At 43.5% G+C, this 144,179-nt stretch overlaps 2 protein-coding genes across 7 annotated transcripts in view; one reads left to right on the top strand and one right to left on the bottom strand.

Moving 5' to 3' along the window:
* Nucleotides 1–10,648: 10,648 nt before the first annotated feature.
* Nucleotides 10,649–116,213, bottom strand: MAG (myelin associated glycoprotein). 5 transcript variants are annotated; one of them, XM_089668868.1, is made up of 12 exons: nt 116,063–116,213; nt 72,707–72,759; nt 49,633–49,708; nt 47,420–47,788; nt 43,031–43,327; nt 40,287–40,544; nt 36,399–36,659; nt 34,243–34,530; nt 31,296–31,392; nt 25,480–25,582; nt 18,950–18,990; nt 13,765–13,958 (listed from the first exon to the last, which is right to left on the bottom strand). In XM_089668868.1, exons 3-11 carry the CDS (start codon nt 49,679–49,681, stop codon nt 18,958–18,960), a joined length of 1,755 nt encoding a protein of 584 aa, XP_089524994.1. In that variant the 5' UTR covers nt 49,682–49,708; nt 72,707–72,759; nt 116,063–116,213; the 3' UTR covers nt 13,765–13,958; nt 18,950–18,957. The 5 variants fall into 5 exon arrangements, with proteins under 5 accessions (XP_089524991.1, XP_089524992.1, XP_089524993.1 ...); XM_089668865.1 differs by lacking the exon at nt 18,950–18,990 and having other exon boundaries at nt 10,649–13,958; nt 116,063–116,212; XM_089668866.1 differs by lacking the exons at nt 18,950–18,990; nt 116,063–116,213 and adding an exon at nt 78,454–78,640 and having other exon boundaries at nt 10,649–13,958.
* A 7,598-nt stretch (nt 116,214–123,811) lies between these two features.
* LSR (lipolysis stimulated lipoprotein receptor) overlaps nt 123,812–144,179 on the top strand; it is a 30,921-nt gene continuing 10,553 nt past the window's right edge. The window contains exons 1-4 of one of the 2 annotated variants that reach the window (XM_089668871.1): nt 123,812–123,941; nt 131,618–131,959; nt 132,500–132,619; nt 136,970–137,026. In XM_089668871.1, coding sequence (XP_089524997.1) covers nt 123,890–123,941; nt 131,618–131,959; nt 132,500–132,619; nt 136,970–137,026 — 571 coding nt within the window. In that variant the 5' untranslated portion in view covers nt 123,812–123,889. The remainder of the gene's footprint in view (nt 123,942–131,617; nt 131,960–132,499; nt 132,620–136,969; nt 137,027–144,179) is intronic. The other variant, XM_089668872.1, reaches the window with a different exon arrangement.

A 144,179-nucleotide genomic window follows, 5' to 3' on the forward strand; every position in this document is an offset into this window, starting at 1 on the left:
GGTTCTGGCAAGCCGAACAGATGTGCGGGTGCCTGGACAGAGGCGCACGGCTGCACTCGCACCCACGCAATGCGCACTCACGCAAGCGGGTGCGCGCCTGGCACTTATGCTGGCGCCAAGTGGGCTATTTAAGCTGACTGCTGTGGATGTCTCATTGCCGTATGGTCTTTTCCCCTGCTTGTGTTCCTGACCTCTGTGATTGTTCCCTTTTGCCAAAACCAGCCTGTTCCTGACTTCCGATTGATCGTCTTCTGCCCTGACTTCTGGCCTGTCCTTGAATTACTCTTCTACCTGCTCCTGATTGATTGACCTCCTGTTGCTGAACCTGGCCCGTGATCTGACTATTCTCCTGCTTGCCGTCCATGCCTGATCTGTCTCGTCTATAACCCGGCCCATCTGACTGCTTCTCGCTACATGGTGCACCCACATCCATCCATCCTGCACGGATCCATCTGCACCCTGCTCTGGTCTGCTACTCATCAGTCCAACAGCTATCACTGGACAGATCCCCAGGTCCTCTTGCCCCACCAAGCTCCTGCGACCGCTGTTCCACTCCCAGCGGCCCCCAAGCCGGGGTTGTATGAGAGGTCTGCCTCTTCACGTCAGGCTCAGTACCCAGGTACGTGACAGATGGTGACAAGACTGGCCATCCCACTTTTCCCAGGCACTTTGGCTTTGGCATGCTTCAAAGAATGACATGTCCCATGATCCTTTGGGACTGTAGTTATAGAGCTGGGCAGCTGCCAATTAACTGCTAAAGTGTGCATGGGTGGGAAAAACCTGAGGAGATAGGAGAATCACCAGACCAGGTCCTCCCACTGATGTAAAGATGCCAACTCTGCCCTGTGGGAACTTCAGAGTGGTGGTGACAAGACTGCATGTCCCACTTATTTCAGGCACTTTGGCTTTGGCATGCTTCAAATAATGACATGTCCCATGATTCTTTGGCATTGCAGTCATAGAGGTGGGCAGCTGCCAATTAAGTATTAAGGTGTGCATGGGTTGAAAAAACCTGAGGGGAAGGGGAATCACCAGGCCAGGTCCCCCTACTGATGTAAGTATGCCAACTCTGCCCTGTGGGAACTTCAGAGTGGTGGAGACAAGACTGGACATCCCACTTATTTCAGGCACCTTGGCTTTGGCATGCTTCAAAGAATGACATGTCCCATGATCCTTTGGGACTGCAGTCATAGAGGTGGGCAGCTGCTAATTAAGTATTAAGGTGTGCATGGGTGGGAAAAATCTGAGGGGAAGAGGAATCACCAGACCAGGTCCTCCTCCTGATGTAAGGATGCCAACTCTGCCTTGTGGGAACTTCAGAGTGGTGGTGACAAGACTGGACATCCCACTTATTTCAGGTACTTTGGCTTTGGCATGCTTCAAAGAATGACATGTCCCATGATCCTTTGGGTCTACAGTTATAGAGGTGGACAGCTGCCAATTAACTTCTAAAGTGTGCATGGGTGGGAAAAACCTGAAGAGATAGGAGAATCACCAGACCAGGTCCTCCCACTGATGTAAGGACATCAACTCTGCCCTGTAGGAAATTCAGGGGGATGGTGACAAGACTGGCCATCCCACTTTTTCCAGGTACTTTGGCTTTGGTTGATGGTTGCTCCTTTAAAGTTTGAGTTGTCCCATTATAATCCTTTGCTTGTTCCCGTAGGAGATATGTGGAACCTAAAATTATCCATGCGCGGCTGCGCTACCAAAGAATTGTGCAAAATTTCCCACGTGGAGGAATATCACAACGCTATGACAATGACAACAGATATCAGCTGCACTGATGGATCTACCAGTCTTCAATAGAGTCTCTCTCTGCTCCTCCTTACCATAAGCCTCATTATGAAGGTTTTATATTAGGACAGACACCTCTAGGGGCGGACTGACCATTTGGAAACCCGGGCACTGCCCAAGGGCCTGAGGTCAGTAGGGGGCCCCATGAGATGCCCCTGGTACCTTTTTCATTGCCTTTTTTGAGTTTAGGCAAGGACACAGGGGCCCCATGATCCCCTATTGCCCGGGGGCCCCATGAGTTGTCAGTCTGCCCATGGACACCTCTATTCCATATCTGAAGCTGAATTATTTTATAATATAATAGCATTGAAAAAAAAAGACGATTAAAATGGGGACGTTAAAAACGTGTATACTTTTGCTAGTACAAGATGTAGTGCACTGTTTTGATTTTCACTTAAAGAAGGTGAAATACTTTCATTTAAAGTGATATTAAGCCCTCGTTTTTTTTAAGCACTTTCAGCAGCTGATTTAATTACTTAATGATTTATGTATAAAATGTTTTTGTGGTGCAGATGTGACAAGCATCCACACAATCAGGAGGAAAATCGCTGTGGCTCTTCTATTTTCTGTGGTTCCTTTATCATTTTTCTCCACCTAGTGGGCACAATACGTGTTTTTCCTCATTGCGGCAATTCCGGGAAAAATGTCCTATATGGCCACTATGGATCTCTCCCTTTAACCTCCCTAGCGGTCTGATTATGTCCATATTTCTGTGCTCAAAGCGGTATATTTTTTTGCATGGAAATATGTTGTTTTTTTTATTGTAGGCCTGTAATTCTTAGGAATAACTCACTGAAATCTGTCTGAACAAGAGTCTAGTAAACATCCCGGATATGATAAATCTTGAAACACGAAATCATAAATTATAATTTAATAAATAATCATAAAAAATAATAATATAATAATAATAAATTTAATTCAATAATATAATCAAACCAAAAACACTGAAATATGAAATATAGCGCCAAGTTCGCACATCGCTGAGCAAAGTCGCAGAATCGTTTTCAGTGCCTGATGAGGAATTTCCCCCATGAATCATTATCACTCAATTCTGCAAGTGGTTCTGATTTACTATCGCTGTTCTCTAGCCGGTCTAAAACCGCGTCTGACCTAAAGAGACGCTTTTTGGACGCTTCTCAGTTTCCAGGCAGAAAGAACAGTAAAAATGCAGGCAGGGCGCCGGACAAAGCACTCGGGACAAAATATATGTGATATGGTTTGATAGAGGAATGTTATACTATCAGATTTTAGTGTATTTAGTGAATGTCACTTTTACAATTTTCAAATTTCCCGCCACTTCTGTCCCCCGTACGTCCCGACGTTGCAGGGAACGGAACCCAGAAGACAGATGCCGGCATCAGCCGGAGGACATTACAGGGGACACTGCAGGGGGGACATCGCAGGAGCGGAGGACAAGGTAAGTGAAGAAGGGATCCCGGAGCAATACTGCAGTGTATTCCCGAGTGTAGCTCGGGGTTACCGCTTGTGGTGCTGAAACTTTACCCCGAGCTACACTCAGGAATACCTCCAGGGAGGTTAAGTGGACACAGGAACAGCTCCCACCGAAATCATATAAACGATCAAACACATCTTTAAGGGGTCTTCAAATGGCTCAAAAAGAAATCAAAAGATAGAACTTCCATAGTGTAGTAATTAGATGATTATTTAAAAAATTCAAAAACAGCCAAATGGCTACTCACATGAAAACAAGGGTCACAGACCCAGCAGGCATGTACTGTATAACCCACAGTACATGGAGTCCAAAGATGGTGATTACCATCCAAACGTAATGACTAGAGATGAGCGAATCGAACTTGGCGAAGTGGAATTCGTTTAGAATATTAGGAAAAATTCGATTCGCACCGAATCCGAATTTTAGCAAACTTCGGATGCACGAATCGAATTTTCCCCGATCAACCGGCAAAAAGTGTCACTGCAGAGAGCTCCGCTATTTCTGACAGTTCTCTGACAGTTCCTTCACATTTACAGCGGTTGAAACATTGTATCCATTTGTTTCCATTTAGGATACAGATGTTTTTATTCGGAAACAAATAGATACAATGTTTCAACCGCTGTAAATGTGAAGGAACTGTCAGAGAACTGTCAGAAATAGCGGAACTCTCTGCAGATACACTTTTTGCTGTACTGGAATTCTTCTTCTTTTCATTCTTCTTCTTCTTTTCATTCTTCTTCTTCTTTTCATTCCTCTTCTTTTCATTCTTCTTTTTTTCATTCTTCTTCTTCTTTTCATTCTTCTTCTTCTTTTCATTCTTCTTTTCATTCTTCTTCTTCTTCTTTTCATTCTTCTTCTTCTTCTTCTTTTCATTCTTCTTTTCATTCTTCTTCTTCTTCTTTTCATTCTTCTTCTTCTTCTTTTCATTCTTCTTTTCATTCTTCTTCTTCTTCTTTTCATTCTTCTTCTTCTTCTTTTCATTCTTCTTTTCATTCTTCTTCTTCTTCTTTTCATTCTTCTTCTTCTTCTTTTCATTCTTCTTCTTCTTCTTCTTCTTCTTCTTTTCATTCTTCTTCTTCTTCTTTTCATTCTTCTTTTCATTCTTCTTCTTCTTCTTTTCATTCTTCTTTTCATTCTTCTCATTCTTCTTTTCATTCTTCTTTTCATTCTTCTTCTCATTCTTCTTTTCATTCTTCTTCTTCTTCTTCTTTTCATTCTTCTTCTTCTTCTTTTCATTCTTCTTTTCATTCTTCTTCTTTTCATTCTTCTTCTTCTTCTTTTCATTCTTCTTCTTCTTCTTCTTTTCATTCTGCTTCTTCTTCTTTTCATTCTTTTTTTCATTCTTCTTCTTCTTCTTTTCATTCTTCTTCTTCTTCTTTTCATTCTTCTTTTCATTCTTCTTTTCATTCTTCTTCTTCTTCTTTTCATTCTTCTTCTTCTTTTCATTCTTCTTTTCATTCTTCTTCTTCTTCTTTTCATTCTTTTCATTCTTCTTTTCATTCTTCTTCTTTTCATTCTTCTTCTTCTTCTTTTCATTCTTCTTTTCATTCTTCTTCTTCTTTTCATTCTTCTTCTTCTTCTTTTCATTCTTCTTCTTCTTCTTTTCATTCTTCTTTTCATTCTTCTTCTTCTTCTTTTCATTCTTCTTCTTCTTCTTTTCATTCTTCTTTTCATTCTTCTTCTTCTTCTTTTCATTCTTCTTTTCATTCTTCTCATTCTTCTTTTCATTCTTCTTCTCATTCTTCTTTTCATTCTTCTTCTTCTTCTTTTCATTCTTCTTCTTCTTCTTTTCATTCTTCTTTTCATTCTTCTTCTTCTTCTTTTCCTTCTTCTTTTCATTCTGCTTCTTCTTCTTTTCATTCTTTTTTTCATTCTTCTTCTTCTTCTTTTCATTCTTCTTCTTCTTCTTTTCATTCTTCTTTTCATTCTTCTTCTTCTTCTTTTCATTCTTCTTCTTCTTTTCATTCTTCTTTTCATTCTTCTTCTTCTTCTTTTCATTCTTTTCATTCTTCTTTTCATTCTTCTTCTTCTTCTTCTTTTCATTCTTCTTCTTCTTCTTTTCATTCTTCTTTTCATTCTTCTTCTTCTTTTCATTCTTATTCTTCTTTTCATTCTTCTTTTCATTCTTCTCATTCTTCTTTTCATTCTTCTTCTCATTCTTCTTTTCATTCTTCTTTTCATTCTTCTTTTCATTCTTCTTCTCATTCTTCTTTTCATTCTTCTTCTTCTTCTTTTCATTCTTCTTTTCATTCTTCTTCTTCTTCTTTTCATTCTTCTTCTTCTTCTTTTCATTCTTCTTTTTATTCTTCTTCTTCTTCTTCTTCGTCGTGCCCCATGACTGCCCAAATGAGTGAAGTGTGCGGTGATTCTAAGATCAACGGCACTCATCTGCATGTCATACTGACTGACAGTATTATTTCTCTTCCCCAGCAGACTCCAAGGGCATTTAAATTAAAGGTACAGTGTTCTGCACTAATATAAAGGCTCTCTGAAGCCTAGAAACCCTTTTAATAAGTTAAATTCGCAGCGAATAAATTCGCATCGAATCGAATTTCTCCCGCAAATTCGGCGAATCAGCCGAATCGAATTTTTGAATAATTCGCTCATCTCTAGTAATGACATCACCACGCTCTATTCCTACTAGTTACGTCACGCTAACACATGACATCTTCAGGGCTATCACATTGGTGGTCTTTGACATGACACATGGCCATTTATGCTGCTGTAATGGCAGCCATCAGTTCCGTTGAGTTTTAAATTCCCAGGGAGGCAGTGATGGACCTCTGAAAACACCATATGAAGAGGGATCACACTTGTTATGGTGGTGGATTGATTTCTTCGAGGTGTTCTCGTGGACTTTACTTTATGTGGACTGGGCTATTTATCTATATTTTGTATTTTGGAGATTTTTATGGATCGCATTTCTGCTTATACACAATCAAGTGGTGCTGGACTTTTGGATTTCCTATTCTTTTGATCTCCTGCATCCTCTTTGCAGTCCCTCCAACGATGGCTCCAGGTCATTTCCCATGATGTGTTTCCCAATGGGGACAACGGTGCTGTATGTATTCAGGCTTGAATTCTTTATTCTCCTCAAAGCCTCATAATATCACAAATCTAAAATAATGCAGGTTGGTATTGCAGTGATTCATTTAACCCTGTCATGGTGCATGGTTGCCCAGACCAGATATAGCAGAGTCAGTTAACTTGACGATAACTCCATGACAATTTTTTATTTTTTTTAAGTCCACCAACCCAAGTTTACCAGTTCTAGTTTACCTATACAATATTATTCGGAATTTATTCCCAAACTCTCACATCTCCAACACTCGCTCTCAGTGTCGTTGCCCCCGAATTTCTGGCTGGCGAGCAAGCATAGTTGATGTCACAAGAAGGTCACATGGCCCGGGTCACATGGCAGGCACTTTGATGTGGTAGACCAGCCTTTCTCAACTCCGTTTTACCCCAGAGGAACCCTTCAAGTAATTTTTAGGTCTCAGGGAGCTCCTGACAGGGCCAGATGTAGGGGGTGATAGGGTGGACTGTGCCCCTCCCCAAATCCCCCCCTCAGGTCTCTGAGAGTGCATACACTGATCCATGAGCCAGTCTGATACAACCAGTTGATGTAAGGGGGCACTCTGATAGGGATAACTGTTCATATGTAAGTGGATGCTTCAGTGAGGACACCTGATGTAAGGGGGCACTCTGATGGGAACACTGATATAAGGGGGCACTCTGATGGAGACCCTGATGTAAGGGGGCACTCTGATGGTGACCATGATGTAAGGGGGCACTCTGATGGGGACACTGATGTAAGGGGGCCCTCTGACGGAGACCCTGATGTAAGGGGGCACTCTGATGGGAAACCTGATGTAAAGGGGCACTTTGATGGGGATCCTGATGTATGGGGGCACTCTGATGGTGACTCCTGATGTAAGGGGGCACTCTGATGATGACACCTGATGTAAGGGGGCACTCTGATGGGGATCCTGATGTTTGGGAGCACTCTGATGGGAATCCTGATGTAAGGGGGCTCTCTGATGGGGACACCTAATGTAAGGGGCACTCTGATGGTGACACCTGATGTAAAGGGCCACTCTGATGGTGACACCTGATGTAAGGGAGCACACTGATGGGGACACCTGATGTTAGGGGGCACTCTGATGGGGACACTTGATGTAAGGGTACAATCTGATGGGTTCCCTGATGTAAAAGAGCATTCTGATGGTGACAAATGATGTAAGGGGGCACTCTGATGACGGAAGCTTATGTAAGGGGAATCTCTGATGGGGACACCTGATGTAAGGGAGCACACTGATGGCGACACCTGATGTAAGGGGCACTCTGATGGGGACACTTGATGTAAGGGTACAATCTGATGGGTTCCCTGATGTAAAAGAGCATTCTGATGGTGACAAATGATGTAAGGGGGCACTCTGATGACGGAAGCTTATGTAAGGGGAATCTCTGATGGGGACACCTGATGTAAGGAGGCACTCTGATGGGAATCCTGATGTAAGGGGGCTCTCTGATGGGGACACCTAATGTAAGGGGCACTCTGATGGTGACACCTGATGTAAAGGGCCACTCTGATGGTGACACCTGATGTAAGGGAGCACACTGATGGGGACACCTGAGGTTAGGGGGCACTCTGATGGCGACACCTGATGTAAGGGGCACTCTGATGGGGACACTTGATGTAAGGGTACAATCTGATGGGTTCCCTGATGTAAAAGAGCACTCTGATGGCGACAAATGATGTAAGGGGGCACTCTGATGGGGACACCTGATGTAAAGGGGTGCTCTGATGAGGATTCCTGATGTAAAGGGGCACGGGTTCTGTTTATTCATCCCTATCTATTGAGAGCCTAATACATACTAGTGTTTCCCAGGTGGTGACACTGTGTGACAGACTGTCAGTGACCCACACACAGTGCTGACATTATGCCCCTGACTTTTTTTTGTACTGCACCCTCAAATTAGATCCGGCTCTGGCTTCTGATAAGAATAGTCCATTGGGGATCATTGGGAAAATGCCCGTTCATTTGGTGGTGGTGGTAGTGGGTGGGAAGAATGTCCCTCATAGAGGGGTGTCCAGAATGCCACCAATGTGGTCATGCTGCGGACTCTGCAAAGGGGTGGCCGACCTGGCTTTCTGCAGGCACCATGACATAGGATATCAGGTAGCCATAGCTCATGGAACCATGACTAAGAATGGCTGTTGTAGAGAGTGGTTCAGCCTTTCATGGCCCACTCACAGCCCATTGAGGAGGGACATGGGAGTGGCCTGAGATGCTAGATTTCGGGCTGCCAGTGTGTGTTTTCAGGTGTAGCCCCACCTGGAGGCAAGTACATAGAGGTGGAGATATGTATGAAAAATGTAGTGCATTGGGTCTACCAATGTGATTTCATATTTCAGTTTCCAGGAGAATAAAGGTTGAAATTGGATTTGTTCCTGTGGGCTAATGCTCCACTTTTATTTCTTCACTTTGCTCTATCTGTAAAGGTCCTCATATATCCAGGTCATGGTATAGCTAATAGCAGTCACATTGGACTTTGACTTGTTCTGTATTGCTGAAGACTTTTCTTGGCTTATCCAAGCCACTTTAGTCCTATAACTTGTCAGGAACATACACCCAGTTGTGTATTTAGGTTTCGTGCTGCTCTAGGCAATACAAAAATCAGCTCTATAACTTAGTTTCTTATTTGGAGAAAAACAGAGATGAACTCATTAGTGTGCCAATCACAGGCTTTTTTACTCAGGTAAATATTCAACATAGTATATTAAAGTGGAATGTAACCACTGTGAGGTTGTTGGGCTATGTATGTATTTCATCTGGGTAGATTGTTGTCATACATACTTACCTCCCAGAATGCCCTACTTCAGTGAGGCAAGATTCACATACCTCCAAATTTTTACAGAGCTCAATATCTGAAGCTGAAATGTACACACACAATTAAAGAGTCACACCAGTAGTTCCTCTCCCTTCCACAATTTGGATCCCTCTCTGGTCAACTGCATCAATTTGATCCTTCTCTGGTCAACTGTGTCAAAGTGATTCCTTTCTGGTCAATTGAGTCATAGTGAATCCACTTTGGCCAACTATTTCAAAGTGACTTCTCTCTGGTCAACCATGTCAAATCAATCCCTCTTTGTCCAACTGTGTCAAAGTGACCCCTCTCTGGCCAACTATGTCATAGTGATTCCTCTCCAGCAAAGTGATTCTTGTCTGGCCAACTGTGTTAAAGCAATCCCTCTATGGCCAACTGCATCAGTGATTCCTCTATGGCCAACTGTGTCAAAGTGATTCCTCTATGGCCAACTGTGTCAAAGTGATTCCTCTCTGGCAAACAGCATCAAATAAATCCCTCTCTGGCCAACTGTGTCAAAGTGATTTCTCTTTGGCTAACTGCATCAATGATTCTTCCCTGGCCAGCTGTGTCAAAGTGATTCCTCAATGTCCACCTGTGTCATAGGGATTCCCCTCTGGCAAATAGCATCAAAGCAATCCCTCTCTGGCCAACTGTGTCAAAGTGATTTCTCTTTAGCCAACTGCATCAGTGATTCTTCCCTGGCCAACTGTGACAAAGTGATTTCTCTTTAGCCAACTGCATCAGTGATTCTTCCCTGGCCAACTGTGTCACAGTATTCCTTTTTGGCCAACTGTGTCAAACTGATTCTTCTCTGGCCAACTGTGTCAAAGTGATTTCTCTCTGGCCAACTCTGTCAAAGTGATTCCTACCTGACCAACTGTGTCAAAGTGATTTTCCTCTGGCCTACTGTGTCAAAGTGATTCCTCTATGGCCAACTGTGCTAAAGTAATTCTTCTCTTGTCAACTGTGCCAAAGTGATTCCTCTTTGGTCAACCAAGTCGAAGTGATTTCTCTCTACTTAACTCTGCCAAAATAATCCTCCTCTAGCCAACTGTGTCAAAGTGATTCTTCTCCATCCGTTTCAATGCGATTCCTCTGTGACCAACTGTGCCAAAGTGAATCTTCTCGGGTCAACATTGCCAAAGTGATTCTTCTCTGGCCAGCTGTGGCAAAGTGATTCCTCTCTACTTAACTCTGCCAAAATAATCCTCCTCTGGCCAACTGTGTCAAAGTGATCTCTCTCTGGCCAGTCCCTACTCTACTGTGCAAAATGCCAAATACATACTTGCTTACAGCATATTTTAATGGACATATAGTGCCAATATACTGTAGGGAAAACAGACAAAATTAAAGGACAGTATTAAGTATGCTGTGAGCAAGTAAATATTTACTATTTTGCACACTAGAGTATGGGCTGGCCGTAGAGGAACAAAGCATAGAACATCCTCTAATAGCTAGCCATGTATGAGGCAGTGCATTCAGCATCCCAGGTATGCCACCAAATTAATAGATCACCACAACAGCCAAGTTTCCATAACTTTATTGTGTTGTGCACTGGGGTCACCAACAAGAACAGCCGCTTTCATAATATATACAGGTTTATTATGTGAACCTTTCAAATCTGTATAACAATAATAATGATGTTATCTTGTTTACAGGAATATACATCAAGCAAGAGGTTACAGAATTCAGGGGGAGTTCAAGAATAAATTGCAGACCTTAAAAAAATCAATTATCGATTACTCAGTAGGGGGAGGCACTGGCTAAGCTGTGCACATCCTAGGTTATGAAATTACTCTATTAGTCTTATTTAATGACAAAGTATAAACGATATAAATGAGCAATAATCCACGGCAAGTGATCAGCAATTGTCTTTTGTATTCTCACACTAAGCTGCCAATCATTGATTGCCTGCAGTGGATTACTGGCAAGCACTGCTCTTTGGACAAGTGAACAGTCATGGTTGGGTTTACCCAAGAATCTGAGAATTCATTCTTACTATAACTGGGCAAGTTTGCCTGAGAATGACTCCAGTGGTGGCCATAGATGGCTCAAATTGTGGCTGATTCCTACTGAATTGAGTAAAATTTGAACCGTGGGTGGACCTGCGAGCATCACCTAGCTGGACCCGGCATGAGTCGGGTGGAAATTATAAACCGAACAATGACTTCATCTCAACCAATGCAATCCCTGTTCAGATGGAAGAATCTAGCCATGTATGGTCGGCTTAAGAAGCCCCTCTGGGACTACCAAGTTCTGCCCTCTCAATTGCCTTACCTTACACACCAAAAAACGTTCTGACTTCCAGCGCACGAGTTTGCATAACAATATGAAATAGCAGAACTCTGTAACAACAAAGGTGCTGTGGTATTTACCAGACACAAATAAACCTGCACATTTTCAATCATTTACGAAGGAATAAACAGCACTCTTGCATAAGCCCCACTGTGACCACTTCTCTTTGAGCTCTTGGGGGGCTTTTCTAATGGCACAGTGCAAATCCATTAATAATCCGTTGTATCCCATAGAAACTGATCAGATTTTTAGTTTTCTTAGTGATGGGTGGAAAAGTGAGAAAGAATCTGGTTGATAGCTATGGGCAACTCGGTTCTTATTCCAGGCACTTCAATAAGCGAGGTTGATAGCTTTGTAAAAGCAAAGAAATGGCCCCCCATCTCTGATACGGTTACAACAATAAATATAATTAAATAAAATTAACTTATATATACATAAACTTAGATCATTTTTAGGGGGTCATTTCACCCAAATCTGATGTTTTAATGTGTGGAGATAAAACCACAGAATGTTTCTTATATCTTTTTGGAATTCCACTGGTGCTTGAGTTCTAAATGTAGAACGTCTTCCATGGCTCTTATGAAGACCTCCCATCCCCGAGTTGGATACCACCTTTACTTTGAGTGGTGGAGACACATGACGTGGTGAGAGGGAACCTCTAAAACCTCAAAGAAATACAACCAGGAACTACACTATAATACCAAGGGCAGGTGGACACCCCTCCAAATTATTGAGTTCAGGTGTTTTCAAGGATGAGTACTGGTCATAATAGTGCCTTCACAGACATTTTTAGCAATGGTGCTCTTCCGACCTTATGGAAGGAGTTTGGGAAAGCCCATTGTGTTTGAGCATGACTGTGCCACTGCGTACAAAGCCAGATCCATAAAGACATGGTTTGGTGTGGAGGAACATAAGTGTCCTACACAGAACCCTGACCTCAACCCTTTTGAACAGCTTTTGGATGAAGTGGAACACAAATTACAAGTTAAACATCAGTATCTGAGTCTACAAATGCTCTTTTGGCTGAATAGGCTTAGAGTCCCACAGACATGCCCCATAATCCTATGGAAACCCTTCACACGAAAGTGAAAGTCTTTACAGATGCCATTGTGGGAGGGCAACTTTGTATTAATACCCATAGTTTTGAAATAGGATACCCAACAGGCTCATGTAGGTGTGATGCTCAGGTGTCCACAAACCTTTAGCCATATAGCTTATGTCAAGCAGTACTCACCACTGGAGACTCCAAGGAGCCAACAGGTCCTGAATCGATTTATAACTAAAATACCATTTATGGATGATCTGACCCTTTAAAGCCCAACTGCAAACTAAAACATATCTGTTTGTTTAGAGTGCTGAAGGGTATAATCTTTGCCAAGTTCCAATTGCCCTCTGATTCCCTTTTTGGGGGATTTAATCTCACTTCCTGTCCAGGTAAACAAACAGGAACTGAGGAGAACTCCATAATGGGGTCATAGACAGCAATAGAAGACTGATGGAGATTCTCACCCTTTGTTACGTTAGTTAAAAGCTAACCTAATAACTAAAAAAAAACTAACTAAAGTTTACTTAAATTCTGTGATCACCCTTAGAGAGATTTTGCTTGCTTCCTGTCTCGGTGACCGCACAGGAAGTAAGGAAAAATCTACCAAATGACTACAGAAAGGGTTGGAGTTTTACTATTATTAACTTTGCTGATATCTCCTGCAATACATTGGATTGTAAGATGTAATTTCCCCTTTAGGGGAGTCAGTTGACTTATCTAAGGAATTCAGTTATTGGTAAAAAAAAAAAAAAAAAAGAATAGGTCATTTCTAGCTTCATTATCAGCCTATAAGTTATCTTATCCAGCAAGTCAGTGCAAGAGATGACACAGTTTGGCCACAGCAAGCTACTGTTCATTCTTATCTAACAGCACAAAGGATTGTGGGTAGTGGAGGGATATACACAGGGGATGTGGGCCCACATCCTCTAACACAGCCGGTCACTGGCAACCCTTGATGGAATCAAAGAGCCAATCCTGCCAAATATTAGAGACTGGTATGAAAAATAAATGCACTTGCGCATGCACTGGTGTTGACTATCTCAGTATCTACAGAACAGAAGTAGGTAGGAATGGCGTTTTCTAGTAATAATAGTTGCAGTTGACATGATGAGGAAATTTCACTTTTGGTTACAAAATTATGTTGTTAAGGTTGACCAGGGCTTTCAATCTTTTACCACATTATTAATTTTTAACAGATTCTTGTTCCATTATCCTTGGAAATGCACACAATGCATGCTTTGTAACGAATTAATCAATCCGGGCTCTTGAGGTTTCTCTGTGTTCGGTGGGAGAGTGGGAGTTGTATTTGTGCTGTTAGATAAGTGGCCGTCATTTCACCCGGATCTCGGCGTATTCCGTCAGCTCCTCAGGGGAGGTGTAATTGTCCTTAACATTCCTCTTTGAAAAGTCAATGTTTGCATACTCAGAGTCCATGGGTTTGGGTTGACGCCTCTTGCTCAGTAGGATCCTTTCTGAAATGCTGAGGAACTGATTCTGAGAGGGGAAAAAAAGAATCAGTATTAACTAAAGAAAACTTTTTTTGCTTTTTTTTTTTAAGAAAACAAAAGGTGCTGGATGGTGGAGCAGTAAGTCTGATTTTGTTTTCTGTGGGGGTATTTTCCAGTAGCTAAAAATAACATGTCAGATAAGTCCACAATGTTTACTACAGTTTGAATTAGTCTTATGGGTCATCAGAAGCCAAAAAAGTAGCTTCAAATCTAAGAGTATCTCCCTATTTCAGGTCTGGAGACTGGGTAGTAAGACGCATGGGAATGTCAAGCAGTCAAGTTCAACTGACCCCTAATCTAATGATGTGTTGCAGGGATTGAGGGACACCCTGGTCATCTTGGAGGTCACTGGTGACCAGCCAGACCTTTTGGGCCACCACAGCATCCTCCCCTAGACCGGAGATGGGAGAGGAAAAAACATACAAGCAAGGGATGGTTCTTGCAGCAAAGCTTTTCTACCAAGAGAACCTCTTCAAGTCCTACCAGCCTATACATAGACTGAGCAGATGATGTTTTCCCTACTATGGGGTTGCAGGCACAGTTTTTCTGAAGATAATTCATGTTTCTTCTTGTAAGGGAAATGATAAAGTCTTGCCATGGGAGTAAGATAACCCCAGACAATCACTGCAGATACATGCTCCATCAAAGATGGCATAGGTTTGGCTTTTTCATGCATTCATCCATATTGAGGGTCGTAATTTATAGAACCACCTCCCTAAAGCAAAAAAGAAAGATAGCATTGCTTGCTTTAACTTTCAAACAACCAAAGAGGAGCTATGGATGTATTATGGGCAACTGAGCATGGGGGTTGGAAAGTGGCCCGAGCTGAGAGCCCCAGTGCTACCACAAAAGCCATTGGACCCAGTGCGATCCTAATTTACTCAGCAGCAGAAAAAATTAATGCTGATTGGTTGATGACTGTACTTTGCACATTAGTCTTTCCTATATGCTTGAAACAGTAATATAAAGAGTATCAATTATACATGGAGAGACCCTTGAAATAACTTTCAGGTCTCAAGGAAACCCTACTTAGAATTATTATATCTGCAGTTCAATTCATATTAGTCTGGTGGTCAGTGGGAAGAATGCTTCTTACACTGGTAGTCAATGAGAAGAATGCCCCTTACATTGGTGGTCAATAAGAAGAATGCCCCTTACATTGGTGGGAAAAATGCCCCTTACATTGGGGGCCAGCAGGAATAATTTCTCCTACATTGGTGGTCTGTGGGAAGTATGTTCTTTACACTGGTGGTCAGTTGGAAGAATGCACTTTACAATTGTGGTCTGTGGGAAGAATGTTCCTTACATTGGGGGCAGTAGGAAGAATGTCTCCTACATCGGTGGTCAATGAGAAGAATGCCCCATACGTTTGTGGTCAGTGGGAAGAATTTTCCTTACACTGGTGGTCATTGGGAAGAATGCTCCTTACATTGGTGGTGGAGGAGAAGAATGTTCCTCACATTGGTTGTCAATGAGAAGAATGTTCCTTACACTGGTAGCCAATGAGAAGAATGCCCCTTACATTTGTGGTCAATGAGAATAATGCTCCTTACATTGGTGGTCAATGGGAAAAATGCCCCTTACATTGGGGGTCAGCAGGAAGAATTTCTCCTACATTGGTGGTCAGTGGGAAGTATGTTCCTTACACTCGTGGTCAGTAGGAAGAATGCACTTTACATTTGTGGTCTGTGGGAAGAATGTTCCATACATTGGGGGTCAGTAGGAAGAATGTCTCCTACATCGGTGGTCAATGAGAAGAATATCCCTTACATTTGTGGTTAGTGGGAAGAATGTTCCTTACACTGGTGGTCATTGGGAAGAATGCTCCTTACATTGGTGGTGGAGGAGAAGAAAGTCCCTTACATTGGTTGTCAATGAGAAGAATGTTCCTTACATTGGTGGTCAATGAGAAGAATGTTCCTTAAATTGGTGGTCAGTGGGAAGAATACTCCCCCTTATAAATAGCTAAAAATATAATTGGGGTTTAGTGGTTACATATCTCAAAAATTGGTTAAAATTGGCCAAGTACCCCCTTGCAACCACTGGAGGAACAATAAGGCTCTATAAAACCTTGGCTGAGAAGGTCTGCTTAGGGTGTGCTCATGTCAAAGGGTTCCTAGGGGTAACCAGGTAGAGTGATGGAGGCAGCATGGACAATTGCTGTGCTGTGTATCAAGAATGTTGCTGAATTATCCTTCAAGTTGTAAATGCTTACTGCTTGCAATTGTGAATTTTACCAGTGTGTACCCACCAAGGTTTTTTTTTTTGTACCTGAATTTTTTTCTCAACTACATGCTCAGTAAACATAATTGTGATGAATTTAGTGAGTGTTTCCTCTTCCTCATTCCACTTCTGAATACCTGTCCTCGTTTATTTATGTAAATGTTTGATATGTGGCTTGCGTCGTGTCTTTTACGCTGGGTCCTCAACAGTTATATAATACCAAAAACATACATTGAAGGTGACTACACCACGGAGAGAGACAACAATTTATTTATTCACAGTCTGAAAAGACCACAAAAAATTTAGATTTGTTTGGAACAGACTGAAAACTAACACACAGAGTCAGACTAAAGTGGGAACACTGCGGGCCGTTGGGTAAGTGTGCAGGTGAAACAGTAACATCTCCATTACAGAACTTGGAGGAACCAGAGAATCCTTTCTAAACTGCACTAGGAAGGTACAGGGGATGGGGGCTGTGGATGCATCAAGCTGTGCCATCAAATACCTCACCCTAAATGTGGTTTCCGATAATAACATTCAGTTCAGCAAGAAACTTTTCTAAGGCTTTGAATTTAAAGGGACTAGAATGGACCTGGCTCAGTTTTATGATATTTTTTTTATCATAGCATCTATAGACAATTTTTTTCCTAGTTTAGGTTAGAGTAAGGAAGGAATAAAGCCCTTTTCAGATCTTTATTGGTGTCACCGAGACATTTATGTCTTGGGTCCTTTGTTTTAGGGACAGAGAGAGATTAAACCGTTGTGGACAGGGCACTGGGCATGCTACACACTCCTGAAAAAATGCCCTTAAATTACACAGGTCATATGCAGTACACCCTGTCCTTCTGCCCCGCTGCCAATTGCCCCTCCCTCTTGCTGGCAATTCAAAACAAAAGCTGGAAGTTACTGTAACAGTGCAGTGCTTATAAATATTGTTCTGGCAGGAGATAGTGAGATACAAAATTATACTGTTTATAAACATTGCTCAGGTGGCAGATAGAAAGATACAAAGTAACTGATTGTAAACATCGGTCAGTCAGGAGAAAGAGAGATACAAAGTAATATTGTTTATAAACATTGCTCAGATGGGAGATAGAAAGATACAAAGTAACTGATTATAAACATCGTTCAGACAGGAGAAAGTGAGATACAAAGTAATATTGTTTATAAATAATTTTTAGATGGGAGATAGAAAGATACAAAGTAGCATTGTTTATAAACATTGCTTAGATACAATATAGACGAATACAAAGTAACATTGTTTATAAACACTGTTCAGACACAAAATAGAAGAATACAAAGTAACATTTTTTATAAACATTGTTCACGCTGGAGATAGAAAGTAACATTCTATATATACAGTATATATATATATATATATATATATACACATATAAATATAATATATAAATATTTTTTATGTTTTTGTTATTTTTTTAAAAACATTTTTTGCTGTTGAACCTCGTATTAACTCTTAGTTTAACCTAATCAGCCTTAATTAACTCCTTCCCCTTCTCCCCTTTTTTATGATTTTTTTTTCTTCATTTGTTTGTGTATTTCTAGTTATCTAACCCTTAATATTTAAAGACGAGTTCCGGGCAATATTGTTCATTTCCCATGCAGTGGAACTGTGCCAGCACTCCATGGGTTAAATGCTCGTTTTCATCTAGGCCAGGGGTAGGCAACCTGCAGCTCTCTAGCTGTTGTGGAACTACATTTCCCATGAGGCATTACAAAGATTACAAAACTGACAGTTACAGCTATGACTTGCAGAGGCATGATGGAACTTGTAGTCCTGCGGCTCTCAGGTTGCCTACTCCTTATTTATTTATTTCAGGTACTTATATAGCGCCATCAATTTACGCCGCGCTTTACATATATATTGTACATTCACATCAGTCCCTGATCATCAAGGGGCGTACAGACTAAGGTACTCCTTGACTAGGGGCTCAGAATGCAAAGGTATGTTTACCTAATCCGCCTATCCTCTGAGTGCAAGATCGGTCCCTTTCGCTCCTGCCGCCCCCCACGGAAGCTAGAGGTCTCGTGAATGGGCTGTTCCTGACGTCATCACGCCCACAGACGGTAAGAACAGTCCACCGCTGGAGCGCTGTTTTCCGAAGGATCGAAGGAGCGGTTAAGTACAGCTTTTCCCTAAACCCCTGGACGACACGAGCGCTTAATCCATGCAGTGCAGGCACATCCCCGCCACGTAGGAAAATAAAAGATTTGACCAGAGTTCCGCTTTAAGATTATTTTGTTTGCAATTTTTTTTCTTTTTTTCGTGTGGCATTTTTTAAAAATGCACAAAGTTGAAAAAAAGCCTTTTTTTAATTATTTGTAAATACCCTTGCAGTGCTTTGTGCCAGAATCATAATTTTATTGGTGTTTCAAAAGGGACAAATTATAGAATAAAATGTAAACTTTTTTTCTATAGTAAAAATATATATATATATTTTTTTTTATTTTTTTTTTTTATTATTATTTATTTTTTTTTTTGTGTAAAGTGATCGTTACAAACTTTAGAAAAAAATTAATTTGGCTATAAGTAGGCTTTTTGCAATAAAATGACTTATATATCCTAGGGGTTCTCTGCACATGCAGTCACAAACATCTTGAGCACATATAAGTAAACAGGACTGATAACAGAGACTTAAATCCATGCTGTCATTTGTGTTTTCCATTGCAGGTTAGGGTGTACATTTTGATTGGTGGTTATTATTATGACATCACACAGACATGTCGGCTACGTACCTGCTGTGTCATTTTACTTCCAGCGAGCTGATCTCCCCTGACTATTAAAGAGAAGGATTAGTAAATGGCAAGTGATGTCTGGAGACATGAGCAGATAACACACGATGACTCGGAATATTAATTCATGGCATGAAGACTAATAAATGACATGAGAGGTGATAAGAAAAGTAAAATGTTATATTGAAGTGATGAATCCAACCCATGAAAATAAAATATCCACTATATCGCCAAAAGTATTGGTCGGCCTGCCTTTCCACGCACATGAACTTTAATGGCCCCCCAGTCTTAGTCCGTAGGGTTCAATATTGAGTTGGCCCCGCCCTTTCCACACACATGACCTTTAATGGCCTCCCAGTCTTAGTCCGTAGGGTTTCATGATTGAGTTGGCCCCGCCCTTTGCAGCTATAACAGCTTCAACTCTTCTGGGAAGGCCGTCCACAAGGTTTAGGAGGGTGTCTATGGGAAGGTTGGACCATTCTTCCAGAAGCACATTTGTCAGGTCAGGCACTGATGTCGGGGGAGGAGGCCTGGCTCACAGTCTCTGCTCTAATTCATCCCAAAGGTGTTCTATGGGGTTGAGGTCAGGACTCTGTGCAGGCCAGTCAAGTTCCTCCACCCCAAACTGGCTCCTCCATGTCTTTATGGACCTTGCTTTGTGCACTGGTGTGCAGTCATGTTGGAACAGGAAGGGGCCATCCCCAAACTCTTCCCACAAAGTTGGGAGCATGAAATTGTCCAAAATGTCTTGGTATGCTGACGCCTTAAGAGTTCCCTTTACTGGAACTAGGGGGCCAAGTCCAACCCCTGAAAGACACCCCCACACCATAATCCCCCCTCCACCAAACTTTACACTTGGCACAATGCAGTCAGGCAAGTACAGTTTTCCTGGCAACCGCCAAATCCAGACACTTCCATGGGATTTCCAGACAGAGAAGCGTGATTGGTTACTCCAGAGAACACGTTTCCACTGCTCTAGAGTCCAGTGGCGGCGTGCTTTACACTGCAGCATCCGGCACTTTGCATTGCACTTGGTGATGGAAGGCTTGGATGCAGCTGCTCGGCCATGGAAACCCATTCCATGAAGCTCTCTACACACCGTTGTTGGGCTCATCTGAAGGCCACACCAAGTTTGGAGGTCTTTAGCTATTGATTCTGCAGACAGTTGGTGACTTCTGCGCACTGAGCGCTTCAGCATGCACTGACCCCGCCCTGTCATGTGAAGTGGCCTACCACTTGGTGGCTGAGTTGCTGTTGTTCCCAGTTGCTTCCACTTTATTATAATCCCACTAACAGTTGAGCGTGGAATATTTAGTAGCCGGGAAATGTCACGGATGGACTTATTGCACAGGTGACCACCTATCACGGGACCACGCTTGGAGTCACTGAGCTCCTGAGAGCGACCCATTCTTTCACCAATGTTTGTAGAAGCAGTCTGCATGCTTAGGGGATGGATTGTATACAACTGTGGTCATGGAGGGGATTGGAACACCTGAATCACATGATTTGGAGGGCGGGACCAATACTTTTGGCAATATAGTGTATATCCACCTGTCCTAAGGGGAGTGAATTTTAAATTCCTTCAGAGTGCGATACCAAATTACCAAGAAGTCTATATATAAATCACTCATTGTGCAGATCTGACAAACATCCCCACATTTGGAACGGAAACTACCGTATTTTCTCTAATATATGTAGTTCCTCTATCGTTAGCCCCACCCAGTGACCATTATGTGTTTGGGTTTTTTTTTATTCCATAAATACCTCCATCAGGAAAAAAATGCATTACGGCCACTAAGTGCTGCTAATGATATAGGAACTACATATATTAGAGACATTTTTATAATTGCAAAGTATACAGGGCGGAGCCTTGCGTGCTGACGTGTTTAACCCTTTACTAAGTTGATGTCAGGATGCCAAGACTAAAAAACAGCATCAGAAATGCATCAGAAAAGAACTGTAACCCTATGAGCAATTTGTCAGTTGGACGGCAGGGTCTGACCACTAGGAATGTGCACAGGGGCGCGCTGCTAGTGCCTTGCTGTTAACTGGCTTCTTAGGGTATGGTGCAGTATGCTGGCAAAGCATGATGGGACTTGCAATTTAATGGCAGCAGGTCCATAGACTTCTGTCTGGAGCAGGGGCAGACGGACCATTTGGAAACTTGGGTTAGTAGGGGGCCCCATGAGATGCCCCTGGTACCTTTTTCATAGGTTTTTTTGAGTTTGGGCCAGGACACAGGCCCCATGATCCCCTATTGCCCGGGGGCCCCATGAGTTGTCAGTCCGCCCCTGGTCTGGAGACTCCCCCTTTGCCCAGTGGTGTAGGACCCTGCGTACCGGAAGTGCCGTCAGGACAGGGGTGGGGATGTATCATTTGTATTATTCAGTCTGATATATACTAGTCCATCGATATTGTTGTAGATTAATAGATGACTTAAAGTGTTACTGAACCCCCAACAGTACAATCAGTCTGTAGATGCAGTAAAGCATGCTTGTTATACTCACTGTGGAACCTAAGGGGTTAATCCTCCGCATTGTGTAAAAAGGCTGTTTGATCCTGTCTTCTCTGATCCTCCCCTTCTTCCAGTGCCCCCCTCTTATCTCCTAATAAGACATATCGTCTGGAGTCACTCTGCACATGCTCAGTTAGGTGCGCATTGCTAGAGAGGTTTTGTTTTTCTTGAGAGAGTGCATGTGATCAGCACAGAGCCAATCAGCAATGTGCAGACAGAGGTCAGGGGTTCTGCAGACCCCTAGACCAAAATGAAAACTCTTCCTGCAAGCTGTAACCAGTGCTCTGCTGGACACTGATAGAAGTCACAAGACTGCTATAGACTGCTGATGAGAAAAGGGATTTAGCAGTGTATATTTACTAAAATAATTGCATTTCCATGTTGTGTGTACTGTGGGAGACCAGATATAGTGAATGCAGGGTCCGGGGAGAGCGGATATAGTGAATGCAGGGTCCGGGGAGAGCGGAAATAGTGAATGCAGGGTCCGAGGAGACCAGATATAGTGAATGCAGGGTCCAAGGAGACCAGATATAGTGAATGCAGGGTCCGGGGAGACCAGATATAGTGAATGCAGGGTCCGGGGAGAACAGATATAGTGAATGCAGGGTCCAAGGAGACCAGATATAGTGAATGCAGGGTCCGGGGAGACCAGATATAGTGAATGCAGGGTCCGGGGAGAGTGGATATAGTGAATGCAGGGTCCAGGGAGAGTGGATATGGTGAATGCAGGGTCCGGGGAGACCAGATATAGTGAATGCAGGGTCCGGGGAGACCGGATATAGTGAATGCAGGGTCCGGGGAGAGCGGATATAGTGAATGCAGGGTCCGGGGAGAGCGGATATAGTGAATGCGGGGTCCGGGGAGAGCGGATATAGTGAATGCAGGGTCCGGGGAGACCAGATATAGTGAATGCAGGGTCCGGGGAGAGCGGATATAGTGAATGCAGGGTACGGGGTGACCGGATATAGTGAATGCAGGGTCTGGGGAGAGCGGATATAGTGAATGCAGGGTCCGGGGAGAGCGGATATAGTGAATGCAGGGTCCAGGGAGACCACATATAGTGAATGCAGGGTCCGGGGAGAGCAGATATAGTGAATGCAGGGTCCGGGGAGAGCAGATATAGTGAATGCAGGGTCCGGGGAGACCGGATATAGTGAATGCAGGGTCCGGGGAGTCCGGATATAGTGAATGCAGGGTCCGGGGAGTCCGGATATAGTGAATGCAGGGTCCGGGGAGACTGAAAATAGTGAATGCAGGTTCCAGGGAGAGCGGATATAGTGAATGCAGGGTCCTGGGAGAGCGGATATAGTGAATGCGGGGTACAGGGAGACCGGATATAGTGAATGCGGGGTACAGGGAGACCGGATATAGTGAATGCAGGGTCCAGAGAGACCGGATATAGTGAATGCAGGGTCCGGGGAGAACAGATATAGGGAATGCAGGGTCCGGGGAGACCGGATATAGTGAATGCAGGGTCCGGGGAGAACAGATATAGGGAATGCAGGGTCCGGGGAGACCGGATATAGTGAATGCAGGGTCCGGGGAGACCGGATATAGTGAATGCAGGGTCTGGGGAGAGCGCTGTCCTATTATCTTATGTTTCCACCTTTCCCCTGCCTTTGCTCCGCCCCTTTACCCTGTTTAAGTTGGCTCAATGATCTTGGGTCTTGGTCTTGAAGAAGGAGCCGTTCGATCACGCTCCGAAACGTGTCGCTGCCCCTTTCCTGACGTCACTTCGTGTACATGCGTTCCATAGTGGTACTGGGAGAGCGGTGGCCATCTTGACCTACATGCCAACCTCAGCCTGTAGTTGCTGATCAGCAAGCGAGAGATGAGACAGTGACAGGTCCATAATGGGAAAGACTTAGATGAGCCTGTTATGCCGCACATTCAAGTAAGCGTTTTTAACCGTACATCCTAAAAATTGCTGGAATTGCTGCACTTAGAGGCGCCTTTTTGCCTTTCTCCTTTCCAAAGTGGAGGCTTGGGGTGTGGGAGCAGGCTAGTCAAAGTTTGCATTGGAGCCCCCTAGAATATAACTCCACTTCTCCGGCCCCTCCCTCCACAGATGAGTGATAGGCATTATGGCAGGCAGATGGGGGTCCAACTTCTGTTCTCCGGAGGACAATGTACATGTAGTACCTCGTCCCATCTTCCTAGGTGCTGTCTAATGCAGGCCATAGATGGGTCGAAAATCGGCCGATTTTTCGGCCGAAAATAAAATCGGCTGATTTTCGGATCGTTAGTGGGCTAATAGGTCGGCTGTTTTTCGGTATTTTGGCAGATCTTTTTAATCTCTAAAGTTGGAAAAAGATTTTCGCGGCAATGATGGGCAAATCTGCTGATCTTTTTACCGATAAAAAAATCTGCGCATGAGCAGTGACCTGCAAGAGGAAGACAAAAAGAAGAAGAAAAAGAAGAAGAGGATGAAGAAGAGGAAGAGGATGAAGAAGAGGATGAAGAAGAGGATGAAGAAGAGGATGAAGAAGAAGAGGATGAAGAAGAAGAAGAGGATGAAGAAGAAGAGGATGAAGAAGAGGAGGATGAAGAAGAGGATGAAGAAGAGGAAGAAGAGGATGAAGAAGATGAAGAAGAGGATGAAGAAGAAGAAGAGGATGAAGAAGAAGAAGAGGAAGAAGAAGAATTCCAGTCCGGCAAAAAGTGTCCGCTATTTCTTTGACAGTTCCTTGACATTTATAGCGGTTGCAACAATGTATCTATTTGTTTCCGAATAAAAACATCTGTATCCGAAATGGATACAAATAGATACAATGTTGCAACCGCTGTAAATGTCAAGGAACTGTCAAAGAAATAGCGGAGCTCTCTGCAGAGACACTTTTTGCCGGCTGTAGACGGGATGAAAATCGGCCGATTTGTTTTACTGTTCCTGGTAACGTCGGCCGCTCAAACTACCGATTTTTCATTTTTTTAAAGAAAAATCAGCCGGTTTTCTCCACATCTATGGCCCGCATAAGGCCCGCATAAGGCTTGCTGTGAGGTTGGACAGGACGCCCCTCCTCCCTCCATGGCCATCCAACAACGCAGCTGGTATGGAGATGGCTGCTTTGATAGATGGCACTTTTCTCCATCTCCAAGCACTTACCCGAGACAAGTGTGCCGCATGTCTGATTGGGGAGAGGAAGGTATCGGCTAAAATGTCCAGGCAAGCAGAAAAGTGCTTGTATAGTGTAAAAAACACTCCTTCTCACTCAGATATCTAAATCCCATTGACTCAGTATAACGCCTTCCACCCCAGAAACACAAGTACAAACAGTGATAATAATAATAAAAATAAAAAAAATACATAAAAATAAAAAAAACAAAAACAAAATTAAATTATATGTGCAAAAACACAAATTGTGATCTGAAAATGAATCTTGTAAATAAATCCACTGGATATTTTTTAGTGACTTTTTGGATTTATTTAGAAGATTCATTTTCAGATCACAATTTTGGGTTTTTGCACACATAATTTTATTTTATTTTTATTTTATTTTTATTTCTATGTGGCTTATTATCACTGTTTGGAAAAGTGCTTGTAGCCAGAAAAAATAAGTGCCATTTGTCAAAGAAGCCATCTCCTTGCTAGCCGCGTTGTCAGATGGCGGCGGAGGGAGGAGGGACGACCTCACAGCTAGACAGCACCTAGGAAGATGGGACGAAATCAGGGGCGGGCTGACAACTCATGGGGCCCCCGGGCAAAAGGGGATCATGGGGCCCCCGTGTCCTCGCCCACACCCAAAAATGCCTATGAAAAAACCAATGAAAAGGTACCAGGGGCATCTCATGGGGCCCCCTACTGACTGGCAGTGCCCGAGTGCTCTAATGGTCAGTCTGCCCCTGGACGAAATGTTGCATATACTTTGTCCCCCCCGGAGAACAGAACGCATTGATAAAAATCAAAGGTAGGCCTCTTGCTAAAAATGAAAACTTTATTAAAACAGTGAAACTAAAACTTCACATAGACTTCAAAACACCATAAAGCATTTATTAGACAAAAAAAAAAGAAGAATATTACCTCGATTTTTCCTAACGGCTTCTTCTTCTTCTTCGATGCGTCTCCGCTGTACGACGGGGAAGTCTCTGTCTGAATGAAACTAGAACTTTCTGTCATGGTCTTTCTGCACCAAAAAAATACAAAAAATCACCTATAAATGATGTTACGACATAACATACACATTTGTCAGCATGTGTACCGTGCAACTGGGCGGTTTGAGAATATTTGGGTAAAATGCTAAATCTCGGAGTGTATCAAATAGAAGCAAACACAAAAAAAAATATAGTTTTAGATGCAGCTAGACTAAGTACCTGGATTTGTCTTCATATTATCTTCCAGTAATGCCCTCAGCACTTAGGAAAAGGTTTTGAACCTCCATGAAGGTTTTTGGGTTTTTTTTTCAGATAAGATTTCCCCGTATATCCTGACCAAGTGAGAGCGTTGTCACACCGTGGCAGGAAGTGAAGGGAAGTCATCAATGGGCACACAAGTAACTTTCATCTGCTATCATAGAGAAAGTAACATTTTGGAAATCCCTGAGTAAGTTAGTTTGAATTTTAGCCGTTTTCTGCTGTTTTTGGGCAAGGTTCAAGGTCTGGGTGGCCCTGTCGGCACACCCTATCGGATGCAGCAACTGTTTGGGTGTTCAGGCAGCCCCGGGTGTCCTGGCTGTCTGAATACATTAGCCAACAAGAGAGATTCTTCTTTCCATGCTGTTTAGCATGCATGGAGGAATCTACTGATTTTCGAAAATCAATGAATCTAAACGTCAATGGCTAGCTTTACGATGGAACACTCAAAAACCCGTATTTGCCTTGTGAACAATAGCATGCGAAAGCAGAAAGAAATAGCTAACGAAAGGTCCTAGCTTCCTCCCACCCAGGGGCGGACCAGGGGCGGACTGACAACTCATGGGGCCCCCGGGCAATAGGGGATCATGGGGCCCCTGTGTCCTTGCCCAAACTCAAAAAAACCTATGAAAAATGTACCAGGGGCATCTCATGGGGCCCCCTACTGACTCTGGGCCCTCGGGCATTGCCCGAGTTTCCAAATGGTCAGTCCGCCCCTGAGGCGGACTGACCATTCGGGAACTCGGGCACTGCCCGAGGGCCCAGGGTCAGTAGGAGGCCCCATGAGATGCCCCTGGTACCTTTCATAGGCTTTTTTGGGTGTGGTTTAAGTGTGTGCAAGGACACAGGGGCCCCATGATCCCCTATTGCCCGGGGGCCCCATGAGTTGTTAGTCCGCCCCTGCTCCCACCCTACTAGGAAAATATTTTTAATAGCCACTGGCATTGATTTACAAAGGCAGATAGACTGAGCACTTTGCAGAGTGCAGATGCTCCAGAGCTTAGGAAATGAACAGAAGCTCTGCGGACTTCCATCGTCCAATCATGTGCAAGCAAAAATTCTGTTTTTTTTATTTTCCTTGCACCTGATTGGGTATTCTTGGCAAAGTGAAGCTTTACCTCATTTACTAAGCTCTGGAGCAACTGCGCTTTGCAAAGTGCACAGTCTGTTTGCCTTTAGTAAATCAACCCCACTGTGTCCTCCCACATGGAAGAAAAATGTATTTTAAATATATTCTTCCCAAACTGGATCATCTCGTGGCGAAAAAAGAACAATCACAAGGACAGGAAGGGAGACTGAATCTCTCTAAACAAGCCCACATGGAAGAAAAATATATGCAAAATATATTTTACAAATATTCTTCCCAAGTATATTGACATATATTTGAAATACTACAATTTTGGCCATATTCAATATTTATCAAAATATATTTCAATAAATATATATATATATATATATATATTGTATGTTGAAATGCGTTTTTATTACAAAATATATGAAAAATATTTTTAAAAATCCATTTATTCTACATTTTTGGAGTGCATTTACAAATATATGTACAAATATATGTTAAAGTGACTTTTATGTATGTTAAAAAAAATCTGAAGAATATATTTGAAAAATATATATTTTTAAAAATATTTTTCATATATTTTGTAATATATAAAAACACATTTCAACATAAAGTATATATATATATATATATATATATATATATATGTGTGTGTGTATTGAAATATATTTTGAAATATATTGAATACGGCCAAAATTGTAGTATTTTAAATATATGTCAATATTTTTGGGAAGAATATTTTAAAAATATATTTTGAATATGTGTTCCTCCAATTGGGCTTGTTTAGAGAGATTCAATCTCCCTTCCTGTCCTTGTGACAACACTGCTACTGTTCTTTTATTCGTCACGAGATGATCCAGTTTGAATGACACCGAGGGGTCAAATTATTTTTAAAAATTCATGTTACAAACATTCACACAGCTGCAGCAAAAAATATGCCGTATTTTTTCTAATAAGATTAATCACCATCGCCATCTATTGGCCATAATGCAGTATTTTTCCTGACTAAGGTATTTCAGGGAAAATACAGCATTATGGCCACTAGGTGGCGCTGCTAGTCATAGGAAATTTCCAAAATAAGCAAAACATGTTTTTTTTTGTTGTTGTTGCGAATGTTTGCCACATTTGTACTGTGATTTTTTTTTATTATTATTTAAACAGACCCTGTAGTCTCATGTAACCTGGAAGACTGAGAGAAAACTGAGTGCAGGGCATCATGGCCCTTCCTCTTGAGCGTGGTGGCTCCAAGGCGCCCTGCACCCCATATGTACTGGTGCAGGGTGATGTATCAATGTGACTGCCCTAAAGACTTTAGAAAAGGTAAGAAATCAAATAAAAAAATACTGCTGAGGGGACCTTTATGGGGAAGGGGGGTGCATTGGGGTCGGGAGAGGTGAGCCCCAACTTGGGCATTATTTGGTGTGTTTTATACATCTGCTTGGAGTTTAGTTTTGACTTTATTTTGTATAATAATTGTGACATACATTATTATCCACCCCATGAGAGATGGATTGAAGAAACTCTTTTTCAAATTTTTTTTTTACGTCTCTTTTTTTGTGTTTTACTTTTTATATTTTCTGCACCCCGATCTCAGTTTAGAAAGAGATAACTGTACAACTCCACATTGGGGTCTCTTTGATAGAAACTATTTCTATCTCTCCCAGATCCTTATCTAATCTTCCCATTCAGTGTCCATCTCTCATCTCTCCTCTTCCAATTTCCATTAGCGTCGCCCTCTAACTAAGCATTTTCATTGACTTTACATCCCAACGCATTTCGGCATACCGTCCCCTGCTTCCTCAGGGGTATTAAAAGTGTTTGTTTTATATTACGAAATGACAGCATTCCATGCTCCAAAACCAGCAAGTAGTAATGAAAATGGCCATTATCATTACTGTTTTGCCCCATGAAAAGCAAAGAAGCCCTGTAGCGGAGTGCCCGTTCGTGCCCAGATGTAGCGGCAGGTGCTTTTAAATCCTTTCCTACAGCGTTCCGGGTTCCTGGACGTGCCCCTATCCTCATCGGTTCCTCTACTTCCCTTCCTATGCATTTTAGAGAGGCCACATCTCACCAGGCAGAAGTAGCTGAGCAAGGAATCTGCAGCCAGTTGGGAGGCTCTCCATTGTCAGAACCGGCTTGCAAGCAGGAGCCTAATAACATGCAGCTTCTATGGATGACCCAGCTACTATTCCCTGATTGGTTCCAGTGGTTTGGCCCCCGGGCTCGGGGTCCCTCCAGCTGTTTGCCTGTGTTACCAGAACTACCCTACATTTTGTTTGTGTTCTGTTTTACTAGAATACTGATTCTCAGCAGGTCTCTATGTTGTTGTACAGACCCCTGGGGGTTTATTTACTAAAGCTGGAGAGTCCAAAATCAGACTCCCTTCTGCATAGAAACCAATCAGCTTCTAACCTCAGCTTGTTAAATGAAGCTTTGGCAATGGAACCTGGAAGCTGATTGGTTTCTATGCAGAAGGGAGTCTGATTTTGGACTCTCCAGCTTTAGTAAATAAACCCCATAGAGACTATGCTATGTCGCCTTGATCGAGTCGCAGAGACATTGCTGTGTAGAGTCCATGTTTGTGCAGCTTTCTTTCTCCTGCAGCGTAGGCACGCCCTTTGCCATTCTGTCCCTGTTTCGCATTACTGAATCTGTATAGTAAACTGCAAGTTACAGCTACTTCCCAATCTGATCATTCAGACAATTTACCATTTTAGTACATCCCCTATAATGGCTTGCAATGGTATATCTTTCTAAATCCTAAATTGGCAGTGTGTGGGATTAACAAAATAAAACCCGTCTTTATGGCATTTGTTCTGCCAAACCAGGCTAAGGGAAGAAAAAGGGGGGAGATAACTGACCAAAAAAAAAACTGTGATATCTGTCCACTTAAGATTGTCATCGTTGATGGTTTCTATTTACATGAAAAGGAAGACATTAAAGGGTGTATTTATAAATATAAAAAATGTAAAAATTAAAAAAAAGAAAAAAAAAAAACCTCTGCATTGTTCATGTGCATTTGTTCTGTGCAAAAGGAGCAAAAAAACTAACATTATTAGGCCGTTTCCTATTCTGGTTCAGTGTTCTACATTATTATTATTATTATTATTATTAATTACAGGTACTTTATATTCTTTTTTTTCTTTCTTTCAGGTACTTATATAGCGCCCTCAATTTTACGCAGCACTTTACATATATATTTGTACATTCACAGCAGTCCCTAACCCTTCAAGGGGCGTACAATCTAAAGTCCCTAACCCTCAATGGGTGTACAATCTAAGGTCCCTAACGCACAGTCATACATACACATACTAGGGACAATTTAGACAGGAGCCAATACACCTTGTCCTTGAATTAATTTAAAACTGATTTAAAACTGAAAATCCTGTGTTTGGTCACTTGATGAGACTATTTTTTGTGCTGGTGAAATGTTTTTCCGTGATATTTAATGGAAAATACAGCATTTGGTTAACTAGATGGTGCTAAGTAACAAAGGAACTCCCTGTACTGTTCAAATATTTTTTGTTGATTTACAAAAAAAAATAAAAATACTGTATTTGGCCACTAGACGGTGCTATTATAGGGTTTTCCTGTGCAGGTTAAACCATAATAAATGGAAAATACTGCAACTGACCACTAGATGGTGCCAAGTGTTAGGATTTCTTAATATACTTGGCGCCATCTAGCGGCCAAATGCTGAATTTTCCATTTTCAATAAACGAAAAACATTTGAGCAGCACGGTAAATAGCCTAATCGCATTCATTTTTTGCCCCATTTGTACAGAACAAACGCAAACGCACTTTCGCTGGGCGAATTGCTATGCGGCCTCCTAACTGACTCTTCAATAATGATATCCAACAATTCTGATTTAGTTAACTTGCCAAATAATGTAAACTCCCATAAGACAGAAGGAAGGCTAAGTCTCTTTCTAAACCGAGATAGGGGTGCAGAAAATATACGAATTAAAACACATAAATGAGACATAAAGAATGTAATAAAGATTTTATTAAAAGTTTAATAAAGGATGTGTTCCATGGGGGTGGGGACGGGGAGGGGGTGGGGGTGGACATGCAAAGTAATAATGTATGTCACATTCATTAGGCAAAAAAAATAATAATAATTGTAACCCTATATACAGAGTGAAGGATTTTGTTAAATTAAAATCTCCTGAGATACAAAGGGACAGCTTCAACTTTTCGATATATACATTGTCTGTAGGGGGCAGTCCAGAGTATCCCAAGTCTACCATGAACATGATGTGTTTAGAGTGGTGATAATACTCAGTTGTTCGTAGAATCAGATGACTTGGCCCCGATGTCTGGCACCGGTTAGGTCGGGGGGGAGGGTTTTTTTTTGGCTCCCGTTCATTTTAGATTTCATCATTCCATCCAAAAGCCCCGAAAACTTTCCTTACTTTTCTCTGGTCTTAATCATGTAGCCACCGACCGCCACAAGGATGACGAAAACCACCACGGCTCCCACGGGACCGATCTTCGCCCAGAGCAAGCTGTCTGCAAGAGGGGAGACAAGCCACAAAGCAGATGTATGAGAGGTCGGCGGGGTGTGGAGCTCAAAAAAGGTTGGCTGTGAAATGTGTGGTGGAGAAGCTCAGCCAATCAGATTTCAGCTTACAGATGCCAATTTGGGTACTTATATTGCGCCGTCAATTTACGCAGCGCTTTACATATATATTGTACATTCACATCAGTCCCTAACCCTCAAGGGGCGTACAATCTAAGGTCCCTAACTCACATTCATACAGACACATACTAGGGCCAATTAATAGGAAGTATGAATTATTATTGTTTGTTATGGGTTAGAGTATAGTCTCTATTTGGATCGACTTCATAAATGTATGTGTAGGGCCAGGGCTGCTGTTAGAAACCACGGGGTCCCATACAGCCAACCTGAGAGGGCCCCCCCACCAAAAAAAAAACAAGAGGGCTGTCTTGACTCTTGACTTACAAGACCAAAACCCCACCAACCATCAGCAGGGCTGCTGTTAGAAACCACGGGGCCCCCTACAGCCAACCTGAGAGGGCCCCCCCACCAAAAAAAAAAAACACAGTGTACTATGCTTCAGTTATGAACGAACTCAGTGATCAGTACTGATCACTCATTATGTTCACTCAGGAAAGGAGGGGCCTGGTAAATGTGGCATATATACAAGACCCTTCCTCCACTCATCCTGAAAGATCCTATAGAGTGCTTGTAGCTGCTGGTGGGTAAGCTGGCAGCACTGCAGGGGAGGGGGCTCACGGGGGGAGCCTGAGCAGCAGGGGGAAACATATGGTGCCCAGGGAGGGGGATCGGCATTGCGAGGGGGGGCAATTACTGGAACCAATCCCCTGTATGGCTCTCTGCAGCCAGCAGTAGGGAGAGACTAAGCCAGCTTTCAGCTGCTGCAGAGAAGGCAATACAGGGGATCGGTTCCAGTAATTTATTTATTTATTTCAGGTACTTATATAGCGCCATCAATTTATGCAGCACTTTACATATATATATTGTACATTCACATCAGTCCGTAACCCTCAAGGGGCGTACAATCTAAGGTCCCTAACTTACATTCATACATACACATACTAGGGACAATTTAGACAGGAGCTGATTAACCTACCAGTATGTCTTTGGAGTGTGGGAGGAAACGGGGTACCCGGAAGAAACCCATGCAGGCACAGGGAGAACATGCAAACTCCAGGCAGGTGGTGATGCTGTGGTTGGGATTTGAGCCGATGACCCTAGTAGTGCCAGGTGGAAGTGCTAACCATTTAGCCACTGTAATTGCGCCCCCTGTTGTGCTGAACTACCTCCCTGCCTACATCTGATTCACCCAGCTACCTGGATCCCCCCCTGCTGGCCTGGGCCCCATACAGGAGGACTGGTGGTACCCCCTTATCCACGGCCCTGTGTAGGGCAATCACCAGGCAGCAGTGGGAATTAAGCAATTATTCACATTTTTGCTTAATTTTGGATGGGTGGAAGCCTAAATCAATCTCTTTTGCTGCCTGGGCAGATTTCCCCTCACTGTGGGGCCTGCTGGCCGAATTGCAGAAGCATTTGTATAGCCTGGACGAAAGGTCCCCGTAATTTTTGTAATAATTTAATTCTGTATCCCCGTATCCATCTAGTGACCAAAATGAATTTTTTGTAATAGTTTAGAAAACCATACTGCATTTTGGCCATTAGATGGCGCTGATGATACCTTCATGTGTTGTTAGCACCATCTAGTGGACAAAATGCAGGATGGTTTTCTGAAATATTCCAATTAGAGAATTATTATTTATATTATTATTATTATTATTATTATTATTAATAATAATAATAATAATAAAACTAATAATGATAATATTATTATTACCATTATTATTATTATTATTATTATTATTATTATTAACAATAATAATAATATTATTATACAGGATTTATGTAGCGCCAGCAGTTTGCGCAGCGCTTTACAACATGAGGGCAGACAGTACAGTTACAATACAATTTCCTACAGCAGGAATCAGAGGGCTCTGCTCTTTAGAGCTTACAATCTAAAAGGGAGGGATATATTACAATAATAATGAAGACATTTCGTCCAGCATGAACAAAAGCCTCAGACATTTGTACAAGGAATGCTTTAGAAAAAGACCCCTTTGCGTGTCCTGGCTGAAATCTCTACAACACAGATACAAACCAATCAATAAGGAAGGATGCCGGCACCACCACGCCCCCCTGACACCTTTCACCCCGCCCACCAGGGCTTAATCAGACGACCCCATGACTAAGCCCCTGGTATATTGTTTTTGTGCCCTAAAATAAACTTTGATTCATTTTTTCACTGAAAATTTGCACTTGTTAAACCTTTGTGCAAATATTGTGTGAAATAAAAAAAAAATTGGTACTACCAGTATTTTATTCTCCAGAGTGTCTGCTTCCTGAAAAGGTTAGGTGGGGTTTTAGTCATCTTCAGACCTAAAATGATTTTTTTAATCATGTGTACAAATCAAAATGCAAAAAAAGGCTCCAGCAGCAAAAGGGTTAAATGTCACAGTACCCTGCCTTGGGCGTAATATTGAAGAAACACATTCCTGAGATCCCTTTAGACATGCATGCTTCTCCCGGCTAGCCGCTAGATGCTGCAGGCTGTAGCTGTGCAATATGCTGATCAGTTGCTGAAGCATGCACATCTAAAGGGATGTGTTCTTTCATGTAATGCCCAAGAATATAACGGATGATGGCAGGGCAAGTTAATAGCTATGAGAGGCGGGCAACAACAGTATGGTTTAATGGAGAGGGGATTGATGATGATCCCTCCTCTAGTCCGAGGAATGAAAAATCGGAGGCTGTCCTTATTGACCAGCAGTGTTGTCACTCACCAGAGTCCTGGAACCCGAGCTCGTGGATCTTCTTGCCGTACAGATTGCTTGCAGAACACAGGACGACTTTCGGAAGCTCCGTCTCCTTCTGCAGCGTCAGGATGCTGCTCACCATGTAGCCGTTCCTCTGGGAATGAACGAACTCCGCGTTCAGCTCGCTCACTGTAAAGTTCTTTTCAGGGATCTCGAACATGATGTACGGGTCGGGGTTGGACTTGACTGTGCACATGCACTGAACATTGTCCTTCGTCACCGTGCACTTCGATTCGGATAAAACAATCGGCGAAACTGCGAAAGCAAAAACAGTTCATTTCAACCAAAATGAAAACGAATCCTCTCCGGATCAGTTACATACATTGTAAACATTTGTTACCTGCTCTTGGTCTGTAGATAATGAGGAAAGGGATGCCGATGCTTCTGCTAAAAGTGAGCGCTAAGTGGGAGGGTCTGCTGCTATCGTCATGTGACCAGTCTCGGTGTTGTAATATGGAACACTCTCACCAGAATCTCCTTTTGACACCCAGCCCTCTTCTACAGCCTCATTAAAGATAGGACATTGCGGGAGATGCCTGTCATTTTACTGCAAGCTCTCTGCTAAGCAGTTCAATCCAGAGTACTGTTGCTGTGGTTGCAAAGAAGTGAAATTTGCATTTTTGGGGAATTTTGCTAATAGCAAGTGCTAAGTAGGAGGATCTGCTGCTATTGTCACATGATCAGTCCTGGTGTTGTAATATGGAGCATGGCCAGACTAGGGGGGGTGCTTGGGTGGTCTATGACCCGCCTGTCCTCTGACCTGCCAGTAGTGACCATGTCCTCTGCCCTGTCAGCAGTGACCCCTGTCCTCTGCCCTACCAGCAGTGACCCTGTCCTCTGCCCTGCCAGTAGTGACCCCTGTCCTCTGCCCTACCAGCAGTGACCCTGTCCTCTGCCCTGTCAGCAGTGACCCCTATCCTCTGCCCTACCAGCAGTGACCCTGTCCTCTGCCCTGCCAGTAGTGACCCCTGTCCTCTGCCCTGCCAGCAGTGACCCCCATCCTCTGCCCCATCAGCAGTGACCCCTGTCCTCTTCCCTGCCAGCAGTGACCCCCAGTCCTCTGCCCTGCCAGCAGTGACCCCCGTCCTCTGCCCCATCATCGGTGACCCCAGTCCTCTGCCCTGCCAACAATGACCCCCATCCTCTTCCCTGCTGACCTCCCATCTTCTGCCCCCCCCCCCTGACATTTTTTGCTGCACCCCCACATCAGACAGTCTAGATCCAGCCCTGAAATGCAACACTCTCAATGGCATCCCTTTTCATATAGGACCTTGCAGGAGATGCTTGTAATTCTACCACAAGCTCTGTGCAGGTTTTAGGGTAAAGCCATGAGCCAATTACAGGAGCAGGGGGATGAGCTCACTGAGCAGTTCTCCCTTTTTGTTTGGTCAGTTTGCTAGAAATGAGTGCTGGGTAGGTGGGTCTGCTGCTGCCATCACATGATCAGTCCCAGTGTTGTAATGGGGAACCTTCTCACCGGCCTCCCTTTTCGACCCTCAGCCCTTTTCCGCAGATAGGGGAGAGCGGAAGATGCCTGTAATTCTACCACAAGCTCTGTGCATTTTGGACAAAGCCATGAGCCAATTACAGGAGCAAGGGGATGAGCCAACTGAGTACTGTTGCTGTGGTTGCAAGGAGATCAAAATTTGCATTTTGGGGCAGTTTGCTAGCAAGTCCTAAGTGCAGATCCTGAGGTCTGTTGCATCACTTGATCAGTCCCAGTGTTGTACTATGGAACACTCCCACCGGCATCTCATGTAGACACTCACTAAAGCTAGGACACAGCAGGAGATACCTGTAATTCTACCACAAGCTCTGTGCCTGCTTTTGCCATCGGTCAATTACAAGAGCAGGGGGATGAGCATGCTGAGCAGTTCTATCCAAACAAACTCCACATAACAGAGAAGAAAGATCCCTGACCAAGTTTAGGAATGCAGACCCCCCCCCCCCCCCCCCACCAGCCACAATTTACTTCTGTGAAACAGCTCCACCACATGGTGCAAGCATGAACTGCACCCAATCACCTTTTTTCCCACTCATCTTCAGTGGTCAAAAATACGAAACTGTCTGAGCTGCTGAGTTGAGTGCAAAAATACCCATTCTTGTTCCCGGGAAACACTTACACACAACAGTGAGGTTGAAGGAGCTGTTGCTGTGTCCATACTGATTTTCGGCCAGACACCAATACTCCCCGTCATGCTCGTGGGTGACCGACGGGATCTCCAGGACCAGCTCGTTCTCAAAGATGGCAGAGTTGAGGATTTGCTTATCTTTGACAATGGAGAGGATGGGGTCGGGGTTCCCCTGGGTGTTGCAGAATATGGTGACCGTCTCGCCTTCAATTGCGACCAGCGAAGCGTTCACTGAAGGTTTCCATGGGGCATCTGGAAAAGAACATGTTTGGGTTATTCTGGTTATTGGGTGTCCATTGCAGACGATGAAGAGGCCTGAGCAAACCAAATTCAGATATTTCTGCTGTCCTGGTCACCATTAGATAGACACTGGAGGAATATATTACTATGAAGCCAAACATCTTCCCAACTGCTTGTCAGAAATCATGGTTACCTAGTGGATGAAATTTGTTATGCATCTCTGCAGGATGTTTATGCGGACATAATGCTGCAAATAAAGGTCATCCTAAAATTCCAACAAGGATGGTTGCCGGACAAATTTAATGAATCCAAAGCCAAACTGCAATTTTTTTTTGGTAAGTTGGACTTCCAAACCGCTCAGGTTGTTTCTGCCTTATAACTGCTATTGCCATGGCCTGAGCATCATTAGCTCGACTGCCATTGCCACCACATCCCACCCTTCTATCTTCATATCCCTGGTAGAATCTGGAGCTGCTGTTGGTTTTTCTGACTTCCTCAGAATGCATTCTAACTTTTCAATTTTTTTGGGCCCCATGATCCCATAAGGTATGGCCTGACAGGTGCTCCCCAAACCATTCTGCACAAGTTTGTATTATTTGCTGCTCTTCAATGCATACTTTATGGACCATTCAATGGGAGTTCAATGGGACTGTTGGATGAGATTCCAAATTATGGACGTTCCTGTTTTTAACCAATAACAACCAATGAAACTTGTGAGAAGGTGACTTGTCTCTGGTTGCCAACATGGAACACTTTTTAAAATGGTCCTTACTCATATTTGAACTGTTAAGAGTAAACATTCTGCCTAACAGCAGATACCACAACTACATAAGAGTAGATAACACAACTACCTAACAGCAGATACCACAACTACATAAGAGTAGATAACACAACTATCTAACAGTAGATATCACAACTACCTAAGAGTAGATATCACAACTATCTAAGAGCAGATATCACAACTACCTAAGAGTAGATATCACAACTACCTAAGAGTAGATATCACAACTATCTAAGAGCAGATATCACAACTACCTAAGAGTAGATATCACAACTATCTAAGAGCAGATACCACAACTATCTAAGAGTAGATACCACAACTATCTAAGAGTAGATATCACAACTATCTAAGAGCAGATATCACAACTACCTAAGAGTAGATATCACAACTACCTAAGAGCAGATACCACAACTATCTAAGAGCAGATACCACAACTATCTAAGAGCAGATACCACAACTATCTAAGAGCAGATATCACAACTATCTAAGAGCAGATATCACAACTACCTAAGAGTAGATATCACAACTACCTAAGAGCAGATACCACAACTATCTAAGAGCAGATACCACAACTATCTAAGAGCAGATACCACAACTATCTAAGAGTAGATATCACAACTACCTAAGAGTAGATATCACAACTATCTAAGAGCAGATATCACAACTACCTAAGAGTAGATATCACAACTATCTAAGAGCAGATATCACAACTACCTAAGAGTAGATATCACAACTACCTAAGAGCAGATATCACAACTACCTAAGAGTAGATATCACAACTACCTAAGAGCAGATATCACAACTACCTAAGAGTAGATATCACAACTATCTAAGAGTAGATATCACAGCTATCTAAGAGTAGATACCACAACTATCTAAGAGTAGATATCACAACTATCTAAGAGCAGATACCACAACTATCTAAGAGTAGATATCACAACTATCTAAGAGCAGATACCACAACTATCTAAGATCAGATATCACAACTACCTAAGAGTAGATACCACAACTATCTAAGAGTAGATACCACAACTATCTAAGAGCAGATATCACAACTATCTAAGAGTAGATACCACAACTATCTAAGAGTAGATACCACAACTATCTAAGAGTAGATATCACAACTACCTAAGAGTAGATACCACAACTACCTAAGAGTAGATATCACAACTACCTAAGAGCAGATACCACAACTATCTAAGAGTAGATACCACAACTATCTAAGAGTAGATACCACAACTATCTAAGAGCAGATACCACAACTATCTAAGAGTAGATACCACAACTATCTAAGAGCAGATACCACAACTATCTAAGAGCAGATATCACAACTACCTAAAAATAGATACCACAACTATCTAAGAGCAGATACCACAACTATCTAAGAGCAGATACCACAACTATCTAAGAGCAGATATCACAACTACCTAAAAATAGATACCACAACTATCTAAGAGCAGATACCACAACTATCTAAGAGCAGATACCACAACTATCTAAGAGCAGATATCACAACTATCTTAAGAGTAGATACCACAACTATCTAAGAGCAGATATCACAACTACCTAAGAGTAGATACCACAACTACCTAAGAGTAGATATCACAACTACCTAAGAGCAGATACCACAACTATCTAAGAGTAGATACCACAACTATCTAAGAGTAGATACCACAACTATCTAAGAGCAGATACCACAACTATCTAAGAGTAGATACCACAACTATCTAAGAGCAGATACCACAACTATCTAAGAGCAGATACCACAACTATCTAAGAGCAGATATCACAACTACCTAAAAATAGATACCACAACTATCTAAGAGCAGATACCACAACTATCTAAGAGCAGATACCACAACTATCTAAGAGCAGATACCACAACTATCTAAGAGCAGATATCACAACTACCTAAAAATAGATACCACAACTATCTAAGAGCAGATACCACAACTATCTAAGAGCAGATATCGCAACTATCTTAAGAGTAGATACCACAAATATCTTAAGAGTAGATACCACAACTATCTAAGAGCAGATATCACAACTATCTTAAGAGTAGATACCACAACTATCTTAAGAGTAGATACCACAAATATCTTAAGAGTAGATACCACAACTATCTAAGAGCAGATACCACAACTATCTTAAGAGTAGATACCACAAATATCTTAAGAGCAGATACCACAACTATCTAAGAGCAGATATCACAACTATCTAAGAGCAGATATCACAACTATCTAAGAGCAGATATCACAACTATCTTAAGAGTAGATACCACAACTACCTAAGTGTAGATACCACAGCTAACAAAGAACAGATGCCACAACTACCTAAGATCAGATATCACAACTTCCTAATAGTAGATATTACAACTACCTAAGAGTAGATATTACAACTACCTAAGAGTAGATATTACAACCGCCTAAGAGTGGACACCACAAGTACCTAAGTGTAGATACCATGACTATCTAAGACCAAATATCACAACATCTTAAGAGCAGATACCACAACTACCTAAGTGTAGATACCACAGCTAACAAAGAACAGATGCCACAACTACCTAAGATCAGATATCACAACTTCCTAATAGTAGATACCACAACTACCTAAGAACAGAGATTACAACCACTTAAGAGTGGATACCACAAGCACCTAGGAGTAGATACCACAACTGCCTAACAGAAGATACCACAACTACCTAAGATCAGATGCCATTGCTGCCTAAGTGCAGATACCAAAGTCTTAAGACCAGATCAACCCATTCCAGAAATCGAAATCCTTTTCTTTCTGCAATCCCCCTGCATAGCGTAGGAGTTATACAATTTCAGACACACAGATCTTCGTTGTATACTCACACATGACGGCCAGCCCCATGGACTTGTTGATCCTCCCATAGTCGTTCTCTGCAGTGCACAGGTACACGCCATCGTGGTTGTAGGTTACATACTCCAGCTCTAGGGTGAGATTTCCTGTGAAGTCTTCTTTTAAGATCACGTCGTCCTTCAGCCACATGACACGTGACATGGGGTTACTATCAACGATGCAGACAAACATCATTTGCGTGCCTTCTGTGGTTTCCGTGGAAGAGTTTATATCCACGATGCGCGGGGCGTCTGTAACAGATGGAAATGATCATATCTCATGTTATATTGAGGAAACCAGAAACATGCTGAAAGATCAGCTCTAAATAAATCTTGGATAGCGCGGGGATGGGTTACTATTTATTTTATGTTTTATTTGCCATCTGTGATCCCACTGTGGAGGTTTTTCCTCACTTCCTCTCTCAAAGACACTATGGGGGTCTGTTATTAAATATCTGTTGCACAAATGTCAGAAGTTGAACGAACAAACGTTTTCTGTATTCTTTCTGATCGATTCATTCCTGTATCGTCAGTGGCATCTAGTGGCCAAAATGCAGTATATTATCTCATTGAAGTATTTTTTTTAAAAAAAACTGTACCACATTTTGGCCACTAGATGGTGGTGTCAATAAAGGAATTAATCTATCAGAAAGAATATTGGGACATTTTGTTCAGCTTAGGAATATTACTGACTGTCACACAACAAATGTCTTGGGGGGGGTCACAACGATATGAAGATACAAACAGCTATAAAAACCTGACAGAGGTTCTAACCTTTCCTGACTAAAAGATATTTTTTTGTTGAAGCCTTTGCTTCCTGTCACGTTGACACCATAGAAAATAAAGGGAATGGGGGTCACTGGTACAGGAAGAAAAGCAGCAATAAAAATCTGGCACGAGTTCTAACTCTTTTCAACTGTATTCAAAAATATGGTTTTGTTGCAGTCTGTGATCATTGCTTCTTCTTCTTTAAGCAATCTTAAAGGACACCTAAAGTGCTGCTAAACCATTCACTATATCCGCTCTCCCTGGACCATGCATTCACTATATCTGGACTTCCCGGACCCTGCATTCACTATATCTGGTCTTCCCGGACCCTGCATTCACTATATCTGGTCTCCCCGGACCCCGCATTCACTATATCTGGTCTCCCCGGACCCTACATTCTCTATATCTGGTCTCCCCGGACCCTGCATTCACTATATCCGCTCTCCACGGACCCTGCATTCACTATATCTGCTCTCCCTGGACCTCGGGAAGAGATAAGACCTGTAATTGTTAGAACTCTTTTAGGCATGCAGACAGGGGCAGTAAAAGCAGGCGGATGAGTCACAGTTTTACCTCCAACTGACCACCCTCCTAAACAAAGACATGCAGCTGCTCAGGGCTGTACACATGCCAAGACAAAAATTCAACCCTCTGTCGCATTCAGTGGACCCTGCATTCACTATATCCGCTCTCCCCGGGCCCTGCATTCACTATATCTAGTCTCCCCGGACCCTGCATTGACTATATCCGCTCTCCCCGGACCCTGCATTCACTATATCCGCTCTCCCCAGACCCTGCATTCACTATATCCGGTCTCCCCGGACCCCGCATTCACTATATCCGCTCTCCCCGAACCCTGCATTCACTATATCCGCTCTCCCCGGACCCTGCATTCACTATATCCGCTCTCCCCGGACCCTGCATTCATTATATCTGCTCTCCCCGGACCCTGCATTCACTATATTCGCTCTCCCCGGGCCCTGCATTCACTATATCTAGTCTCCCCGGACCCTGCATTGACTATATCCGCTCTCCCCGGACCCTGCATTCACTATATCCGCTCTCCCCAGACCCTGCATTCACTATATCCGGTCTCCCCGGACCCCGCATTCACTATATCCGCTCTCCCCGAACCCTGCATTCACTATATCCGCTCTCCCCGGACCCTGCATTCACTATATCCGCTCTCCCCGGACCCTGCATTCACTATATCTGGTCTCCCCCCATAGTACATTGAAATGCAATTATTTTAGTACATATAAACTGCTAAATACCTTTTCTTATCAGCAGTATATAGCAGTCTTGTGACTTTTATCAAAGTCCAGACGAACACTGGGTAAAGCTTGCAGGTGGAGTTCTCATTTTTCTCTAGGAGGATGCAGAACCCCACTGTCTGGCCAATGCTGACTGACCCTGTGCTGTTCACATGCACTCTCCCAAGAGAAAAAAAACTGTCACTTGTAAGCAATTTTTTCCATGAATTCTCTTAGCAATTATTTTACAGGGTAGGTTTGCCAGGTCTTTCCCCAACCCCCACCATGCAAGAGATCCCACATGGCCAGGGATGAAACTAGGACAATTTAGACAGGAGCCAATTAACCTACCAGCATGTCTTTGGAGTGTGGAGGGAAACAGGAGTACCCGGAGGAAACCCACACAGGCACAGGGAGAACATGAAAACTCCATGCAGGAGGCACCATGGTAGGGAATCGAACCCATGACCCATTTACTGCAAGGCAGACGTGCTAACCACTAAGCCACTGTGCCACCCGTTAGACATATTACAGGGATCGTGGTGGCATTCACAAAGCATATGTTTTCATAAATAGACCCCTTAAAGCTCACTTAAGGCATGCTAACATAGCCTCCCAGTCAATGTCACGTTATTTATTAGCATGCCCAAAGTGCCTCTTTTCAGTTCTTTTTGCAGCATGACAAATCAAGGACCGCAGAAAACCTTTGTGACTCACATTTTACATCCATGGTCACGGTCCCCTTATACTCCAGTTCTGTGCCCGGATAGGTGACTCTACAGCTGAGCCGCTGCCCGTTGTTCTTGTGGGTGGGCAGGAATTTCAGGGTGGAAATCTGCTTCCAAGACAGATTGTTCTCCTCCAGGCGGGCGAACACCATGTGATGCTCCAGCCCCTCGATGTCCATCCAAGTCACCGTGGGCTTCATGTCGGGGCAGTTATCGTCCACCAAGCATGTGATCTCCGTCTCGGAGCCCGAGATGATATCCTGCGGCTGGACCACAAAGGGCTCGTCTGGAAGCAGAATGTACAGCAAGGTGTGAAAAGGATGAGGAACATCAATCATACATCGCTTGGGTGACCCATTGAGTTCATAACTACCATACAGGTGCTCTTTAACCAATAGACAACTGCAATCCATAGATCCTCCAGCAGAGAGAACATCACTTTATTCTGCAGTAGTGAACTAGAAGCGCACGCCTGTGCACACTCCCAGTTCTGAGACCTCCTTCCACTGACAGCAGCAGATCTCAGACTAACTGGGAACAGGGGCGGACTGACCATTTGGAAACTCGGGCACTGCCTGAGGGCCCGGGGTCAGTATGGGGCCCCATGAGATGCCCCTGGTATCTTTTTCATAGGCTTTTTTGAGTTTGGGTGAGGACACAGGGGCCACATGATCCCCTATTGCCCGGGGGCCCCATGAGTTGTCAGTCCGCCCCTGACTGGGAACCAATCAATGTGGTTCCTGGTTACCTACCGATAGCCAATCATGCCAAATGCAAGCTGAAGACATTCCTTTTACAAGCCAGCCTCTCAAGCCTGCAGATGGCATTGTGCCTACAGGCGTACCTCGGTTTACGAATTTAATTCGTTCTGCGGGACTGTTCGTATTGTGAAAAATTCGTAAACCGAAACGCGGTTACCGATAGGAATGCATTGAAAACCAATTAATCCATTATGGGGGTAAAAAAAAAATTTAAAAAAAAATATTTTATCTGTTCAAAACTCTTTATAAAGTGCACTTTAAAGGTATAAATACTGTACAGGGACATGATTAAAAATTAATTTGTAAATGCATTGAAAATCAATTAATCCAGAGGTCAGAAAATCCAAAAACAAGTCAAAAAAGGTCTTATCTGTTCAAAACTCTTAATAAAGTGCACTTTAAAGGCATAAATACTGCACAGGGACATGATTAAAAAAAATTTTTTAATGCATTGAAAACCAATTAAACCATTTCGGAGGTCAGAAAATCAGAAAAAAAGTCAAAAAACATCTTATCTGTTCAAAACTCTTTATAAAGTGCACTTTAAAGGCATAAATACTGTACAGGGACATGTTTAAAAATTAATTTGTAAATGCAATGAAAACCAATTAATCCATTCTGGAGGTCAGAAAAAAGTAAAAAAAAAAAAGTCTTATCTGTTCAAAATTATAAAGTTCACTTTAAAGGCATAAATACTGTACAGGGACATGATAAAAAAAATTGTAAATGCACTGAAAACCAATTAATCCGTTCCGGAGGTCAGAAAAAAGTAAAAAAAAAAATAAATAAATAAATATTTTATCTGTTCAAAACTCTGTATAAAGTGCACTTTAAAGGCATAAATACTGTACAGGGACATGATTAAAAATTAATTTGTAAATGCATTAAAAACCAATTAATCCGTTCTGGAGGTCAGAAAAAAGTAAAAAAAAAAGTCTTATCTGTTCAAAACTCTTTATAAAGTTCACTTTAAAGGCATAAATTCTGTACAGGGACATGATTAAAAAAAATTGTAAATGCATTGAAAACCAATTAAGCCAGAGGTCAGAAAATCAGAAAAAAGTAAAAAAAAAAGGTCTTATCTATTCAAAACTCTTAATAAAGTGCACTTTAAAAGCATACATTCTGTACAGGGACATGATTAAAAAAAATTTAATGCATTGAAAACCAATTAATCCATTTCAGAGGTCAGAAAATCAGAAAAAAAGTCAAAAAAGGTCTTATGTTTAAAACTCTTTATAAAGTGCACTTTAAAGGCATAAATACTGTACAGGGACATGATTAAAAATGAATTCATAAAGGCACTGAAAACGAATTAATCCGTTCCAGAGGTCAGAAAAAAGTAAAAAAAATCTTATCTGTTCAAAACTCTTTATAAAGTGCACTTTAAAGGCATAAATACTGTACAGGGACATGATTAAAAAACAATTCATAAACGCATTAAAAACAAATCAATAAGTTCGTATTGCAAAAAAAATTTGTAAACCAAGGCGTTATTTTCAATGGATTTTCATTCGTAAACTGAAAGTTACATTAACCGAGGCGTTCGTAAACTGAGGTAGGATTATAAAGCTGTACACAGGGGTACATGGTGAGGACTGTATCTTCAGCACCACCTAATGGCCAAAATGCAGTATAGCTTTCTGAAAAACCTAAATGAGAAAACTATTCTGTATTTTGGCCATGAGATGGCGCTGACGATCCCGGTATCGATCTCTTACAAGAATTACGGTGACATTTCGTTCAGCTTGCAAGAATGCGTCTGACATTTGTGCAACAAATATTTTGTTAATAGGCCCCGCAGTGTGAAAAAAAAAATAATAATAATGAAATAAAAAGGCAAGACATTTTATTAAAAAAAATATTATAATATAATATATTATGTGTATAATAACCAAAAATGCATATTTGCATATTTATCCATTTGTCAGCTCATAAAAAAATAAGGGGCAGCCTACTTAATAAAAACAATGTAACAAATAAACGTCTTACATAAAGCTGAGATATAGAAAGAATTACAGTAAAAGACACAAATTAATGTATTATGCGTTACTTTATCATTACATGTTTTTTTTTTTTGTTTGTTTGGTTTTTTTTTAAATGCTAGCATGTTAAGTACCTAGATTTGACTTCAGACTCTTACAGTCCCTGCACAGCAGAGCTCATACTGAAGAAGCAGCATCACAAAGAGCCAATAAGCTGTGCTGCAGTGCTCATAGGCTAACATGGGACATGCTGATAGGATGAGAGAACAGAGTGGCAGAGATTAGCTCATCAGCTTGCTGCTTTTCCTTTCACTGTCAAGTCACAGGCTGGGGAAGAGATAAGACCTGTAATTGTTAGGACTCTTTTAGGCATGCAGACAGGGGCAGTAAAAGCAGGCGGCTGAGTCACAGTTTTACCTCGAACTGACCACCCTCCTAAACAAAGACATGCAGCTGCCTAGGGCTGTACACATGCCAAGGCAAAAATTCAACCTTCTGTCGCATTCAGTGGACCCTGCATTCACTATATCCGCTATCCCCGGACCCTGCATTCACTATATCCGCTCTCCCCGGACCCTGCATTCACTATATCCGCTCTCCCCGGACCCTGCATTCACTATATCCGCTCTCCCCGGACCCTGCATTCACTATATCTGCTCTCCCCGGACTCTGTATTCACTATATCTGGTCTCTTTGGACCCTGCATTCACTATATCAGGTCTCCCTGGACCCTGCATTCACTATATCTGCTCTCCCCGGACCCCGCATTCACTATATCTGGTCTCCCCGGACCCTGCATTCACTATATCTGGTCTCCCTGGATCCTGCATTCACTATATCTGGTCTCCCTGGACCTTGCATTCACTATATACTCTCTCCCTGGACCCTGCATTCACTATATTTGGTCTCCCCGGACCCTGCATTCACTATATACTCTCTCCCTGGACCCTGCATTCACTATATACTCTCTCCCTGGACCCTGCATTCACTATATCTGCTCTCCCCGGACCCTGCATTCACTATATCTGCTCTCCCCGGACCCTGCATTCACTATATCTGCTCTCCCCGGACCCTGCATTCACTATATCTGGTCTCCCACAGTACACAGAACATGGAAAAGCAATTATTTTAGTAAATATAAACTGCTAAATACCTTTTCTCATCAGCAGTATATAGCAGTCTTGTGACTTCTATCAGTGTCCAGCAGAGCTCTGGTTAAAGCTTGTAGGAGGAGTTTTCATTCTCCCCTGATTGTCCTATGAGGCTGTATGACCCCTGACCCTCTGTCTGGACAGTGCTGATTGGCCCTGTGCTGATCACATGCACTCTCCCAAGTAAAAAAAACTCTCTAGCAATACAGACCAAACTGAGCATGTGCAGCGTGCCTCCAAGGCTCTGTTCTGTCAGCAGATGGATTAGGGACTGTGGAAGAAGGGAAGGATCAGAGAAGACAGGATCAAACAGCCTTTTTACACAATGCAGAGGATTAACCCCTTAGGTTCCACAGTGAGTATAACAAGCATGCTTTACTGCAACCAATGTATACTGATGATGCTAAATTTGGTTGTGACCTCCATGCTTCAACATCCTCTGGCAATGAAAGAGTAAACCACAGGAAGCAGAGCCACTTACCTAGGATGTAGAGGTTGGCATGCTCGGAGTAGGTGTACTGGTTATACCCCCCCAGGTCCGCTCGGAAGTAGTACTTTCCCTGCAGCTCACTGCTGACCCGGTCAATCTGTACGGAGCAGTTGGACTCCTGGAGATCCCCGATCATTTTGGTCCGTCCCATGTAGATCTCGTGTGCCGTGTTGGTCTTGGTTTTGAAGACCACGGGAGGGAAGTTTTTAGGGTACGGACTGTTGAAGTACCAGATACCGTGGATTATCGATGGTCGGATGTCTTCTGGATAGTTGAAGCTACATGGGATGGCTACGCAAGTGTCTTTAAAAGCAGAAATGGACGTTGGCATCCAAGCCGCCCAATGTCTACTCAACGCACCTAGAAGAGAGGTCACCGTACAGGTTAAAGAGTCGCATTTACAAGCGGTTTATATTTTGGTTCCCTGTTTCCTCTCTCACCCCTTCAGCAATGTTTTTAAATGAAACCTTTTTCATTTTCAGTACATTTTAGCCCGAGCGATGTATTCACTGGGTCTTTGTGCTTCTCTATGCAATGCAAACAGATCATGGCTGGTGGGAGGGGGAGGTGGGGTGCTGTATATACCTTCAGAAAACATCACAGTGCCCTGTCTCAGTACTCCTGTCCAGAACCCTCAGTCCTGACAAAGCCTGGCTCTTGAAAGGGGTTATGCAACTATCAAAATGCCTTGATTGGTAGATATCAGTCTGGAGGAGTGGGCATCCCTGCAAGCTGGATTTGCATGCATATCGCGCTAGGCTAGGGGTAGGCAACCTGAGAGCCGCAGGACTACAAGTTCCATCATGCCTCTGTAAGTCATAGCTGTAACTGTCAGTTCTAGGCAATGCTCACATGATGCTGAGCCTCCATGATTGAAAGAACTGAAATCCAATGAATGAAAGGGGCGGGCCAGGGACAGTCAGGCTGGAGAGGAAAGAGCTAGATTAGTGGTCTCCAAACTGTGGCCCTTTGCTTGCTTTTACCCAGCCCCTGGGGTGCTATTCCTCCCAATCATACAAGGCACTATTCTGCCAACTGACACCAATGATGGGGCACCATTCCTCCCACTGATACCAATGATGGGGCTCTATTCATTCCACTGATACCAATGATGGGACACTATTCCCCCCACTGACACCAATGATGGGGCACTATTCCTCCCACTGACACCAATGATGGGGCACTATTTCTCCCACTGACACCAATGATGGGGCACTATTCCTCCCACTGATACCAATGATGGGGCACTATTCCTCCCACTGACACCAATGATGGGGCTCTATTCCTCCCACTGACACCAATGATGGGGCACTATTCCTCCCACTGACACCAACGATGGGGCACTATTCCTACCAATGATACCAGCAATGAAACACCATTCCTCCCACTGACACCAATAACGGGGCACTATTACTGCCAATGATACCAACGATAGGGCACTATTCCTGCCAATGATACCAATGATGAGGCACTATTTCTGCCAACTGACACCAACAATGAGGCACCATTCCTCCCACTGGCACCAATAACGGGGCACTATTCCTGCCAATGATACCAACAATGAGGCACTATTCCTCCCACTGACACCAATAACAGGGCACTATTCCTGCTAATGATACCAATGATGGGGCACTATTCCTCCCACTAATACCAATAACGGGGCACCATTCCTGCCAACTGACACCAACAATGAGGCACCATTCCTCCCAGTGACACCAATACCGGGGCACTATTCCTGCCAATGATACCAATGATGGGGCACCATTCCTCCCCTAAAAATAAATTGTTAAGTTTACTCCTACTGATACCAGAAATAAATTCCACACCCGTTGGTCACAGTCTGACCCCTCTAAAGTCTCAAGGACAATAAACTGGCCGTTTGTTTCAAAGGTTTGGAGACCCCTGAGCTAGATGATGCTGGACATCCTCCATCCAGGAATTGAGGCGGAGCTCTATCTGATGCTGCAGTTTCTAATGCACATTGTGAGAAGCTCACAGTGTGCAGTGAAATCAGAGGAAGCCATTTCAGCCCAGGAGAGGAGTCGGTACAACTCTGCAAGACTGAAGGGGAGGAGCCGGTACAACTCTGCAAGACTGAAGGGGAAGGCTGGAGGTCAGATTTAAAAAAAAAAACAACACCAACAAGCATACAATCTCTTTCTGAATGGGATTTGTGTTGTGTTCAGTTGCAGAATGTTTTTTACCTTCTATTAGTATGAAGAGTAAAGGTAATGATTTCCACCACCATTCCATCTTCCCCTGGAAGTACAAATTTCTTCACTGGAATAAAACACATAAGAAAAAAATAAGAACACGGGACAAGGGAGAGACGCAGGCTCAGTTCACATAGCTTTAGACAAGAAGAATCTTTACTTTGACATGTGACTGTCATTTTCAAACCTCATTGGACTCAGATTAAAATAACTGTCACTTTTTTAAAATCCTGTCCTTGTCTGTTAGCTTTGTGATCTGAGTTTATAACCATGATAAAGGTCAGGGAAGGAAAGGAAAAGGAAAGGGAAAGGAAAAGGAAAAGAAAAGGAAAAGGAAAGGAAAAGGAAAGGAAAAGGAAAGGAAAAGGAAAAGGAAAGGAAAGGAAAGGAAAAGGAAAAGGAAAGGGAAAGGAAAAGGAAAAGGAAAAGGAAAGGAAAGGAAAAGGGAAAGGAAAGGAAAGAAAAGGAAAGGAATGGAAAGGAAACAAAAAGAAAAGGAAGGGAAGGAAAGGAAAGGAAAAGGAAGGGAAAGAAAGAAAAAGTAAAGGGAAATGTGAAGGAAAGGAAAAGAAAGGGAAGGGAAAAAAGGAAAGGAAAAGGAAGGAAAGGGTAAGGAGAAGAAAGCAAAGGAAAAGGAAATGGGAAAGAAAGGAGAAGGGAAAGAAAGGAAAGGAAAAAGAAATGGGAAGGAAAGGAGAAGGGAAAGAAAGAAAAGGAAAGGAAAGGAAAAGGAAAGGAAAGGGGAAAGGGAATGTTTCTCTCCTCTTGCTGCACGGTACATAATGTCATAATATGATATATTCAGCAGTAAGTTTTAACCTCCTGGGATACCCACATCACCTCTAGGAGGTTGCATTTCCGCACGGTATAGAAAAGGAAAGAAAAAAGGAAAGGGGAAAGGAGAGGAGATGAGAGGGGAAGAGAAAATAAGTGGACAGGAAAAAGGAAAGGAAAGAAGAAAGGAAAGAAGAAAGGAAAGGAAAGGAGAGGAAAGGAGAGGAGAAGAAAGGAGAGGATTTGAGATGAGAGGGGGAAAGAAAGAAAAGGAAAGTGAAAGTGAAAGGAAAAAGGAAAGAGGAGAGGAGAAAAGAAAGGGAAGGGAAGGGAAAGGAAAGGAAAGGAAAGGGGAAAAGAAAGGAAAGGAAGAAGTGAGATCTCCTGTACTAGCTGTGCAGTCATGTTTCTCTCCTCCTGCTGCACGGTACATAATGTCATAACATGATATATTCAACAGTAAGTTCCACCTCCTGGGATACCCACATCACCTCTATCAGGAGGCTACATTTCCGCTTAGAATGGAAATCTTGTTCCATGTAAAATGAATATTATGGCCCCCGATCTCCATCTGGCATATATAAGATCCGGAGCTGCATCCTTAGGGGGAGGCTGTAGGAACCGGGAAGAATTATCCAGCTACTGATGTAAAATGGAAAGGTGGCGGCACCGGACCGGGCGGAATATAAAATGGGCAACGCAAGATTCGCCGGGCTGGTAAGTATGTCTATTCAGTATTAAACAATAAAAACAGGTAAAGGGGAATTGAACAAGATTTTACATGGGGGTGCAAGGTTACCCCCCCCAAAAAAAAACCTCCCCACCCCCACCTGTGCGCACTCTCTTCGCAGCGATATTCCTCTGTAACAAAGCAAAAGAATGTTTGGTGTTTGCAGATTGCTCATGTGTGATCACAACACACTGACAGCTCTGTGATGTCTGTGGGAGGAAAGTAAAAATCTATTAAACATGAATTAATCGACTCAAACATCCTGAGCAGAAGACAGTTCCTGGAGTGGAAAGTCTAGATAGGAGTCATTCAGGCATATGTCTTGCCTCGGTGTGTGGGGGGGGGGAGGGGATACTTCAAACTTCCCGGTGATGTAGAAAACAGAAATCTGTTTTTAAGGTGGCCATATACTATACGATCTGATTGTACAATCTCCTTTAGATCCACCATCAAGTACTGTATGTACTGCAATGGCCTGCCTGATTGAATACAAGTCGAATGCATTGTTCAGGTGTGTCCTCCTTTTACACAGTTGGGGTAAATCTAATAGATTGTACAATCAGATGGTACAGTCAGTGTATGGACAGCCTTAGTAAGGTGTGGTTATATGTACAATACCAATTTACAACTCCATCTTTCAACACCAAAGCGCCAGCAATGGATATGACTGATACTTGGGGGACCTCGCCGCTTCCACCATTAATGCTCCTCAAACATTCATAGCCAGGACCAGGCCAAGGGATAGGCAGAAGAGGAAATTTGGTATTAGGATTGAAGCCAGATATATGTGGTAGCAAGGTGGTGGGATTTAGGCCACATATATGTGGCAGCACGGTGGTGAGATTTAGGCCACATATATGTGGCAGCACGGTGGTGAGATTTAAGACACATATATGTGGCAGCACGGTGGTGAGATTTAGGCCACATATATGTGGCAGCACGGTGGTGAGATTTAGGCCACATATATGTGGCAGCACGGTGGTGAGATTTAAGACACATATATGTGGCAGCACGGTGGTGAGATTTAGGCCACATATATGTGGCAGCACGGTGGTGGGATTTAGGCCACATATATGTGGCAGCACGGTGGTGAGATTTAAGACACATATATGTGGCAGCACGGTGGTGGGATTTAAGACACATATATGTGGCAGCACGGTGGTGGGATTTAAGACACATATATGTGGCAGCACGGTGGTGGGATTTAAGACACATATATGTGGCAGCACGGTGGTGGGATTTAAGACACATATATGTGGCAGCACGGTGGTGGGATTTAAGACACATATATGTGGCAGCACGGTGGTGGGATTTAAGACACATATATGTGGCAGCACGGTGGTGGGATTTAAGACACATATATGTGGCAGCACGGTGGTGGGATTTAAGACACATATATGTGGCAGCACGGTGGTGGGATTTAAGACACATATATCTAGCAGCACGGTGGTGAGATTTAAGACACATATATGTGGCAGCACGGTGGTGAGATTTAAGCAACATATATATGTAGTAGCATGACGGTGGGTGTATTTTATGCCACATATATACAGTAGCACTATGGTGGGATTTAGCTCATATATATGTGGCAGCACGGTGGTGGGATTGAGGTCACATATATGCGGCTGCACCTTGGTGAGATTGAGGTCACATATATGCGGTAGCATGTGGTGGGATTTAGGGCCACATATATGTGGTGATCAGGGGTGGACTGACCATTTGAGCACTCGGGCACTTCCCGAGGGCCCAGGGTCATTAGGGGGCCCCATTAAATTCCCCCAGTACCTTTTATAGTCTTTTTTTGGATGTGCTTTGAGTTCGGGCAAGGACACAGGGGCCCCATGATCCCCTATTGCCCGGGGGGCCCCATGAGTTGTCAGTCCGCCCCTGGTGGTGATATTGTGGTGGGATTTAGGGCCACATATATGCGGTAGTATGGTGGTGGGATTTAGGGCCACATATATGCGGCAGCACAGTGATGGGATTTAAACCACATATATGAGATAGCATGGTGGTGGGCTATAGGGCCACATATATGCTGCAGCAAGGTGGTGGAATTTAGGCCACATATACACGCGGTAGCATGACGGTGGGTGGGATTTAAGCCACTATACACAGTAGCACCATGGTGGAATTTAAGCGTCACGTATGTGACAGCATGGTGGTGGGATTGAGGCCACATATATGTGGCAACACGGTGGTGGGATTGAGGCCACATATATGTGGTTGCTCGATGGTGGGATTTAAGACACATACTGTATATTTGGCAGCACAGTGGTGGGAATTAGGTCACATACTGTATATTTGGCAGCACAGTGGTGGGAATTAGGTCACATTTATGCGGCAGCACGGTGGTGGGATTTAAGCCACATATATGTGGTTGCCCGATGGAGGGATTTAAGACACCAACTGTATATGTGGCAGCACAGCAGTGGGCCTTAAGCCACATCCATGCAGCAGTACGGTGGTGGGGATTTAAACCCACATGTATGTACGCCGGCATTGCTGATTTTCACCAACATACTTAACTGGTGTGCTTCCCTGTTAGCGACACTGTATGGAAATTAGCCACACATTTGCCAAATTCATGAGCACAGATTCCGTGGAATTATTTCCAAACGTTGGCGGCGTCTTAAAAGGTGTCACGCTATTTGAAGTCAGAATTGAAAAGGAGGGGGACAGTGAGAGCAGCTGTGCCATCCGGTGCTGGGAAACCGAAGGGACAGAGGAGGCCCGGCTATCTCTGCCGTCCATCTCCTGGAGTCCGGCCAATCGATAAAAGGCACAATGGCGACCGTTGTAATGTAACTTCACAGCAGCCATTGAGCCGAGAGTGACGGCGCACAAGACTTGTTTTGATGGCACTGTGCGGATCAGGCCAACACTTGAGTCACTTCCACTCGCAGGAGGAGCGGTGAGGAGGAGGAGGACCAGGCTGTCATCTGCTCAGCAGAGAAGGTCTCACACTTGTTTTCTTACAGTTTAACACCTTCCGCTCCACTTCGAGGAAATACAAGGTGGAAATTTCTAAAGGTTCTATATAGGAATCTATATAACAATATATAAACGCATCAAATATAGGAATGCATAAAAGAATAATGAAAACAAGAGCAGCCTTTCTCAGCTGAAGTTCCTTCTAAACTTGAGGTTTCCTTGAGCAGTGAGCAATGGTGGGTTGATCTCCCACCTACACCGACCACCAATGCAACGTGGCAATTTTCCATTAACTACCAAGGTTAGGCTACTTTCACATGGCTCTGTATGAAAAGTACATCAAAAATGCAAACGCATTGTTTGCCATGTTTTTCCCACGTTGCGTTAAGTTTAACGCAATGCATTATGTGTTTTCCTGCATTTTGCGTTGGGTTTCCTTCATATCACTTCCCACGATTCTAATGCGATTTTCATGCGATTTCCATTTTCATGCGGCTATTGATGTGAATTCAATGCAACTGTAGAAGTTGTCAAACCCAGGTTTACAGAATTGCATGACAAGGGAAATCAATTTATATTCCCATCTTGCTATGGGGGCACACACAGTAGAGCAAGAGCCAAAAGCACTGGCAGAAGAGGTTGGGAGGCGCTCTGTGCAATACCAAAGAGCAGGTAAGTATAACATATTTAATATTTAGTTATTTAGCCCCATAGACTTCTATGTTGTCGCATCAGCATAGATAAGAAGCATTCCTATTCGACTATGATGGATCCGTGTATTTCTTTAACCCTCACCTCTCCTCCCCGGTCATCCTTGCTGCCTAAAGGCTAGGTTCACACTGACGTTTATGCTTAGGGGTAAGCATGCAGATTAGTGTTTGATTTTTTATGGAGGGGGAGCAATTTTTGCTGACAGATAATGCTCATACATCTTTGGGGTGGGGTGCAGCTTGGCATGCTTGCCCTGGGTTCTAAAAGACCTGATCCTGGCACTGATTATCACACCTGCCCCATTAAAAGGAGAGGTTAGCATGGGAGAAAATTCATAAAAACATCAGGACTGGAATATGACCTAAACAGAGACAGAAGTATTAGATGCCACCATGGTTTTCAGAGACCCAACATCCCTGACTCATCATCTCATCAGGCAGACTTTTCAAAGACTGGCGCCATCCCACCTCCTACTAAGGTGTGAAGTGAGACAGAAAGGCTCCTCTATCTCATGGAGACAATGATCCCTATCTACATATGTATACTAAACTAATTACCACCCCTATGTGTCAGGTTGATCCCATCTGCATCTCTTTGTGGTTTCATGTATAAAAGTCATGTTTCTTACTGCCAGTTCCTAATTTCTTCAGGCAGAGAAAGAGGTCAACTGATTCGAAAAAAGTTCTACTTTGGTCAATGGCCGAGATGGTACAACACTCGACTCCTATTAAAAAGGATTTAAACAGAACTAACAGATCATGGAAGTCTGAAGCTGCCACAGTCCATGTACCATGGAATTGTGAAAGTTTCCCCTTGGATCAAGATGAGGTCAGGAGGTCTGTGTCAACTTTAGAGCCATTTTCATCAATCTCATTGTCTACCACACATGATGAAGAGCCTTCAGATGACATGGGAGATGCTCAGGTAAGCCAATCATTTTATTTTAGAAATCACAAATGGGAAGCTGTTATGTAAAGTAGAATTAAAAGCAAAATATTTTTTTTTTCAATTTGGATAGGGAGCATTATACCACATTTCGGTTTCTTTTTTTTTTTTCCAACTGCGTCCCATTGGGGAGATTTCCCTTCACTTCCTATCCCATAGCCACAAAAAGACATGAGAGAAAATCCCACCAAAGTGAAGGAATCCATGGCTGTCACCAAAACTAGTGTCCCCATTGATCTCGCCTCTATTCCTGTTCCAGTGACAACTCAAAATTTAGAATTTTCTTTCACTTTTAGTGATATTGGTCACCGGGAGAAATAAGGGGTGAATCTCTCTATTGGGGCCACAGACAGCAATAACAACCTGAGGGGTGTTCTAATCTCTCTCCACTTAATCCAAAACTAGATAAAATGTTTTGCATTCAGTTATACCAAGAGTTTTTTTTCTCAGAGAATAGGTGCAGGGACTCCCTCCCCCCACCAAGTCAACGTTTGTTTCCCCCTACCCACCTCCATGCTCTGTTCCTTGGTTCCATGCCCTACCCAACTCCCAGTATCGCCCCTTTTAGAGAATACAGAACCAAGTATCATTTCGTGGTGCCAAGTAATTTGTATAGTTTTTGTTAATGATAACAAGAAAAGCAGTAAAGTAGATCCCCTGTAGCTAGCAACCTTAGACCCCCCCAGCAACAATAGACCCCCACAGCAATAATAGACACCCCCCTAGCAACAATAGACCCCCAACATAATTTCCCTCCAGAAAAAACAGATCCCACAGCAGCCAGCAACAATAGACCTCCCCAGCAACAATAGACATCCTCAGCAACAATGGACTCCCCAATGACAATAGACCTCCCCAGTGACAATGGATCCACCCCAGCAGTAATAGACTCCCAACAGCCAGTATTAACAGACCATCCAGAAGTGAGCAAAAGTATATCCCTCTCAGCAATGATTGCCCCCTGGCAACATAAGACCAACCCCCAGCAACAGTAGATCCCCCACCAGCAACAATAGACCCCACAAAAATAAATTCTCTCTAGCAACCATAGATCTCTCAGCACCCCATGCCTTTACATACATTCAGTGCTGGAGGTGCCGAAACTGCGTCCCCCCATGTTCCTGCTAAAAAAAAAGCCCTGTTTTTACCTTTTCTGCTTGAGTACTAGCTTGTAATACCCCTTCATTACCAGGCTATTTTTCAGTTTTCAGTGCTGTGATAGTTTGACTGACAATTACTCCATTGTACAACACTGTACCTACATCAGTTCTTCTGCCCTCAATTCTACTGAGGTTGACGTACAAAAGTTCTAACATAAATGTTTGCACATGTAATGCCCTCCAGTGGCTTTTTGTATAGTTAGGCTTACTGAAAGCCTGGGTGTCAGAAAGGTTAGTTCAGGTTAATATTGAAGGGCTCTACAGGTCAGTTCTCTGATATGTCCCCCTGCTCTAGAGACTTGGAAAAGTTTCTAGAAGCCAGAAGCAGGAGATTGAGGAGGGGCTGATCTACATACTTAGGGGAGTATGACCAATCACCAGGCAGGAGGCCTGGCATGGTGGCTAGGTCAGCCCTTAAATATGACAGAGCCTGGTCAGCAGGGGAGTTGGGTGGAAGCTGGAGTGGAAAATGGAGAGGAAGTGCTGCTGGTGTGGAGCCTGGGAGCGGGCCCCAGAGGAGGGGGTCTACCTACAGGCTGGGAGCTGGAAAGAAGGACCTCCATTATTCTACAGTCCATAGGAAGGGACAGTCAACAGGGGAAGAAGCAAGCCCAGTGTAAGGCCTGAAAGCAGCTTCACCTTTACAGCTACAGGAACAGGACAGTGAGTACATCTACACCCCCTGGGCCTACAAGGGAGAGGGCGGTCAGGAGTAATACCCAACTAGATCTCCCTGGGACAGCATTCTTTGTGTCACTCAGAATCCCTTGCCTTGGGATATGACAGCTAGGCGGATTAGGAGATTTTCATCTGGGGTCTGAAGAGGTTCATTTAAGGGGGCCAAACGTTCCTAGTAAAGACTGTGTGTAGGTTCCTTCAAAAGACGAGAGTCGCTCCTGGAGGAGTAGAGACTCAAGGATCTATTTTTGTGCTTTTTGCTGAATTTTTGCACCTAAGAATTTGTCCTCCAAGTTGCTTCAGTTCCATTGGGCATCCCACATACCCTTACAACCCTAATAAAACAACAAAAAACAAGCTCTTGGACTGTTTACTGACTTTGGATGCAAGAGTGGAAAATGCGTGTTGCATGGCTGTGGAGGACCCAAAACTCAGCTTCTCCTGCTGGGGGTAGCATCACACACATTATTTTTTATACTTTTTGGTTACAGGAAGCGGACTACAATGATGTGCCCATTGCTAGAAGACCAACTCCATGCAGAGGCAGAAAAAGAAAATCCCAACTGGACCCCTTCACTGCCTTCCTAATTCAAGCTGGAGCAATCCTGCAAAAGAAGGAAGATGAATGTGACAGTTTTGGTTTACTTCTTGCACATAAACTAAGGAGAATGTCAGAGGACCAAAGGATGATCGTGGAACCATTAATCCTTCAACTACTTGAAATGGGGCTAAGGGGGGAATTGACAGAACTTACATACATAACTGACTAGAGTGCTACAGATGGACCATCGACACAACAACCCCACCACTGGCATACCCCTACCCACATGGGAGAAAATATATTATAAATATATTTTTAAAATATTTTTCCCAAATATATTGACATATATTTGAAATACTACAATTTTGGCAATATTCAATATATTTCAAAATTAATTTATATATATATATATATATATATATATATATATACACAGTATACATATATATATATATATATATATACACACACAGTATATATAAATATATACAGTATGTGTGTATGTATATATATATATATATATATACTGTAAGTTGAAATGCATTTTTATATATTACAAAATATATGAAAAATATTTTTCAAAATATATTTTTTAAAATATATTCTTCAGATTTTTCTTAACATATAAAAAAGTCATTTTAACATATATTTTTACATATATTTGTAGATGCATTCAAAAAATGTAGATTAAATGTATTTTTAAAGACATACAGTATATTTGAAAATGTATTTTTAAAAATATTTTTCATATATTTTGTAATATATACAAAAAGGAATTTCAACATACAGTGTGTGCGTGTATATATATATATATATATATATATATATATATTTTTTTTTTTTTTTTTTTTTTTTTTAAATATATTGAATATGGCCAAAATTGTAGTATTTCAAATATATGTCAATATATTTGGGAAGAATATTTTTAAAGTATATTTAAAATATATTTTTCTTCCATGTGGGTATGTCCACCCCGGACCACTCCAACTGCTCTTCCTCCACGGATTTTCAGAACACAGAACTATGAGGAACACAATTTTTAAATGGTTTTAGGTGTTTTTCTTTTACAACGGAGTTTATTGATAGATTTAAAACATATTATGAAACAATTTGTAAAGTGCCACTGAAGCTGTTAGGTGTTTTTATACTCTGTTGTTTAAACAAAATGTCTTTTTATATTTATGTTATAATAAAATGGTAATTTTTGCCAAAATCATTGCTTTCATCCTTAATATTTACAGCCAGTTTTGTATTTCTTTCTACAGTACAAAGAAACCTGTTACTTGCGGGAGGTAATCTAATAGCCCCCTGTCTTCTATCAGACCAGGGCCCTCCAAAGTATGGTCTGAAGGTGGGGGCCTTTGATTTAAAGGGGGCCTCTGATGTGATAGGGGGAATCTGATACAAAAAGGGAGACTCTTATATGATGGGGGGGGGGGGAACTTCTGATGTGAAAGGGGGATCTCTAATGTGAAAGAGGGGTCTCTTTTGTGATGGGCTGCTTCTGATTCGAAAGGGAGATCTGATGTAAAAGAAGGGCTCTGATGTGAAGGTGGGTGCTCTGATGTGAAGGTGGGGGCTCTGATGTTAAGGGGGGGCTTCTGATGTGAAAGGGAGACTCTTATGTGATGGGGGCTTCCGATTTGAAAGGAAGATTTGATGTGAAAGGGGGGACTCTGATGGAAGGGGTGGCTCTGATGTAATGGGGAGCTTCCGATGTGAAAGAGGGGACCATTTTGTGATTGAGGGCACTGATTTGAAAGGAAGATCTGATGTGAAAGGGGGGCCCTAATGTGAAGGTGGGGGCTTCTGATGTGAAAGGGAGGACTCTGATGTGAAAAGGAAACTCTTATGTGATGGGGGCCTTCTGATGTGAAAGGGAGATCTAATGTGAAGGGGACTCTGATGTGAAAGGGAGGGCTTTTGATGTGAAAGTGAGACTCTTATGTGAAGGAGGTTCCTGATTTGAAAGGGAGATCTGATGTGAAATTAGGACTCTGATGTAATGGGGAGCTTCTGATGTAAAAGGAGGGGACCTTTACGTGATTGGGGGCTCTAAGTTGAAAGGGATATCTGATGTAAAAGTGGGGCTCTGATGTGAAGATGGGGGCTCTGATGTTAATGGGGGGCTTCTAATGTGAAAGGGAGGACTTGTATGTGATGGGGGGGGGGGGCTTCAAGTGATGGGGAGCTTTTGATGTGACTGGGGTCTCTGATTTGAAAGGGAAATCTGAGGTTAAAGGGGGGCTTTGATGTGAAGGGGGGTTCTGATGTGAAGGTGGGGGCTCTAATATGAAAGGGGGCTTCTGATGTGAAAGGAAGGACTCTAATGTGAAAGAGAAACTCTTATGTGATGGGGGGGCTTCTGATTTGAAAGGGAGATCTAATGTGAAAGGGAGGCTCTGATGTGAGGGGGAGGCCTTCTGATGTGAAAGGGAGATCTGATGTGAAAGGGAGGCTCTGATGTGAGGGGGAGGCCTTCTGATGTGAAAGGGAGAGCTGATGTGAAACGAGGACTCTGATAGAAGGCGAGGCTTTAAAGTGATGGGGAGTTTCTGATGTGAAAAGGGGACTCTAAAGAGATGGGGGGGCTTTTGATTTGCAAAGAGGAACCTGATGTGAAGGTGGCCTCTGATGTAGGTGGAGGGCTTCTGATGTGATGGGGAGCTGCTGATGTAAAAGGGGGAACTCTGATATAAAAGGTGGGATGCGTATTGGGAGGGCTCCTGATTTTAAAGGGGGACTCTGATGGAAAGGGTGGCTCTGATGTGATGGGGACCTTCTTATATGAAAGGGGGACTATGAAGCGAAGGAGGGACTTCTGATGCATGAGGTGGAACTGATTTTATTCAATCCGTGGTTATTTGTTAATCGTCCGGTGAACTTGTCTATGAATCCAACATGTCACAGAACAAAATCCTCTTCCAAAATCCGACACCACCACCTCCTGTCCCCGCATTCTGGTCGAGGGATCATTAAAGTCGGGCGGCAGTATGGTGTTGTTATATTCCACTGTATTATGTAGATGAAGTCGACCGAAAGCAAAATAAACAGATTGGAAACATATGACGCCGAATATTAGAAGATGCAAACATAACTCACAAAATAATTCTCAGAACTTCCATTCTTCTACCGTGTTTCCCCGAAAATAAGACGCTGTCTTATATTTTTTTTTGGCTCAAAAAAACACACTAGTGCAGGCCATAGATGGGTCGAAAATCGATCGATTTTTCGGCTGAAAAAAAAAATCGTCCGATTTTCGCACAGTTAGTGGGTTAATTGGTCGGCCGTTTTTTGGGATTTTGGCACATTTTTTTTATCGTGAAGTTGGAAAAAAATCGGCCAATTTTCCCGGCAATGAAGGGCAAATCGGCCGATCTTTTTAGCATTAAAAAATCTGTGCATGAGCTGTGACCTGCAAGAAGAAGAAAAAGAAGAAGAAGATGAAAAGATGAAGAAGAAAAAGAAGGAGAAGATGAAAAAGAAAAAGAAGAAGATGAAAAAGAAGAAGATGAAAAAGAAGAAGATGAAAAAGAAGAAGAAGATGAAGAAGAAAAAGAAGAAAAAGAAGAAGAAAAAGAAGAAGATGAAGAAGAAGATGAAGAAGAAGAAAAAGAAGAAAAAGAAGAAGAAGATGTAAAAGATGAAGAAGAAGAAGAAGATGAAGAAAAAAAAGAAGAAGATGAAAAAGAAGAAAATGAAGAAGATGAAAAAGAAGAAGAAGATGAAAAAGAAGAAGAAGATGAAGAAGAAGAAGAAGATGAAAAAGATGAAGAAGTAGAATAAGAAAAAAAAGTAGAAAAAGAAGTAAAAGAAAAGAAGAAGATGAAAAAGAAGAAGATTAAAAAGATGAAGAAGAAAAAGATGAAGAAGAAGAAGAAGTAGAAAAAGAAGTAAAAGAAAAAGAATTCAAGTCCTCTATTATATTTGACATGAAAAAGTCTTGCGGTTGCAACAATATATCTATTTGTATCCAAATAAAACCATCTGTATCCAAAATGGATACAAATGGATATATTGTTGCAACCGCAATACTTTTTCATGTGAAATATAATAGCGGAGCTCTCTGCAAGAGACAGAAATAATTAAATGCTGGCTGTAGACGGGACGAAAATTGGCCGATTCTTTTTACCATTGGTAGTAACGTTGGCCTATTGATCGAGCGATTTTTCGTTTTTTTTTTTTTATTAAAACAGCCGATTTTCGACCCGATCTTGGCCTGCATAGGTCTTATTTTCGGGGTAGGTCTTATTTTTTAAAAGTCCAGGTGTGGACAGGGGTGCAGAGATGAGCTGCAGGTAGTTGTGGATGAGGGTTACTATGGAGAGGGCCGTCTGATGACAGTTGTGAGCTGCAGTCAGGTGTTGCAGGGGTGACTTGACAGGTGAGATTCAGACAGGGTGCCGAGATGAGCCACAGACAGGGTGCAGGGGTGAGTTGCAGACAGGGAGATGCAGAGTTGAGCTGTGACCAGGGGGTGCAGAGCTGAGCTGTGGCTGGGGGGCGCAGAGCTGAGCTGTGGCCGGGGGGCGCAGAGCTGAGCTGTGATCGGGGGCTGCAGAGCTGAGCTGTGATCGGGGGGTGCAGAGCTGAGCTGTGGCCGGGGGGTGCAGAGCTGAGCTGTGACTGGGGGGTGCAGAGCTGAGCTGTGGCCGGGGGGTGCACAGCTGAGCTGTGACTGGGCGGTGCAAAGGTGCGTCGCAACTCACTTCTGCACCCCCCCAGCCGCAGCTCACCAATGCACCCTGTCTGCAACTCACCTGACTCAATTCACCTCTGCAACACCTGACTGCAGCTCGCCTTTGCACATCCCCCCTCCTTAATTTAATTAACACCAAAGCAGCTGAAACTGATGAACAACCCCCTCTGCGACTTAGGCTGGCCATACACTATACAATTTTCTTTCAATTTTCTGTCCAATTTCCTTTAGATTTACCTTCAGCTATGTAGTACAAGGGCCCACCTAATTGGATACAACTGAAAGTGTTGTTTAGCTTTGACCTCCTATCAGGGGCAGACTGACAACTCATGGGGCCCCAGGGCAATAGGGGATCATGGGGCCCCTGTGTCCTTGCCCAAACTCAAAAAAGCCTATGAAAAAGTTACCAGGGGCATCTCATGGGGCCCCCTACTGACCCCGGGCCCTCGGGCAGTGCCCAAGTTTCCAAATGGTCAGTCTGCCCCTGCCTCCTATTATATGGTTTTTGGTAAATCTAAAGCAAAATTCTCAAGAAAATTGTATAATGTATGGCCAGCTTTACCTGACCAGATTAATATCCCAGTGTCATCGACTTGATCCTAGACTCTGATTAAAAAGTGTTCCTTTCATTTTTTTTGAGCAGTGTACATACGGGTGTAGATTTTTGGGTAAAAAGGAAAAATAACACAAAGAGTACAGAGGAAAGCACGGTTTGTGTCTCAAAGTTGTAATCTTTCATGCAACAAAGTTCCAAAAAATTTACTGTCAATTACAGTAAAAATGTGAAAAACTGATCACACTTTAAACAGACTGACAGAAGCAGAGGAAATAAAGACATTGGAGTAGACAGGAAAAGGGAGTCAATGAACTCAGATAGCAAACAACAGGTGGGCTTTCAGCTGTACCAAGTATGCAGTGGTCAGGAGTCGACTTGTACCTGTGTTAAGATGCAACAATGACAGGACACTGTGCAGAGCCATCAGTGAGAAGACTACTCCATTTCATCAGCACAACCCACAATGCTAACACAGTGACCACAAGCAGGCCCCGTTTTCATTGACGGAGAAACAATGTTCTTTATGTTGAAATAAAAAATATACTTGTCTTTCCGAGCTGCACAAGAAGACCAAACATGTCCCCAAACAATGGTGCTGTGTGTGCGCGACTACGCCCTGCACAGGCCTTCCATTGTGGAGTCGCATTCATCCTCACTCGCTGGATCTGCTCTGGGATTTATTTTACTTATGGGTTTTATAGATATTATGGAATGCCTTTGGGGCAGTTTACTGATATTTTCACAATTTCTACAATATTTTAACTCTGAAGGTAGATGTAAAAGACTGGCAGCACAGTGGCTAAATGGTTAGCACTTCCGCCTGGCGGTACTAGGTTTGTCAGTTCAAATCCCAACCACAGCACCACCTGCCTGGAGTTTGCATATTCTCCCTGTGCCTGTGTGGGTTTCCTCCCACACTCCAAAGACATGCTGGTAGGTTAATTGGGTCTTGTCTAAAATGTCCCTAGTATGTATGAATGTGCTTTAGGGACCTTAGATTGTACGCCCCTTGAGGGTTAGGGACTGATGTGAATGTACAATATATATGTAAAGAGCTGCGTAAATTGACAGCGCTACATAAGTACCTGAAATAAATAAGACACACATTAATAAAGCTTTGTAAACATTCATTCGTTTTTGGAATCCAAGCAGTCTAAGTTGACCTGGCTTCAGCCTCTTTCAGCCTCCATACAGCAGAGCTTGGACTAGGAGAGGAAGAAGCAGCACAAGAAGCACGCTGATAGGAGGAGAAAGCAGAGACACAGAGAAATGAGCTGATCGCTGGGCTTCTTCTCCTTTCACTATCCAATCCAGGCTGAGTTCATCAGGGCTGCTGTTAGAAACCATGGGGCCCCCTACAGCCAACCTGAGAGGGCCCCTCAAAAAAAAAAACACAGTTTATTATCCTTCAGTTATGAATGAACACAGTGATCAGTAACGATCACTCATTATGTTCATTCAGGAAAGGAGGGGTGTGGTAGATGTGACATATATACAAGACCCTTCCTCTACCCTCCATCCTGAAGGATCCTATGGAGTGTTTGCAGCTGCTGGTGGGTAAGCTGGCAGCACTGCAGGTAAGGGGGCACACAGGAGAGCGTGAGAAGCAGGGGGAAACATATGGTGCACAGAGAGGGGGATCAGCATGACAGGGGGGGGAGCAATTACTGGGACCTATCCCCTGTATGGCTCTCTCTGCAGCCATCAGGGCTGCTGTTAGAAACCATGGGGCCCCATACAACCAACCTGACAGGACCCCCCTCCCCTATAAAAAAAACCCCACAGTTTACTAGGCTTCAGCTATGAATGCACACAGTGAGTGATCGGTGCCGGTCACCCATTGTGTTCATTCAGGAAAGGAAGGGGATGGTAAATGTGAAATATTTACTGTACCCTTCCCCCAATCTCTATCTAGAAAGGATCCTATTGTGTGATTGCAGCTGCCGGTGGGAAGGGGGAAAGCTGGCAGCCCTCTGGGGGGTGGGGGCACACAGGGTGAAATGTATGGTGCACAGGGAGAGTGATGGGTGCTGGGGCGGGGACAATTACTGGAACTGATCCCCTGTATGGCTCTTTCTGCAGCAGCTGAGAGCCAGCAAGAGGGAAAGGAGAAGAAGCCGGCTTTCAGCTACTGCACACAGAGTCATAGAGGTGATCGATTCCAGCAATTGCCCCCCCCCCCTCCTCCACTGTGTCAATCACCTTTTATGCCCATATCTGATTGACCCAGCTGCCTGGGCCCCGTACAGGAGTACTGGTGGTACCCCCTTATCCACAGCCCTGGAGTCCATGACAGCTTGGGGCTCAGGGGAAGCAGATTGAATGATGCTAGCCATCAGATTGAGGACATCTAGTGGCAGAAAATAAGTACTTCAAGGAACGGCATGTTATAGCAAAGCTGAAAACAGTCAGGTTCCCTTCCCCTGAACTAGCATGCAGACTGAGAACAGGGCAATATATAGATATCATGTGGCCCTAGGCATGTCTGACTTGTGACGTCCTTGTGTAAAAACCTCACTTCTTGGCACGATTTGATTATTTTATTAAAGGTTATATCAAGAATTTGCTATTGGAAGCACCGTGGAGTGTTTCACATGAACAACTAATTTTCCGTTGTGCAAAAAACCAAATGAGGGAATAGAATCATGTTTTCTGAACTGTCAAGAGTCTTTAGACTCCTCTCAGCAGCCTACCCCCTACAGTTTTCTCATTGAACTGCCAACCTGCTGGATGCACCTTTGTTGGTGCATTAGGCACTGTATCAAACGAATGAGCTGTCTTAACCCAACGCGTTAACGTGTGGTATAGCACGCATGAATGAGTGCATGTTTATGCAATGCGGTCTATGGGCCCTTACAGTCCCTTACCATGTGCGCAGTCTCTTGCATCAGTCATATTAAAATAGAACCATCAAACCGAAACATCTGCACCAGAGGCGGACTGACCGTTTGGAAACTTGGGCACTGCCCAAGGGCCCGGGGTCAGTAGGGGGCCCCATGAGATGCCCCTGGTACCTTTTTCATAGGCTTTTTTGAGTTTGGGCAAGGACACAGGGGCCCCATGATCCACTATTGGCCGGGGGCCCCATGAGTTGTCAGTCCGCCCCTGATCTGCACATTTCTTTATACCTGTGCTAATAAAGCCATGCCTGTTAAACCACGCCCATTTAGCGAAATTATGGTAAGCCATGCCCACGTCCCTGCAGAACATGGAGCACAGCAGGTTAACGCCTCTAAAACAACAGTTAACAAATAAAAATGCCAACCCAACAAGTTTAGGTATCAGGCTCCGTTCACACCTCTGCGTTTTTTTAGTGCTTTTTGCAGAAACGCACTACAGTCCATTACCATGGTTTCCTATGGAACATGTTCACATCAATGCTTTTTCGAGCCAAAAGGGTTGGGGAATTTTTTAAAAGCAAAAAGCAGCGTTTTTGTTACAATAGATTTCACTGGAGAATCTGCTGAATTGTATGGTAGTGCGTTTTTGCCGCATTTTGCATTTTTATTCTGCCGGCATAAAAAAAAACTGCAAAACGTGGTTAGAAACGCGTCAAAAGTGCGTGAAGAAAAATGCAAAATGGACTGCGAAAAGCGCCTCAAAACAGACAAAAAGCAAACTGCATAGGTGTGAACGGAGCCTTACACTTTTCACACCTCCATCATGATTTTAGTTTACCACTTGAATACAGGTCCACTTTACCTACAATGGAGGTCAGGGACCTGGCAAGGATGTATGGATCACAAGACTAGCTGAGCAGAATTACAAATCCTTTGGCTGTTAATGCAGTTCACCTGCACATCCTTCTACATTGTGTTTAAATGTTTGGCCAGAGTTCCCCGTTTGGAAAGGGTCGGGGACTTTTAAAAAGCATAAAGCGGCATTTTTGCTACAATAGAGTTCAGTGGAGAACAGGGGCGGACTGACAACTCATGGGGCCCCCGGGCAATAGGGGATCATGGGGCCCCTGTGTCCTTGCCCAAACTCAAAAAAGCCTATGAAAGAGGTACCAGGGGCATCTCATGGGGCCCCCTACTGACCCCGGGCCCTCGGGCAGCGCCCGAGTTTCCAAATAGTAAGTCAGCCCCTGGTGGAGAATCTGCTGAATTGCGCGGTAGTGCGTTTTTGCCGTGTTTTTGCCGCCTTTTGCATTTGTATTCTGCCAGCAAAAAAAAATTACACTTAAAAAAAAAAAAAAAATTAGCTGAACAAACATGGTTAAAAACACATCAATAGTGCGTGAAGAAAAACGCAAAATGAATTGCAAAACGGATAAAAAGCAAACTGCATTGGTGTGAACGGAGCCTTCCACTTTTCACACCTCCATCATGATTTTAGTTTAACATTTGAATACCGGTCCACTTTACCTACAATGGAGGTCAGGGACATGGCTGGGCTGTCTGGCAAGGATGTATGGATCACAAGACTACATAGTTAGTCTGGCTGAAAAAAGACAAAAGTCCATTCAGTCCAACCATAAAAAAAAGTTATAATCCTACAACCACAGTTGATCCAGAGGAAGGCAAAAAAACCAGCAAAGCACGATCCAATTTGCTCCTGCAGGGAAAAAAAATGCCTTCCTGATCCCCCGAGAGGCAATCGGATATTTCCTGGATCAACTTCACCTATAAATGTTAGTATCCAGTCAGGGGAAGACTGACCATTGGGGAACTCGGGCACTGCCCGAGGGCCCGGGGTCAGTAGGGGGCCCCATGAGACGTCCCTGGTACTTTTCATAGACTTTTTTGGGTGTGATTTGAGTGTGGGCGAGGACACAGGGGCCCCATGATCCCCTATTGCCTGGGGGCCCCATGAGTTGTCAGTCTGCCCCTGTATCCAATTATATTCTGTGTATCCAAGAAAGAATCCAGGACTTTTTTAAAGTAATCCACTGAGCTGGCCAGAACCAACTCTTGAGGGAGTCTATTCCACATTTTCACAGCTCTTACTGTGAAGAAACCTTTCCATGTTTGTAGATTAAATCTCTTTTCCTCCAGACGTAAAGAGCGCCCCCTTGTCCTCTGCGATGACCTCAGGGTGAATAGCTCTACAGCAAGTTCACTGAGCAGAATTACAAATCCTTTGGCTGTTACCGCAGTTCACCTGGGCATCCTTCTACATTGTGTTCCCAGAGCTCCCCTTTAAACCTAACCAGCGGACAGACGGGGGTTCTGTGGCGCACATTCTTATCTCGAAACACTTCCGCTAACAAAAGCTCGGCAGGATCCCTCCAACTCATCTAACAATAGGCAATAATTATTAGAGTCAATTACCCCTACCATAGCATGAAGCTGTCTCATCCTCTGCTAATACTTTATTTCTGGAAGTAATAGCTACTGTGGAGATGGCAGCCCGGAGATAAACTGGTATATTTGGGACTGTGAACAGCGACACACTGTTTTCTAAGTCTCGCTCTCCTATGATTATGGGAAAGCAATTATAGTCAGCTAGAGCAGAAGAAAAGTTATAGTCCAGGGAAAGAAAATTAGACGTAACAAGTTTATTCAATATAACAAAAAAAAATAAAAAATAAAAAAGCCAGCAATAATACATAGAACCCAATCAAATTTCATCGTACACTGATGAGACTTGAATACACCGACCCCTGATTGGATGAAATGGTTTTTATGCACTTTGTATTGTTCTGCGCTGTGCTAGTGAATAAAGCGACTTTGATGCTTTTCCAAAAAATAACAAAGAACGGTTCTTGCAAAAACAAAAAAGACTTTGAAGACTCGCCTTTCCGGAAGCTGTAGAGTGTGAACTCTGTTGCAATCAAGTGATACAGCTTCTGGCGGTCTTGAATGAGTCTATAATTGAAGTGCTACACCGTAATAAATAGTTTACAAAAGCCAACATGTTTCGATGGCTAAGCTCCAACGCGTTTCGGATGCTAAGTTCCAATGCATTTCGGATGCTAAGCTCCAATGCATTTTGAACGCTAAGTTCCACCATGTTTCAGATGCTAAGCTCCAATGGGTTTTGAACACTAAGCTCCACCATGTTTCGGACGCTAAGCTCCAATGCATTTCAAACGCTAAGCTTCACCGTGTTTCGAACGCTAAGCTCCACCGCGTTTCGAAAGTAAAGCTCCACCGTGTTTCGGACGCTAAGCTCCAATGCATTTTGAACGCTAAGCTCCACCATGTTTCCGACGCTAAGCTCCAATGTGTTTCAAACTCTAAGCTCCAATAAGTTTCGGACGCTAAGCTCCACCGTGTTTCAGACGCTAAGCTCAAATGCGTTTTCAACGCTAAGCTCCACCGTGTTTCGGACTCTAAGCTCCACCGCGTTTCGAACGCTAAGCTCCACCGCGTTTCGAAAGTAAAACTCCAATGCATTTCGAACGCTAAGCTCCACCATGTTTCGGACGCTAAGCTCCAATGCGTTTCAAACTCTAAGCTCCAATAAGTTTCGGACGCTAAGCTCCATGGTGTTTCAGACGCTAAGCTCAAATGCGTTTTCAATGCTAAGCTCCACCGTGTTTTGGACTCTAAGCTCCAATACGTTTTGAACGCTAAGCTCCACCGTGTTTCGAACGCTAAGCTCTACCATGTTTTGGACGCTAAGCTCCACCGTGTTTTGAACGCTAAGCTCCACCGTGTTTCGGATGCTAAGCGCCAATGTGTTTCAGGGGCTAAGCTCCTACCCATCAAGGCTTGGGGGGAAAAAAGGAAATACTGCGGCTGATTTACTAAAAACTGGAGAGTGCAAAATCTGGTGCAGCTGTGCATGATGGCCAATCAGCTTCTAACCTCAGCACGTTCACATGGCTTTGACAAAAGAAAAAAACCTGGAAGCTGATTGGTTTTTATGCAGAGCTGCACCAGATTTCGCACTCACCATCTTTAGTAAATCAACCCCAATGTATTACAGGTGAAACCCTTGGTAGGTGACATGCCCCCCCTCCCCAAGGCAAAAAGTGTAAGTGACAGCTTGGTCTTTAGCAGGACACCATGAAAGGAGTGATGGGTTGGGGATCATAGTGGCCCCTGGCCTACTTTGTTGCTAGCTGTCTCCAGATTATGGTCATTGGGTTTGCCCCACCAAGAGGTCACAAGAGTTGTGTGGCTACATTGAGGAGACAGAATGGACTGAGAAAACAGGTGGGTATAGGTTGGGACAGGCATCAGAGGCCAGAGTGGTCAGGGTCCAAGCAGAGGTCGAGGTTATCCGTGAGTAAAGGAGTAGTCAGGTCCAGGCAAGGGTCTTGGCAGGTGGCATATGAATGTGAATACTACCCTTGGCAAGTCCGAACTCTGCTGTGTTCAGGCGACACAGCCTCTGGCAGTCTTGAATGAGTTTAAAATAATTGTTTGCAAATGCCAACACGTTTCAGGGGCTAAGCGCTGCCTCATCAGGGCTCGAGGAAACAAGGAAACAATGGGGGGGGATTTACTAAAACTGATGCACTCAGAATCTGGTGCAGTTGTGCATGGTAGTCAATCAGCTTTTAGCTTCACCTTGCTCAATTAAGCTTTGGAATCTGATTGGTTTCTTAGTAAATAATCCCCATTGTGTTATAGGTGAAACTGGAAGGTGACACAGGCTTTCCCAATCACAGAGTCTACGTGACAGCTTAGTCTTTATCAGACAACCCTGCAAGGACTGATTAACTAGGGTACCTAGTGGTCCCTGAGCTACTTTGCAGTTAGATGTCACTAGGTCATGGCCCTTGGGTTTGCTCCACCAAGGGGTCACAGGAACAGTGTGGCTACATTGAGGGGACTGGATGAAATGAGGCAGTAGATGGGTAAAGGTCAGGGCAGGCATCAGGCACAAGAGTAGCCAGGTTCCAAGCTGAGGTCATGGCAGGCAACAAGCAAACAAGTCAGGGCCTAAGCAAAGGTTGAGGCAAGCAGCGAATTAGAGAGTAGTCAGGTCCAGGTGAGGGTCTTGGCAGGTCGTGAATGAAAGAGTAGTCAGGTCAGTCCAGGTCAGCAACAAACAGCCAACTGGTAGGCAGGTATCATTACTGCAAGGGTAGCTTTTGGGTAGCTGGCAATAAGACACAGTACCAGCCACTTCAATGGATGAAGCTTTGGTCAGAGGACATTCCACTTGTTGGTTTGGGAGTCCTGGTAGGGATTCTGCAAGTACCATTGGATGACTTATGAACTATGAATCTAGATGTCCGTGAGCACCATTGGATGATCCATGACCACTGGAAGTCAGGGATTCTGGAAGTCCTGGCAGGGATTCTACAAGTACCATTGGATGACTTATGAACTATGACTCACGATGTCTGTGAGCACCATTGGATGATCCATGACCACTGGAAGTCAGGGATTCTGGAAGTCCTGGTAGGGATTCTGCAAGTACCATTGGATGACTTATAAACTATGACTCACGATGTCTGTGAGCACCATTGGATGATCCATGACCACTGGAAGTCAGGGATTCTGGAAGTCCTGGCAGGGATTCTATAATTACCATTGGATGACTTATGAACTATGACTCTAGATGTCTGTGAGCACCATTGGATGATCCATGACCACTGGAAGTCAGGGATTCTGGAAGTCCTGGCAGGGATTCTACAAGTACCATTGGATGATTTATAAACTATGTCCCTAGATGTCTGTGAGCACCATTGGATGATCCATTACCACTGGAAGTCAGGGATTCTGGAAGTCCTGGCAGGGATTCTATAATTACCATTGGATGACTTATTAACTATGACTCACGATGTCTGTGAGCACCATTGGATGATCCATGACCAGTGGAAGTCAGGGATTCTGGAAGTCCTGGCAGGGATTCTACAAGTACCATTGGATGACTTATGAACTATGACTCTAGATGTCTGTGAGCACCATTGGATGATCCATGACCACTGGAAGTCATGGATTCTGGAAGTCCTGGCAGGGATTCTATAATTACCATTGGATGACTTATGAACTATGACTCTAGATGTCTGTGAGCACCATTGGATGATCCATGACCACTGGAAGTCAGGGATTCTGGAAGTCCTGGCAGGGATTCTACAAGTACCATTGGATGATTTATAAACTATGTCCCTAGATGTCAGGTTGGCAAGGAATCTGGAAGTCCCAGTAGGGACTTTGTGAGCTCCACTGAAAAGCCTGCCAGGGGTTCTGTGAACACCATTGGATGATTCATGACCACTGGAGGTTAGGGGGTACCCAATAATGTTTTAAAAACCTTGTTCATGTGTATTGTTTGTAACAATAGAGGTATACAGGGAGCTGACAGCTTATCATATGAGCAGGATCCCCATTTGTAGATACAGTTTGTAAAAGGTTTTATTTTAAAATCAGCTCTGACATATTAGTAATTAAATATTGATTGAAAGGAAACTAGAGATGATCTGTAAACTTACCCAAACTCTGTGCAGCTTCAGGAAACTAATCATAAAATATTGATCGGGGCGATCTAGGATATAAAAATAAAAAAAATTATCAGATGAATCATTTTTGGATGTCCGGGGTCATTTTTACTTTTACCCAGGGGCGGACTGACTGTTTGGAGACTCGGGTACTGCCCGAGGGCCCGGGGTCAGTAGGGGGCCCCATGAGATGCCCCTGGTACCTTTTTCATAGGCTTTTTTGAGTTTGGGCAAGGACACAGGGGCCCCATGATCCCCTATTGCCCGGGGGCCCCATGAGTTGTCAGTCCGCCCTTGCTTTTACCCCATGTGAGTTCCATTGAAAGGATAAGGTCGCCTTTCGTAACATGTTACATTTTACACCCATATTCAGGTTATAACATGTAACATGTTACTGTAGCATTACTACTACTATTTTTTTTTTTATTAAATTACAAAATATTGTGCTTTTTTTTTCTTTTTAAAGGTGAACTTATCCTTTAAAGTGAATCAGTTCCAGGCCTAAAAATGGTAAAAAAAAAAGAGTCTCCAAACTTTTCAGGTACAAAGATCACATTGACTATTTACAAAGATTTGTTGGATGAAGAAAAAATACATTTTATAAATGAACAATTCAAATGTAGATTAATGAATACATATTACGTGGAGTTTGTTTGTTTTTTGTAATCGGCGTAATATGGCTTATAACTACAGAGAAAAAAAACTTTAGTAAAACAAAGCAAAGACATTCTAAACCTGAGTTCCCTTTTAAATTAGTCTCCATCAAAGCACCCTTACATTGGAGTCCCCTCTTACATCAAAGTCCCCCTTAGATTGGAGTCATATCAGAATCATCAGGGTTCCCATCAGAGTCCCCCTTACATCAGGGTCCCCATCAGAGTCCCCCTTACATCAGGGTCCCCATCAGAGTTCCCCTTACATCAGGGTCCCCATCAGAGTCCCCCTTACATCAGGGTCCCCATCAGAGTTCCCCTTACATCAGGGTCCCCATCAGAGTTCCCCTTACATCAGGGTCCCCATCAGAGTTCCCCTTACATCAGGGTCCCCATCAGAGTCCCCCTTACATCAGGGTTCCCATCAGAGTCCCTCTTACATAAGGGTCCCCATCAGAGTCCCCCATACATCAGAGCCCCCCTACATCAGAGTCCCCTCTTACATTGAAGTCTTCCTTCCATCAAAATCCCTCTTACATCATAGTCTGTATCTTAATCCCCCCCCCCTTACATCACTGTCCCCATAATGGTCCTACTTACATCAGGGTTCCCATCAGAGTCCCCCTTACATCAGAGTCCCCCTTACATCAGGGTTCCCATCAGAGTCCCTCTTACATAAGGGTCCCCATCAGAGTCCTCCGTACATCAGAGCCCCCCTACATCAGAGTCCCCTCTTACATTGAAGTCTACCTTCCATCAAAATCCCTCTTACACCATAGTCTGTATCTGAATTCCCCCCCCCCCTTTACATCACTGTCCCCATAAGAGTCCCACTTACATCAGGGTCCCCATCAGAGTCCCCCTTAAATCAGAGCCCCTCTACACAGAGGCGTCCCTAAGGTTGGTGTCACCCAGTGCGGTAACACTTGGTGACACCCCCTCCGACGATCCCCGCAGAATGGATCAGATCTTCGGATTGAGCATAATGGATCAGACTCCAATCCATTATGCTCAATCCGCAGATCCGATCCATCCTGTGGGGATCGTCTGCTTGCTTTACAACTTACCTTTTCGTGGACTGGGTCCGGTGTCACCCTGTGTGGTCGGTGTCACTCCCCACACCTGCCTCAGGATGCCACTGCCCCTACATCAGATTCCCCTCTTACATTGAAGTCTACCTTCCATCAAAATCACTCTTACATCATAGTCTGTATCTGAATTCCCCCGCCCCCCCCCCCCTTACATCACTGTCCCCATAAGAGTCCCACTTACATCAGGGTCCCCATCAGAGTCCCTCTTACATCAAAGTCCCCCCTTACATCAGGGTTCCCATCAGAGTCCCTCTTACATCAGGATCCCCAACAGAGTCCCCCTTACATCAGAGTCCCCCTACATCAGAGTCCCCTCTTACATTGAAGTCTACCTTCCATCAAAATCCCTTTACATCATAGCCTGTATCTGAATTCTCCCGCCCCCCTTACATCACTGTCCCCATAAGAGTCCCACTTACAGCAGAGTTTCTCTTTATATCAGGGTGCATATCAGAGTACCCCTTATATCAGAGTCTCCATTAGAGTCCCCCCAGAGGGCCAGATCAAATCTTGCAGCAGGCTTGATTTGGCCCATGGGCCGGCAGTTCGGAGACCCCTGCTCTAAAGCAACAACAGTCCTGCTAAAGTGTAGGCACTTTATGGACTCAACAAGTTCCTGTGGCCATGCAGTAGTAGAATTTTGTTCAAAATTTTTCTTTTTTTGGAACATTCGTTCAATTTTCTAAAGGTCAGAGATGTCAAAATGACAGTCAAATGCTCCAAACAAAATGATTTTCCTGAATTTCCCAAAAAATTCTACTGGTGTATGGCCAGCTTTGGTCTTCAAATCAGTTCTTATGCCCCTGAGCAGCCCATTGAACTCAAGGCCCAGGCAGTACACAGAGCACTGACTTCTCTCTAGGTCAAAAATAAGCCCCACCCTCTGTCAAGGCTCTGGTGTTTGACAGTGGGTGGAGCCTAATCAATACTGTGTTTCCAGGAAAGTGTTCTACTGATTTGATACAGTTGCATCTAAAGTACACTTGGACAAGATGGATATGTGCCATGACCAACATGTTTCGGGGGTTACAAGTTTCCCTTCTTTGGGACTACTAGTATACAAAACCATAGTTATAATCAACATGTTTTCATAAGTATAATCACCACTGTGAAAGACGTTGATTATAATAAATTTATAGCCTTGAAGACGGGGGAACTTTGCAACCACCAAAACATGTTGACTTTCCTTATTCTATATGTATGCCTTCCTAAGGACCATCTACAGAAGTTCTAGGACAAATATAGCTGCAAATCTGGTTTTATAGGTTCATAGCCTTGAAGAAGGGGGACCTTTGCAACCTCTGAAACATGTTGACTCTTCCTTGGCATTCTCAATTAAAACTATGATTCTGGACTTTTATATGTGGAATGGTGCTTCTATGCTTTATTCTATAGTTATGTCCTCCTAAGGACCATCTACAGAAGTACTAGGACAAATAGATCTGAAAATCTGGTTTTAAAGATTCATAGCCTTGAAGAAGGGGGACCTTTGCAACCCCTGAAACATGTTAGATTTTCCTTGGCGATTTTGGATAAAAATATAATTCTGGGCTTTTATATGTATAAGTATTCTTTATTCTATATTTTATAAGAAGCCAGTCCACTTAAACATGACATTTCAGTTGTGGGTGGCATCTAGTAGACTGAGTTAATCCCTGGCTTCTTATATCTGTTGAGGGTTCCAGCAGTGAGATATCTCTGCTGTGGTTGCTGCTCCTGTTCTTGCCCACTTTGACATTTCGGTTATTCTCATTGATTCTCTATGATTCTGAACCTTTATAGGTGGAATGGCGCTTCTATACTTTATTCTATAGTTATGTCCTCCTAAGGACCATCTACAGAAGTACTAATACAAATAGATCTGAAAATCTGGTTTTAAAGATTCATAGCCTTGAAGAAGGGGAACCTTTGCCACCACAAAATCGTGTTGGATTTTCCTTGGCGATTTTGGATAAAAATATAATTCTGGGCTTTTATATGTATAAGTATTCTTTATTCTATATTTTATAAGAAGCCAATCCACCTAAAGATGTCATTTCAGTTGTGGGTGGCATCTAGTAGACTGAGTCATTCCCTGTCTTTTTATATCTGTTGAGGGTTCCAGCAGTGAGATATCTCTGCTGTGGTTGCTGCTTCTGTTCTTGCCCACTTTGACATTTCGGTTGTTCTCATTGATTCTCTATGATTCTGAACTTTTATAGGTGGAATGGCACTTCTATACTTTATTCTATAGGACCATCTACAGAAGTACTAGGTTAAATAGATCTGAAAATCTGGTTTTAAAGATTCATAGCCTTGAAGAAGGGGAGCCTTTGCCACCACAAAATCGTGTTGGATTTTCGTTGGCGATTTTGGATAAAAATATAATTCTGGGCTTTTATATGTATAAGTATTCTTTATTCTATATTTTAGAAGAAGCCAGTCCACCTAAAGATGTCATTTCAGTTGTGGGTGGCATCTAGTAGACTGAGTCATTCGCTGTCTTTTTATATCTGTTGAGGGTTCCAGCAGTGGGATATCTCTGCTGTGGTTGCTGCTCCTGTTCTTGCCCACTTTGACATTTCGGTTGTTCTCATTGATTCTCTATGATTCTGAACTTTTATAGGTGGAATGGCACTTCTATACTTTATTCTATAGGACCATCTACAGAAGTACTAGTACAACTATAGCTGCAAATCTGGTTTTATAGGTTCATAGCCTTGAAGAAGGGAACCTTTGCAACTCCTGAAACATGTTGCCTCTTCCTTGGCATTCTCAATTAAAACTATGATTCTGGACTTTTATAGGTGGAATGGCGCTTCTATACTTTATTCTATAGTTATGTCCTCCTAAGGACCATCTACAGAAGTAATAGGACAAATAGATCTGAAAATCTGGTTTTAAAGATTCATAGCCTTGAAGAAGGGGGACCTTTGCAACCCCTGAAACGTGTTGGATTTTCCTAGGCGATTTTGGATAAAAATTTAATTCTGGGCTTTTATATGTATAAGTATTCTTTATTCTATATTTTATAAGACAGTCCACCTAAAGATGGCATTTCAGTTGTGGGTGGCATTTAGTAGACTGAGTCAATCCCTGGCTTTTTATATCTGTTGAGGGTTCCAGCAGTGAGATATCTCTGCTGTGGTTGCTGCTTCTGTTCTTGCCCACTCTGACATTTCGGTTGTTCTCACTCATGACTAGGTTTTCCTCCCAGGCAATGTTCATCATTGCATTATTATTACTCAGGATTTATATAGTGCCAACTGTTTGCACAACCCTAAGAAAAAAAATCTAACAGGGGGTAATAGAACCCCCTCCACATTGCATTGACTGGGACCAGCAGGTATGCTCCTCTAAAAGTCCAATTACATGCTAATCTTCTGTGTATTGTTCCAACTTTAGTTTATGTTCTGCTGGAGCAAGGACCAAAAGTCCAATTACAGAGAGAGGGGTCCATTTATAAAGCAGCCAATGGGACCTTTACCAAAAACTCTCTAAAGGAGAATCCTCCGTGTGTTTTAAATGACAGCTATCGATTCTCCATTGGAGAATGTTTATTGAAAGCCGCATTCACTGCTTTGTAAATAGACCCCATAGTGTTATTGGACTTCTAAGGGATACAAGAAACCATCAGATGATCTAAATCTTAAGCATCTACTGAAAAACTCCTAAACTGACCCTTTAAAAAGAAAATGCTCAATTGTATCAGTAAATTGCAGTCATTTTGTACATAAAAAAAGTACAAAAAATATCACCACATAGCCTATAGATATAACCTACAAAACAAAAGTATAAAATATATAGCAACTAAAGTTCTAGAATTATTATTTTATGTAACACAAACTTTACCTCTGCCACAACTGTAAAATAAATAATACAAATACATAAAAACATTTTCAAATACTAATTACGTTATAGTGCCTAAAAAGAGAAAAAAAAACATAAACACCAAAAACAAGATAAAAAATTCAAGCTCACAGTGAAGAAGAAGATTGCAGGAACTCAATACAATTACCTTGAATAATTTACTTTTTAAATCCCAAGGTCCATAACTTGGTGCCCTCCTCAAGAACGACTTGTACGCCAGTCTCCGGATGAACGGCAATACCCGGTTCGGTTTAGCAGTAGGAGTTTTTAAAATGCACTTTTTTCACATTTTCATGGAGAGTCGAACCCACACACAAATTCCTGAGTGAGTGCGCTGTGCTGAGCTCCCTGCCTCGAGCTGGTGAGGAACCAGCTGCATGAAGATGGCACATAGCATGTTACTCAGCGTACTGCCTCTCTGACTGCCTCTGTGTAGGTGTGGAGGTGGGTGTACAATCTGTGCCCATCCTGGCATCCAGCGACATCATCCTCTATAGGATGGAGAGGAGAGCTGGGACCACAGGCTGGCACTACTTACTGGATGGATGGATACACTGTGTTAAAACGTACTCTCGAGAAGAAAAAAAAAAAAACACGCAACATGTTATTGTGCCATAGTAAAAATGCTAAATCCGGACTTTGATTGTCATTCATTAACACAAATTGATATGACATGTCTTTCAAAACAACATTTGATTCTGTAAAAAAACCTTTCTGTTCCCAAAACACATGCCGCATTGAGAGGTTGGTGTGTGTACTTATTATTTTTCATAGTTATATGATGCTAACATGATATGCAGAGCACATAAAACCATTCACGTTCTCTTCCCCACCCTCTCCCAAAGAGCTTGCTGTCTAAAGCCCCCATGCATACTCAAGGGAAAAGGCAACACTGGAGGAGTGTCAGGAGCGTTGAGCTATCCTGATCCATCACAGCTGCTGATCTTATTCCAGTATCCTGGTTTTGTCTATGGTGCACTCTCCCTGTCTGTCTGTCCACCTGTAAGGTGGCCAGTCTCTGGTTGGAGACCAATCCTGATTTAAGCCAGCCAAACCTGCAGTCTCATACTTGTGATAGCATGTGTAATATATGTTCAAGCTCCCTGTCTGTCCTGCTCTGCTGTTTGCGACCTCGGATCGGATATCGACTATTCTCTGAACACTACCTGCCTTTTGACCTTGATTGTCATTGAACTACTCTGCCTGTCTGCCAACCAAAAGTACCTGTTTGCTGTGCTCAGTTCGGGCTCGCCCCAGCATGGTGGCCAGGCACTAGAGCATTGTGTATAAGTCCTGGGGGAAACAGAGTACCGGTAGGCCTGCTTGCCTTATGGGAAAGGGGGCTGCTATAGGTGAAGAACACAGAAGCTAGCTATAGTGCCTGACCACCTGCGTTAGGGGTAAGCAGGGGCGGACTGACAACTCATGGGGCCCCCGGGCAAAAGGGGATCATGGGGCCCCTGTGTCCTCACCCACAGCCAAAAAAGCCTATGAAAAAGCCAATGAAAGGTACAAGGGGCATCTCATGGGGCCCCCTACTGACCCCGGGCCCTCGGGCAGTGCCCGAGTGCTCCAATGGTCAGTCCGCCCCTGGGGGTAAGCATGACAGGGCAGCGGCTTTCTTGTCCTTGAGTTCCTGCAAGGATTGCCTTAGTGCTCTTGCAGCACCCCTAGATTCCATAGAAACCACCAGCCTTTTACAATACTTGAGGTAAGTAGGAATGAGCAAAACTGAGAGCTCTCATTTTTTTCTCATTTTGCCAGTCTGCATTGGAGTCATTGTTGGGGATGAAATACAGTGTTTTGTTGGTGGGTTTTAACAGTGCTTTAAAATGACACCTGAGTAGAGATGAGCTTGGGCATCTTCTGAACTCATCTTGAACCCAAACTCCAAGCTCTGGCTTTTTTGTACTCCAATGAACTGTGAGGCAGGTTGTTCCAAACCCATAACTCATGTGAGCAGGAGTTTGGAATTTGGGTTAGAGATGAGTCTGGAGTGAGCACAAAATGAATTAGACTAAACTAGCTTAAATACACCTAAATAAAACCCCAAACCAGCTAAATAAAAACAATTGACTATGCAGCTCAATTGAGAAATTTACTGTTTCTTCACAATTCTGCCAGTGGTCAAAATTTGTTTTGCCAAAATCACTCCATTCATCCCTAAAGATGAGAACAATCCATTCATGAATGCCAACACAAGCTCAACCCAAAAACCTAGGCTAACATGCAGAGCACATAAAACCATTCACGTTCTCTTCCCCCCTCTCCCAAAGAGCTTGCTGTCTAAAGCCCCCATGCATACTCAAGGGCAAAGGCAACACTGGAGGAGTGTAAGGAGCGTCGAACGATCCTGATCCATAACAGCTGCTGGTCTCATTCTAGTATCCTAGGCCACACTATCCTTTTAAGGTCAGTCTCTGGTCTGTACCATCCTACCTTTCTCTTGGACACTGTGTTACCCATTATACCTAGCATCAAAAAGCAAGATAAGGAAGGACAAAGCTCAATCTTACAAGAAATTGAGAAACTAAGGGTTGCCATTTCTGTTACCAGTGGCAAAATTCGTAAAAATCAATTTTGCCAAAATTACTCATGAATGTGAACCCAAACCCAACCCAAGACCTGGGGAACACTATCAAGCAAGTATCAATCAGATCTTACAAGGTCAATCTGTAGCCTGTCCCATCCCACCTTTCTGTTGGCCATTGACTTCTGTAGCCTGTCCCATCCCACCTTTCTTTTGGCCATTGACTGATTCTGTCCATTACACGTAGCATCCAAAAGTGGGATAAGTGAGGACAGAGCTCAGTCTCACAAGCAATTTTGAAACCAAGAGTCACCACTTATGCACTTATATAGCGCCGTCATTTTACGCAGTGCTTTATATAAATTGTAAATTTTACATCAGTCCCTAACCCTCAAGGGGCGTACAATCTAAGGTCCCTAATTCACATTCATATATACACATACTAGAGCCAATTTAGACAGGAGTTAGTTAACCTACCAGCACGTCTTTGGAGTGTGGGAGGAAAGTGGAGCACCAGGAGGAATCTCACATAGACACAGGGAGAACCTACAAACTCCAGGCAGGCTTTGCCATGGTTGGGATTTCACTTCAGCAAAATTTCACCAGCAGCAAAATAAATTTTGCCAAAATTACTCCATCCATCTCTAGAGATGTGTATAGTGTTACATCCATTCATCATGAATGTCAGTCCAAACCAAACCTAAAACCTGGAGCACACTATTAAGCAGGCATCAATTAGATCTTATAGGGTCAACCTGTAGCCGGTCCCATCCCACACTTTCATTGGCCAGTGACTGATTTTGCCCATTACACTTAGCACCCAAAGGTGAGATAAGGCGGGACAGATTTCAGTCCTACAAGCTTTGGTTGATATCTCCATAACTGAGATCTCAGCTATGGAAATATCTGGTTATTGACCTCAGGATAAGCACAGGAAATCTCAGACTTGCTGCACCATCCTTAGCGGATTGGGTTGCCAAACCAGCTTCCCTAGCTAAAGCCAAACTCAACTTTCAGTTTAAATCAGCCATAAATTTACCCATAGAAACAAACCAGAGCTCTAAGGAAACCCCATGCCAACACAAGAAGAATATTGGATTTCTAAGCACCGAGAAATTTCAGTAGGAATCAAGTTTGGGAGAGGATCCTCAGAAGTGTACTAACTACTCTACCAACCCATGGCCCCAATAATCAGGAACTGACACAAAACCAAGTTTGTCTGATTCCTGTAGGCTTGAATTACATGTCAGCACTGATCCATATGTAGCACACCCTTGGGTGATGCTTGGCTAGATATATAGGTTCAGCTCTCACCTGAATATGGTGACACCTTCGATTATACCCAGAACACTCCGACACTCTGAAAATATTTTATATGGGTTTTATTGAAGAAAACAAACCCTGAAAAAGAACTGGCTGATTTAACACAGGTAATGTACATAAAACACAGATACCACTTTGCATAACATAGTTAGTAAGAATTCACTGTTCATTCACCAAAGACTCCAAAAACTGACTAGTATCACACTGACTAGAGTGACATATGAGAGTGGCATTGACACATGAAACAATAACTGTTAATGAGGTTAAACAGCTTATTGACATTTGTTATAGCAGTACTATCTAGAGCAGAAATATCCTACCTAACCACTGGCCAGTGGGATGAAACTTAAAGTCTCTCAACCTTGGGGCCCTTTAATCAATGGAAGAGCGCTCACTCTCTTACATGAGAGAGTATTTGTATTCCAAGGATAGCACAGTCTCCTTTAAGCAGAATCTTCCAGTGAACATTGCAATAGGAAAAAAACGACACTTCAACAAATCTTTACCATACAGGTGAAATCCTGATATACTGACACTAGCTCTGTATATGCAAAGCAGCAAGCTTCTGTGGGGACTTGGAACTAAACACACTCTTCAGCCACAGCACAAATCTCAACTAGTAATATACAGAGACCGAGTTCTCTCATCAATCAGCAGCACGAATAGCTAATTCTGAGCAGCTTGTGCTTTCCAAGATCTGTGTCACTCTGAGAACTAGAGAGCAGGCTTTCTCATGACCATTCTCCAGAGATGAACAGCGAATGCAGCAATATCAAAATCCCCTTTCATCACAGAGTACTCACTGTTTCTGGATTGTCCTCTAGATAGCATTAGACAGCAGTAGAAATCCTCTCTCTTTCAGCAGCTCCAAACTTTGAGAAACACATGCACTTGAGTGGCTGTAATCCTGAGTGTCAGGCAGGACAATCTTTGATTTGCACACTGTCCTCCTGCAACAATTCCTCTGCTACTCACTCCCAGACCAGCCAATGGGCTCTAGCAGCACAGAGAGTGAGACTCTATGACTTTACACCAGGAGCCCTTGCTCCATGTGGTCCCCTGAAAATGTCTGCCTCTCCACATGTGCTTCTTCTTCCTTTTTCCTCTCTCCTTTTCCTCCACAGCGAATCATAAGTTCAGCTGCAACAGTGCTGCTATGGGTGGATCCTTCTCAGCTGTAGCAACCTCCAATCAGAGCACAGTCCTGCTTTTCCTGTCTGTCACTCACAACGAGGGAAAAGAAAAAAAATGCTTTGCAACTGCTGTTTAAGATTTAAAGCAACCAGCACCTCTCTACACATATAAATCTGTCCCTTTGTACTGGAAATTAATAACATGAAGAATAATCAAAGTTTTTGGTATTTATGACAGACCAGTGGATACCTTCTGGTTTAAGAAGACTCTGCTGTGCTTCATAGTGGTTACATGGTTATTTTTGACCCACCTCATCATAAGTTCATCATTAGCTGTCTAATTTACTTTATTATGAATTATAATAATAATAATTATAATAATAATAATAATTATTATTTTATTTTATGAGCAAACGTGTTCCCATTCCCAAGGTTTAATGTAAACCAACTTGTTTCACGTCTTTTAGTCTTGTTCCAAGATCTCCTCCTTATGGCACCAACGTCATGTCTACCTCATTGACAAACTGGGCTTCATGGTCCCCCTTACCCCTGCAGCTCTGTCCTCCTTGCTGCTGGGGACTTTATTCCATGATCACATTCCAACAGCAAGTTTCTACTTCTCTGTTTCTATGCAAGGAAAGAGAGCCTTTTTGAATGGAAAAATTCCCACTCACTTGTCTGCGATAAGGTCATCCAACTTGTCAGGGATCCCGGGTCCTCGGTGGTGCGCGCATGCGCAGACTGCCGATCCGTCCCAGCCGGCGAGCGCAGTAGCGATCGCGGCCGCACCAATGGGAGAACAGGGCGCTCTATTTAAAAGTGCCCTGTGCATCTCCAAGTTGCCGCAAGGTCTTGTTCCTGTTCCTGTAAGTACGCTTCCTTGTTGCCAAACTCTGCCTGTTCTGACTTATGCTGACCCTCTCCTGCTCTGACCCCGGCTCGTTCCTGACCATCCTTCTGCCTGACCCTTGGTACCGCGCTGCCCGCTACCTGCTGAACCTGGCTTGTGACCCCGACCATTCTCCGCTTACTCCCCCTGTACCACGCTGCCCGCACGATACCGACCCGGCTAGTCTGACCTCGCTCACTCCTAGCTGTCACCCATCCATCCTGCTCGGATCGGGATCTGTCATCCCATCCATCCGCTCGGATCGGACCTGTCATTCCCTTCACAGCAGGCTCATCCCGGGCACATACCCTCAGCGGGACCCCTCTGCCACCGCCGGGGGTGCCCAGGGGGGCGACCTGGTTCCAGTCTTGCACCAAGTCCATCCCCACCATCAGGGGCCCTGGTGAAAAGGCAGACTGGGACTTAGACTCCGCGTCCTGGGAAACCCCGTGCTGTGGACCACTAGAGATCCCGTTGGGCGGAGCCTAACACAACTAGTCAGTGTGGCCCTGCCTAAGTATAGACTGGTATATGATGGTCTTCAAAACTTTGACCAAATTTTGGGTCCATGGTTGCAGCAACCAGCTGCTACATCTGTAATCATTTTGACTGATGTTAGTGTCTCCATTTGTGCCGCCATATTGTTTCAGGCAAGTTTTGCTGTAGTGCCCTCCTCTAGTTAAGCTTCTAGGTTAAATTAGGGTTTTTGGTTGTACTGTAGTCACTGGAGGAGCAATTGATTGTTTTTGTCTGTTCAGGGTTTCCTGAGTTGGGTGTTTGATTTATTTCACCTGCATCTGGAAGAAGCTTCCAGAACAGGGGCAGACTGACAACTCATGGGGCCCCCGGGCAATAGGGGATCATGGGACCCATGTGTCCTCGCCCACACCCAAAAAAGACTCTCAAAAAGCCAATGAAAGTTACCGGGGCATCGCATGGGGCCCCCTACTGACCCCGGGCCTGAGTGCTCGAATTGTCAGTCCGACCCTATTCCAGAATATACGGCAAGGAGATTCATAGAGCCAGCATGAATATTTATCATTCTCCAGCCAATCCCTGGAAGGTGGTATCCAGAAGGTGGCTGGGGAGGTGATAAATGTTTGGGAGGCCTGAGCAAAGGGTTCCTTCCTCTCCAGTGAGGGTTCCAGTGTGCCTGGGGCTCTTGCCCCTAGACGAGATCTACTGAGACAAGGGATTGCAGTCTGGGACTCAGCGGGTGCAGAGCTGAGGGCCTGGAGGAGATTGCTAACTGACTTTTTGCTGTAGGGCCCTGTCCTGAAATCCTGGTTTGGAGAAGGATCTTTTATCTCCATTATTGAGTATCTGCCTGTGGATACTGGGTAGCAGACAACTCCTGGAACATGGTAAGACCTGACTTGGGACCAGGAGCGGACTGACAACTCATGGGGCCCCCGGGCACTAGGGGATCATGGGGCCCCTGTGTCCTTGCCCAAACTCAAAAAAGCCTATGAAAAAGGTACCAGGGGCGTATCATGGGGCCCTCTACTGACCCCGGACCCTCAGGCAGTGCCCGAGTTTCCAAATGATCAGTCCGCCCCTGCTTGGGACTGTAGTGTGTGCTGCTACTATGAGGATTTTCTACTGGGAAGTCTATCCTCCCATTGGTTACAATGAACGCTTTTTGAGTATCCCGTGACCCTGAACCCTTCTCCTTTTAAAGTCATTCAGCAATAAATACTAGAAAGACATAGACTGTGACTTTACTGTCGGTGTGACTGGAACTGTGTCTGTGACTGGCAGCCTCTGTATTGTTGTGGGAGATCTGGGTACTTTCTCAGCAACCCCTTTGCGGGTAAAAGCTGCATTGTACAATGTATACTTTTTTTAAAAATTACAATGAATAATAAATGCCTTTCAAGACAATGGGTTTATTTCAAGCTAATTTAGTTTGCCTCAACACAGGAAACAGTACTAAAATTTCCAGTGGTCTGTACACCTGCTGTGTCCATTATGAGGAGTTCCCACCATTCCTGTGCTGAGTTCTTGGGTCTGTACACCTGGTATGCCCATTATGTGGGGTTCCCATCATCCCTGTACTGAGTTCCCGGGTCTGTACACCTGCTGTGCCCATTATGAGGGGTTCCCACCATTCCTATGTTGAGTTCCTGGAAACACACATCTACTGTGTCCATTATGAGGAGTTCCCACCATTCCTGTGCTGAATTCCTGGAACCGCACACCTGCTGTGTCCATTATGAGGAGTTCCCACCATTCCTGTGTTGAGTTCTTGGGTCTGTACACCTGTTATGCCCATTATGTGGGGTTCCCATCATCCCTGTACTGAGTTCCAAGGTCTGTACACCTGCTGTGCCAATTATGAGGGGCTCCCACCATTCCTGTGTTGAGTTCTTGGGTCTGTACACTTGTTATGCCCATTATGTGGGGTTCCCATCATCCCTGTACTGAGTTCCAAGGTCTGTACACCTGCTGTGCCAATTATGAGGGGCTCCCACCATCCCTGTGCTGAGTTTCCAGGTCTGTACACCTGCTGTGCCAATTATGAGGTGTTCCCACCATCCCTGTACTGAGTTCCTGGGTCCGTACACCTGCTGTTCCCATTATGAGGGGTTCCCACCATTCCTGTGCTGAGATCCAGGGTCTGTACACCCTCTGTGCCCATTATGAGGAGTTCCTGCAATCCCTGTGCTGAGTTCCCAGGTCCGTATACCTGCTGTGTTCATTATGAGGGGCTCCCACCACCCCTCTTCTGATTTTCCAGGTCTGTACACCTGCTTTGCCCATTATGAGGGGTTCCCACCATTCCTGTGCTCAGTTCCCGGGTCTGTACACCCGTTGTGCCCATTATGAGGAGTTCCTGCAATCCCTGTGTTGAGTTCCCAGGTCTGCACACCTGCTGTGCCCATTATGAGGGGCTCCCACCATCCCTGTGCTGAGTTCTCAGGTCTGTACACCTGCTGTTGCAATTATGAGGGGCCCCCACCATCCCTGCACTATATATAAGTTGTATATACACACAATACTTCAATTAATGTTTTTTTATGTTATTATCTGTTTGGATTTTGAATAACATTTTTTTCTCCTTATAAAAAGCAAGAAAGCAGCGAAGAGCAGAAAATAAGCCCTGGGATCGCCGGACGGCGGCAGACCGCTCCATGCCACTTGTTTGCTTATCGTCTGCATGGATCCCATTCTATTTCCATCCATTGTTTTTATTTTTTTAAACTTATTGGTTCATTATTGTGTCCCGTTCTGTTTTCCAAGTCAGCCGTGTTGACATAATTCTCCAGATTTGGAAACAAGTGGGTTGGACAATATGTCGGCCTGTTTATCAAGGAAAAGATTCCGTAAACACAGTGAGCGGTCGCCATGGCGATGCGACCGCGGGGCGCTCGACGCCGCTCACCGAGCTGCTGACAGGCCAAAGTAAAGAAGGCTTCCCTAATTAACCGTTAATTAGCTGCGCTCCGCTCCAGAGGGCCTTGTGGTAATTTTCGACTAATTTTAACACGCTTGCCATTTGTTCCGAAAACGCTTTCAGTACTTCCTTTAATGGAATGGAAAAAGGGGGGGGGGGGAGGGGAGGGCGCCTTCACGGGTTTCAAAAAATCTAAAAGTTTCAATTCTAATTAAAAATTGTCTGGTGCTGAATCTGAAGTCTTTTCATGGCAGTTGTGCATTTCTTGTATACAGCTACCTGAATATGTCTTCATATTCGCCATTCGTACAGCGGAACTAAATCCATCAATGTAACGAGGAACTTCAGTTCCCATGAGTATTGCACCCGCCCCCCCCTCACTGGCTCACTGACCACCCTGCCATTACATACTGCTCACTGACTGCCATGCCATTACATACTGCTCACTGACCACCCTGCCATTACATACTGCTCACTGACTGCCCTGTCACTACATACTGCTCACTGACTGCCATGCCATTACATAATGCTCATTGATTTCCCTATCACTACATACTGCTCACTTACTGCTCACTGACCACTCTGCCATTAGATAGTGCTCACTGACTGCCCTATCACTACATACTGCTCACTGACTGCCCTATCCTACATACTGCTCACTGACCACCCTGCCATTACATACTGCTCACTGACCACCCTGCCATTACATACTGCTCACTGACCACCCTGCCATTACATACTGCTCACTGACTGCCCTGCCATTACATACTGCTCACTGACTGCCCTGTCACTACATACTGCTCACTGCCTGCCATGCCATTACATAATGCTCATTGATTTCCCTTTCACTACATACTGCTCACGGACTGCCCTATCAGTACATACTGCTCACTTACTGCTCACTGACCACTCTGCCATTAGATAGTGCTCACTGACTGCCCTATCCTCCATACTGCTCGCTGACCACTCTGCCATTACACACTGCTCACTTACTATCCTATAACTACATACTGCTCACTGACCACTCTGCTATTACATACTGCTCACTGACTGCCCTACCACTACATACTGCTCACTGCCTGCCCTGCCATTACATAGTGCTCACTGATTTCCATTTCACTACATACTGCTCACCGACCGCCCTGCCATTACATACTGCTCACTGACTGCCCTACCATTACATACTGCTCACTGACTGCCCTATCATTACATAGTGCTCATTGACTGCCCTTTCACTACATACTGCTCACTTACTACTCACTGACCACTCTGTCATTACATACTGCTCACTGACTGCCCTACCACTACATACTGCTCACTGACTCCCGTACAATTACATACTGCTCACTGACTGCCCTACAATTACATACTGCTCACTGACTGCCCTGCACTACATACTACTCACTGCCTGCCCTACCACTACATACTGCTCACTGCCTGCCCTACCATTACATACTGCTCACTGCCTGCCCTACCACTACATACTGCTCACTGACTTCCCTGCCAGTCCATACTGCTCACTGACTGCATACCACTACATACTGCTCACTGCCTGCCTGGCCACTACGTACTGCTCACTGACCGCCCTGCCACTGCATACTGCTCACTGACTGCCCTATCTATCACTACATACTGCTCACTGACTGCCCTTTCGCTACATACTGCTCACTGACTGCCTTCCACTACATACTGCTCTCTAACGCCCTATCTATCACTACATACTGCTCACTGACTGCCCTGCCACTGCATACTACTTACTAGCTCAATATCACATGTAGGCATTACCTAGGGTGGTCTGCGTTCAAGTACAGTCTTCCTAGGAATGCCCATTCCTCCAGACTAACATCCACCCATGAAGGCATTTTGATATTTGCATAACTCCTCCCACTGCTTACATCAGGGCTAAGGGCTCTTGAAGGCGAGGTTCACATCTGTGCGGGTGGTGCAGCTGCAGATCCACACAAAAATCCATGCAGCTGCACCACCCGCACAGAAGAATGCGGACCCGCGGGCAGGTGCCATTAATTCTAATGGCACGCTGCCCTGCACTGGAAGTCGCAACCACACTGGGAACCGAGGCTCCCATGCGGGCTGAGGTTTCCAAAAAAGTGCAGGGACTTCTTCTCTGTGTGTCCCAGGGCACGGGAGTCCGTTCAAATGAATGGGCTCTCGTGTCCGTGCAAAACGTGGCCCACACGGCCGCATATATGTGAACCGGGACGAAAGGAGTGCTGAAGCAGGGTGCTGTGATGTTTTCAGGAATCCACTGTGGGTTCCTTCCAAAAGCCATGTTCTGCCTGCATTTCATAGAGAAGCACAGAGACCCAGTGATGACATCTAAAATAAGATATGTAATGACAACAGAAAAGGGGGGGGTAGCAAAACATAAGCAGATAAAACATCAACTATATCCACAACAAAAGTCAAATTGTCTTTAGATATACTTTAATATTCAGCCTGGGGCTGAAATATGGCGGTTTTGGGTGGACTGACCTTTTGAAGCGTGTAATTTTCAACACCCAACACACATTCATGGCACTGCGTGTCACGCAGATTGGTGTCATTGACAAAATTCCTTCCTTCCTGGCTAACGCCATCCAGAATATCTCAGTTACGGCAGCACGCGGCGGTGCGCGCCGATCGAGCTGCGCATACGAAATGTAACGGTGTCAGACAGAATGGATCTTTACACTGGCCCAGATTCCTGGCATTCCACGCGAGCAACGCCGCCACATGTCACACCTACACTCGTGGAAAACGAATGCGACAAGGGCTGAGGGCACAAAAGATCAGTGTATTGTCCCCGGGTTAGTATTCTGCTTGGCCAGCACTGCCCCTAGGCTGGAGAAAAGCTTACAAGGACACAGTTGACACGGGGTGCAAAGATATGTCTCCAGTGAAAGCCGGGGGGCCACAGGGGGTCTAAGGCGTGGAGAGGACGCAGGACGCAATAGTTCATTAGAAATATTTAAAGCTGGACGCCAGCCTTCCCTTCAGGCTTGCACAGTTGTTCGGGCTCCTCTCCTGGACTGAAAATGCTTTCGCTGCACACTGTGACCTTCACACAGTGTGTATTAGAAACTGCAACAAGGCAGAGACCATCTCATTTTCTGGCTGGAGGACATCCAGCTTCATCTAACCCAGGGCGTTCATCTAAACTTTCTAAACAAAAGGCCAGTTTACTGTTCTTCAATGTTTGGGGGGACAGACTGTGGCCAGCGAGAGTAGACCTGGTGTCAGTGGCAGTAATAGTGCCCCATCATTGGCGTCAGTGGGAGAAATAGTGCCCCATCATTGGTGTCAGTGGGAGGAATAGTGCCCCATCATTGGTGTCAGTGGGGAGGAATAGTGCCCCATCATTGGTATCAGTGGGAGGAATAGTGCCCCATCATTGGTGTCAGTGGGAGCAATAGTGCCCCATCATTGGCGTCAGTGGGAGGAAAAGTGCCCCATCATTGGTGTCAGTGGGAGGAATAGTGCCCCATCATTGGCGTCAGTGGGAGGAATAGTGCCCCATCATTGGTGTCAGTGGGAGGAATAGTGCCCCATCATTGGTGTCAGTGGGAGGAATAGTGCCCCATCATTGGTGTCAGTGGGAGGAATAGTGCCCCATCATTGCGTCAGTGGGAGGAATAGTGCCCCATCATTGGTGTCAGTGGGAGCAATAGTGCCCCATCATTGGCGTCAGTGGGAGGAAAAGTGCCCCATCATTGGTGTCAGTGGGAGGAATAGTGCCCCATCATTGGCGTCAGTGGGAGGAATAGTGCCCCATCATTGGTGTCAGTGGGAGGAATAGTGCCCCATCATTGGTGTCAGTGGGAGGAATAGTGCCCCATCATTGGTGTCAGTGGGAGGAATAGTGTCCCATCCTTGGCGTCAGTGGGAGGAATAGTGCCCCATCATTGGTGTCAGTGGGAGGAATAGTGCCCCATCATTGGTGTCAGTGGGAGGAATAGTGCCCCATCATTGGTGTCAGTGGGAGGAATAGTGTCCCATCCTTGGCGTCAGTGGGAGGAATAGTGCCCCATCATTGGTGTCAGTGGGAGGAATAGTGTCCCATCCTTGGCGTCAGTGGGAGGAATAGTGCCCCATCATTGGTGTCAGTGGGAGGAATAGTGCCCCATCATTGGCGTCAGTGGGAGGAATAGTGCCCCATCATTGGCGTCAGTGGGAGGAATAGTGCCCCATCATTGGTGTCAGTGGGAGGAATAGTGCCCCATCATTGGTATCAGTGGGAGGAATAGTGCCCCATCATTGGTATCAGTGGGAGGAATAGTGCCTCATCATTGGTGTCAGTGGGAGGAATAGTGCCCCATCATTGGTGTCAGTGGATGGAATAGTGCCCCATCATTGGTGTCAGTGGATGGAATAGTGTCCCATCATTGGTGTCAGTGGATGGAATAGTGTCCCATTAATGTCTGTTTTTAAATTTGAAGTTCCAGAGGTTTATTTCTTATGCCAGCGGCTAGCCTTTTTCTTCTTATTGACATCTAGCGCTTGTTTTTATTGTTCTTTTTTTTCTTTTTTTTAATTGAAATATATTTTGAAATATATTGAATACAGCCAAGATTGTAGTATTTCAAATATATGTCAACATATTTGGGAAGAATATTTTTAAAATATATTTAAAATATATTTTTCTGCCATATACATTTCATTGAGTTCCATTGGCCGCCACACGTGCAAAGCGGTGGGTTATACAGCTAAATTTAAAAAAAAGTTTTTTTTTTTTACTACTTTGGGCAAGTTTTCCTTTGGTAATAAAAAAAAGAAAATCAGGAGATAGTCATTACCATTTACCACCAAATGAAAGCCCAATTAGTCCTGAAACAAAAACGCAGTATAATCCACATCGATGTACAAAGTAGCTGTGACGATATGTACAGTTTTGCTAACACAGGTCAAAGTTGTCAAATTGTGCTTAGGCGTTAAGAGTTGTTTTACCCTTAAGCGTGAAGCGGTTTAATAAATAAATAAAAAAAAAAAAAATATTTTAGATTGTAAGCTCCATGAGCCGGGCCCTCACATTCCTTGTGTACCAGGGGCGGACTGACCATTTGGAAACTCAGGCACTGCCCGAGGGCCCGGGGTCAGTAGGGGGCCCCATGAGACCCCTGGTACCTTTTTCATAGGCTTTTTTGAGTTTGGGCAAGGACACAGGGGCCCCATGATCCCCTATTGCCCGGGGGCCCCATGAGTTGTCAGTCCGCCCCTGTTCTGTACTGAAATGTATTGTAATTGTACTGTCTCCCTTATATTGTAAAGCGCTGCGCAAACTGTTGGCGCTATATAAATCCTGTATAGTAATAATAATATATAAATCCTGTATAATAATAATAATATATAAATCCTGTATAATAATAATAATATATAAATCCTGAATAATAATAATAATATATAAATCCTATATAATAATAATAATAATATATAAATCCTGAATAATAATAATAATATATAAATCCTGAATAATAATAATAATAATATATAAATCCTATATAATAATAATAATATATAAATCCTGTATAGTAATAATAATATATAAATCCTGAATAATAATAATAATATATAAATCCTGTATAGTAATAATAATATATAAATCCTGTATAATAATAATAATATATGAATCCTATATAATAATAATAATATATAAATCCTGTATAATAATAATAATATATAAATCCTATATAATAATAATAATATATAAATCCTGAATAATAATAATAATATATAAATCCTGTATAATAATAATAATATATGAATCCTATATAATAATAATAATATATAAATCCTGTATAGTAATAATAATATATAAATCCTATATAATAATATATAAATCCTGTATAATAATAATATATAAATCCTGTATAATAATAATATATATAAATCCTGTATAATAATAATATATAAATCCTGTATAATAATAATAATATATAAATCCTGTATAATAATAATATATAAATCCTGTATAATAATAATAATATATAAATCCTGTATAATAATAATATATAAATCCTGTATAATAATAATAATATATAAATCCTATATAATAATAATAATAATAATAATATATAAATCCTGTATAATAATAATAATATATATATATATGATGTTAGGGCCACTTTAGCATTCTATACACTGATGCATTCAGCACTGGAAACTTCTCTAAGTCAGAAATCGACCATTTCAGTCTCTGAATTCCAGCTTGACTCCATTGACTTGGCATTTGACCCCGGGGACATGCTGCATCAGTACCGGCTATGCCCCAGGGCTCGGTCCGGCTTGAGCCCCGCCGCGGCCCCCTGAGCTAATCGCACTATACAGCCCGAAAACGATCCGTTGAAGAACTGACATTGTGTTGAAGTCAGCAAGGTCAGCGTCATTGTGGGAGATCATTGTGGTGACAAGCGTCTCTATTCAGGCGGTCGGGTGCCATTGCCAGGGAACACAAAGCTCGCGCCAAGATTAGTTCAAGATCACAAGGAAGTGTCAATAGCGCTCAATGCGAGGCTTCATCTCACATCCCGTGATTCTCCGGACGCCTCTCATCTGCTCATGACCAAGGTTACTTATTGTGAATGGCGCACAGACGGGATGTTCTTGTGTGCGCTGATCTTCGGAGGCCAATATGTAACAATTAGTATCATTAGATCATTTAGGTATTTCACTGATGTTCCATGTTTTATACATTCTTGCAATTATATTTTCACGCTTTAGGCGACTTGCTAAATGACTGCGGAGATAAAATCCCAACCCATGTGACTGTTACTGCATTTAGATTGTAAACTCTATGCACCAATTTATTACAGTTAGCTCTTGAGTGTCCTCTTCTTGGTACCAGGTAAATTATTGTTCCGTTTCAAATGTATGTATTGACTCCTTAGACCCAGTCTGTCCGGACAGTAAGGTCACTTGCTGACTCAGCAATATCCACAGGCAGTTCAAAGCGGTGCTCCACCCAAAAGGGGAAGTCCCACTTTAAGCCTTTGTCCCCCACTGCCCATTAAGGATTGGCACCTATGGGGAATGGGTACCCGGATTTGACAGCTACCCCGTGAAGCATCAGTTGTCCTCCCCTCCTTCCCTCCCTGTAGTCTTCTGGGACACGTGACAGGTCCCAGAAGACAACAGGCCATTCACAAAGTGCAGCGCTTCTTGCGCATGCGCAGTGGACACCTAGCTGTGAAGCCGCAAGTTATCACATCCGGGTGCCCACATTGAAGATGCCACTACCGGGGAGAGAAGACGGCCGGTGAAACCAGCGGTGGTGAGGACACCACCGGACTGAGGGACAGGTAAGTGGCTGCATTTTAATAGTCAGCAGCTACAGTTTTTTTTTCAGGTGGAACTCCGCTTTAAAAGAGAAATTTAGGATTTGTTGCTTTTTTTTTAATCATACTCACCTAGGTGTATGCAGAATTGATCCCATTGATCCCATGCTATATCTATCCTCCTGTTCTAAGGATGAGAACTGAGCGATCAAACAATTGGATTGCTCAGTTCTCTCCCTCCAGGACTGTCAGTCTTTGGCTCTCTTCTCTGAGCCCCCCCCCCCCATCTCACTGGAGGGGAGAGGAGGGGGTGGGAGCAGCTGGCTCAGACTCTCAGTGGATCGCTGGGAGGCTGAGCCAAGTACCTATTCAGGGATCTGGGTGAATCCCGACTCTAATGTCAGGATCTTTCCCCAGCATGGACTTTAGCCTACTGTCGGCTGAAAACAGATCACAGGAGTGCAGAACAAACAGTAATATATATAAATATATTTTTTTAAGTATATTGAATATGGCTAAAATTTTGGTAATTTTTAAAATGACTTTTTTATATGTTAAAAAAAATCTGAAGAATATATTTAAAAATATATATTTTTAAAAATATTTTTTATATATTTTAGTAATATATAAAAAACGCATTTCAACTTGCAGTACAGTATATGTATATATATATATGTATTGAAATATATTTTTTATATATATTGAATACGGCTAAAATTGTAGTATTTCAAATATATGTCAGTATGTTTGGGAAGAATATTTTTAAATATATTTAAAATATATTTTTCTTCCATGTGGGTTTGCAGGTTTAAAGAATTTACAGTATGAATATCCTACATGACTGTGAGAAGTGATTTTTTGACATTTGACGGATTTTGATGCTAGATTTGACTTTTTCTTTTTCCATTTTGTTGTGTCATACCAATACAAACAAAAGATATAAACAGGAGAACGCCAAAACATTTGTAATTTCATAAATTTTCTGGGCGAAGCCGTGTATTATCTGACAGACATGCAGGGGTACCAATATTTTTGGCCATGACTGTATGTACCATACACCAGTGGTGTCGTGAGGCAGGTGCGGGGGGTGCGGCACGCACCGGGTGACACCGACCGCATGGAGTGACACCAGACCCGCTCCACGTAAAGGTAAGTTGTAGAGCAAGCCGATGATCCCCGCAGGATGGATCCGATCCATCCTGCGGGGATCATCGGCTTTCTTTACAACGTACCTTTTCTTGGAGCGGGTCCGGTGTCACCCCATATAGGTTGCACTCCGATGATCCCCGCAGGATGGTTCGGATCTGCAGATCCATTATGCTCAATCCGCAGATCCGATCCATTCTGCGGGGATCGTCGGAGGGGGTGTCACCAAGTGTTACCGCACCGAGTGACACCAACCCTAGGGACGTCTCTGCCATGCACCAGCAGTTCTGGATGTGCACCTGGCCAACTGGGTGTAACGGAATGATTGGCATGGCTCCACCCGCCATCCTGAAATGAGGAATTATAGAAGAAGAAGAGGAAAAAGAAGAAGGAGGAGGAGGAGGAAGAAGAGGAGTAGGAAGAAGAGGAGGAGGAAGAAGAGGAAGAAGATGAAGAGGAAGAGGAAGAAGAAGAAGAAGAGGAAGAAGAAGTCCGCTATTATATTTTATATGAAAAAGTCTTGCGGTTGTAATAAATGTAGAAGAAGAGGAAGAAGAAGAGGAAGAGGAAGAAGAGGAAGAAGAGGAGGAGGAAGAAGAGGAGGAAGAAAGAAGAGGAAGAGGAAGAAGAAGAATAAGAAGAGGAAGAAGAAGTCCGATATTATATTTTATATGAAAAAGTCTTGTGGTTGAAATAAATGTAGAAGAAGAGGAAGAAGAAGAAGAGGAAGAAGAAGAGGAGGAAGAAGAAGAGGAATAAGAGGAAGAAGAAGAAAAGGAGGAGAAGAAGAGGAGGAAGAAGAGGAAGAAGAAGAAGTCCACTATTATATTTTATATGAAAAAGTCTTGCGGTTGCAACAATGTATCCATTTGTATCTAATGTATTTGTATTTCTGTCACATTATATGGTGTGTTCCCCTGTCTCTGTCAAACTGGTTTCTTGTCCCATTCTTTCATGAGCATTGGTGGCAGCATCGGCAACGGCACTGACCGATTTTTCGCTTATCTGCCGACAATTCGGCTGATAAATGGCCCATTTATGGCCTGCATAGGAAGAGGAAGAAGAAGAAGTAGAAGAAGAAGTCCGCTATTTTATTTTATATGAAAAAGTCTTGCGGTTGTAATAAATGTAGAAGACGAAAAAGAAGAAGAGGAAGAAGAAGAAGAAGAAGAGGAAGAAGAAGAAGAGGAAGAAAAGGAAGAAGAGAAAGAAGAAGAAGAAGAGGAAGAAGTCCGCTATGATATTTTATATGAAAAAGTCTTGCGGTTGTAATAAATGTAGAAGAAGAAAAAGAAGAAGAGGAAGAAGAAGAAGAAGAAGAGGAAGAGGAAGAAGAGGAAGAAAAGGAAGAAGAGAAAGAAGAAGAAGAAGAGGAAGAAGTCCGCTATGATATTTTATATGAAAAAGTCTTGCGGTTGTAATAAATGTAGAAGAAGAGGAAGAAGAAGAAGAAGTCCGCTATTATATTTTATATGAAAAAGTCTTGCGGTTGTAATAAATGTAGAAGAAGAAGAAGAAGAAGAAGAAGAAGAGGAAGAGGAAGAAGTCCGCTATTATATTTTATATGAAAAAGTCTTGCGGTTTCAACAATGTATCCATTTGTATCCAATGTATTTGTATTTCTGTCACATTGTATGGTGTGTTCCCCTGTCTCTGTCAAACTGGTTTCTTGTCCCATTCTTTCATGAGCATTGGTGGCAGCATCGGCAACGGCACCGATTCGTTTATCGGCCGACAATTCGGCTGATAAACGGCCCATCTATGGCCTGCATAAGATGTACAGTGCTCAGCAAAAATGTCTTGAAAACCGAAAGTATCTTCCTTGGTTTTCTGGTTAATCATTAGCGGTAGGTATTTGTCCAGCCAGAGATAACATTTCAAAATCTTGTGGTCATAGGTGAGTTGCAAGTTTCAACATTGATATGAACCCGAGCCCGAAACACACCGGATGTCATTGGGATCCTTTCACTAATAACAACCGGACTCTGACAACTGCTAACCGAAACTGGGCAGAAATGCTAAGAATTAATGCATTTTACTGCCATTATGTATTGAATGAAAAGCAAAGCTAATATAAATGCCCAAATATGCGTTTAGATTTGCTTTCTATAATCAGCATTCTGGCTGAGAGAGAAAACGGTTGGCGGTTTCAACTGATTAATCATTTCAAGTCCGGACACTTTCACCCCCTTCCTGTCCGGACACTTTCACCCCCTTCCTGTCCAGCCCAATTTTCAGCTATCAGCGCTATCACACTTTGAATGACAATTGCGCGGACATGCAACACTGTACCCATATTAATTTTTTAGCATTTTTTAAAATTGCTTTTATGACACATCATGCCGATTTGAATCACACCGATTGGAACGGTTTCATTGCCGCAAATGCGGTGCAACTTGTCATGCGACTTTGAACTTGTCGCAGGACAAGTTGCACTGGTGTGAACCAGGGCTCAATGGCACCCCAAACGCAATGCGACTCTGCCGTGAATGTCGCATGGCAATCGTGGCAAATTGTGCCGCTCAAAATCGCATGGAGCTTGTCACCCGAAAAGGTGAATGCCTTTGCGACACGTAGAGTCACGTGACAGTCACTTGTCCCGCTACGTGATAATGTGTAAGATGGGCAGCATAGTGGCCAAATGGTTAGCACTTCCGCCTGGCAGTACTAAGGTCGTTGGTTTGAATCCCAACCATGGCACCACCTGCCTGAAGTTTGCATGTTCTCCCTGTGCCTGCGTGGGTTTCCTCTGGGTACTCCGGTTTCCTCCCACACTCCAAAGACATGCTGGTAGGTTAACTGGATCCTATCTAAATTGTCCCTAGTATGTGTATGTATGAATGTACTGTAAGTTAGGGAGCTTAGATTGTACACCCTTTGAGGGTTAGGGTCTGATGTGAATGTACAATATATATATATGTGTAAAGTGATGCGTAAATTGATGGTGCTATATCAATACCTGAAATAAATAATAATATTATAATAATGATAAAATAATAATAATATAATATAATAATAATTAATTATAATAATAAAATAATAATCTAATAATAATAATATAATCTAATAATAATAATAATCTAATAGTAATATAATAATAATAATAACAAAATAATAATATAATCTAATAATAATAATAAAAAAATAATAATATAATCTAATGATTATAATAATAGTAATAATAATAATATAATAATATATGAGAGCTGAAATGGTTAAAAATATATATCTGATGCTCCCCTCTCTGTTCTGGTGACAACCCAAACTTTTGGCATTTCCTTTCACTTTCATTTTCGGTGAACAGGACAAATAGGGTGAATCTCTGTAACGGGAGCACAGACAGCAATAAAAATTTCATTTTTTTATGCAGATCTTTGAAATGATAAAGCCTTCTAGCGCCTGACCTCCCCCTTCACTCGGAGACACATTTATAGCACAGCACACATATGATACGGCGTGATGTGTCATAAAAGCAATTAAAAATCTCCGTTTTACACACGGTGTCACTGCCATATGTGACTGGCAGACATTCAGGTCCTGGGGAGCTGTTATTGCAAAATGTTTCCGTATCTGGATTGATGAAAATGAGCCTTTCACGTCGCAAAAAGAAAAAAAAAAAACGAAATCGCGTTACCAAATTCAGCATTTGCTATTGGTGGGTGACAATATATTTGTTACTTTGTATCTGATTACAAAGCAATTGGCAAATAAACACGCTCATAGTGAAGAAAGAAAAAATAGCTGCGGTCCGCAGGGCCCCCTTCACAGCTCATGATTTGGGATTGCGGGCAGAATACCTTTTACACCCCCCGGTCACATCAAACCGACTTTCAAATTGTGCGACTTACAGCGAAGTTGTGCAATTTCAAAGTCAGGGGACGTGCCGCTTTCAGGTGCAATTGGCAAGACATCAGATACAGATGTCTATGGAAATCGCACCAAAAGTAGCACTTCTGAAATTGGTGCAGAACCGCGTCAATTGTGGACAATAGGGTGTGACTTGGCATGCGATTTCTCCTATCTTTTTCTTCAATTTATATAGGGCCATGACCGTTACAGTGCGGTTTTTGTACGATTTTGGTGCGCTCTGAATGAGTTTTTGTATCTGCGTTTTTGGTGTGTTTTTTATACGTTTTTGACGCGTTCCAGTGCATTTTTTATGCATTAATTTTCCCCCCTTCTCTTTTTCTTCAATTTATATAGGGACATGTGAGTTCCAGTGCGGTTTTGGTGCGTTCTGGATGCGTTTTTGTATCCATGTTTTTGGTACGATTTTGATACGTTTTTGACACATTCCGGTGCGTTTTTTATGCATTAATTTTCCCCCCTTCTCTTCTTCTTCAATTTATATAGGGACATGCGCGTTCCAGTGCGGTTTTGGTGCGTTGTGGATACGTTTTTGTATCCGCGTTTTTGGTACGTTTTTTAAATGTTCCACTGCGTTTTTTATGCATTCATTTTCCCCCCTTCTCTTCTTCTTCAATTTATATAGGGACATGTGCATTCCAGTGTGTTTTTGGTGTGTTTTGGTGCGTTCTGGATGCGTTTTTGTATCCGCATTTTTGGTGCATTTTTGATACGTTTTTGACGCGTTACAGTGCGTTTTTTTATGCATTCCTTTTTCCCCTTCTCTTTTTCTTCAATGTATAAAAGGACATGTGCGTTCCAGTGTGTTTTTGGTGTGTTTTGGTGCGTTCTGGATGCGTTTTTGTATCCGCATTTTTGGTGCGCTTTTGATACGTTTTTGACTAGTTCCAGTGCATTTTTTTTTGCATTCCTTTTTCCCCTTCTCTTTTTCTTCAATTTATATAGAGACATGTGCGTTCCAGTACTGTTTTGGTGCGTTTTGAATGTGTTTTTGTATCAGCATTTTTGGTGCATTTTTGATACGTTTGTGACTCGTTCCAGTGCATTTTTATGCGTTAATTTTTCCCCTTCTCTTTTTTGTCAATTTTGGTGCGTTTTACTGCATTCCAGTACAGTTCTGTGCAGGAAAAAAAAGCCCACACTAACCTCCACTGGCAGCTACTACAATAGTTTCTCTTGGAAGAATGTAGTAACTGGTCTGTATCACAAGTCTGAGGTAAGTAGGTGGGGGGAGGGGGGCGAGCTATCTGAACACATTGGAACAGAGCACCACCATTCACAAAAACACAAGCCCACAACAATCTTCACCGGCAGCTACTACATTAGTCTCTCTCAGACAAATGTAGTAGCCGGCTTGTGTCGGAAGTCAGAAGTAATTATATATTCCTCTCCTTGCTCCAGCATGGTCAGATAGCAGTGGGGGAGGGGGGATGAGCTATCTGACCACATTGAAGCAGAGCACCACCATTCTCAAAGACACAAGCCCACACCAACCCCCTCCGGCAGCTACTACAATAGTTTCTCTTGGACGAATGTAGTAGCTGGCCTGTGTCACAAGTCTGAGGTAATTAGGTGGGGGGAGGGGGGGGGGCGAGCTATCTGACCATGTTGGATCAGAACACCACCATTCACAAAAACACAAGCCTACAACAATCTGCACCGGCAGCTACTACAATAGTCTCTCTCGGACAACTGCAGTATCCACCTTGTGTCAGAAGTGATTGAATATTTGCCTCCTTGCTCCAGCGTGGTCAGATAGCAGTTGGGGAGAGGCAAGCTATCTGAGTGCCATCATTCACAAAGACACACGACAACAGCTACTGCAATACTCTCTCTTGGACGAATGTAGTAGCCAGCTAGAGTTTAGAAGTAATTATATAAGCCTGTCCTTGATGCGGTCAGATAGCAGTTGTCAGGGCAGGAGCTGAGGAACGAACAGGCAGGCCTAATAACAATGTAACGCACTGACTGACGACAACCACCACCCACAGACCGAAGTCCCTCAGGGCGCGCAGTCTAAGTCCCGGGCTGCCCTTCACCAGGGCCCCTGATGGTGGGGATGGACTTGACGCAGCCAGGAACCAGGTCGCGGCCCCCGAGATACCCCAGTTGCGGTAATGGCCGCCGCCAATGGCGTGTAGCTGGTGGAAAGGACAATAGAGTAGTCGGGCAGGCCGGGTCGACAACAATGGGACAAAACGGTACAGGACAGCAGACGAGGATCACAGGTCACGGGCCGGGTTCAGCAATGGAGGGTCAGATCAAAGGAGAACACAAAGAATGGTCGAGTCACAAGCCGAGCCAGATTCCAGGAGCGTCACAAGAGTCAGAACAGAGCTGTAGCAACACCAAGACACAAGTGCAAAGAGCATGTGCGGACCACAGGCTTATATGTAGTCAGCCACACCCCTCTGGGGGATGGACCTCAGAGACCTGAAGGCATAAAAGATTCCCACCATGCTCTGCAGAAACCCAAGATGGACGCCAGCACATGGAGTAACATAACCTCTGGGAAAAGGTAGGACCTTGACAGCAGTGCAGGGAGGGGGGCAAGCTATCTATCCACACTGGAGCAGAAAGCAGACACAAGCCCACAACAACACCCACCGGCAGCTACTACATTAGTCTCTCTTGGACGAATGTAGAAGCTGGCTTGTGTCGGAAGTCAGAAGTAATTATATATTCCTCTCATTGCTCCAGCATGGTCAGATAGCAGTGGGGGAGGGGGGATGAGCTATCTGACCACATTGAAGCAGAGCACCACCATTCACAAAGACACAAGCCCACACCAAACCCCCAACAACAGCTACTACATTAGTCTCTCTTGGAGGAATGTAGTAGCCGGCTTGAATCAGAATTTAGAAGTAATTATATAAGGGTCTCCTTGATGCAGTGCGGTCAGATAGCAGTGCAGGGGGGGGGGAGCAAGATACCTGTCCACACTGGAGCAGAAAGCAGACACAAGCCCACAACAACACCCAACAGCAGCTACTACATTAGTCTCTCTTGGATGAATGTAGTAGCTGGCTTGAATCCGAATTTAGAAGTAATTATATAAGCGTCTCCTTGCTCCAGCATGGTCAGATAGCAGTTGGGGAGAGGCAAGCTATCTGAGTGCCGTCATTCACAAAGACACAAGCCCACAACAACACCCACCGGCAGCTACTACATTAGTCTCTCTTGGACAAATGTAGTTGAGTTAGAATTATATAATCCCCTCCTTGTTCCAGCAGTGGGAGGGGTGAGATATCCGACCGCACTGCTCAGCATCCACAGGGCATATTTTACCAGGCAGAAATGCTATGACCACTTGGGCCCCTGGGGGATTTTGTACGCCTTTTTATCTTTTGGTGAGATGTCTTCTTTTTTTTCAGCTACACAATAATGTTTTTTCCTAAAGATTTGCTGGGAAAAATTGGAAGTTATTGCACCCTGAGCTTCCCCCACCTTGCACCGTCCATCACTAGAAGTACCCACTCGGCTTGGTGACTCACCCAGATAATGTGCAGGTGAGAAGGCCGACCTAAACTATATTTAGGAAACCGTTTACAGTCATGTCTGGCGCTCATCAACGATGTTATCATGTCAGATCTAGAAATAACTTGTCCGGGAATTCAGAGTATTCAGCTTCTGCTGCTCCTCTGACTTCAGCTGCCAAAACGCAGCATTTTCCTTCAGATCTGTTAATCTATAATACAGAAATCTGGATTTGTGTATCTGAAGTAAGAACTGTAAGTGGTGCCTTAGTATAACCAATAGGATTCTTGATATGTCATTTTCAACAGCATGGCGGAAGTCAGTTGATTGCTCTGAGGCGGGGTTCTCCAAACTTTCTAAACAAAGGGCCGGTTTATTGTCCTCCAAAGGGGGGGCCGGACTATGGCCAGTGGGAGAAGAAAATGTCCTGGTGTCAGTGGGAGGAATAGTGCCCCATCATTGGTATCGGGGAGGAATAGTGCCCCATCATTGGTATCAGTGGGAGGAATAGTGCCCCATCATTGGTGTCAGTGGGAGGAATAGTGCCCCATCATTGGTATCAGTGGGAGGAATAGTGCCCCATCATTGGTATCAGTGGGAGGAATAGTGCCCCATCATTGGTATCAGTGGGAGGAATAGTGCCCCATCATTGGTGTCAGTGGGAGGAATAGTGCCCGATCATTGGTGTCAGTGGGAGGAATAGTGCCCCATCATTGGTGTCAATGGGAGGAATAGTGCCCCATCATTGGTATCAGTGGGAGGATAAGTGCCCCATCATTGGTATCAGTGGGAGGAATAGTGCCCCATCATTGGTATCAGTGGGAGGAATAGTGCCCCATCATTGGTATCAGTGGGAGGAATAGTGCCCCATCATTGGTATCAGTGGGAGGAATAGTGCCCCATTATTGGTATTATTGGGAGGAATAGTGCCCCATCATTGGTGTCAATGGGAGAAATAGTGCCCCATCACTGGTATCAGTGGGAGGAATAGTGCCCCATCATTGGTGTCAGTGGGAGGAATAGTGTACCATCATTGGTGTCAGTGGAGGAATAGTGCCCCATCATTGGTGTCAGTGGGAGGAATAGTGCCCCAGCATTGGTATCAGTGGGAGGAATAGTGCCCCATCATTGGTATCAGTGGGAGGAATAGTGCCCCATCATTGGTATTAGGGGGAGGATAAGTGCCCCATCATTGGTGTCAATGGGAGGATAAGTGCCCCATCATTGGTGTCAATGGGAGGATAAGTGCCCCATCATTGGTGTCAATGGGAGGATAAGTGCCCCATCATTGGTGTCAATGGAAGGAATAGTGCCCCATCATTGGTGTCAATGGGAGGAATAGTGCCCATCATTGGTGTCAATGGGAGGAATAGTGCCCCATCATTGGTATTAGGGGGAGGAATAGTGCCCCATCATTGGTATTAGGGGGAGGAATATTGGCCCATCATTGGTGTCAATGGGAGGATAAGTGCCCCATCATTGGTGTCAATGGGAGTATAAGTGCCCCATCATTGGTGTCAATGGGAGGATAAGTGCCCCATCATTGGTGTCAGTGGGAGGATAAGTGCCCCATCATTGGTGTCAATGGGAGGATAAGTGCCCCATCATTGGTGTCAATGGGAGGATAAGTGCCCCATCATTGGTGTCAATGGGAGGATAAGTGCCCCATCATTGGTGTCAATGGGAGGATAAGTGCCCCATCATTGGTGTCAATGGGAGGATAAGTGCCCCATCATTGGTGTCAATGGGAGGATAAGTGCCCCATCATTGGTGTCAACGGGAGGATAAGTGCCCCATCATTGGTGTCAGTAGGAAGAATAGTGGCCCATCATTGATAATAGTGCCCCAAGGGCCTGATAAAGGGTAGCAAAGGGTCACATTCCAGCCCTCGGGCCGCAGTTTGCTCTAGGGTTATAAAGACTGCAGAGTGACGTAATGAAGGAACACACTACTACATAAGCGTCCAACCAGCATGCAGGCATGGCTGGGCTTGCCTCTCAGCAAGCCCAGCGTGCCTGGTCAGCTTTGACTGGTACAGCCTGTATTAGATGTTTAATTATAAATAAAAAATTGCTTACAAATAAAAATAATAAAAATAAAATAAATAATTAAAAAATAATTTTGTATTTATAAATAAACGCCTAATGCAAGCTGTTCTAATTATATGTGAAATAATAGTAGGTAGTAAAGCGGTTTCTAATCTTTTTTATTGTATTATTTTTATTTAATTGTATTTTGTATTATTATTATTAATAATAATATTAGTAGTAGTAGTATTACAACAATAATAATTGTAAATGTGTATTTAATTTTTTTAACTTTGTTATTGTTTTTCTTTGTATGCAGTCTTTTATTTATAAATAAGCTTCTAATACAGGCTGTACTAAAAATATGTGTAGTAATAATAATAGTAATAATAACAATAATAATAATAATAATAAATAGTATAACAGTTCTTACTCTTTTTTTATTTTATTGTATTTGGTTTTAGTAGTAGTAGTAGTAAAATTAGTAGTAGTATTACAACAATTATAATAATAATCTTCATTTTTAAATGTGTATTTTATTAATTTCTTTATTACTTTTTTATTGTTTTTCTTTGTATACAATATTTTATTAATAATAACAATAATAATAATAACAATAATAATAATTTTGAATGTATTTTTTATTATCTATTTTTTATTGTTTTTCTTTTATGCAATCTTTTAGTTATAAATAACCATCTAATACAGTTTGTACTAATTAAATGTGAAATATTAATAATAATAACAACAACAAAAATTATAATAACAACAATAATAATAGATGGTATAACAGTTCTTATTTTTTTCTTATTGCATTATTTTTATTTTATTTCTTATCATAATAATTATTATTATCGATGTTCTGTTGGTATTATTAATAGAAATATAATAATGATAGAAATTAATTAGTAGAAATATAATAATTAATAGAAATATAATAATGATAGAAATTAATTAATAGAAATATAATAGAATAATAATTAATAGAAATATAATAATGATAGAAATTAATTAATAGAAATATAATAATATAATAATTAATAGAAATATAATAATGATAGAAATTAATTAATAGAAATACAATAATATAATAATTAATAGAAATATAATAATGATAGAAATTAATTAATAGAAATACAATAATATAATAATTAATAGAAATATAATAATGGTAGAAATTAATTAGTAGAAATATAATAATTAATAGAAATATAATAATGATAGAAATTAATTAATAGAAATATAATAATATAATAATTAATAGAAATATAATAATGATAGAAATTAATTAGTAGAAATATAATAATATAATAATTAATAGAAATATAATAATGATAGAAATTAATTAATAGAAATACAATAATATAATAATTAATAGAAATATAATAATGATTTCAGGAATGATAATAAAATAAAAATGAAAAAAAAGAAAATATAAATAAGAACTGTTATACGTTCTCTTTAAGACTCTTTGCCTGCCTGACTTTAGGATTATATCCTAGGAATGTCACCTTGCCCCACCGTCTTCTCACACCCACCTCCCGTTAGGGGAATCTAGACTTCTTCCTGTCTGACAACCTCAGTTTTGTCTGAGTTGTTGAACAGGTGGAGTCGGTTTCACTTTCTGCAGTTTCATCGAAATCAGGCCAGCCGCGTCTTTGGTTGGCCTAGTGACACCATACTCTGTGACACCTCCAGTCCTGACTCAGGAGAGGTCACCCGTTATATTACAGACACCTTATTGTGTTGCTACTTAAATTTTTTTTTTTTTTCTAGAGTTGGAAATAAATAGATCCAAACTGTCAGGGAGTGGTTTATACATGTTGTATTTATACTGTATATTGTATTTACAAAAGTAGTTGTATATGTAACATAAATTCCATCTAAGGAGAGACCCGTCCAACTCACTGAGTACAGGGAAATATTCCCCAGAGCCCTGATGAAGAGGGTCCAAAAACAGCCACTGTAAAAATGTCCGTCGCGCATGAGGACTAAAACCTGGAAGCTGATTGGTTTCTCTGCAGAGCTGCACCAGGTTTTGTACTCTCCAGCTTTAGTAAGTAAACCCCCCACTGTGCACCCACATGGAAGAAAAATATATTTGAAATAATATGTGTTAAAATTACTTTTTTATATATTAAAAAACAACTGAAGAATAGGCTCCATTGACAATTGTGCGACTCCAAAGTCGCGCGATTTCCTGTTCGACTCCAAAGTCGCGTGATTTCCTGTTCAACTTTTTTTTTTCTGCTTGTACTGCATTGTGGAAAATAGGTAAATTATTATTATTATTTTTTTTTAGATGTTGGTGCGCTTTCTGTCTGTACTGCATTGTGGGAAATAGGTTAATTTTTTTTTTTTTTTTTTTTTAGATGTTGGTGTGCTTTCTGTCTGTACTGCATTGTGGGAAATAGGTAAATTTTTTTTTTTTTTTTTTTTTTTTAGATGTTGGTGCGCTTTCTGTCTGTACTGCATTGTGGGAAATAGGTTAATTTTTTTTTTTTTTTTTTTAGATGTTGGTGCGCTTTCTGTCTGTACTGCATTGTGGGAAATAGGTACATTTTTTTTTTTTTTTGTAGATGTTGGTGTCTGTACTGCATTGTGGGAAATAGGTAAAAAAAAAAAAATTTTTCTTTTCAGATGTTGGTGCGCTTTCTGTCTGCACTTCATTGTGGGAAATAGGTAAAAATATATATATATATATTTTTTTTAAGATATTGGTGCGTTTTCTGTCTGTTCTGCATTGTGGGAAATAGGTAAAAAAAAAAAAATTTTCTTTTAAGATGTTGGTGCGCTTTCTGTCTGCACTGCATTGTGGGAAATAGGTAAAAAAAAAAAAAATATATATATATATATATATATATATATTTTTTTTTTAAGATATTGGTGCGCTTTCTGTCTGTACTGCATTGTGGAAAATAGGTAAATTATTATTTTTTTTTTTAGATGTTGGTGCGCTTTCTGTCTGTACTGCATTGTGGGAAATAGGTAAATTTTTTTTTTTTTTTTTTTTTTTTAGGTATTGGTGCGCTTTCTGTCTGTACTGCATTGTGGGAAATAGGTAAAGCAAAAAAAAAATTTTTCTTTTAAGATGTTGGTGCGCTTTCTGTCTGCACTGCATTGTGGGAAATAGGTAAAAAATATATATATATATTTTTTTTTTAAGATATTGGTGCGCTTTCTGTCTGTACTGCATTGTGGGAAATAGGTAACTTTTCTTTTTTAAGATGTTGGTGCGCTTTCTGTCTGCACTGCATTGTGGGAAATAGGTAAAAAAACATTTTTTGTTTTTTTTTCTACCATCTGCAAACCAGGGGAAGCTTCTCCTTCATTTCCTGCCCTGGTGACACCGCAGGAAGTGAGGTGATTTCTCGGTGAAGAGAAGCTCACCATAGACAGTCTCATTATTCGTCTATTTAACGGTCAGCAGAACCAATAGGGAGGGGTGGGTGGGGTCAGCTTCAGAGCCAGGCAACCAGCATTTTCAGAGCGGTCACCAAAAGCAGCCTGTGTCAGGATTTAGGGCCGTTTGAATGGCGGCAGGCCAGAGCATGGATGTGTCACATTCCTCCGGTGGAGAAGCGGCCGCGGCGTTGTCGTGTAAAAATTAGCGACATTTTGAAACTCGCATTAGAGAGAAATTAATGAGCTTGGAACGCGGCGTGTGTCAGCGGAGATGCCAGAATTTTGGCTCTGATAATCTGTTATTGCGCTTCACTTGTCAACAGCCGCCTGGAAGAGAGAACAGAGCGCCCGGGATTCATAAATACCACGAAAATATCACGGCCTGAAATCTGCAGCCATCCAATTAAAGGACCGGTAGACCGGATTCACGTGTCACCAGCGGTGTCGCTAGGTTCGCAAAAACATGCGTTTTGCTGCTGAAAAAAAGTAATTCATTTTAAAAAAGAACAATTTTTTGATACACAGCAAACTGAATGTCATTTAAATTGGGTGTACATCGATCGAACGCACATGGAAACGGGTGCATAGGTGCAAGCAGAGCCTAGAGCAGTGGTCTCCAAACTGCGGCCCTTTGCCTGCCTCCATCTGGCCCTTGGGGTACTATTCCTCCCACTGACACCAACCATTTCTTCCACTGACACCAATGATGGGGTGCTATTCCTCCCACTGACACCAGTGATAGGGCACTATTCCTCCCACTGACACCAGTGATAGGGCACTATTCCTCTCACTGACACCAATGATGGGGCTCTATTCCTCCCACTGACACCAATGATGGGGCACTATTCCGCTCACTGACACCAATGATGGGGCACTATTCTTCTCACTGGCACCAATTATGAGGCACTATTTCTCCAACAAATACCAATGATGGGGTACTATTGCTACTGACACCAATGATGGAGCACTATTCCTTCTACTGACACCAATGATGGGGCACTATTCCTCCCACTGACACCAATGATGGAGCACTATTCCTTCTACTGACACCAATGATGGGGCACTATTCCTCCCACTGATACCAATGATGGGGCACTATTCCTCCCACTGACACCAGTGATGGGGCACTATTCCTCCCACTGACACCAGTGATGGGGCACTATTCTTCTCACTTACACCAATGATGAGGCAGTATTACTCCAACAAATACCAATGATGGGGTACTATTCCTCCCACTGTAACCAATGATGGGGCACTATTCCTCCCACTGACACCAGTGATGGGGCACTATTCCAATCACTGACACCAAGGATGGGGCACTATTCCTCCCACTGACACCAATGATGGGGCACTATTCCTCCCACTGACACCAATGATGGGGTATTATTCCAATCACTGACACTAATGATGGGGCACTATTCCTCCCACTAATACCAATGATGGGACACTATTCCTCTCACTGACACCAATGATGGGCCACAATTCCTCCCACTGATACCAATGTTGGGGCACTATTCCTCCCACTGATACCAATGTTGGGGCACTATTCCTCCCACTGACACCAATGATGGGGCACTATTCCTCCCACTGACACCAATGACTGGACATTATTCCTCCTTCCACTGACTACAAGCACTATGTCTTTTCTTTTTTTTTTTTTTACTCCTACTGATGCTGGGAAAAGGAAAAACGTAACAAATGTATTTCTGAGAATCGACTGATGGTGTCCCTGATACTCTGCTGCATGCCCTGTGGGACTGTGTGAAGGATGCCCACTAGAGGAAACAGGAAAAAAACAGGAAGTACTCTTGGCAACTCCCTGGGTTTCACCAGGATAGGAAGTGAAGGGAAATGTCTCCTGTTGGGACACCGACAGCAATAAAAATCTGAATTTCAAATCCATTCCTGCTCTTTGGAGCACCGAAAAAAAAAAAACACTTTTGGCTGAGCACTGGGCAGCGTGCTGTAATGCAACCTAAAGGCTACATAGGTGTTGGGTGCACACGTGGCCCAGTCTGATGCCTAACCCCTTGGTGCCGGCGCCTCCCGACCCTTTAAGGGTTTCAGAACTTGGGAGGCGGGGCAGGGTTTTAGGGTCATGTGACCGCCGTGATTCGCTGTCAAATAAAATGAAATCCCCCCGAGAGGCAATCGGATATTCTCTGGATCAACTTTACCTATAAATGTTAGTATCCAGTTATATTCTGTGTATCCAAGAAAGAATCCAGGACTTTCCTACAGCATTCCATTGAGCTGGCCACAACCAACTCTTGAGGGAGTCATTTCCACATTTTCACAGCTCTCACTGTGAAGAAACCTTTCCGTGTTTGGTTATTACATTTCTTTTCCTCCAGATGTAAAGAGCGCCCCCTTGTCCTCTGTGATGACCTCAGGGGGAATAACTACACCGAGTTCACTATATGAGCCACTGATGTATTTATACATGGAGATCCTATCCCCCCTTATGTATTATACATGGAGATCATATCCCCCCTTATATATTATACATGGAGATCATATCCCCCCTTATGTATTATACATGGAGATCATATCCCCCCTTATGTATTATACATGGAGATCATATCCCCCCCTTATGTATTATACATGGAGATCATATCCCCCTTATGTATTATACATGGAGATCATATCCCCCCTTATGTATTATACATGGAGATCATATCCCCCCTTATGTATTATACATGGAGATCATATCCCCCCTTATGTATTATACATGGAGATCATATCCCCCCTTATGTATTATACATGGAGATCATATCCCCCCTTATGTATTATACATGGAGATCATATCCCCCCTTATGTATTATACATGGAGATCATATCCCCCCTTATGTATTATACATGGAGATCATATCCCCCCCTTATGTATTATACATGGAGATCATATCCCCCTTATGTATTATACATGGAGATCATATCCCCCCGTATGTATTATACATGGAGATCATATCCCCCCGTATGTATTATACATGGAGATCATATCCCCCCCTTATGTATTATACATGGTGATCATTTCCCCCTTATGTATTATACATGGAGATCATATCCCCCCTTATGTATTATACATGGAGATCATATCCCCCCTTATGTATTATACATGGAGATCATATCCCCTCTTATGTATTATACATGGAGATCATATCCCCCCTTATGTATTATACATGGAGATCATATCCCCCCCTTATGTATTATACATGGAGATCATATCCCTCCTTATGTATTATACATGGTGATCATATCCCTCCCTTATGTATTATACATGGTGATCATATCCCCCCTTATGTATTATACATGGAGATCATATCCCCCCTTATGTATTATACATGGAGATCATATCCCCCCTTATGTATTATACATGGAGATCATATCCCCCCTTATGTATTATACATGGAGATCATATCCCCCCTTATGTATTATACATGGAGATCATATCCCCCCTTATGTATTATACATGGAGATCATATCCCCCTTATGTATTATACATGGAGATCATATCCCCCTTATGTAATATACATGGAGATCATATCCCCCCCTTATGTAGTATACATGGTGATCATATCCCCCCTTATGTATTATACATGGAGATCATATCCCCCTTATGTAGTATACATGGTGATCATCGCACAGCGTTTTGCGGACCACTTTCGGGGTGTTGTTAACTTAACACAGACATGCAGCGGTTCACATGAATAGGGTGCGATTCCGATGCGTTGCGCAATTCGCACTGAAAAAGCTGCGAATTCCGCACCACATCAGTGTGAACCCGGGCTAAAGAGTGATAGTACATTCAATATGTAGGTATTTTGCATCCTCATCTGCAGTGTCCAGAGCTTCTCTCTCTATCCACACAGAGCTGGACTTTTACCCTACGTTTACATCTGTGAGGGTGGTGCCGCTGCGGAACCGCACGAAAAACCGTGCAGCCGCACCACCCGCACAGGGAAATACGGAACCGCGGGCGGGTGCCATTAGTTCTAATGGCACGCCGCCCACACTGGAAAACCGTACTGGGAACTGAGGCTGCGATTTCCAAAGAAGCGCAGGGACTTCTTTCCTGCGTGTCACGGGCACAGGAGTTCATTCAAAAGAATGGGCTCTCGTTCCTGTGCAAAACGCGGCCCGCACGCCCGCACAGATGTGAACCGGGGGTTAAACAGAACGCACATTGATTTTCTGCTTATTACTCAAACAGCAGGGTGAAGCCAAAATGTAAAAGCAAATTCTACTTTGTTTACAAATTGTGATCTGCTTTACAAGTGACAAGTGAAAGAATTGCTTTTAGTAACAATATCCCTTCACTAAAATAAAAATTAAAAAAAATAAAACACTAATAAAACTAAGTGATATAAGATTTTGTAAAAATACACACGCACACACAAATATATATATATGTAGCGCAACATTGTTTTATTTATGACACGTTGCACATTGATTTTCCATTTCTGGTTAATCAACAACAGCGGGATGAAGCCAAAATATAACAGCAAATTGTACTTTGTTTACAAATTGTGATCTGCTTTAAATGTGACAAGTGAAAGAATTGCTTTTAGTAACTATATCCCTTCACTAAAATAAAACATTGATAAAACTAAGTGATATAAGATTTTTTTTAAAATACACACGCACACACAAATATATATATGTAGCACAGCGCAGCATTGTTTTATTTATGATACATTGCACATTGGTTTTCCATTTGTGGTTAATCAACAACAGCAGGATGAAGCCAAAATGTAAAAGCAAATTGTGCATTGTTTGCAAATCACGATCTGCTGTACATGAGGCAAGTGAGAGAATTGCTTTTAGCAACAACATCCCTTCACTAAAATAAAACACTAATAAACGTAAGTGATAAAAGATTTTTTAAAAATTAACACAAACACACACACACATTGCACTTTGATTTTCCATTTCTGATTACTCAAAAACAGCAGGATGAAGCCAAAATGTAAAAGCAAATTGTACATTGTTTGCAAATCATGATCTGCTGTACATGAGACAAGTGAGAGAATTGCTTTTAGCAACAACATCCCTTCACTAAAATAAAACACTAATAAAAGTAAGTGATGAAATATTTTAAAAAATGTACACAAACACACACACACAGACACACACACACATATAGATATTGCACTTTCATTTTCCATTTCTGGTTAGTCAACAACAGCAGGATGAAGCCAAAATGTAAAAGCAAATTCTACATTGCTTGCAAATCATGATCTGCTTTACATGTGACAAGCGAAAGAATTGCTTTTAGCAACGACATCCCTTCAGTAAAATAAAACGCTAATAAAAGTAAGTGATGAAATATTTTAAAAAATGTACACAAACACACACAAACATAGATATTGCACTTTGATTTTCCATTTCTGGTTACTCAACAACAGCAGGATGAAGCCAAAATGTAAAAGCAAATTCTACATTGTTTGCAAATCATGATCTGCTTCACATGAGACAAGTGAGAGAATTGCTTTTAGAAACAACATCCCTTCACTAAAATAAAACATTAATAAACGTAAGTGATAAAAGATTTTTAAAAATGTACACGCACACACACACACACACACATATATATATATATATATATATTGCACTTTGATTTTCCATTTCTGATTACTCAACAATGGCAGATTGAAGCCAAAATGTAATAGCAAATTCTACATTGTTTGTGATCTGCTTTACATTTGACAAATAAAGAATTGCTTTTAGCAACAATATCCCTTCACTAAAATAAAACACTAATAACACTATATATAACACTAAAATACACACACACACATATATTTATATAATGCACATTATGTTTCCATTTCTGACTGTTCGACAACGTCAGGATAAAGCCAAAATATAAAAGCAAATTCTGCAATATTTACAAAAACATGATCTTTCTTTACATGGGATGTGTGAAAGAATTTCTTTTGGCAACAGCATATAGAAGCAAATTCTGCAATATTTACAAAAACATGATCTTTCTGTACATGGGATGTGTGAAAGAATTTCGTTTGGCAACAGCATCAATAAAATAAAACACTAATACAAACTGAGTGATAAAATGAAATAAAATAAATGAATTCATTTTAAAAAATTCAAACAAATAATAATAAAAAAATAATATATATATATATATATATATATGTATATATATATATATATATATGTGTATATATATATATATATATATATATATATATATATATAGTCTATGTATGTATACAGTATATATATGTAAGTATATATATATATATATTTTTTTTTTATTTCTTTGTATGTTCTATTTTAGTGTTTTATTTTTTATATGTATATATATATATTCTCTTTTTTTAAAGAATATATATAGTGTCTATGTATGTATATATACAGTATATATATATATATATGTATATATATATATATATTTTTTTTTTGTATGTTCTATTTCAGTGTTTTATGTTTTATATATATATATATATATATATATATATATATATATATATATTCTCTCTTCTTTAAAGAATATATATATATACATATACACATATATATATGTATGTATATATACAGTATATATATATATTTTTTTTTTTATTTTTTTTTTTAATTTGTATGTTCTATTTCAGTGTTTTATTTTATATATATATATATATATATATATATATATATATATATATTCTCTTTTTTAAAGAATATATATATATAGTGTCTGTGTATGTATATATACAGTATGTGTGTATATATATATATATATAGATATAGATATATATATATATATATAGTTTTGGTTTTTTTTATTTGTATGTTCTACTTTAGTGTTTTATGTTTTATATATATATATATATATATATATATATATATATATATATATATATATATATGTAGATATATATGTATATATATATATATATATATATATATATATATATATATATATATAAAAATGATTTATGCATTTTATATCATATTTGTAAAAAGAATTCACCTGAGAGAACCAAGTCCATACATATTACATCCATAAAATTCTGTGTCTCAGGAAATGGCTATTGGAGGAAACGTTACATTTTTGTACGCCATCTATGATATTACTAATGATGATGATGAGGATAATAATAAAACATGATTTAATATCCCCACAGCTCTCCAAATCTTAAAAGACAATAATTAACCTTTACTTTTTTCTCTTCAACGCAACCTCCCCCTCCAGCACCGCTAAACACATTTATATCAATCACTGACATGTCAAAAAAGTGATAAATAAAATTGAATCTTCCCCAATTTTTTTTCCTTTTCTGCTGAACACTTACCAAAGCTCAGGCAGGAAGGCTTGTCATCTCCTCTCGGATGAATGCGGCGATGCTGTGTGTGTCATTCCTGGTGCACACGCTAACAGTACCAAGTGATACCACCCTCCACGGGGGGAACAAAGGACAAACAGCCCACAGAGCAGTGAGATTGTCCCAGTGGACCGAGCCCGGGCCTCACACCACAAGCGGGCCATTGTTGGGCTCACACTGGATCCATGGAGGCTCAGGCTTCCTGGCCCGGAGGGGGTTAATCCGTCGTGTGGGATATAGAAGTACGTATAGAAATGGCTCTATAGATGAAGATGGCGGCCAATGTTCCCACCTGGACACAATGTTCTGTGACATCCTCTCTCTGCTCTAACTTGGCGTTTTCCAACAAAGGGCGAGGTGCAAGGAGCAGGAGGAGCGACCAATCAGAAAAAAGTACTTTCTGCGCTCAATACAAGGTACAGAGAGGTTCATTTTTTTAAAAAAAATTATTTTCTTTTTCAGCGCAAAACACGAGTCTTCGAACGTCTCTGTTTGTTCCCCACATCACGTATTTTACAAATATTCCCGGCCAATAGAAAACAAAAAAGGTTTTTATCAATGAACGCGTCCAATTGAAATGAATGAAGAAGTTTTATTCTGAGTTGTTTTGTAATCAGCATGATATGACTTGGGCCCTGGGGCGGACTGACAACTCATGGGGCCCCGGGCAATAGGGGATCATGGGGCCCCCGGGCAATAGGGGATCATGGGGCCCCCGGGCAATAGGGGATCATGGGGCCCCCGGGCAATAGGGGATCATGGGGCCCCTGGGCAATAGGGGATCATGGGGCCCCCGGGCAATAGGGGATCATGGGGCCCCTGTGTCCTTGCCCACACTCAAAAAAGCCTATGAAAAAGGTACCAGGGGCATCTCATGGGGCCCCCTACTGACCCCTGGGCCCTCGGGCAGTGTCCGAGTTCCCGAATGGTCAGTCCACCCCTGGTTGGGCCCCTTTCACACGGCGCCCGTTTTTCATCTGTCCGTTTAAGGATGAAAAAGGGACATCCATGTATTTCTGTGGACTAGCTGATGTAAACGGATGATCGCCCATTTATATCCGTTAACAATCGTTTTTTTGAAAGGAAGAAAACCCTATTTTTCTTCAACCAAAAAAAAATGGAAGGGACGAAAAACAGATGTCATCGGATGTTAACGGATGTAAATCGACCAAAAACGGATGTAAATGGATCTAAACGGATGTAAACCAACCAAGAATGGATGTAAATGGATTTGAATGGATCTAAATGGATGAAAAACGGATGTAAACCGACCAAAAACAGATGTAAACAGATCTAAATGGATGTAAACGGATCTAAACTGATGAAAAACTGATGTAAACGGATCTAAACAGATGAAAAACGAATGTGAAGTGACCAAAAATGCATGTAAACAGATCTAAATGGATGTAAATGTATCTAAACGGATGAAAAACTTATGTAAACAGATCTAAATGGGTGTAAACTGATCTAAACAGATGAAAAACAGATATAAATGGATGTAAACATGAAAAAACGGATGTAAACGGATCTAAACAGATGAAAAATGGATGTGAATCGACCAAAAACGCATGTAAACAGATCTAAATGGATGAAAACGGATGTAAATGGATGTAAACATGAAAAAACTGATGTAAATGGATCTAAACAGATGCAAAATTGATGTAAACCGACCAAAAATGGATGTAAACAGATCTAAACGGATGAAAATAGATGTAAAAGGATGTAAACGGATCTAAACTGATGAAAAACTGATCTAAATGGATGCAAACAGATGTAAACCGACCAAAAAGGGATGTAACGGATCTAAACTGATATAAATGGATGTAAGCTGACCAAAAATGGATGTAAATGGATCTAAACTGATGAAAACCGGAAGAAAAACGGATGTAAAAACGGATCTCGCTTACATCAGAGCCCTTATCAGAGTCCCCCTTACATCAGGTTCCACATCAGATTCCACGTTATATCAGAGTCCCCCTTACATCAGGGTCCCCATCAGAGTCTCCCTTACATCAGTGTCCTTTACAGATCCCCTTTACATCAGAGTCCTCCCTTACTGTACATCAGGGGCCCCTTACATCAGAATCCCAATCAGAGTCCCCCTTACATCAAAGTCCCCCCCTTACATTAAGGTCCTCATCAGATTCCCCCTTACAATAAAGTCTCCCTTACATCAGAGTCCCCCTTTACATCAGTGTCCCCATCAGAGTCCCCCTTACATTAGGGACCCCAAAACAGTCTCCCTTACATCAGAGTCCCCCTTACATTAGGGTCCCCATCAGAGTCCCCTTCAGAGTTTCCCTTACATCAGAGTCCCCCTTTACATCAGATTCCCACTTACATCAGATTCCCCCTTATATCAAAGTCTAACTTACATCAGAGCCCCCCTTGCATCAGATTCCCCCCCTTACATCAGGGTCCCCATCAAAGTCTCCCTTACATCAGAGTCCTTATCAGAGCCCCCTTAAGCAGTCCATACATTACCAGTGGGTTGAACCAAAAAAAAAACCATGACCTGATTCCCCCATCCACACATTTGATGTGGAGGGGGGGGGGGCACCTCCCTGCTGAGCCTTTCTATTTTGACAGCGCAGAGTCTTCCCCGCCATCAGAATAGACTGATCAGGAACGCTATAGCCAGGGACGGTGATCGAGCCGGGAATCCGACACGGCGGTTGTGCTGAGATCGATCAGTAGCCTGACATCTGTACAACCCCCCCCCATACATGGATCACAATTCAGTCAGTTCAGCTGGGAATGTCGATCCATGTATGACCAGCTTTACATTGAAGTTCCCCTTACATCAGAGTCTCTATTAGAGCTCCCATACATCAAAGTCTCCCTGACAACAGGGTCCCCATCAGAGTCCCTCTTACATCAGGGACTGTCCCCCTTATATCAGGGTCCCCATCAGAGTCACCCTTACATCAGGGTCCCCATCAGAGTCCCCCGTTACATCAGAGTCCCTATCAGAGTCCCCCTTATGTTTGATTCCCCATCAGAGGCCCCCTTACGTCAGAGTCCCTATGGGGGGGGTCCCCTTACTTCAAAGTGCCTCTTACATCAGAGCTCCCATACATCAAAGTCTCCCTGACATCAGGGACCCCATCGAAGTTGCTCTTACATCAGGGTCCCCATCAGAGTCCCTGTTACATCAGGGCCTCCATCAGAGTCCCCCTTACATCAGGGTCCCCATCAGAGTCCACCTTACATCAGGGTCCCCATCAGAGTCCCCCTTACATCAGGGTCCCCATCAGAGTCCCCCTTACATCAGGGTCCCCATCAGAGTCCACCTTACATCAGGGTCCCCATCAGAGTCCCCCTTACGTCAGGGTCCCCATCAGAGTCCCCCTTACATCAGAGTCCCTATCAGAGTCCCCCTTACGTCCAAGTCTCCATGAGAGTCCCCCTTATGTCAGAGTCCCCATCAGAGTCCCTCTTACATCAGGGTCCCCATCAGAATCCCTTTTACATCAGGGCCTCCATCAGAGTCCCCCTTACATCACGGTCCCCATCAGCGTTCCCCTTACATCAGGATCCCCATCAGAGTCCCCTTGCGTCAGAGTCTCTATCAGAGTCCCCCTTACGTCCAAGTCCCCATCAGAGTCCCCCTTACATCAGAGTACCCATCAGAGTCCCCCTTATGTCAGAGTCCCCATCAGAGTTCCCCTTACATCAGGATCCCCATCAGAGTCCCATTGCGGCAGAGTCTCTATCAGAGTCCCCCTTACGTCCAAGTCCCCATCAGAGTCCCCCTTACATCAGAGTACCCATCAGAGTCCCCCTTATGTCAGAGTCCCCATCAGAGTTCCCCTTACGTCTGAGTCCCCATCAGAGTCCCCCTTACATCAGGGTCCCTATCAGAGTCCCCCTTATGTCAGAGTCCCCCTTATGTCAGAGTCCCTATCAGAGGCCCCCCTTACACCGGTGCCTCTTCTTACATCAGAAGCAGGGGCGGACTGACAAATCATGGTGCCCCGGGCAATAGGGGATCATGGGGCCCCTGTGTCCTTGCCCAAACTCAAAAAAGCCTATGAAATAGGTACCAGGGGCATCTCATGGGGCCCCCTACTGACCCCGGGCCCTCGGGCAGTGCCCGAGTTTCCAAATGGTCAGTCCGCCCCTGGTCAGAAGGCTTGATACCATCTTGCAGTTGGCCATGGCTCACAGGCCCCTTACACAGAATAATGAAGCAGGCTCTCCCAGCAGTTTTCACAGCAACACCACATTACAACGCCACGGTGAATAGTCCGCTGCGACTTTCCCAAAGAGCCCCTGAATGCAGATAGAAGACTACAGCAGGCCTTTCACTGGATGGCACACCAGAGTCATCAGGTCCCCTCCGATGGCTGTATGTAGGGAGGGACAAGGGCTCCTTGTGAAGGAGGACGGGGATTATATGGTCCATTGATGATCCTCTCCCGCAGTCGGTCTAACAATGAGTAATGTTTGTGACTCACAGGCTCAGATAATCTCCTTCTTTGTTTGGGGGACACCATCTACGTGACATGTCCCCAGCAGTGACAGCTACAGATGGGACCAGCCGCACATGTGTGCAGAACATCTCACATGGCGTCATGTCCCACCTCCCAACTGGACGGAGATTGGAGGAACATTGGACTACATGCAGGACCCTTCCCTGACTTTGTGGGGCACTGCGCTGGGTTCCTGCATGCATGCCAACGCGTGTTCTGCTGTGCGCTCATGTGCGGCGCAAAAAGGCAACTTATTTGTTTTGATGGACTGCCGACGCAGCAAAAACCAGAGCTGGCCCTTTCTTCTGATGCGGTGCGTGGTATCGCGTGATTGGCCGTTATTGTGCGCTGTGGTGCGTGGGGGCCATTTATAATGAACTAATGTATGCGCAGGACTCGGGGACCCCCACAGAGATGGGGGGCAATAGGGACCTTTTTATACATTCTTTTGTATGCATCCATCCATCCATAAATCCATCCATCTGTCCATCCATCCATCCATCCATCCGTCTATCCATCCATCCATCCATCCATCTGTCCATCCATCCATCCATCCATCCATAAATGCATCCGTCTATCCATCCATCCATCCATCTGTCCATCCATCCATCCATCCATAAATCCATCCATCCATCTATCTGTCCATCCATAAATCCATCCATCCATCCATCTATCTGTCCACTTGGCCATCCATCCATAAATCCATCCATCCATCTGTCCATCCATCCACCCATGCATCCATCTATCTGTCTGTCCACCCATCCATAAATCCATCCATCCATCTATCTGTCCATCCATCCACCCATCCATCCATCTATCTGTCCATCCATCCACCCATCCATCCATCTATCTGTCAACCCATCCATAAATCCATCCATCTATCTGTTCTTCCATCCACCCATCCATCTGTCCATCCATCCATCTGTCCATCCACCCATCCATCTGTCCATCCATCCATCTGTCCATCCATCCATCCATCCATCCATCCACCCATCCATCTGTCCATCCATCCACCCATCCATCTGTCCATCCATCTATCTGTCCATCCATCCATCCATCTATCTGTCCATCCATCCATAAATCCATCCATCCATCTCTCTGTCCATCCATCCATCCATCCATAAATCCATTTATCTATCTGCGCAGGCGTAGTTCACTGCTGTCACTATCAGGACATAGGCTAGGACAGGGGAGGACTGACAACTCATGGGGCCCCCGGGCAATAGGGGATCATGGGGCCCTGTGTCCTTGCCCATACCCAAAAAAAGCCTATGAAAGGTACAAGGGGCATCTCATGGGGCCCCCTACTGACCCCCGGGCCCTCGGGCAGTGCCTGAGTGCTTGAATGGTCAGTCCGCCCTGGGCTAGGAGAGATGACGTGCCGCCTACACAAAGTGTGTGCATGTAGACAGGAAGTGGCTGAATGTTCATAGTCCATAGAGAGAGCTGGGAACAATGTAATTGATAACATGGGGGAGCGAGGGGCTCTGTAGTCCATCATAATGGCTGGGAACAATGTAACTAATAACAATGTAATTGATGGCATGGTGGGAGGGGCTCTGTAGTTTATAGAGACAGCTAGGAACAGGGGCGGACTGACCATTTGGAAACTCGGGCACTGCCCGAGGGCCCCGGGTCAGTAGGGGGCCCCATGAGATGCCCCTGGTACCTTTTTCATAGACTTTTTTGAGTTTGGGCAAGGACACAGGGGCCCCATGATCCCCTATTGCCCAGGGGCCCCATGAGTTGTCAGTCCGCCCCTGGCTGGGAACAATGTAAATGCTATCATGGAGGAGGGGTTCTGTAGTCCATGGTGATTGCTGGGAACAATGTAAATGGTAGCAATGTAACTGATGACATGCTGGAAGGGGTTCACTAGTCCATAAAGAGAACTGGGAACAATGTAAATGATAACATGGGGGGGGGGTCGGTAGTCCTTCATAATAGCTGGGGACAATGTAAATGATATGCATGTAACTGGTGGCAGGGTGGGAGGGGTTCTGTAGTACATCGAGAGAGCTGGGAAGAATGTAATTGATAATGTGGGGAAGGGGTTCTGCAGACCCCAGATTTAGCTGGGAATGATGTAACTGATAACACGGGGGAGCGGGGGGGGGGGTTCTGTAGTCCTTCATAATAGCTGGGAACGATGTAATTAATGGCATGGTGGGAGGGGTTCTGTAGTCCTTCGTAATAACTGGGAACAATGTAATTGATAACAATGTAATTGACAGCTTAGCAGGAGGAGTTCTGTAGTCCATAGAGACAGCTGGGAACGATTTACCTGATAACATGGGGAATGCATTCTGTAGTCCATGGCGATAGCTGGGAAAAATGTAAATGGTAACAATGTAATTGATGGTATGGTGGGAGGTGTTCTGTAGTCCATAGAGAGAGAGCTGGGAACTATTTACCTGATAACATGGGGGGGGGTTCTGTAGTCCATGGCGATAGCTGGGAACAATGTAAATGGTAACAATGTAACTGATGGCATGGTGGGAGGGGTTTGGTAGTCCATAGAGAGAACTGAGAACAATGTAACTGATAACATTCATAGATAACAATGTATTTGATAACCAATGGCATGGTGGGAGGGGTTCTGTAGTCCATGGCGATAGCTGGGAACAATGTAACTAATGTTAGTTTTGGATAGGGTGACATGCTATGATCGCTGTCTGGCCCCCTTTGGGGAGATCCCCGCTCTCTCTATTTGTCCCGTTTACTGTTGTCACCAAAAGTAAAAGAAAACCCCAAATGTCGGGTTGTCACCAGAAGAGGAATAGAGGGGAATCAACCGATGGGGACACTGGTTCTGGTGACAGCTCACTTTTGAGGGATTTCCTCTCACTTCCTGTTTTGGGACAGGAAGTGAAGAGAAATCTCCCCTATGGAGACACAGATACAGAAAACAAGCCCTCGCAGGGGTCCTGACCCCCCCTAGTTCTACTTTAAGGACAAGTCGGAGGGGGGGTCGGTCTATGAGTGGAAATGTGACACTTTCTGTGGTCTATGAGGGGAGGGGCGTACAGGTAGCAGAGATGAAGGGGTTAAAAACTAAAGGGGGGGGTGTGCCCCCTCCAGGAGGACCTGTGTGGGACTGGTCCAGGTCACGTGACCCCCGGCATGGCCCGCTGACACCTGTGATTGGTCAGGGAAGGGGCTGGGACTGCACAGCGACGGGGAAGGGGTTACAGAGGCGCCGCAGGTGACCGGAAAAGGGGCGTGCACGGGGAGAGGGCGGGGTTTAGGCGGGTGAGCGCTCACGGGGACGCGCGGGGAGTTTGGGCGCACCTGGCGGAGTCACCTGAGGAGTAGAGGAGAGATGGCGGCGCGGGGCGGCCCGGTGTTCCTCCTGTGTTTGCTGTACATGGCGGGTGAGTGCGGGACGGGGGGGGGGACTTCATACACAACTTTAACCCTTCCCCCATATCATCTCTGTACCCCTCCCCCACACCTGAGAGCCCCTGGAGGGTATTTACTGCCCTGTGGGGAGAGGAAGTACAGCATTCCTCTCAGGAATAGAGAGGGGACACCTGTTTCCATGACAACTAAGGGGATTTCTTCTCACTTCCTGTTGTGTATTTATTACAGGAAGTGAGTTTCTCTTCCCCAAATCCATCCTGACTTCTCACCACTCCATAATGAACGTTTTCGTTTTATATTCACTTTGTTTTACTCTGGGGCCCCTGCCCCCCCTCGTCCTTGTATGTACAGGGGCCCCCGTCACCCTCGTCCTTGTATGTACAGGTGTCCCCCTTGTATACAGGTTTCCTTGTCCTCAAATACATGTCCCCCGTCACCCTTGTCCTGGTGTGTACACAGGGGCCCCCGTCACCCTTGTCCTGGTGTGTACACAGGGGCCCCCGTCACCCTTGTCCTGGTGTGTACACAGGGGCCCCCGTCACCCTTGTCCTGGTGTGTACACAGGGGCCCCCGTCACCCTTGTCCTGGTGTGTACAGGAGTCCCCCTTGTATACAGGCCTCCTCGTCCTCATATACATGCCCCCCCCCCGTCACCTCTGTCCCCGTGCATACAGGGACCCTCGTCGTCGTGTGTACACAGGGGCCCCCGTCACCTCTGTCCCCGTGCATACAGGGACCCTCGTCGTCGTGTGTACACAGGGGCCCCCGTCACCTCTGTCCCCGTGCATACAGGGACCCTCGTCGTCGTGTGTATACAGGGGCCCCCGTCACCTCTGTCCTCGTGTATACAGGGGCCCCAGCCACCATCGTCCTCGTGTATACAGGGGCCCCAGCCACCATCGTCCTCGTGTATACAGGGGCCCTTGTCGTCGTATATACAGGGGTGAAAATACCGCCATCCTTGTATTTTTACAGCCCCCCCATGACGCAGTAAGCAAGAGGGGCAAGGGATAATCCCCCCCCCCGACACAGGAAGTGAGCGGCGATGTCCTCCCCCAGACAGGTGATGTGTGCCATCCCAATTCATGCCATTTGGGACACGGCCGCTGCTCTCGGTTTGACCCCCCATGTGGGCGTATAGCTGTCTGTGCTCCGGGTGACCCTGTGAATGAGGCCTCAGGAACACGACTTCTCATCTGGTACAGCAATAAAAACTGACAGAGGTTCTCTCCTTTCCCTTCCCTGTGACATCGGATGGAAGGAGAAGCCGGCTTGTGTTCTGTAAGGACTGCGTCACGCCAGTCCTTCTCTTCCAGGACAGCATGAGAGGCTCCATCCACCGAAAACAGGAAATGCTTCATCCACCGAAAAAAAAAGTATAGAAGCAGGTAGTCACAGAGGAGACAGGGCGCCCCCCCTGTGCATGAGGACGGAGGGGGTCCCACCTAATGGGAACAATGTAACATTTGTTATTTGCTCTGTTACAGGGACCCCTCCGTTCCATGCTTCCCCATGCTCTCAGGGACGGTGGTCCTAGTAGGTTGCAAGGCTGGGTTCCATAACAAGATGGAAGATTTTATGCATCTTGCTTCCCCTTCCCTATTTTTTTTTTCCATAGGAAAAATGCAGGCCATAGACGGTTCGTTTATCAGCCGATTTTTCGTTCTAAAAACGAAACATCGGCCGTTCTGTAAACCGATGCTGCCACCAATGATTGCGAAAATTTTCAGTTTTTCACAAATATTCCAGCATGACCGATAAAAGAAATGAGGAGGAACTGAGAAAATCGTCCAATGCCATTGCCCCACTGACAGTGCGAAAATGGGCCGACGCCATTGCCCCACTAACAGTGCGAAAATGGGCCGACGCCATTGCCCCACTAACAGTGCGAAAATGGGCCGACGCCATTGCCCCACTAACAGTGCGAAAATGGGCCGACGCCGTTGCCCCACTGACAGTGCGAAAATGGGCCGACGCCGTTGCCCCACTGACAGTGCGAAAATGGGCCGACGCCGTTGCCCCGCTAACAGTGCGAAAATGGGCCGACGCCGTTGCCCCGCTAACAGTGCGAAAATGGGCCGACGCCATTGCCCCACTAACAGTGCGAAAATGGGCCGACGCCGTTGCCCCACTAACAGTGCGAAAATGGGCCGACGCCGTTGCCCCACTAACAGTGCGAAAATGGGCCGACGCCGTTGCCCCACTGACAGTGCGAAAATGGGCCGACGCCGTTGCCCCACTGACAGTGCGAAAATGGGCCGACGCCGTTGCCCCACTGACAGTGCGAAAATGGGCCGACGCCGTTGCCCCACTGACAGTGCGAAAATGGGCCGACGCCGTTGCCCCACTGACAGTGCGAAAATGGGCCGACGCCATTGCCCCACTGACAGTGCGAAAATGGGCCGACGCCGTTGCCCCACTAACAGTGCGAAAATCGTCCGTTGCCCCGCTAACAGTGCGAAAATGGGCCCACGCCGTTGCCCCGCTAACAGTGCGAAAATCGTCCGATTATTCTTTAGAACGAAAAATCGTCCAATAAACGAACAGTCTATGGCCTGCATAAGGGGAAACCATTCAGATGTTGTTTTGACTCTTGTTGAGCCCTCCCGCGCTCATGGTTCCCCAGAGTCCTGTCTGCTTGAACTCATCCAGGCATCTGGTCCAGCTGTTGGCCCTCCGGGGCCCCGTCTTCCTCTAGGTATACGCTATTTGTTGTCCTGAATGCCATTGTGGGGTTGATGGGGGAGGGTCCCATCTGTTGCCCCTTTCCTGTTGGGCCTTGCACGTTGCTCCCCTTTGGTCTCCTGAGCCAGCAAGGGGTCACCCTCCATCTGGAGATGGAGATTCGGCACCACTGGTGAGGTGCTGCACTGCACGGGGACCTCTGAGTCTTGCTTCTCCCTTCACATGGCACAGAGTCCGCTACGGATCCAATTCCACCATTGCTGGTGACTGAGCAGCACATTGGGAACTGCGTGACCGCCATGAATCGCAACTGGGAGACAGAAAAATCTCCAATCACCAGCTTACATACATGGCAGTGTCCAAGGAGAGCGGGTGCCGGCAGGACGGAGCGCGTCCACATTTCCCATAGAAGGCTGAATCGCAAGACTGGCCGCACACTGATATCAGCATGTTCATAAACTATTATGGAATCATAACGGACGCATTCAGGGGCGGACTGACAACTCATGGGGCCCCCGGGCAATAGGGGATCATGGGGCCCCTGTATCCTTGGCCAAACTCAAAAAAGCCTATGAAAAAGGTACCAGGGGCATCTCATGGGGCCCCCTACTGACCCCGGGCCCTCGGGCAGCGCCGAATTTCCAAATGGTCAGTCCGCCCCTGGTCTTGTTTCACCATAGAACGAAGCCTGTCTCTGGGGTGAAATGTGTTAGTGATCCTAAGGCTTTGTTTCCATTCGTGCAACCTTTTTTTTTTTTATTTTTTATTTTAATAAGAAACATGTCATCAGGGCCTTGGATAAGGGGGTACCACTGGTCCTCCTGTACAGGGCCCAGACCAGCAGGGGGGCCCAGGCAGCCGGGTGAATCAGATGTGGGCATGGAGGAAGATCATGACAGTGGAGGGGGAGGGGGGGGGCAATTACTGGAACTGATCCCCTGTATGGCTCTCTCTGCAGCACCTCCAAATGTACCATACATTTCCTCATGCTGCCCATGCCCCCCCCCCCCCCATTGTGCCCCCCACCCCTTTCTCTTCTCTCCTACCCAACTGCAAACACACAGTTAGGATCCTTAGGATGAAGAGTGGGGGGAAGAGTTTGTAAATATGTCACATTTACCAGTCCCTTCCTTTCCTGAATGAACACAATGCATGATTGGTACCAATCAGTCACTGTGTTCATTCATAGCTGTAAGCTTTTGTTGATTTGGACGCACTGTCACGTTGGCTGTACGGGGCCCCGTAGTTTCCGACGGCAGCCCTGCACTGCCCGTTTCTATCAGGTCGCACGTTTTACAAAAGCGCACCAAAAGTCCTACATGCTGCATCCATGGTGCGCTTTCAGAACCCGCGTGACCTGATTGAAAGTCTACGGGACCTCGACTAAAACCGCAGGTAGGAATATGTAAAAACTGCAGCGACATCTGTGCCGTGGCCAAACCGCAGCGCAGCAGAGTGAGACCGCCCTTTAAACTTTGCTGTCCAGTCAGAAATAACTGCGAAGTCTTTCATGGGCGGACTGACAACTCATGGGGCCCCCGGGCAATAGGGGATCATGGGGCCCCTGTGTCCTTGCCCACACTCAAAAAAGCCTATGAAAAAGGTACCAGGGGCATCTCATGGGGCCCCCTACTGACCCCGGGGCCCTCGGGCAGTGCCTGAGTCTCCAAATGGTCAGTCCGCCCTTGTTTGGGCTCATTTCACACGGCGCCCGTTTTTTCATCTGTCCGTTTAAGGATGAAAAAGGGACATCCATGTATTTCTGTGGACTAACTGATGTAAACGGATGATCGCCCATTTATATCAGTTAACATTCGTTTTTTTGAAAGGAAGAAAGCCCTATTTTTCTTCAAAAAAAAAAATGGAACGGATGAAAAAACGGATGTCATCGGATGTAAACGGATGTAAATCGACCTAAAACGAATGTAAATGGATCTAAACAGATGTAAACCAACCAAAAATGGATGTAAATGGATCTAAATGGATGAAAAACGGATGTAAACTGATCAAAAACAGATGTAAACAGATCTAAATGGATGTAAATGTATCTAAACGGATGAAAAACAGATGTAAATGGATGTAAACATCCTTGCCCAAACTCAAAAAAGCCTATGAAAAAGGTACCAGGGGCATCTCATGGGGCCCCCTACTGACCCCGGGCCCTCGGGCAGCGCCCGACATTCCAAATGGTCAGCCCGCCCCTGCTCTTTTTATATGTTTTTTTCAGTTAGGGATTCAAAGTATTGAAACTAGAGGCCAGCCAAGCAGCCGGCATTTTCAGGAGAGCTCCGCCATAGTGACAGGTGGAAGATGGAATGTCGGCGGTGTGTAACACGCATGACGCAAATGTACACACGTGCTGGAGACTGTCGGCCTCTAGCAGTACACGGGTTGGATGGTTGTATGAAACTTATAATGTGACCCTGGGATCTGTCATTGCAACAAAGTAACATTTTGGTGAACTTGTAGCCTGTACGGTATGTGTTCCTCCTTGGTATGATACAAATACAATGTTTCCAAAGCTTTCAGCATGTCCAGTGATTGTTTTTTTTTCTCTGTTACTCAGTTGCTGCCGTTCATTTTTTCTCACTGTGTAAACTCTGCATCACATCCTCTTGTTACTCATTGTATCACCCAGGCAGGTATTTGCTGGATGCGCTCCCGATGACGCTCCTGCCTGTTTGTTTCGGTGTTGGGGGGGAGGGGGAGTTTTGATCAGGGCTGAGACTGGCCCAGGGGGAGGGGAGAGGCAGGGGCTGCCATTCTCTGGTGGATAAGAACTCTTCAGGAGGGCAGGATGTGAGCTCAGAGGGAGTATAATGAGGAGAGGACACCTGGGGTCCGCCTTCTTCCCCGCCAGTCACCTGAGCTGCAGTGCCACCCGCTGACAGCTCTTCTGTATTGCAGCTGTAGTGCATAACTGACGTGTATAATCCGGTCTTTTTCAACCATGGTGACGAGGAACATTAGGGGTTTTTTCAGCAGTGATCAGTGACTCAATTAACTACTGATGTCAAGGAATTTATTAGGGGCCTTAAAGGGGGCATTCTTCCCATTGACCACCAGTGTAAGGGGCATTCTTCCCACTGACCACCAATGTAAGGAGCATTCTTCCCATTGACCACCAGGGTAAGGAGCATTCTTCCCACTGACCACCAGCGTAAAGGGCATTCTTCCCACTGACCACCAATGTAAGGAGCATTCTTCCCATTGACCACCAGTGTAAGGAGCATTCTTCCCACTGACCACCAGTGTAAGGAGCATTCTTCCCACTGACCACCAGCGTAAAGGGCGTTCTTCCCACTGACCACCAGAGTAAGGGGCGTTCTTCCCACTGACCGCCAGAGTAAGGGGCGTTCTTCCCGCTGACCGCCAGAGTAAGGGGCGTTCTTCCCGCTGACCGCCAGAGTAAGGGGCGTTCTTCCCGCTGACCGCCAGAGTAAGGGGCGTTCTTCCCGCTGACCGCCAGAGTAAGGGGCGTTCTTCCCGCTGACCGCCAGAGTAAGGGGCGTTCTTCCCGCTGACCGCCAGAGTAAGGGGCGTTCTTCCCGCTGACCGCCAGAGTAAGGGGCGTTCTTCCCGCTGACCGCCAGAGTAAGGGGCGTTCTTCCCGCTGACCGCCAGAGTAAGGGGCGTTCTTCCCGCTGACCGCCAGAGTAAGGGGCGTTCTTCCCGCTGACCGCCAGAGTAAGGGGCGTTCTTCCCGCTGACCGCCAGAGTAAGGGGCGTTCTTCCCGCTGACCGCCGGCGTAAGGGGCGTTCTTCCCGCTGACCGCCGGCGTAAAGGGCGTTCTTCCCGCTGACCGCCGGCGTAAAGGGCGTTCTTCCCGCTGACCGCCGGCGTAAAGGGCGTTCTTCCCGCTGACCGCCGGCGTAAAGGGCGTTCTTCCCGCTGACCGCCAACGTAATGGGGCTTTTCCCTGAACAGGGGGGTGTTTCTCCATTGATCATGTGAGGGATCGCTCCAATTTTCACTGTCTGTCTTTCTTGTCTGGTCGGTATGATGTGCTGTGTTCATTATAATTAATGAAGATTATTTTACTGTATAAAGCAGCCTAGATGTCAGCTAAGTATGCAACTTTTATATATATATATATATATCTATATATATATATATAGATAGATAGATATCATCTTCCCTTTTATGTACTGTTAGGCAGTCTTTCTAAACCTTTTTTACCCCAGAGCAATCCTTGAAGTAATTTTCAGTTCTCGGGGAATCCCCGCTTAAACAATTGGTGGTCAGTGGGCAAAAAGTACCCCTTTTTATATTGATGGCTAGTGGGAAGAATGCTCTTTAAATTGATGGCTAGTGGGAAAAATACTCTCTGCATTCCTGGACTGTGAGAAGATTGTCCCCCTTACAGTGGTGATCGGCATGCCCCCTTACAGACACCTAAAAAGATCATTGGGTTTATAGAGGTGGCGTTGACCCGGACCAATGAAGGGGCCATCAAATGGGAGGTCAGTCGGTTACAGCTAAAGAAATCTTTTGCAACCTCTGGAGAAATCCTAGGTAGCTGCTATGTGGGATATAGGAAGTATTCGCTTCTCTGACACCTGAAAGTTATTTCAAGGATTCCTACACATCCTTGTTAAATGGTTGACAGAGGCTGATATTATCCAAGTTGTATCAGAAGTATTGCACTTTTGAGCAGCTTAGTTGGGCAATTTAAAATACCATAAATATGAAGAAAACTCAAACTAAAATGTGCTTTGGTTTTCCATAGTGTGGACGGGGATATAGGGTCGGGTTTAATTCCATTGGTGGTGTATCTTTTGATTGAGCTAGAAATTGAGAGGAAATCTAAAACAATCACGTTGGTCACTGACACAGGAGTAGAGTGATCATCTATCAATGTGGTCACCTGTCTTGGTGTCAGTGGTCAGATGTATGCTGTGCCTTCACTTTGAGGAGATCTTCTATTGCTTCCTACCTTCTTCCGTATGTATGTCCTTTTGTATGTTGTGAACTGCACAGTTTTCATTTTCTGTCTCCTAGGAAGCATCACTGGAATGACTGTGACTGTGAAGAATCCTTTCAATGTGGTGATCTTATTCCAGTCGGTGACTCTACAGTGCAATTACCAGACCTCTTCTTTGCAGCCTCCAATCGTAACCTGGAAGTACAAATCGTTCTGCAGGGATCGCATCGCTGATGCTTTCAACCCCACCAGCCAGGACACCCAGATCAATAGTCAGCTGCAGGCTGCCAATCCTGGGTACAATCCATACGTGGAGTGCCAGGACAGCAGCCGTACAATCCGCATTGTGGCCACCAAGCAAGGCAACACAGTCACTCTGGGTGACTTCTACCAGGGACGAAAAATCACTATTAATAACAGTAGGTGGTGTTTTTTTTCTGTTTTTTGTGTAGCTTTTGTTTTGGCTATGTAGTACAATTTGGAAATGTAACATTTAAAATCAGATCTAAAAGACCCATATTGAGAGAAGGGCAAGATTAACCCCTTCACGCCGGCGCCTCCTGGCCTTTTAATAGTTTCAGGAGGCGGGATGGGCGGGGTTTAGGGATCATGTGACTGCTGTGCCGCGCCGTCACAGCGGTCACATGATTGGGAAAGGTCCCGATCGAAAGAGAAGACCAGGACCTTTCCGTGAGAAGCGGATGTGTGCTGGGAGCGCGCAGGGCGGATAAACGCAGGCCTTGCATCAGCATAGATTGTGACCTTAGAAACATTCCTTCTTATCACCTGCCATGGTTACCAGTGGCAGCCCTTCTAAGTACAAGGACGGGGGGATATGGGCCCTCGCATGAGTGTTTGCTGCACAATGCCCCGTGTGAACGAGACCAAACTTCATTTTAAATTTTCTGCTTTAACTTTTGAGAGCCTCCTGTAATGTTGTGATTCTTGTATGTTTGCAGATGCAGATCTCTCAATTGATCAGACCGCATGGGGAGACAGCGGAGTTTATTATTGCACCGTATTCTCTGCTCAGGATCTCTCGGGGAACAATGAGGCTTACGCTGAACTGCTGGTACTGGGTAAGACTATCAGGGTGTTTCAGAAATATTCTATTCTGTGAGTAAAACATACATAAACTGCCCCTGGACGCTTCAAAAAAGAATTGAAGAATTCTGCTTTGCATGAAGAGGTGTATAAAGTGACATTTAAAGTGATACTAAACCTTTTTTTTTTTTTTTTTTCTCTTTTTGGTAAATAACAAACATGTTTTTACTTACCTGCTGTGTGCAGTGGTTTTGCACAGAGCAGCCTGGATCTTCCTCTTCTGGGGTCCCCCCGTAGGCTCTCCTGGCTCCTCCTTTCCGTGGGGTTCCCCCAGGTATGAAAGATCTCCCACTGTCCCACAGATAAAGGATTGGGTCGATGAGAATGGATAATCCAATGGCCTACTTCTATGATTGTCAAGACCAGGGGTAGGCAACCTGAGAGCCGCAGGACTACAAGTTCCATCATGCCTCTGCAAGTCATAGCTGTAACTGTCAGTTTTGTAATCTTTGCAATGCCTCATGGGAATGCCTCTAGTTCAACAACAGCTAGAGAGCCGCAGGTTGCCTACCCCTGGTCAAGACCAATATAATGAGCTCTGGAACCCCTTAGTTCCCTTCATAGATACACCTGCATTTAAGACTCTTACCTCCCATGATTCAAATGGGTCCCAGACTCTTAACTTCCTCTCCAGCCCACCATGGCAGCCCTCAGAACACAAAGTTCAAACTGTGGCACCCTCCCCTTTTGTACCCTACAAGTACTCCAGTGTGGCTGAGGACCTAAAGAATAAAAAGATGGCAGATGCAAAACTTTACATTTTAAAAATGTAAAGTTAGATGGTAGTTGCAAATTTTTAAAAACCTAAACTTTTAGAACCACTTTTAAAAACCTTTTAAAGCTCATTATTTTCTGAATACTAATGGAAGTGAGATAGGTGGAGTTGTCCCCGGGTGGAATTTATTTTTATCTGATTCAAACATGTGACTAATGCCTTTCCTGGCAGGCATCCTATTGGCATTACTAATTTGGTAATGTACATGTTTACTGACTATTCACACAGTGATTTATCACCGTTCTTTCAAGCTGGTTTACCATAGGGACGAGCAACAAAATGTAGATTTTAATTTTTAAGGACTTTGACTAATTTGTGTTTAAAACCTTGTCTGCTTCCATCATGCAACAGATCCTCTTTTGTATGATAATCTGAGCAGTTGACAGTGAGCTTGTCCTGCCTCAGTCTCGGCTCAGACTTTGTACCCAAGTGTGTGTGTATTCATGTGAAATAAAGACCTTAGATTGTAAGCTCTTTGAGGGCAGGGACTGATGTGAATGGTAAGTATGTAAAGTGGTGTGTACATTTTCAGCGCTCTATACTGTAAGGCTAGGTTCACATCTGTGCTGGTGGTGCCGCTGCAGATTCGCATGAAAATCCGTGCAGCCGCACCACCCACACAGAGGAATGCGAACCTGCGGGCGGGTGCCACTAGTTCTAATGGAAAATTTAAAGTGTAAAGCAGTGCGGCGCTCAAACCAGAAGAAAAATGTTGCATCAAATTACTTTTACTTTAACCCTTTCACCACCGTATATTATATAGCCCAGGCAGCCATAACACATATAGAAAATAATAAGCTGGTGGTATCATACACTCAAGAAACTTCTCGTGCACTATATTGACTTAAAACACAATACAGTGAATAGTGTCCATGTGCATAAGATATCATGCAGGTGTGAACTGCAGGTGCCAATCCTCAGATAGGTGGAGTGCCCCCTCACCTTCCTGCCCAGGCCCCTAAGGACCAATGAGCCTTTTGGTATATAATGGGTCTTTCCCCTGGAATTGGATGGATCCTTCAGATGGTGGGTCCTTCAGGTAATAATGGTGGGACTCCCCTCCTCTTGTCTCTTATCTCGGATCGTTGGTGGTATCGATAAATACCCCTCCCAAGTGGTCACCAATAAGGCAAAAAGAATTTACATAGTGTAAAACCGCTTTAATAGATCAATAATAAAACCAGAGATCTACTCACTTGCTCATTCATTACAAACATGCCTTCACACCACTCAAAGGGTGTACTGCATTCAGGCAAAGGAGCACCAAGATGGCGCCCGCGCCTGATATGACGTCAGAACGTTCGGTCGTATAGGCTCCTTCCACTGCGAACCTGCAGGCGGGTGCCACTAGTTCTAATGGCACGCCGCCCGCACTGGAAAACACGACCGTATTGGGAACCAAGGTTTCCGTGCAGGCTGCAGTCTCAGAAGAAGTGCAGTGACTTCTTCTCTGCGTGGCACGGAAGTCCATTCAAATGAATGGGCTCTCGTGCCCGCGCCAAATACATATACAGTTGCAAGAAAAAGTATGTGAACCCCTTGGGATTACGTGGAGTTTTGCATGAATTTGGCATAAAATGTGCTCTGAACGTCATCTAAGTCACAACAATAGAAGAACACAGTCTGCTGAACATAATACTATGCAAACATTAGATGTTGCCATGGTTTAATTGCACATAACATGTAAACATTCACAGTGCAGGGAGGAAAAAGTATGTGAGGCCCTAGCTTAATGACTTCTCCCAGAACTAATTGGAGCCAGGAGTGAGCCAACCTTGACTCCAATCAGTGTGATGATATTGGATGTGTTGCTGACAGCTGTCCTGCCCTTAAAAAAACACACACCTGTTTTGGCTTTACTGGTTTCAAGAAGCACTGTCTGATGTGAACCATGCCTCGCAGAAAAGAGCTCTCAGAAGACCTACCATCAAGAATTGTTGACTTGCATGAAGCTGGAAAGGGTTACAAAAGTATCTCCAAAAGCCTTGATGTTCATGTGTCCACGGTAAGACAGACTGTCTACAAATGGAGAAAGTTTAGCACTGTTGCTACTCTCCCTAGGCGTGGTCGTCCTGTAAAAATGACTGCAAGAGCACAGCGCAGAATGCTGCATGAGGTAAAGAAGAATCCCAGAGTGTCAGCTAAAGACCTACAGAAATCTCTGGCACATGCTAACATTTTTGTTGACACATCTACAATAAGGAAAACATTAAACAAGAATGGAGTACATGGGAGGACACCACGGAGGAAGCCATTGCTGTCCAAAAAGAATATTGCAGCACGTTTGAAGTTTGCAAAAGAGCACCTGGATGTTCCACAGCACTACTGGCAAAATATACTGTGGACAGATGAAACCAAGATTGAGTTTGGGAAGAACACACAACACTATGTGTGGAGAAAAAAAGGCACAGCACACCAACATCAAAACCTCATCCCCACTGTAAAACATGGCAGAGGGAGCATCATGGTTTGGGGCTGCTTTGCTGCCTCAGGGCCTGGACGGATTGTTGTCATTGATGGGAAAATGAATTCCAGAGTTTATCAAGACATTTTGCAGGAAAACGTACGACCATCTGTCCGCCAACTGAAGCTCCGCAGAGGATGGGTGATGCAACAGGACAATGACCCAAAGCATACAAGTCATTCAACAAAACAATGGCTGCAACATCACAGAATACGCCTTCTGGAGTGGCCCAGTCAGAGTCCTGACCTCAACCCGATCGAAATGCTGTGGCATGACCTTAAGAGAGCGATTCACACCAGACATCCCAAGAATATTGCTACACTGAAACAGTTTTGTGAAGAGGAGTGGTCCAAAATGACTCCAGATCGTTGTGCAGGTCTGATCTGCAACTACAGGAAACGTTTGGTTGAGGTTATTGCTGCCAAAGGAGGGTCAACCAGTTATTACGTCCAAAGGTTCACATACTTTTTCCTCCCTGCACTGTGAATGTTTACATGTTATGTGCAATTAAACCATGGCAACATCTAATGTTTGTGTAGTATTATGTTCAGCAGACTGTGTTCTTCTATTGTTGTGACTTAGATGACGTTCAGAGCACATTTTATGCCCAATTCATGCAAAACTCCACGTAATCCCAAGGGGTTCACATACTTTTTCTTGCAACTGTATGTGAACCAGGACTAAATACCCGTCATAAATACTTGAAAATGAAGTTTGCTTGTCTTAGTCGATGTAGTAACGCTGCCATCTAGCGGTTGCTTTCCAGAAAGGTGAAGTGATTTTCATTTGGTGCTTTTGGTAAGATTTGAGCAGATTTGAGGATTTCTAATAAAAAGTACAATGCAAGTTTGGTAAAAGACATGATAAAACCACATATGATACAGAAAACATTTTAAAAAATATCCCCTCTGTTGAAATATTTCAGATCCTAATATTCTGTATTACCTGTCAGGTTTTTTTTTTTTTTTTTGTTTTTGCATAGGGATTTTTTTTTTCTCCAGTTGATGTAATTGTACCCCTTTTTATAATTCGCTTATTTTTGGCACAAATCTCTGTTTGGTAACGTGTCTTTCTTTTGTCCCGTAGGTAAAACCTCAGCGGTCTCTGAACTGTTACCAGACTTTCAGATAGATAACATGGAAGGTAACTGTTCCATGACCAGCTACCTCACCCCACCCCCACCCTTTATACAATAAATATCTGCCCCCTTGTTGGCAATAAAAGAAGCTTTTTTTGCGAACAGCTTTTCTTGTCCACCAAACCTAAAATACCCACAAGTCAGTTTATATAAAAGAGCTAAGAGTAACATTGTCAGATGTGTTTGCCACAGTTCAAGAAAGCCATTGGAGTTGATATACTAAAACTGGAGCACTCAGAATCTGGTGCAGCTGTGCATGGTAGCCAATCAGCATCTATCTTCATGTTTGTTCCGATAGGCTTTGGCAATAAAACCTGGAAGCTGATTGGTTTCTATGCAGAGTTGCAGAATATTTTGCACTCTGCTTTTGTAAATCCACCCCCAATGTTTGTAAGTAGTACAGTTATTTTACAATTTGCGCTTTTAAAAACCAAGTGAATGGACAAAGATACATTTTTATCATCTTTTAATGTGCTTGCAGATTAGACGTTAATATACCGAAATTTTCTAATGAATAAAAAGTTGATACAGTGGGGGGGTTGGCTCACTAAAACTGAAGGTTGCAAAATCTGGTGCAGCTGTACATGGTAGCCAATTGGCAATCTCAGGCTGAAATGGGGACACAGAGAAGATGGGAGGGACAGCTGAAGGCAGGATCAGCCAGGTATATTTCACTCTATACAAAACAAAAAAAACTTTAGTGGCTTTCAGCATGCACACTCTGTTCTATATCATGTAATGAGAGTTTTTCATAGTCGGGGTTTTAATGACACTTTAATTTTTTACAAAACCTGAAAGCTGATTGATTTCTTTGCAGAGCTGCACCAGATTTTGCACTCTTCAAATTTAGTAAATCCCCTCAGTGTTCCGCTAGCTTGACATGCTGATGCCATCAGTATTGTTACATTTCTTGTGGGACCCTTTGGCCTCACTCACATGGGTGTACCAGTCTGTATGCCTTTGCGAAGGGCCACCATCAACCGCTTTGGATGCGCAGGAGGTCCGTTCATTGTGCGGGCAGCCTGTTCAGATCAATGACAGGCAGCTGGATGCACAGACCTGCATGGATTCTCAAGCACATCCTGTATTGTACATCTGTGCGGGTCCAATACACGGCTCAGGACACAGACTGGGGTTGATTTATTAATACTGGAGAGTGCAAAATCTGGTGCAGCTCTGTATAGAAACCAATCAGTTTCCAGGTTTTATTGTCAAAGGTAGAAGCTGACTGGCTACTATGCACAGCTGCATGAGATCTTACACTTTCCGGCTTTAGTAAATCAACACCACTGTGTTCTGATTTGTGCACTGGACCTGCATGGATGCGCACCCCAGGTTGTGCCTGGAGATCCATGCAGGTCTGTGCAGCCGGTCATCTATCATTGATCCGAACAGGCTGCTTACCCCCTTCACAGAACTCCTGTGCATCTCAGGCACCTGAAGACTGCTCTTTGCATGAGCATACAGATCTGTACACCCATGTGAACTAGGCCTTCAGAAACCTTGGGAACTGAATTTGACCTTTTCAAAAAATGACTTCTTCAGAATAATCTGCTGTTTAAACAATTGCATTTCCTAAATTTCTGTGCGTTGGCAAACAGATTTGTGAATGTTAAAATCTGCCTTTTAATACTGGACTAACTTGTGTTTCAGTAATTATGGGACAATAAAATGTTTTTAGTGCCCCTCAGGAAATTTTGACCGTATTTCCATTTAAATTTTTGAATTATTCTTTACAGAGATATTCACTTTTTGGTACGCTGCTCCCGAGCCCTGAATCGGGTCATCCTTGTGGATGATCGTGTGCTAAACGCCAGCAGGAGCTCATCCTATCCCCCACAGAGTGCCCTAATCCAAATGAAAAGTCCAGCTGCACTGCAAAGAAAATTTCAAACACTGGTAACTTTATTGATCTGGACAGCATGAACAGTGTCCCATTTGGGACCTCCTCCTCTGACACATAACCCCAAGGCTGGGCTTAATGGTAGAGGAAGACCTCCGACCTTGTAGGTGAAATGAGTCTTCGAAGTGCGGCTGCTCCTATCCTTTTTGATTCATTTTTTTCTGGGCGCCTGGGAACGATCAACAGTATGGCAGGAAATGCCCAGAAGTGTATTTATTTTTTTATATATAAACTTTTGTTGACAATATAGGTGAAATGGATACTCTGTACTATAGTTATTGTTTTTTATACAACTTTTACTACTACTGTAACAATTTATTTAGTACCATGTGGTGTTCTGCTTCGTTTTCTTATTTCGGGCGTGGTTTGGTGCCGGTTTTAGATTTGTCACTTGCTTGGTTGGTTTTAGACCTTCAATACACTCGGCGTAGTCTACTGCGCTCATGCTGGTATTTAAGGCGCACTTTCCGTCTTCTGCTTTGGAGGGCTTATAGCAAATCTTTGACTGAATTAATTTTTAGCCTCTCCTTTAGGTCCTTGTTTCTTCATGTGCTTGTTCTACAGTTGACATAAAATGGAACTAAAATGTGCTGGAAGGTTGGAGCCCCCAGGAGCCTTTGCCATAATGTGCAAGTATACTGAGAAATATTTGTGTGTTATGGCACTTTTTCTTTTTTTTTTTTCTATATATATATTAACCATTTTTTTTTTTTTAAGTATACACACAACCCCAGCACACAGGAGTAACTCTAAAGCTTGCACCCAGGTAATAGATTGCTGCTGTGCACAGGTAATTTGAACCGAAATATGAAAAAACAAAAACCAGCGCAAATCAACACCTTCAATCAATGATTTAATAACCTAGAAGTGAAAAACAAAATCAATAAAGGTACCCCTCAAAACATAAGAATTCAAAGAAATGTCCAAATCAAAAAAAAAAAAAAAAAAAATATATATATATATATATATATATATATATATATATATATATATATATATATATATATATATATATATATATATATAAAAAAGTCCTTGCTTCCCAACCAAATGGTGAAAAAAATCAAATGTCCAAAACAAGATAGTGCTTCCACCAATCACCAGTGAAAAAACCAATATCAGCCGCATTCACCAGATGAAGGTGAGTATTGCACCTTTTAGGATGTATAGGGATCCTATGCCCCCTCTAAGCCTTCAGGACTCCTTACCACCCTATAGAACTTGGGGTATTTCCTCCACTCGCTCCTGCCTTATCCTCTCACAAAACTCCACAGGAGTGCAAGGAAAAGAAATGTATAATACTGCTAATAACTGATGTACTGTTAAAAAAAATATTACCAGACCACTCACATTTATCAGAAGCTTCATTTTATTGCCTCCATAGGCTCACAATTTCCACAGCTTCCACACCTCATTGCAGAGACCTCACAGCCTGGTTCAGCAAGGGATGACAGGATACAAATCCAAACAATAGTCAAAATGGCCGCTTGGAACGCACCGCTCGGCGTGCGTTCCACTCACTGGAAGTGACACGGGACGGCAGACTGGAAGTGCGTCGACGCGTTTCGCCGCACCTACAGGGCGTTCTCAAGACCAATTTTTATTGGTTTTCACACACAGACACACACACATATATATATATATAATATAATTATTATATATATATATATATATATATACACACACACAAACCGTAAATGAAAGAGGGAGCACATTGATGGTGAAATCTGCATGGTAACAAACATAATAATGTGAAGTAAAACAAGAAGAAGCGCACCAACCTTGCGCATTACCTCAGTAACCAAATTTATTTAGTAAAAGAATGGTACTCACAAACAGCGAATAAAAACAGGCATGTAAGTCCTCCCAGGGGCTTCAAAGGCAAGAGCTCTGAGGAAGAAGGCATGACCTTTGAAACATGTCAGCTGTACTGAGTGTCCACCCCCATGATGGGATTCGCGCTGGCCTCTTGCCTTTGAAGCCCCTGGGAGGACTTGCATGCCTGTTTTTATTCGCTGTTTGTGAGTACCATTCTTTTACTAAATAAATTTGGTTACTGAGGTAATGCGCAAGGTTGGTGCGCTTCTTCTTGTTTTACTTCACCGTTCTGTTTGGGCTTCCCCAGCCTTGGTTTGGAGCTGCACGACCTTGTATGCCCCGGTGGTTGTTGGGATTTGATCTACTCACCACCGGCCTGGGTCCCGGAGCGCAGGAGAAATTGCATTTAGTCCATTAACAAACATAATAATGTCACATAGCAACAGTGGGGAGGCCGTTAGAACCGTACATTTGGAGAAAGGTGGTAAGAGGTGAAATTATCCCATGGGTGCCACGATGCCTCGAACACCGCAATCGAACAGGCATGTAGAGCGCTCAACTATTCCATCTGTCTCACATCAGCACTACTTTTAAACAGAGTAGGCATCACTCTTGCCTTTCTCTCGCAATACAATGGCCAAGGTCCCCCTAATTACTTTGTGTTTTATTCTTCACCTGGTCTTCATCTAGGTTTGGAGTCTTCATCAATCTTGATTGGCCAGGCCATGATGATGATACTACCATGCATGCACAAGGGTGTCACTGGCACACAACCGTGCCAGGTATGGACACCGAGCTGCATCTATCAATGGCCTATTGTATGCTCAGATTAAAAAAAAAAACACAGATGGGCAGGGTGATGCATCATGAGAGGCCACATACAGTGGGGTTGATTTACTAAAGGTAAACAGATTGTGCATTTGCTTCAGAGTTTAGTAAATGAGGGAAAGCTTCACTTTGCGAAGAATACCTAATTACATGCAAGGAAAAAAAAACAGCATTTTTTGGATGATGGAAGTCAGCAGAGCTTCCCCTTTTACTAAGCTCTGGAGCGACTGCCCTTGCAGTGTGCTCAGTCTGTTTGCCTTTAACCCTTTCCCAGAGGCGCCTCCCGGCCCTTTAAGAGTTTCAGAGGCTGGGAGGCGAGGCGTGGTTTAGGGGCGTCGTCATGGCGGTTACATGATCGGGAAAGGTCCCGATCGAAAGAGCAGATCGGGAGCTTTCCGTGAGTACCGGACATGTGTGCTGGGAGCGCGCGCTCTCAGCACATACGTTTTTTTCTTACCTGAACGCAAATGTGCGGCCGCTCGGCGTCTAGGCCCAGACGCCGGGAGGACGCACATTTGTGTGCGGCCGGCGTAAAGGGGTTAATAAATCCACCTCTTGTGTAATAAAAACCTACCTTCAGAGAGAGAGATTTTATAGTCTTTCCCAGTTGCAGATTTTCCCTCTCTTCTGTTTGGCAAAAAAAGGTGTCACCTGGACAGGAAGCAAGGGCAAATCCCTCGATCGGGGCCCCGGATAGCAGTGAAACCTGCCACGGGCTCAACTTTTCCCCATTCCATCCTAAACTGGAGAAAAAAAGGTTTTGTCTTTAGACACACTTTACGTTTATTTGCCACTGACAACTAGCCTTTGCTAAAGAGAAATTCATAAAGTAGCATCTCTTAACCACTTCCAGTCCGGACACTTTTACCCCCTTCCTGTCCAGGGCAATTTTCAGCTTTCAGCGATGTCACATTTTGAATGACAATTGCGCGGTCATGCAGCACTGTACCCATATGAATTATTTACCATTTTTTTGAGACGGATAAAGCCTTATTTTGGTGGTATTTATTCACCACTGGGATTTTTATTTTTTTTGCTATGTAAATGAAAAAGTCCAGAAATTTTGAAAAAAAAAAGTGTTTTTCTTATAAAATTTTGCAAATAAATAATCTTTCGTCATAAATCTTAACCAAAATGTATTCTGTTATATTTTTAATAAAAAAAAAAATAAGCCAAATTAGTTTATAACCAAAAAATTATAATTTTTAAACTTTTTGTTTTACATTTTTATTTTATTTTTTTATGTATTTTTTTTTTTTTTTTTACATACTGTCACCCTAGCAGTACAGTGTCACCATGGTGACACTGTACTACTTGTGGGGGGTGATGAAGATTTTTTTTTTTACAGTGATTGCTTTTACACCCATATAGGATGTAAAAGCAATCATTTCTCTTTCGCTCTGTCTGCATTCTTGCAGCCATTGAGAAATACTGTGAGAGCTGTGATTGGTCACACCTTGTCACATGGTACAAGGCTGTTGTGAATAGCCCTGTACCATGTGACCTCTGTGATCATTCACAGATTTCACACGTAGTAAGCAATGATGTCACAAGTGACATTTTGCTTACTACTTTGCATGTGATCACTGATTGGCCAATCAGTGATCACATGATCGGGACCTCGTCTAGAGGTCCCGTCCGATGATCGGTGTTTCACTGTGTCCGGAGGATACACCGGGCTCCGGATCGCGGTGCTGCGCGCTCCCAGGGAGCGCGCACAGCTAGAAAAGGCGGGCGCCGTTTATGAACGCCAACCCGTCCTTGGACTGCCACCGTCTTGCCGTTTATCAACAGCAAGCGGACGGCAAGAGGTTAATGGATAATAACCAAAATTGCAATCGGATGAGTCAAAATGTTTTTAAATTGTCACGCCAACTAAAACTTTCTGTAGTGTCCGGTCACACCGGTACTATTTCAGGTGCGATTTGCAAATTGAAATCGCATCTAGTGAATGTCCGTGTCTTAACTTGTGATTTTCTGCAGTTCTAGCATTAATTTTTCTGCAGTTTTTTTGTGATTTCACATACATAAAATATAGTGGAAATCGCGCTGCAAATTGCAAATAATCATTGAAAATCCTCACAAGTAGCAATGAAATCACATCTGAAATTGCACACAAATTGCGCAATTTTAAATCGCAGCAGTGTGCTCAGTGACTTAGTTTTGGATAGTGATGAGGAGGGTTAGAACGGGTAGACAACCTCCAGAATTCCAGCTGTTCTGGCACTACAAATCCTGTCATGCCTCCTCTATCGGCGGTCACATCTGTGGCTGTCCGTCTTGCAATGCCTAATGGGATTTGGAGTTTTTCCACAGCTGAAGTTTGGAGGTTGCCTACCTCTGGGTTAGATTGTCCGCAACCCCGTTAGATTCCTCTGTGTCTGCTCTTGTGTGACCTTTTTGTTACTGACAGTGAAAGCCTTTAGGCTACTTTTACACTGAAGCTTTTGAAGCATTTTTGCATTAAAAAAAAAAAAGCACCCGAAAAGCTCAAGAAAAATGCTTCCCTATGTTTGTCTATGTATGTTTTCACACTGGGGTTGCAGTAAAAAAAAAAAAAAAAAAAAAAATGCAGGATTTTTTTAAACTGAATATACAGTATCTCCCAG

This window comes from Staurois parvus, unplaced genomic scaffold (genome assembly GCF_062004578.1).
Source record: "Staurois parvus isolate SC_StPar_1 unplaced genomic scaffold, SC_StPar_1.0 ptg000065l, whole genome shotgun sequence".
In the NCBI taxonomy this organism is placed as follows: domain Eukaryota; kingdom Metazoa; phylum Chordata; class Amphibia; order Anura; family Ranidae; genus Staurois; species Staurois parvus.

Bases quoted from the DNA above. Each gene is read 5' to 3' on its own strand.
- MAG (XM_089668865.1), bottom strand. From the start codon at position 49,681: ATGGAATGGTGGTGGAAATCATTACCTTTACTCTTCATACTAATAGAA. The intron at 40,545-43,030 runs GTGAGTCACAAA...CATCTGTTACAG, and splicing joins CGTGACCATGGATGTAAAAT to ACGCCCCGCGCATCGTGGAT. The intron at 34,531-36,398 runs GTAAGTGTTTCC...TTGCTTTCGCAG, and splicing joins CTTCAACCTCACTGTTGTGT to TTTCGCCGATTGTTTTATCC.